General features: G+C 37.8%; 3 protein-coding genes, 1 long non-coding RNA gene and 1 pseudogene across 4 annotated transcripts; all 5 read left to right on the forward strand.

Annotated features, from left to right (window-relative positions):
- Positions 1–6,139: 6,139 nt before the first annotated feature.
- On the forward strand, positions 6,140–7,923 carry LOC139724760 (uncharacterized). The gene is made up of 2 exons (XM_071635880.1): positions 6,140–6,320; positions 7,577–7,923. Exons 1-2 carry the CDS (start codon positions 6,140–6,142, stop codon positions 7,921–7,923), a joined length of 528 nt encoding a protein of 175 aa, XP_071491981.1.
- An 11,090-nt stretch (positions 7,924–19,013) lies between these two features.
- Positions 19,014–113,235, forward strand: LOC139724770 (uncharacterized). Its single transcript, XM_071635888.1, has 8 exons — positions 19,014–19,259; positions 20,122–20,161; positions 66,549–66,613; positions 68,682–68,744; positions 69,561–69,689; positions 90,155–91,258; positions 111,444–111,524; positions 113,209–113,235. Exons 1-8 carry the CDS (start codon positions 19,224–19,226, stop codon positions 113,233–113,235), a joined length of 1,545 nt encoding a protein of 514 aa, XP_071491989.1. The 5' UTR covers positions 19,014–19,223.
- Positions 23,090–40,786, forward strand: LOC139724756 (uncharacterized). Its single transcript, XM_071635876.1, has 10 exons — positions 23,090–23,243; positions 27,613–27,674; positions 28,885–28,983; positions 29,752–31,331; positions 31,574–31,751; positions 32,061–32,153; positions 36,167–36,362; positions 37,285–37,380; positions 39,109–39,177; positions 40,343–40,786. Exons 1-10 carry the CDS (start codon positions 23,090–23,092, stop codon positions 40,537–40,539), a joined length of 2,724 nt encoding a protein of 907 aa, XP_071491977.1. The 3' UTR covers positions 40,540–40,786.
- Positions 77,139–78,444, forward strand: LOC139724761 (uncharacterized; annotated as a pseudogene).
- Positions 113,236–115,594: 2,359 nt separating the features above from the next.
- Positions 115,595–117,166, forward strand: LOC139724762 (uncharacterized). The gene is made up of 3 exons (XR_011710484.1): positions 115,595–115,667; positions 116,535–116,606; positions 117,116–117,166. It is a non-coding gene; the product is annotated as an uncharacterized lncRNA (long non-coding RNA).
- Positions 117,167–144,179: the final 27,013 nt, after the last annotated feature.

Consider the following 144,179-nt stretch of genomic DNA (forward strand, 5'->3'; position numbering starts at 1 on the left):
GTTTGTTTAAATATAATGTTATCCTGATGTAAGAGTTTGTTTTGATGAGCCAAATTTCTTATCATAATTCTATTTTGCCCAGGCTTAGGGCCTGTCCAGAATTAAGGCCTCTTTCTAGTCTACTGCTAATGGCAACTTTTGTGTGCACAGGTAGTGGCGAGGCATGATACAAACCCCTTGTTTTTTCTTTAAGGCCGTGTCACACCATAACGCGGGCTTGTGGCGAGGAGGTAGTTTCCAGCACGTAGAAGATTTTCAGCGGGCGAACAAGAATGTTTGCAATTTTCATTCATGCCTTGTCATACCGTACGGGGAAACTTCTGCGGCTTGAATTGCGGGGAAACAAATTTACTCCCCAGAGCTCTCCGCAGTTGGTCCGCACCTGACAGTATCTAGTGCATAGTTGCCCGGAGGTGCTCACGCAAGTCCGATTTAACAGCAGCCAAGTTTTGAGCATGACCAAAACTTTTTCCGGGTGAGTCGCGGAAATGCCCGTAGAGGTCCACGCAGAACGCCAGTAGGCAGTACTTCCCAGGCAATTCCCACGCAGGTACTTCGCAGTCCGTATGCAGCCAAGATAATGAAATTCTGTGAGATTTCAGCCATTCCATTAGAGGAATTCCTTCACTAAGTTGTCAGCCCCCACACGACTGGTACAAAGGTCACACAGTATACTCGCAAGTATAACGCGTCCAGCAAGTAAGACACATGTGCTGACTCGCACAAATCCTTTTCCGCCCTCAGGAATGTCCGGTATGCTAGAAAATCCCTACACGTAACAAGCCCGAGTAGCTTGCCCGGAAAGATGTGACAGGGCCTAAACACGGTTGCGGGTAAAAAAATATGCGTGCACACCTCCGGGCGACTACTTTTGAGATACATGCTAGGTACTGTCATGTACGGATATCTACGGGGACCTCCGGGTAGTCAAAATTGTTCTTTGCAAGTCGCACGCAAGGCTGGTGTGACACGGCCTTTAATTAGACTCTAGTCATCTTCTACCACTAAGTTAGTACTTCATAATACAAAAATAAATCTGTATGCCCAAAGCCCCCAACCTTTCCCTGCTTGCGATTTTTATGCCTCCACCGTTAAGTGTCGCCAGAGGCATTATGTTTTCGGGTTTTCTGTCCTGTCCATCCGTCCATAATTAATTTTGTGGACAGCGTAACTACAAAACTGGTTAAGGTATCCTAATGAGACATGGTATATACAAATGTTTATGCATCAGTGGACGAAGTTGTGCCTGTGAATTTTTGGGTGCACATGCTCAAGGTCAAAGGTCAAGGTCAAATGCTCAAAATTTTACTATTTCCCCTATTGCTATGCCTGATGGTATTTTCTTGAAAGTTAATGTATGTACATGTATTAGCCAAGAAAGACTCTTTAGAAAAAAATTTGGGATATGAGTTTAAGGGCCAAAGGTCAAAGTTCATGTGAAAGTGCTAGAATTTCTACTTTTTCTCCATACACTGTATCTCAGAAATGGTCCAAGGTATCATCATGGAACTTGATAGAACATTGTGCATGTACTGCTTGACAGTGATTCTCTTGGGCGTTTTTGGGTCACGGGGTCAAAGTTAAAGGGTCAAAGGTCAAAGATCAACTCATGAAGATTCACTATTTTGCACACCTATGCAATTCCTGGCGTGTATTCTTGAAACTCAGTGTATACATGTATTGCCAAATAGAAAATGTCTGGGCAAGGTTTTGGCTAAAAGGGCAAAGGTCAAAAGGGTAAAGGTCAAGTGAAAAGGCTACATTTCACTTCGTCCTCCGTATCTTAGAAGTGGCTTGAGCTATCATCATGAAACTTCAGACGTATCTATGCATTCACTGCCTGTTGGTGATTCCCTGGGTAATTTAAGGGTCATGGAGTCAAAGTTCAAGTGTCAAAGGTGTAGTGAAAATGCTATTAAAATTTTACTGCTTGATGCTGAAGTTACACGTTTTCTCCATTCTTTAGAAAATTAGTCCATGCATACGAAAGGCTAAAGGTCATGAAACAATCATCAAATCCCCTTATACCATTGATCCAATAAAACCTACTTCAAGGAAAGTGAAAAATCACCACATTTGTGACAAATACGTCATTTTAATCTTTTGCCAATCACACGTACGTGAAACTCATAGAACATTGTCAAGACATACAGCTGTACATACACTTATTGGGAGAACCATGCATCATGGCGGAGGCATACCAGTCGCCATAGCAACATTTCTAGTCTTAAGCTGTTATGATTCCTTCACTATTTTGTTGTCATTTTACCCTTCACATTTCTGTTTTTTTTTTCCCCTGGTAAAAAATGCTCACAAAGCAGAAAAGGGGTGAAAAGAAGCCATCTGAAGTGTGGCACGAACATACGTCCAAAATGTGCAGTTAACCATGCATGCATGCATGACTTGTGATTTATGCATGATTTTTAAATGTACATGTATGATGTATACAAGTTTTGCCAAGTTGAGTATGCGAACTAGAACCCTTGACATTGTCCAGGGGTAAACATATTAAGTACTAATGAAAATAGTTTGAGGGTCACCTATTCAGTTGTATTACCTCCGCCAAGGGGAGGTTTTATGTTTTCGTTACCGTTGGTTTGTTTGTTTGATCGTTGATTTGTTTGTCCGTGTGCAAAATAACTCAAAAAGTAGTTAACAGATTGGGATGAAACTTGCAGGAAAGGTTGAGAATGACACAAATACCGAACGATTAACTTTTGGTAGTGATCCGAGAATTTTGGGGGAATTTATGAAGGATTTTTGATATTTTGGCAGATAGGGTCAGTGAACTTGCGAGTTTTAATCGATTGTTACTCGTGTCATTCTCAACCTTTCCAGCAAGTTTCATCCCAATCCGTTAACTACTTTTTGAGTTATTTTGTACACACACAAACTAACTGACTAACAAACCAAAGGTAACGAAAACATAACTTTGGTGGAGGTAATAAACAGCTCTGCCCTACTTGGCAAAATGAAGCAAGTGACAAAAGTGACATTCTGTAAAAGAGCAAAATGTGTCTGTCATCTGTACAGCCATCAGTGGAGAATGATTTGCCATTGTCTTGCCTAACATCATTTTTTTTTAGCAAGATGAATGTTGATGCATAAAATTTTGCCTGGGAAGAAGAGCAATTTATCTGAAATCTGGAAAAAACGGGTGCTGTTCGTTATTCCGAAGGTTCGCTATTCTGAAAGGTTCGTTGCTCCGAAGAGTCATTAATCCGAAACATGCAAATTCCCTATACCTAGAGGTTCGTTAATCCGAAAATGAAAAAGGGTTCGTTAATCTGAAAATTTGTGGTGTCATTCCGAAGGTTCGTTATTCCGAAGATCGGTTAATCCGAAAATGAAATTCGGAACAATGAACCTTCGGAATAACGGATTCGGAATAACGAATCTTAGGAATAAAGAGCCTTTGGAATAACAAACCTTCGGAATAACGAGCTGTAACCGGAAAAAACAACCATAACACATTAAAGTAGGCCAGAGATGTGGCATACTACATGCCTTGCCTTTTTTTTTTTTGAATTGGACAAGAAACCACCCACCAATAAGTGGGCTGATGATAGATGAGGATAGACCTGGAAGCTCGACTGCTGCTACACAGCAATCTTCCAGTATCTTAGGTACAAAAGTGTAAGCATTTTACTTTAGCAAGCCGACATTACGTAAGGCAAAATACTAATAGCCATTGTGACATCACAAAGCTTATCCAAAATAATTTTCAATAAATGCGTCGCATTTACATCGCACTAGTATAATTTGCTTGTGCGCAGTTAATTCTGCGTATTAAAGCCACATACTATTCTCTTTTTATCTATAATTGTACACAAAGGCTCGAATTCACGAAGGTGGTACAAATGAAACCATGGTTTAAACCATGGACAAAAACCATGGAGCGCCAAGTGTCGCATAGAATATTTCGTTACGAAATCAGTCATTTCGTCCACGAAATGATAATTTCGTTAATGAAATGGTCATTTTTTCGACGAAATGACCAATTTCGTAACAAAATATTCCGAGCGACACTTGGTGCTCCGTGGTTTTTGTCCATTTTAAACCATGGTTTCATTTGTACCACCTTTGTGAATTCAGGCCAAAGTGTTTGGTGTAACAAACTTTACAGACTTTTTATATTGATACATTAGCACTTGTAAAATGTAAGTGACAATGAAATAAGGAGGAGGCACAATGAAGATGCTGTCAAATTCCTCTAATATGTATGAATCAACAATTTTGTGAAATGGAGAAACACCAACTGGTGCTTTTGTTTTTCTTTCTTGCATTGAACTTTGTCTTTTCTAACTGCCAACTGAATCCTCTTACAACAATCACACATTTTTTTTTTGTCAAGTCAGTTTGTATCAATAAAGCACCAGTCCAAAAGACAAAGTATTCCACCAACAATTTTCTTTTACCAGTGTAGGCTATTAAGTGAATGGATATTGTGTAATTTGACCTTTTATTTTCTCTTTATCAAAACTCATTTTAGGATACTGACTCGGATAGTTCATGTTATGCACCATCTTCCGGATCAGGAACTGATGACAAGGACGTTTCTAGGTGCAGTCGTGATGAACAGCTCCCATCAACTAGTGCAGCCCCTAATGAACCAGGAAGTATTCATGTACAGATGACAAATAATGATGGAAAGAGAGTGTTTGACAAAAGATACCCTTGCTTATATTGTCAAACCATGCAGTCCCAAATTCAGAGACATTTGCGAGACATGCATGGACAAGAACATGAAGTAGCTGCAATACAGTATGAAAAAGACAGAAAAAAAAGGCAAAAGAAAATGACTCTTCTAAGGAATAAAGGTACACACAGGCATAATTGCACAGTGTTGCGAAACGGTAAAGGGACAATACATGTAGTGTATAGGCCAGCATATGCAACTTCAGCAGAAGATTACGGGCCTTGTGAACATTGCTTGGGCTATTATGTGAGAAGGGATTTGTGGAAACACAATTGCCCTCTGAAACCATCTCACCAAAAGAAGAAGCATGAAAGGCCAGCAAAAACATGCAAACTACTCTTACCACCTCCAATGGGTGTATCGCCTGGATTAAATAAAGTGCTACTGACAATGAAGGATGATAAGATCTCTAGGATTGCTAAGAGCGACAATCTAATAACAGAGATGGCTGAAAGGCAGTATCGTGTTCATGGACATGATAAAGACAAAGAGACAGACGTAAGAAACAATATGAGGGAGTCCGGACGCCTTCTTTCTAAGCTTCGGAAGATGACAGACAACAAGAATGCTCATATGAGTGAATTCATTCACCCGAGGAAGTTCAAGACCGTGGTAGCAGCAGTGAAGGAGGTGGCTGGGTACGATGAAGAGACACATCAATACAAAATACCATCCCTAGCAATGAAATTAGGGCACACTTTGCAGAAAATGGCCAAAGTACAACAAGGCAAGGGATCCGGAAGTGGAGATGACAATATGTACCACAATGCGAAGAAATTCAGTAAGCGTTGCACAAGTGATTGGTCATGCTTCATTTCCTCCAGTGCCCTTAGAACTCTGCATGAACAGAAGAGGAATCGCGTTGAGCTTCTCCCTCTCACAGAAGATGTTTTTCATCTTACTAACTTCTTGAAGGAAAGGGGAAGAAGAAGTTACGAGAGACTGGCTGCAGATACGAGTGATTCAGAAGCATGGAATGACTTGAATGAAGTAACTCTAGCCCAAATTACCATGTTCAACAGAAGAAGAAGTGGAGAAATGTCAAAAATGAAGCTTAGTGACTACAAGAAATTAGATGGATTACCAGATTCAACCGTTGTCAAGTCCCTTTCCCAACTCGAAAAGGAATTGTGCAAGAAGTTGTCTCGGGTGGAGCTTGTTGGGAGAAGAGGCAGATCAGTCCCTGCCCTACTAACATCAGAGATGGAGGAATGGATTTCTGCTCTAGTTGATAACCGACATCAAGCAGGAGTCAACCCAGAAAATGAGTACTTGTTTGCTCGATCTCATAATATGTCACTGGGGCATATTCGAGCTAGTGACTGTTTACGCAAGTTTAGCTCTCTGAGTGAGGTCAAGCATCCAGATACAATCACAGGAACACTACTGAGGAAACAGCTGGGAACCTTGTGCCAGCTCCTCAGCTTGAAGGAAAATGAGATGGATATTGTGGCCAATTTCTTAGGACATGACTTGCATACAGTACATGGAGATTTCTACAGACTCCCAAATGAAGTGCTGCAAGTGGCTAAAGTATCCAAGATCCTACTTTCGATGGAACAAGGTGGGGAAGGACTCTCTCAAGGTGACACGCTGGATAGTGTGCCTGTGCTCAATGAAGGTAAATGAAAGTTTTTATATTGTGTACATTTTGAAAGTTTTCTGTTATCATTTTGTTAGCCTGAATGTTTAACCCTATTCTGATGTGGGGGAGGGGGGGGGGGGGTGTCAATTTGGACCCCCTCCCCCCACAAAATCCCAGACTGCCATGCAACTCTCGCAACTTTTGAGACCAAGTTCAAAAAAATTTGACCCTCAGTTACACAACATCATGTCATGACATGTCGAGCCAAAATTTAATGAAAATTGACATTTTGCATATATGTTTGTGTACCAAAAAAAAAAAATGATTTTCCTAAATTCCTCTATTACACTCCTAGTTGAGTCTTCTAGGCCTTTTGGCTTATCTTCCTTGTCTTGATACTTACCAAGATACATTTCTGAAACAAAAAATTCCCAAAGAAGCACACAAGATAAAAACAGTAAAATACATGGAAGGAATTGGTAAAACAATAGAATACAAATTTGCTTGAATTATTTCATAATTTGCATGAATTAATAAAGCAATGAATTCTTTTTTCTCCAAAAATCAAATGCAGCGATACTATTTACATGAGCAATAACGTTCTGCATAATTTCGCATCAATCAGACCTTTCAGTCAGAAAGTGCTCACAAAAAGCCCAGACAGAATAGGGTTCAGCTACATGCTACCATGTTCAAGGCACCAGATAGTAATACAACTATGCCAACTCTGTCGATTGCTTATATCATATTCTTGGAGTTAGTTGAAAAAACCACAACAAATACTTCAAGAATTAAATGTATCGGTTTTTTAGGAAAGTTTAAATGTTTATTCAAATACTTCGGTATTACAAACTTATGTACACCATCGATAAATGTGCTTTAGTTTAATAGTTCATATTATACATGTACCTAGCCTAGAGGATTGCCTACACAGGCCATTGCTTATTAATTAATTATTAAATTAATTAATTAATTTATTTATTATGTCTTCTTTCATCAGAGTAGCGCTTTCACTGATCATGCACTGTTCTATCAGTGGGGGGAGGGGACTAAGTACATGCTAACATACCAAAACAACACATACAACCTGCACATATTATAACATACATGTAGAATTTGTAAACATTAATCAATAATGAAGTTTTACAGTTGCTGCGATTCATACAAACATTTTTAATATCAGTTTAGAATACATGTACAAACTACATTTTCTAGTTTCTCTGTACACGTTCCTCTACATATGAAACTATATATTAGTCTTTTGATGCAATTGTTAATTTGTTTTTTGGTAGAACTTGGCGATGACTACGAGGCAGATGTGCTGTCAGATGCAGAGGAAGCCATGAGTGAGTCACATTCTCCGTGTCTGGATGCAGAGTCTTTGGTGGCTCCAGTGAGAGGCACAAAGAGAAAACACCCACCTAAGACAAGGAAATGGAAGCAATGGAGTCCAGGTGAAAAAGCAGCAGTCCAGCGTCACTTCCATCAACTTATTTTGACCAACACTCTTCCTGGAATTAGTGGTAAATCACAAATTGAGCAGTGCTTAAAAGAGGAGCCCATCTTGCATGAAAGAACCTGGCGTAATATCAAAGATTACATTCGCAACAGTTTCAGGCAAAACAAAGCCTGCAGGTGAAAAGTCTGTAGACTTCTCTTAAATATCTACAATGAAAGACTTGCACACAACATTGGTATATGTCATCAAGCAGTATGCATTAAGTGCTTGTTTTTTATATTCTTTGAGTGTTTATTAGTTTGCTGATAGAAAAGTGTTTTTGTGATAGTGTTTTCTATACATGTTGGGAATTTTAGCACAAAAATTCCCTGTTAAGCAATGATCTTATGTTCAACCTGCACATAATTATAACACAGATTTTGTAAACATTAGTCAATCATGAAGTTTTACAGTTGCTGTGATTCATGCAAACACTTTTAATGTCAGTTTAGAATTAACTGCACAATTTACATTTTCTAGTTACTCTGTACACATTCCTCTACGTATGAAACTACATAGTCTTTTTTGATGCAATTGTTAATTTGTTTTTTGGTAGAACTTGGCGATGATTACGAGGCAGATGTGCTGTCAGATGCAGAGGAAGCCATGAGTGAGTCGCAATCTCCGTGTCTGGATGCAGAGTCTTTGGTGGCTCCAGTGAGAGGCACAAAGAGAAAACACCCACCTAAGACAAGGAAATGGAAGCAATGGAGTCCAGGTGAAAAAGCAGCAGTCCAGCGTCACTTCCATCAACTTATTTTGACCAACACTCTTCCTGGAATTAGTGGTAAATCACAAATTGAGCAGTGCTTAAAAGAGGAGCCCATCTTGCATGAAAGAACCTGGCGTAATATCAAAGAATACATTCGCAACAGTTTCAGGCAAAACAAAGCCTGCAGGTGAAAAGTCTGTAGACTTCTCTTAAATATCTACAATGAAAGACTTGCACACAACATTGGTATATGTCATCAAGCAGTATGCATTAAGTGCGTGTTTTTTATATTCTTTGAGTGTTTATTAGTTTGCTGATAGAAAAGTGTTTTGTGATAGTGTTTTCTGTACATGTTGGGAATTTTAGCACAAAAATTCCCTGTTCAGCAATGATCTTATGTTCAACCTGCACATAATTATAACTCAGATTTTGTAAACATTAGTCAATCATGAAGTTTTACAGTTGCTGTGATTCATGCATACACTTTTAATATCAGTTTAGAATTAACTGCACAATTTACATTTTCTAGTTACTCTGTACACATTCCTCTACGTATGAAACTATATACAGTGCACTCCCGTTATAACGAAATGCTCGGGACCGGCAGTTTTCTTTCGTTATAACGAAATTTCGTTATAACCGAACAATACGATATATAATGAAAACAAGGAAACCACGTATATATAACATATTCTGTTTGCTGAATACTCATCATACACTGGAAAGCTATGTGAAATGTGACGGGATAACTATATTACAATAATAAACGCAAGTTCCCCTCAGAAACTGTGCGTGACACATGGAACGAACACACACTGATGTGAAGCGTTCACCCAAGCAGAGACGCTATATATGCTTGTTCCGCTACGTATTTTCGAAAGCAATTCGCATTTCGTTATAACGGAGCACATTTCTTTTGTTTTTCTTTGTCTGTGGAGCTCGGAAATGACTTCGTTATAACGGAAATTTCGCAATAACCATGTTCGTTATAAGCGAATTTTGTACCATTGACTTTAATGGTGATAATTTTGGGACCAGAAGATTTACTTCGTTCTAACGAAATTTCGTTATAACCGTGTTCGTTGTAACGGGAGTGCACTGTATAGTCTTTTGATGCAATTGCTAATTTGTTTCTTTGGTAGAACTTGGTGATGATTACAAGGCAGATGTGCTGTCAGATGCAGAGGAAGCCATGATGAGTGAGTCACATTCTCCATGTCTGGATGCAGAGTCTTTGGTGGCTCCACTGAGAGGTACAAAGAGAAAACACCCACCTATGACGAGGAATCGGAATGTCAAAAAATGGAAGCGATGGAGTCCAGGTGAAAAAGCAGCAGTCCAGCGTCACTTCCATCAACTCATTTTGACCAACACTCTTCCTGGCAAATCACAAATTGAGCAGTGCTTAAAAGAGGAGCCCATCTTGCATGAAAGAACCTGGCGTAATATCAAAGATTACGTTCGCAACAGTTTCAAGCAAAACAAAGCCTGCAGGTGAAAAGACTGTAGACTTCTCTTAAACATCTACAATGAAAGACTTGCACACAACATTGGTATATATATGTCATTTTTCTATAACAGCAATAAATGGTTAAAAATAAGGCCGAATATTTTAGCAAATCAAATATTCAAGTTGTATTCGGCATCTAAGTAACACAAACTTTATCCGTAAATGACTGAGATATGGTAAGTTTAAACCCATAGGCCCAAATTATCGAAGGAGGTTTAAACCCCCACCTGGTTTAAACACCCTCCTCGGTTTTTTAAGTGTACGCGCACACTGAATGTGGTTACAATCATGTATTTTTTTAAGCGTGCACATGCAAGTTTAAAGCAAAAGAAAGGCTGCAGTTAAAAAGACTTAAACGCTAATCTGAAAGTTCACCTGGTAAATGATTCTGTTAACCAGTTAAGATTGGATTTGCAAATGATTACCATTGTGTAAAGTGTTGTGCTGAAGTACAATTTCTCTCCACTTTTCCTATTGTTTGCTCATGCATTAATACCTAAATACAGGATGCCTTTCTTTTTGACAAATTTACTTTTTTATTTGAAAGTTTGCAATGGAACTATAGGTGGGCATCTATCTAATGGTCATTTGATTAGATAACACAGTGTAAGTAGATCATCTTCAATGAAAAACTTACACACTGCATTGTTATATGCCATCAAGCAGTACTGTAAAAGTGGAAATTTTCGCGGTGTTGAAATTTTCGCGCATTTCGCACAACCAGAAACTAGCACGAAAATAAAAGCACGCGAATATTTTTGCGTGCCATACGTTCCTGTGAGCAATGTCTTGATTCCGCGGAAATAAAAACATGTGAAACTCTTCTGACACGGCCAAGCGCGAAAAATTAGTTACGCGAAAATATCCACTTTTACAGTATGCATTAAGTGCTTGTTTTTAATATTCTTTGAGTGTTTATTAGTTTGCTGATTGAAAGGTGCGTTTGTGATAATGTTTTCTATACATGTTTGGAATTTTAGCACGAAAATTCCAAGTTTAGCAATGATCTTATGTTATGCAATAGAGAGAAAGAGGGGCAAATCAAGAGCCAAATTGAAATAAAGAAACGTCTCATAATGTTTGTTTAGAGCATAGTGTCGATATAATGTTTTTGATTCAGGCTAGGGTGGGTGTCAGATATGTCAAATCTTAGAAGGACACTTATGTTTATAAAAATCAAAGATCAAAACAATGAAAGCTAACTTTTTCATACTCATTTTTTTAGAGTGCATATTGTGCTTGCGAACCCTGGTTGAAACACCCTCTTAGGTTTTTTGAGTGTAAGCGCACACTGCATGTGATCCAATTATGTATTTCTTTAAGCGTGCACATGAGCAATATGCGGAGTTTAGTATGCTTAGAAACCCTAGGAGATTGTTTAAACCTCATTTGTGAATTCGGGCCATAGTGTTACTCTTGACACGTTCAGGAGAGCATCATAAAATGAAACAAGGCAATTGCAAAGCCATTTCATTGATGCCCTGACTCTGATTTTGTTCACAGATATTACATTAGGGTCCATAACAGATTATGGCAGTTTATCCTCACCTCATATCAATGGTAATTGCATATTAAGGGAGTGTAAAGTATAATGGATGCGTTTTACATTGTATTTCTGTTGCAGTCATTCAGTTTGTAGTCATTGATAGATTGAACACAGTTTGAGTCGATAAGGAGGAAAACATGTAACTGCATCAATTTAAAAATTTTCCTTTAATATGGAAGTTCAAATTTGCAAATACATTGTACAATTACAGATGACGGAACATCGGTCTTTTTCCTAAGCCATGTCAAAATCACAGTTGCCCAAGTTTGGGGTTTGGTGATTATCAGAAGCTTCTGAACGTGCAATTTATTTGGATTCTGTGAAGTACTCATTTCTTTTTTTCTTGTAAAACATTGCTAATTTGCATTCAAAAGTTTTGTTTTTATTTTAGAACCTCAATATGTTAAAGGTGCATGGTCCCGGTGTTTTAGTCAAATGCGTACGCGGGCGCACGGCGCAAGTTTCCTATAGAGACCTACGCTATCGACTCCTCTTTAGCGCTTATGCTTTGGCCCACTTCCCTGAGTCCGAAGAAGTCCGATCCACTGTAGTCAGTGGTTCGATCACAGTTCAGCTCATGATTCGGCTGAGGGGAATGACAGCTTTAGCAAACGGATGTTTGAGATAAGTAGCAATTTCTAAGTGTAAACTTTTTATTGGAGTCGGTAAAGCGCTTTTGGGGTGAATCGTGCACCTTATGGTAAAAGCTTGAAACTTGGTACACATTTACATGATGCCAATGCAAGTCGTTTCTGATATGGAAGCCACTCTGATTCTGCCTGTGGGGCTGTGGCGGCCATTTTTCAAAATGGCTGTCATGTAATATAGCAACTATAGAACCATCTCAACCTATGATTTGCGTTTACCGTTTGTGATATTGCTTCTTCATTCTTTGGCAAAGGAAAGTGATCAGCATGGGAAACATGGATGGCTTATCCCGAAGTTTTACTAAAGATGTCTTGCATTGATGAATGAACCTGAGCTTTTAGATGTTGATGACAAAATTAAACACTTTTGGAAGGTTTGTTGTCTTGATGTAAGACAATACAAGCACCACAACAAGTCTTTTAATGAAACAAGACTACATCTGTTTGCTAGAATTACATAATGATGTAAACAACATCTCTCCAACTAAAGGCACTCTCATCCAGCATGTAAGGAGAGCTGTATATCAAGCCGGGCACTCCTAGAGTCAGGTCTGTAAACTGATCATGAGCCTTCCTTCAACAGAATGACGGGGCTGTCCTGGTAGCGTTTTTTTTTTTTAGATGGCACAGATTGGGGCATGGCGCGTATTAAACCTATGGGAAACACATTGGGTTAGGGTTAGGGTTAGGGTTAGGGTTAGGGTTTGATGGTTAGGGTTAGAGCTAGGGTTAGGGTCCCCAATCTGTGCCGTCTAAAAAAAACACGCGTCCTGGTAGGACAATTGTATGGAGTCATCTTCCAGTTTGCTCAGAGCTTTTGCATTGCAGTTGCATCAAAGGATGTGAAAGGCGATGGGAGTGCAGAACCACTATTCTTTCATTACAGCCCAGTGTAAATGTGAGGGATCTCGCGAGTAGACTCTTGTGATAATTTGCAAATGACAGTTTTAGATGTATATTAATATGATGTGAATAATATCTACACTCAGCAAAAAAAGAAAGTAAACACTTTTTTTAATTTAATCTTTTTAAAGACTATCTGGCTAATAATGGTGTTTTATATACATTAGTACCAAGGTTAAGGTCATTTAATTGACTATCAACCAAGTAGGTCAATATAAAGGGAAACTGTCAGCATTCAGGAGTGAACACATTCTTTTTTTCTTTTTCAAGGCACAAAAGTAAAAATTGCAAAAATGGACAGGTTGGCATTCAAGCGCAGGTGCTCTTCCATATAACCATGAGAACAAAAGGCAAATCCAACACAATGAAAATGCCAATAATGTGCAAAAATTATCCTTTGATCTCTATAAAGGCTGTGTAACCCTCCAAAGATAAATAAAGGCAAAAAAATAGTGAAAGGAAATAAAGAATACTGTAAAACAAGGAATGTTCGCGTGCATTTTAAATTCTTCCATATAACCATGAGAACAAAAGGCAAATCCAACACAATAAAAATGCCAATAATGTGCAAAAATTAGCCTTTGATCTCTATAAAGGCTGTGTAACCCTCCAAAGATAAATAAAGGGAAAAAATAGTGAAAGGAAATGAAGAATACTGTAAAACAAGGAATGCATTTTAATTTCATGAATTTTGTGAGCGCCAAGATTCGCGAAAATAAAATTCATGTGAAAGTTCTAGTCTTTAGTTTAGTCTAGTGTTTACTTTTTTTTTTTTGCTGAATCAATAGTTATTATAGTTCTTCTATCCACATATTGTGTCCCTGTTCTTTGTTTTTTTTTTTCTGGGCCACTATGCATAAGGACTGGAAAAACAATGACATGCAGAAGAATGTTTAAAGGTACTGGGGAAAGTGTTGGCTTGTGCATAACTATAAGTGAAAGGATGAATTTTATGTCAGTTTCCTTGTTCATGCATGAAGAATCTTTTGTGAAAATTTCAACCCTATACAACTCATATTGTCAGAGATATGAATGAAAGTATGAAAGTGAAATGAAAGTGTTACGCAACAGGTAATGCACACAAACTATCATACATAATTTTTTTTTTTCAATGACTATTTTTCCAAAGATTTTGCAATATTAAGGCTTCAGACATATATAAATTTACCATTTCACATCATAACTCAGCACTTTTCCATTCTCCCCCTCTACACTCTTCCCCAGTACCTTTAAGTCACACAGGTGTGTCATGAGACATACAACTTATGTAGTCATCATAATGGACTAGAAATGTTTTGAATCTTATTATGTAAATAACTGTTAATGAACCACACAAGTGGGTGAAACCCATTAGAGCTATTGCATATACACGTACCTGCCAAGCGTTTTAGTTTGTTTATTTTTTTAGCCCTATTAGTTCATGTTTGTTTAAAGGTTGACAGGTATGAAATAGCCCTGTATTTGATATAACTATTCCTGATATTGGAGTATTAGCCTTAATATTATGTAAAACCTCCACTCTAAATAATCTTATCTTAATTATGAAATGAAAGTCTTAATTATGTAAGATGACAAGTTGATATGTGCTGTGGTGAAGATTTATTGCCTCTTGTACCTGGTTATTTTCTCTTGCCTTTGAAACAGATGCAATGCAAAGGTGTCCCCATCTCTGGTGGCTGTGGTGTCCAAATGTCAGGGGTTTAGTGTTAGTTTGCATGTTCCTGCGCTCAGACTGAAGGTTTTATTCTTTACAAATTTCCTTGAAATCTGATAAGAAATATCGAGGAGAGTGCTGTGTGTGTTTCTTTTAGGAATTTCATTTTGTAACCTTTATTGGCTCGGTTAGAATTTTAGACTAGTTGCATCCTGCATGGAAATGAAGGTTAACATTCACTAAGATGAGGTAGGAGTGTCTATTGATGATGTACACATATTTTGATACAAGCCATGTTTTTAATAGACAGTGGCTTGCGACTGAAGGTCAGAGGTCTGTGAAGGTTAACTTCACCCGATTTTTGTACCATTCCTTGTTTAATTTCTACTTTAGTGAAACAAATGATTACATTGTTCAGAAATGATGTAAACCAAAGCCTCAGTCTGTAACATTGTAATGTAACGTACAAAACCCTAGGTCAGATATAAGTAATCAGGGGTTGAATAAACTTGATTGGTAAAAAAGAAAAAGAAAAGAATGTCACTATTTGTGACTCTTTCAGGTACACTTGTATGATCGCCACTTCATAACAGTGTTTTAACTATAGAAAAGTAGTACTTAGTTATGGTCAAGGGTGCAGGTTTAATGACATCTTTGTGTGAGTACATCTGTAAACATTATACCCAGTTTGTTTGGTTTTTTTTTTTTGTAATATGAGCTACACGACTCCTACATACCGTCCTGATAATATCTGATGAAGTATAAAGAATTGCACCAAATTTATTGCTCTATAAAGTTCAAGCTTAAATGACATAAACTGCAAATTTTTATGCATATTGATTTGTGTTGATTCATAAATTCATGGAAAAGATTCAAGGAAAAGGGCAAAAAAAAAGCAGATTTGCTACTGTTTTGAATATGGCCCATTCTCGCCCCCACCCACATTTAATTCTTTACTTAATTGTTTAATTCAAAATACAGATAAATAAAAGTTATGACCAAACCTGACAAGAGTCTGGCACAAAACACCTTAATTTGCTCAGTTTGTATTGTTCAATTTTATACTTTCCCAATTTCTCCATGGTTTATCTTTGCATGAGATATGTTGCTAATAAAATAATTGAATTTTCCTTTGATTTGTTTGTTTGTTTGTTTGTTTGTGTTTTGCTTGTGAGTATGACTTTTCATTCGTCACCAATGGAAGATGTGAATGAATCTCATAGAGTTTAATTGATGTAGAGTGTGATTATACATGTATTTTAATATGTTGGTGTTCCAGATCTATCTGTGTATAATTTCATAGCACAGAAGAAAAATTAAATTGAACAATGTAAGGTACACAGAATTGGAAAAAAAAAAAAAAAAAACGGTATTCACACATCATGACTCAACAAGTTTTAAAGAAGAAAAATAGTGAAAAAAAAATAAATTTTGGTGTTTCAATAAGCAGCAAACATACTGTCAGGAGCCTTTGTGTGCACGCACACATACACACACATATTACATTACATTTGCCTGCCAATGTAGGCCTATAAGGGCAATGTAATGAGGGCAATTTGAGAGCATGAATCAGTTTTGTTAAATCCTTGATTAATTTTGAAGTTGAGTTCCAGATTTTCCTCTGTACAAAACTGAACTTAACGCAATAACCAATGATCTGTATTGTACATGTAAGTGAGTGTGTGCTTACATTGAGCCTGAACAATAGTCATAAATCCCACGAATACCACCTTTTCAGAGTTCTGCTGACTAGGCTTCTGGACTCTTGCTCCAATGTACGTGCTTTATGAATAATTCATGATGGATTGCCCTGGGCACTGCTAATCTGAATTCATGGTAAAGGGAAAAATGCGTGCACATGTAAACAAATAAGCACATGTTTACATGTGTTTGCATATGCTACATTTCAGAATGAATAAAGACTAGCTGTGACAGTGATTCTCTAGGACTTTAAGGGTCATGAGGCCAAAGGTCAGGTTAAAATGTTTAAATTCTACTACTGTAAAAGTGGAAATTTTCGCGGTGTTGAAATTTTCGCGCATTTCGCGCAACCAGAAACTAGCGCGAAAATAAAAGCACGCGAATATTTTTACTTGCCATATGTTCCTGTATGTGATGTCTTGATTCCGCGGAATTAAAAACACGCGAAACTCTTCTTACCCGGCCAAGCGCGAAAAATTAGTCGCGCGAAAATATCCACTTTTACAGTATTTGATACTGAAATTACACACTTTTTCCATGCCTTAGAAATTAATGCATTTTTAAACTCTTGAAAGGGTCAGAGGACCAGTAAAAATCCTAAAATCCCCAAATACAGTACCTACTCTCTTTAAATAATAGACAACATAGCCATTAATCCAATTCAACCTAGTTCAAGGAAACTGAACATTCAACGGATTTGTGACAAACAAGTCATTTTGATATTTTGCCAGTTTGTGTACTGGTGTCACACATTGTCAAGATGTACTGTAGACCTATTAGGAGAAGCATGCTTTGTGGTGGAGGCATTACCACTACCAGTTGCCATAGCAACATTTCTACAGTTGTTTATTTCATTTATTCCAGAGAGCACAGCTGAATATGAGTAGACTTTACTTCCGAGCCTCTTTTCTCAGTATTCGTTATTCCAGTGTGTGTGTGTGTGTGTGTGTGTGTGTGTGTACGTGTGTGTGTATGGTTTTCTTTTCATTATTTAGATACTGTAGGTTTATATAATTGTCCATTATGATTGAGTTATACATCATTTTAAAAAGTCTGCTCTTTCAGAATGTGCTGTAAACTAAGAATACATATTGGGCAATTTTTTGATGGTTTTGTGATGTAAGGTCACATGATGAAACTTGGCATAATACATGACGATATTAAGCTTGTGCCTATCATCTGGTTCTTGAAATTCTTGAAAATATCTTCATAATTTCCCCATATCTATGCAATACTTAAAGGTATTCTCGGGAAGCTTAGCTTATACATGGATATCAGATCAAGATCACCTCGGGAAGATTTTAGGCCCTGAGGTCAAAGGTCAAAGGGAAAATGCTAACGATTTACGTGTACCTTTTTTTTCTGCATACACATGTACAATGTACATGTATTTAAAAAATGGTTCAAGGTATCTCCATGAAACCAATGTAGTATACATTCATGTACTGCCCGACAGTGATTCTCTTGGGAATATGGGGGTCATGGGGTCAAAGGTCAGATTAAAAAGCTATAATTCTACTATTTAATGCTGAAATTAAGATTTTTCCCCTTACTGTGGAGATTACTAAATGAATACACTTAATAAAACCATGTGTATACATGCATTACTGCGCAATGATTCTATGTAGGGATGTTTTTAGCTGTGGGGTCAAAGGTTATAGGCCCTGTTTACCTTTGGGAGCAGTGATTTAAGAAATGTTCAAGATATCACATTTGATGCATACGTGTATAAAGTCTGTTGTATCACAAAACGTCCTACCATTATATATATTGCAATAAAGCCTAGAATAAAAAGAGATACATTGTATCAGTATTTTCTCATTAAACCATAACTCTAGATAGTTTTAATAGTTTGGAAACATTCACATGTTGTGTATTTACCAATACTTAACATTAATTATACGGAACCAGATTTTTTACAGTGGTTGTTTCTGTCCCTAACTCACATTTTAGAACTATTTGAAATCACTAATAATGGGTTTTTGTTTCTTCTGCAAATGGTAAATTATGTATTTAAGGGAAAATGTTCAAATGTCACTTGACCTCCTCTTTTAAACAATTTAGCCAACAATCCAAATAAAACTTAGTTTAAGAAAATTCAACACTCAACAAATTTGTGGCCAACATGTCACCTTGATTTTTTTTTTCCAATTATGTGAATTGTTGGGAGAACCATGCATTACGCAGATGTATGTTGGCGGCATACCAGTTGCCATACTGACATTTCTAGTTAGGAAATTTTCTTTGCTAGATCCAGATGTGCTAGAGCCCTCTTGATTGGGTGACAACTCATGTAAAAGATGCGAAAAATGAAAGTTTTTATGGAAGCCCCAGGGTCATTCTCTTTTGCATAAAGGAGTGGTATGTCTATGCATATACATGTTGAGGAGGGGACCATAATACCAGGTTGTACAAAATACACTCAGTCTGATTGTAAACCACTGCTTGGAAATGCACGGCCAAAGTTTTAGGGAAACTTGGCAAGAATAATCCTTGAATAAGGGATTATTGCAAATTGGTTATGCCACCCAGTGTTGGGGGGGGGGGGGGGACTTATATTTGTCCATGACCAATCAATCGAAAGCTCCAAATGCCTGTGTTCCCATCAAAGTATTGTATTTTAGTACTGTATGTACTATTGATTTGCTTGTAAGGTGGAGGAGTACAAGGAAAAGACGTTGGGGTACTTGAAAACTCAGAAGAATCTTCAGCGTCAGCTAGCAAGGGCCAAGAGAGAGGCTCGTGAAGCACAAGCAGAACTGGCAAGGATGAAGCAAGATGCTAGACGCAAGGCCATGAAGGAGGTAACAGTCTTTCCAGTGCATGAATAGCTTGTTAACCTAAGACACCCTAGATGCATAAAGAGATGACAAACTAAAGATTAATAAAGAGAGCAACAGTACTCCAGTGGATGCTGAACAATGTGATAAATAACATGTTAAGTACATGTATAGGGAGAGAAGTTGGTGAACATCATCAAATGAAGTAAAGACAAGATTATGGCTTAGGTTTCAAGGCTGTATGCAGGGCTTGAATTTAGCGGTGGCCCGGGGCCACCAAAAATGCACATCGGGCCACCAAAATTTCAGAAATGAAGAAGTTGGTGGCCTGATTGGCCACCAAAAAAGGTCAGATGTTTGCCTTTGGGCCACCAAAAATAAAAGTTAGTGTGGAGCCCTGCTGTATGTATGAAATCATGTGCATGTATGTATGTTCATCAAAGATGTGCATAAAATGGCGGAAAACCCCTAAGTCACATCGGAGTGAGACAAAGGCACATGCAGGTATAAAATTTTTTCCAGGGAATATGAAGTGAAATAGAACATGAATGCCAGTGATTAAGTGACTTCTTTGAGCACCAGACGCAACTAAATCATACCAGTATTCAACAAAAGCTGTTGGACACTTGTGCAGTCACTACTCTGACTCTGGACTAATTTTCATAGTAAAGCACAAAGCGTGAATGATTAGGGGCTCTTTCCTTCAATTTGTAAAATGAAGTGAATGCTCCTTTTAACTGGCATTTGATAATTTTGCTGTGTTTTGCTCAAAGATTCAATCATCAAAAAATCTATTAAAAAATATCCTAGAGGTCATTGTTTATTTGACACCGTCCTGTATATTATACAAAGTTCTGTATGTGATTGATGTGATTCATATTCACAGAAAGCCAAAGGAAAGAGAGCAGAGCAGAAAAAAGAAACAGGTGAGTTGGTAATTTTTTTTTCAGCCTATGGTTACTAGAGCTGGAAATAATTTGATGCAAGGAATATTTTGAAGAAAATCTGTAAGATATCCTAAGATCATTGTCAATATGTATATATATATATATATATATATATATATATATATATATATATTATTATAATTTTAGTGGTATGGGGACATGAATTAGTATATCACCTCGTTATGGGGACTATATCGATTATAGGGACGTCAAAATGTCCCCTTAACCGTTAAGCTTCCTGGCGACGCAGCTTCATCTCTCGAATAAAAAAAAATAAAAATTCATTGGAAAGAACCAAATCTCAAAAATAGTGGTGGGAATTTCGTGCTCACATGGTTTCTTGTTTCAAACGATGCATTTTAAATCTTTAGGATAAAATGAAAGCGCACACCGGGCAAAAATCGAAGACGAGCGCCATCTCAGGTCGCACGGCGGCGAGCCCTAACCCTAGCGCTAACCCTAGCCCTAGCGCTAACCCAAGCCCTATGGCTATGGCAGTTCTGTGGGCATATCGCATGCATAGCGCGAAATTAACCTTGCATGCGACAATATACGAGGCAGACGCGACGAATGCCATCGCGCACTTTGAACTACCAATGCAATGGATCATCATATCGTTTTCAACTTTTCAAACGAAGTCAGAAACAGCCCATCCTAAAATCTAAGGTAAGTAGCGGCAATTTATATAAGCACAGTAATATCAAAAGTACTGTAAAGTCCATGAGTAAGACGAAGTCTGACAGACTAAAGTCAGTAGTAGACTGTAACTGCGACCAGCAGCCCCATACTACGCAACGCTATGCGTATGGGGCTGCTGGTCGTAGTTATGTAGACTGTAGTGACTATAGTGTAGATCTAGAGTCATTCAGAATCTACATGTAGGATGTGGGCTGTTTGTTGTTAATTGTTGGTGTTACTATAATAATAACTGCGACAGCCCGAACGTGCTGCGTAATAAACATCGTTCAAACAAGTCTGTGGCCTGATGAATTTGTTCATGCTGACTCGAACACAGCTACAAATGTTCCGTTTGGTGACCCCCTTTTTTCTCTTGAGGCCCTGACACACTTTTCCTGACACATTTTTTGCCATACCTAGGGATACCTACCTAGGGAAGATTCTGAACGCAGGCATATTACGCCTCTATATTCAGTTCAAGATTCTTCCTCTTCAAGATGGCTGGCTCACTTCCGGGAACAGGGCTTTCATAGTCATAATAACTAATTTCCTTGTAACCTCTGACATTATAATACCGCTGACATTTTTATGCCTCTGCCAACGAAGTGGCCGGAGGCATTATGTTTTCGGGTCGTCTGTCCGTCCGTCCGTACATCCGTCCTGTTTTGTTTTTGTCAATATCTCAAGAACCGTGAGGTGGTTTTGCATCAAACTTGGTATGAGGGTATATCCTGGGGGGATGATACTTTGTTGGGATTTTAGGGTCAAAGGTCAAAGGTCACAGGTTATTTTGTGAAAAAAAAGGTTGAAATTTCATGTTTTTCTCCATATCTCGCAAATGGTTCAAGGTATCTTCATGGAACTTAGTATATATGCATGTACCAGTGGGCAGTGATTATCTAGGGAAGTTGGGGGTCATGGGTCAAAGGTCATCTCCTCAAAATATCACTACTTTCCTTATATTTATGCAATGCCGGAAGGATTTTTTTTTGGCTTGTTGTATAATTTTTGTATGCATGTATAACCCAATATATATTCTTTGGGAAGTTTCTTGCCAAAAGGTCAAAGGTCAAGTGAAAGTGCTAAATTGCACTTCTTCCTCCATATCTCAAAAGTAACTCAAGTTATTATCATGAAACTTACATATTTATGCATGTTCTACCTAACAGTGATTGTCTTTGGAACTGTGAGGTCAAAGGTCAAAGGCCAGGTTGAGATAATACTATTTTACCATTTGATACTGAAATTATACTTTTTCTCAATACCTTGAAAATTACTCAATGCATAAACTTATAAAAGGGTCAAAAGTCAAGTTAAAATCATCAGTTCCCCCAAATAGCTACACTCTGACGTTTTAATCATTCATCCAATTGAACCTACAATGTAGTTCTAGGAAAGTGAACATCAGCACATTTGTGGCAAACCTGTCATTTTGATATTTTGCCAATTGTGTGAAACTGTCATCACACATTGTCAAGACATTGTACTATAGACCTATTAGGAGAACCATGCATTATGGCGGAGGCATACACCAGTCGCCGTAGCGACATTTCTAGTTACATCTGACATTATTAACGTGGCATTTTTACCTGGCACCGAACAAACTGTACCTGGAACAGTGGTTAATTTTCCTGAATATATGGAAGAACGATGTTAAATTGGCATAAACTTTGGGTTAAACAATACTTAACATATTCATCGCTAAAATCTGTTGCAAGGGCCTAATTGATTTAATAGTCTCACAGTGAAATCATAACTAGATGTCAAGACGTAAATCCATCAAACTGGTGAATTGAGTAGGATCGACACTTGGAGTGGCTTATTTTTATTGCTACTGTTACCTTAAGTAGGGCTGCCTTTATTTACCGCATTAACAGTCACTAACCCTGGCTCGCGGGTCGAACCTGAGAGCCGAGTCTGAGTCTGACCCGCCTTATTTTTTCATTTGTTAACACCCAATCACAGGCCAAGCAAGGCGGGTCTGACCCGCCTTTTTTTGCCCCAAGAAAAGGGTATAGGGTTCGTCCCACAAGCAGGGGCTGCTCTGGCATTTTTGGCATGTGTAAATGGAAAGCCAAGTGTGCCCCAGCAATTTGGAGCAAATTTCAGGTCAATGAGTGAGCATTTTAGGGCTTCATTGTTTCACTGTGCATAGGACTACCTGCCTCCCGCAGATGCAGATTTTCACGGCAGGCACATTGTTTGTTTACATACCTTGCGTGAAGTACTATGGGTTATGGCAAAAACTGGCCCCTCGAGCTGGGGTTAGTAAACGCAAAGCTCTGGACTCGCGAGCCAAGTCTGCCCAGTGAGGCAGGTCTGCCCCGCAAGCCGGGGCCCAATGTCAATGCGATAATAGCCTCTCACTGTGCTGCCAAGCGAGGTAATTAAGATGAATTGTGATGAAAAAATGACCAGCGTTATTCCTTCCAAATTCCAAAGTATGATTGCTTTACAAAGTAAGGCGGGTCAGCAGACTCAGACCCGAGAGCCAGGGTTCAGTGACTGTTAACGCAGTAAATAAAGGCAGCCCTATGGTCGCAGTAGCAATAAAAATAAGCCAATGAAGCAACATGAATGCTGGGTGAATTCCTATGCAAGCTTGTTAAATAGCCCTCAGCAACAAACTGCCCACTTTTGAAGATCGAGCATTTTTAGACAGATTTGTTTATGGTTTGATGAAGGACACTTGCCCCTGATACCCACACATTTTATGACACAAGTCATAGACTTTTGCTCTCCATTCACCCGTATTCCAGGTCGGCCGTAATCTGGCAGAACTCCCTCAGTCGATTTTGGTCGATTTTTAGGTTTTGAGTGTTTTGTGTGTTTTTTTCTCATGCTCTTTCAAGTGGGCCAAAAAATAAGTTGTGATTCGGTACAGAAAGTTATATTTAGAAAGTAATTTTGGCAAAATTCCTGAGGAGAAAGGGCGATTAATCTGGCAGAACTGTGTAAGACGAGATATAGAATGAATATGTTAATCAGGCAGAACTGCGTAAGTCGACTTACGACAACGCTTGGACCAAGGTGTTCCTGCATCCTGCACGGACATGGTATATCTTAACAAGCGCGTGTGCGGCCTTGGTAGTAACGAAAGTGTTGCGCGTTCGAGTTAGCAGATCAGTGCCTATAGCTAGCTAGACACACGTCGTACGGCTACGGAGTATTGTACACGACGACAGTCACGCTAAAGCAATGGATCCAAAAGCAATAACCCTCGTTACTCTTGGGGGAAATTGCCACTTTCTTTTCCTTCATAGACTGGCTTCAAAACAGGTCAATATGCAATATGCCTGAACTATTAAGTTTTGCTACAATCTAGTGTTTTTTAAGCCTAGAGCATTTCTAGATCTAACAAACGTTATAGTTTGCATCATGTCTGACATCGCGCTCCAGTCAACTTTAGGCCTACTTAGTACTGCAGCACTTGTCCATTAAAGTGTAATAGAAATCAATGTACTGTGCGTTAGCGTAGGTCACGCGAACAGCAATATCTGTAATCCATAGCTTCTTATTTTGTTTTTCATTGTAATAAGCGGTTAGTCAGCATGGATCTATGGGATTGATCTCGAGAAGTTCAATGAATATCTAGAATACCGTCCATAACAATGGCATTTTCGATCCAATCCTACAGACGTCAGAAATTGGCCAATACTAACACTTTTACAAGTTTACTTTTTAATACCGGTACCGTACCGGTACTCCCGGTAGAGTTGTGCAGTAGGGCCTACTAGTACTAGACTACTGGGGCCTACCATTACTTAACTTAGGCTGAATTGCCGGTTATTCTGTCTTTACTCAGTTTTCTATTTTTCTAGATTTGATTCGGCATAGACATTCTTTTAATAAGTCTGTAATATGAAGAATCTAGAATCTACAGGTTAAAAGTGATTAATTATAACCATTATGTAGCCCTAGAAATAGATCTGAAACTTAGATCTAGATCTGTGATCTATACGACTATTACTAGACATTATATAGGCTATAAACTTTATAGACTTACTGTTAGTCATTATACAGGCAGGTTAGGCTTTACATTGTTCTTAGATCTACTATAACATTAGTAACATTAGTAGGCCTACTAGGCCTAGATCCCCAATAGACAGTCTAGTTCTAGATTTAGCCCGTACCTGGATATAGAGACGATATTATTAGACTCTAGATCTAGAGTCTAGACTAGAAACTAATTTTCATTGATATTACTAGTCTGTTAATGACGCCCCAAAATAGACGTCTGGATGTTACAGACCTAGACAATGGAGTAGAAAGAGTTTGAGCGTTTTAGGCCTGCGTAGAGAGTAACGGTTAGAACACTACTACCCTAGTACTGTAGTAAGCCTATACGGTACTGTAGGAGTCGACACAAACGAGTCCTAGGGTCCATTTTTTATTTCTAATAAAGCTGTAAATAAACTTTTAGTCAGGCCTAGCTCCTAGTATTCTTTAGTTTAAATTGAGTTCAGGCCGTCAGCCAGTTGTAGGCATACTCGTACAGTACTTTGGCCCCTGGGCATAGAGTAGGAATGATGAGATCAGTAGGCCTATCGTATGCAGATCCCTGTGGCTACGTACCTCTCTACTAGTCTCAGATGTCTAGTGTATCGTTAATAGGCCTGAATAGACTACAGTCTAGACGGTCTACAATGTAGTACCTGTAGTCTTGATGAACAATATCTATAGCTTAACATCTAGTCTAATATTATTCTTAATCCAAATGCAATGCTTCATGAGATCGACAATAACCCAAGCAGCAGCCAGGCTTTTGATGTAGCGGTACTTCTTGTGCCACTAAATAATACTGAAACATGAACACAGACTGACAACATTTGGGGAAAGCAAGTTATTTTCCACATACGAATGAATTGATAAAATTAAATTGAATGTGAATCAATAATGATGACTTTATGCAATGTGAACAAATATTTCAAAAAATTGTACTCGATCTAAAGTATTCATTGTTTTGACACTGCATCCGTTGAATAGTAAGGGGGATGGATGGTAAAATCCGATAGACAATCTGCAGAAAATAGACTGAGATACGTAATTGTGGCTGATAAACCACGTGTTTATCAGCCAGAACTGCGTATATCTAGGAGATACGCAGTTCTGGCTGATAAGCATGTGGTTAACGACGAAAAGAGATACGTAGTTCTGGCTGATGAAACACATGCTTATCAGGCAGAACTGCGTATTTCCTTGAGATGCGCAGTTCTGCCTGAAACCCCCCCCCCCCCCCCCCCCCCCCCCCCCCCCCGCATGGCCAAAGACTTACGCAGTTCTGGCTGATCAACCCGGGCGCGTGACCAGAGATTCGCAGTTCTGCCAGATTACGATTGCAAAAATTTGGCGACGATTAATCTGGCAGAACTGCGTAAGTTTTTTAAATTGGTAATTATTACTACTTTAAAAAGGTCAAATTCAGTCATACCACAGCACCCAATAATTCGCTCGTATTTATTAAACTCGTATGCAAGCCGGCTCGAGGCTTGCATACGGTATACGGTTGCAAATTTGGTATCAAATTCAAGGAAAATATGTAAACTATCGTCACATGTTACTCAAATTATTGTAAATGAAAAATATCATAGCGTAATTTGAGCTTGAAAAATGATGAAAAAGGTAATTCGTGCAGTACACGTTCAAGACGTCAAAAGAATACCAAATTCACTTTGCATCTCAATGAAAATGCATTATTTGGTAGTCTATCTCTTTCTTTCTATGTAAATATCTTGACAATTTGTTGCTTAAACCGGTCAGAAACTAGTAAAATATACATCAATGTCAGTGCTGATCAGCTTGAAACCGTGCAATCTCAAGAGTAAGCTCTCTCATTGGACAGCGCAGTTGCATTCAGCGCTTGCATTACGTCATTACGCTGCAACATAATGGTTTGATGCCACTTGCGGTTTCTTGGCATGCGTGTAGTTCAAGCCAAGTTCAAGTGCTGGATGCAAGCACTGTCCAATAAGAGAGCTCTTTCGCACCACTGTACACTTTGTGTGGAACATACTTCCGGCTTAGGAGTGAATTTTGCAGACATTTCAAAACAGAAAAAACTAGTAAAAATCATGTTTGCATCTCCTTGACTCCAATATATGATGAGAATCTAAGCTTCCTCTCTACGAGAAAGCCAAAATCAGAAACAACAGTTTCTTAAACCAGTAAGGAACCAAAAACGAACTTGAGACGACAAAATCTTCTATGAAAAGCAGGTAAAATTTATGCAAATTCAACTGATTATATCGCCATGATAGGATCCGATATTATATGCATATTTAGTATCAAAATAAAGATCAAAGTCTGCAGAACAATTTACTGTGACTTGTAGCCATGACGAATGTATGTACAAATGTACAAGTCGCTACACTGTGAAAACCATAGCCCTGTCAAACTCTCGCAAAATCTCGCACGACGAGACACCTTTCGAACGCAAAAATCGTCAACGAGAGTGCTGAATAAATCTTGCCGGATCGGCTCATTAGCATACGTGCTGCGGTCTGACTGAATTGTCATTTTTTTGCTGAAAATAAATTCTTTAGGCCAATTATGACCAAGAAAAGAGGAAAAATGCAACTCATCGTATCTCAGTTTAGAAAGGTGTATTCTTTAAACCCGATTTCTGGCATAATGTGTTAAAGGAGATACGCAGTTCTGCCAGATTACGGCTGAGGTGCGTTTTGCTCATAGTGTTAAAACATATCGTTTTAAATGTGCATTCAGAACACACTTCAATACTGTTTTCTATGCAGCGGGAGAGCTACTTGTGAAGCTGAATGTGCAGTTGAAGGAGTCATTGGCTGTGCAGAATCCAGTAAGTCCTAAAAGAATTGATATAATGTACAGCAGGTGATAAATGGCACCTTGATGAAGGGGAAAAAAAAAGGGTATACAAGTGCATGAACTTTGTACATAGAATGTGTTTTGTACCTAATACTTTTATATATGTACATACATGTTTAACTGTCATTTGAAAACATAAACTTTTCCAAAACAGACCTTAACCTTAATTACCGGTACTCAAACAGGTCAATCAAAATCTTGAAAAAAGTATTACAGTCATATAAATGATTAAGAATCAAATTTTATAAATTTTTTGGCAAAGGGAGGGCTCCCAGGCCCAAAATATTAAAACATCTTCTTCTCCTGATCTAGCCTTTGGACAAGGCCTCGCGTGCTGCTTGTCTGCCGAGCCGGGTCTGAAAATAGACTATTGCACTGTGCGTTTATTACAACAGTGATCAGTGAACCGAGCCTCGTCAACGGCGAGGCCTTTGCTAAATTGCGCAGCTCATTAGATATTTGCATATGCATGAGGTTCATACATACAATGTATACAGCAGCTAGTGACGATTGTGGCCAATCGTATTTGTCCAAACCACAGTGTTTTACATCCATTGGATTCGTTTATTACATTGAATATTATGGGGGATTAATATTCAAAGGTACTAAATAATGAATAATATCTAGTTCAGTTTTCAATAAAATATAGATTTATGAAAAAATTAAAACTATTTAATAACTAAAATATTCATTTTTCTATAAGTTAAATAGATTTATTGTAAAATTTTGCTCCCCCATCCTTTTTTTTAACTTACGCACAGTGGTTCGTGCGATCAACTGGTCGTAATATTGTTATTGAACTGCAGGTGAACTCATTAAATATGTTATCCAATAAAGCCATTACTTTTTAGAAAATACTTGCCCCGTAAATACATCTTGAAACTCGACTGTTCTGCTTTATCTGGGACGTTATTATTATTATTATTATTATTAAATATTTATTTTTCTTCTTTTTTTTTTTGGGGGGGGGGATTGGAAAAACAAGGGTCTGGATGCAAGGGACTAAGTTTAAAGGATGAAAAAACAGACACAAATCAAACAACTGCACACACACATGTACATTATATACAAAATAACAACCAGACAAATTTTGCATGAATGCAGTGCTAACAGTGCTAACAGTGCAATTTTCGAGGAAAATTATTAACCTACCTCAACTCTTCTGTATCTTCTTTCGAAAGGATCCAAGCATGTGCATGCAGGTTTTAGATAAAATTGACTGTGAATCCCTAGTGCCCGTACTAAAGGACAATGCAGACTTTGTCTCCACTATAAAGAGGGTGAGTGATATACATAGTTCTGTTATTATGTGCCTGTACTTTTGACAATGTCATACATGTGATACTGCATCACAAACCCACCAAAAAGTTGCCCGATGTGGATTTTTAAGGTTAGATTCTGAAAGAGGAAATTTTAAGCCTTAAATTGATACACAGTTCAATACCTTTTGGCAAAGTATACCCTTTGGAAAGATACTGAAAGGGAAAGGAGGCTCTCAAGTTACGGATTCACTCATGCACATAAATTCAACTCACTGTGTCTTGTATAGTGACCTAGCTGAGCTGAGACAAAAACAGCATCTAGATTCTAGATGCTGTTTTTGTCTCAGCTCAGCCAGCTAGGTCACTATATTCTAGAACTCAATGGGAACTTCTGTGAAAGGATTGATTAGATCACCCTGAAACTTGGTACACACATTAAGAACATTCCACTGATTGTTTCTTCCAGATTTCATTGCTACAGCATGCTCCTCTCAAAAGTGGTTAAATTATGGTTCAAAATGAGCAAGAGAACCAGGGCTGAAAGGAATAAAAGTGCACAACACAAGATGGAAAACTATTGGTTTTGAAAGACTGTGAAAAACACAACTTTCTTTTTGTTTTATAATTTCAAACTTCAGGAATCAATAGAATAAAGATTACTAAACAACTCTTTCAGTAAATATAAAAAGCTGAACATTTTTAACGTTGACCCAGGGCACCTTTCTTGAGCCATAGCACAAAATATTATTAAAAGGCTGTGTTACTTTTGTTTGTTTTGTGATGCAGGGTCACGTATATAATGAAAATTCTTGGGATGGAGTCCAAAATCACAGCAACAGGAAACCAGATGACTGTGGTTGGTCTGACCACGACCTCAGAGGAGATATTAACAGCAACAGGAAACCGGGTGACTGTAGTGGGTCTGAATATGAAGACCTAGAAGCTGATGATGACGGCGACTGGAAACCAGACGATTGTAGTGATCCTGAATCTGAACATGGACAATCAGAAAATGAGAGAATGAATCTGTTCAAGAGCATTAAGCGGAAGAGGATACCATCTGATATTGAGAGGGGCTCTCAACGAGATACGCAATACCCTGCAATCACAATTCCTATGCACACATCCAAGGCTGATGGGAAGCGAAGTTACGACAAGATGAACTCCTGTTACTTTTGTGAAGATATGAAGGTTGGCAAAATTCCTAGGCACTTGGCAGTAAAGCATAAAGATGAGCCGGAAGTTGCGAAGCTCCTTGCCTTGCCAGCACAGGAACGACAGCTTGGTTTTGAAAAACTTCGTTTGTTGGGAGACTTCCAACATAACATTGCCATACTCGATAAACAAGAAGGAGAGCTATTTGTCAAGCGCAGACCAAATAAGAGGAAAGTGGCTGAAGATTACTTGCCCTGTGTACACTGTCTTGGGTTTATTGATGTGCATGAAATGTGGGCTCACATCAAGGCGTGCAAGCATAAAAAATCACAAAATGACAATGCTGGAAAGTCTATCATTGCAGAATGCCGCATGCTTTTGGATGGTGGAAATTCAGACCTGTCTCCTAGAGTTGCAAGAGTGAAGGATGTAATCGTGAAGAACATGCGGGAAAAGGAGAATGACAAGGTAAAACAAACCGTACAGAGAGACTCTTTAATTCTCCAATTTGGGGGAACTTTGCTCGAAAGGAAAGGGGAATTGCAAAAGAACGACATCGGGAAGAGGATGAGACAACTTGCCCGGCTTGTTCTTAAAGTAGACGAGATTGACCAACCTGTCACCCTAAACCAATGCATAGATGGGAAGATGTTTGATGTAGTAGTCGAGGCCACACATCAGCTCTGTGTTGCGGCTGAAGAAACAACCATGAGTGGAATGCCAATGACGAAAAGCCCGTCACTTGGGCTGCACATTGGATATAGTCTCATTAAGTGTTGTAATCTGAAACGAGGAATCGCAATCAGGCTTGGAGACCAAAGAATGAGGAGAGAGGCTGATGACTTCAAAGACCTGTATGAATCAGAGTGGGCTGATTTGATATCTGGTCCTGCCGTGCAGTCGTTGAAAGAGCGAGTGTACCGGAAAAGGGAGACCTTGCCCACTACAGCAGATCTATGCAAACTCAAAGAGTTCACTGAGGAAGCTATCTCAAAAGGAAAGGATCAATTGCTGGCCCATCCATGTAAGAAAACATGGAGGAGCTTAGCAACTGCACTTTTTGTTGCTGTGACCCTGTTCAATAAGCGAAGAGGAGGAGAAAATGCAAGACTCCTGTTGAGAAGTTTCAGGGAGCGGCACACCATGGACAGAGTCATCAATGAAGATCTAATGGACGGCCTGAGCCCACTTGAAAAGAAACTCGCAAGGAGGTAAAAATTCATTATGTTACTTTTTTATTAACAGTGTTAGGTTATTCATAAAGATGCTCATTTCTAAAATATGAATAGGGGATATTTTTGTCTTCGAGAGAATTATGAAAAACTTGAAATACTATATTACTAATAGTACCATCTAAATTTATTTCATCTGTGTGCCTTTTCCCCCCCCAAAAAAAAATATTTACACTTTTTTGCAAGTTAATGATGTGCATTATATACCTTATTTGTTCTAGATTTGACTGCATTGATCTGCCTGGGAAGAGGAATAGAAAAGTGCCCCTCCTTATCAAAGGACACTGGGCTTCAGCTATGGAGCTACTGGATTGCAAGCGAGAACAGTGTGATGTATCACCAAGGAACATCTTTTTCTTTGCCACCCCTGCAAGACTTACACACATAAATGCATGGCAGGTACAGTACATTATACAGTTGTAATGTATTATATGATATTTTCATGCATCAGCACCAAAGTGTGGGAGGCATTATGTTTTTGGGTTGTCCATCCTTCCGTCCGCCTTTCTTTTTTGTGGACATCAATGTCGCACTGCGGAATAGCAATCAAGTTTCAGCGCCGTTGAATAGAATTAGTCATGCAGCCTACAAGCTTAGTTTTTTGGAAATAAGCGGAGACTAGCTCTTTAAAGGAAAAAGTCATTATCTTGCTATGGATTCTTTGATCTAGCTCTGAACTTACAAATTTGTTTATCTTGCACTGTCTAGACACTCCATGACTTCAGCTTGAAGGCGGGTTGTCAATCACCTAGTGATATTTCTACTACAAGACTGCGGAAGTACACCTCCACTTTGTTGCAGGTATTTACATTTCAAGTAGAAATAATAGATTTCCACTTGTTTTTGTATATTTGTGCTTGTGTCTCTAGCTGTGTTTACTGTATATTATGCTATAATTTTCGCGTACATAAATTTTCGCGAATTGCCGCTGTCACACATTTTCGCGAGTGGTTAAATTCGCGATTGGGGGACCAGAGAAAATATGAAGTGGCGAAAAAAGTGTGAATTTTCAACTTACTAGCAAATAAGAATGATATAGGACCTACACTGCATGAAAAAAACTTACCAAACTCTGCAAACTAGTAAGTTAGAATTCAACATTTTTGAAGTGGTTAAGTCCATCGCGCTAGATTTCTGACGAGTGGTACGAGGGTATGAGTAAATTCAGCAGCAACCAGCTGGAGCATAAGAAGCCCCGGCCCCTAAAGTTGACATGTAGCGGCATGCAAACGCAAGAGCTAGTAGTAGTACTAATACATGTAATCAAGGGTGACATGCTAAAATAGCCCCCCCCCCCCCCCTTCAAAAAGACCTCACACTGAAATGTCATTGCTTTTTTCTTTTTCTTCCACATCTCACACACATTTTAAGGCCCTACTTGCAAAAATCAGGGGTACGGTTGCAGTGATATAGCACATATTTGTGACCCATGTCACAAAAAATGGTGGTTTCCTATGAATGTGTGTGTATAAAACATGTATGGGTTTTACAAGAAGTGATGTCAGAAGAATGTTTTTCTTTTTTTTCTATTTGTTTTTGTCGAGCCCACCGCCGGTGAGGGGAGACTAAGGGATCGTTTTTGGCGTCCGTCCATCCGTGACGCTACAAAAACTTGAATAACTTTGTTCACATTGCTTTTTTTCATCAAACTTGGATGGAAGATGGGTTATACAGCCTTTCGCATTTTGCAGATTGCGGAGGTCACCTTAAGGTCAAAGGTCACCAGCAGAGGTCAACGACCTTTAAATAGGCCAGCGTTAAGTTCTACATGCAAGTTTCTATTATGGTTAATAACTTAGCACCCATATGCCTATTTGTGACCAAACTTGAATGGTAGATGTCCCATAGTAAGGCGAAGGTCACCACAAGGTCAAAGGTCACCGGCAGGGGTTTAGGACCTTTTAAAGGCCATCATTAAGTTTTACATGCAAGTTTCTATTTTGATTCATAACTTTGCACCCATATGCCTGTTTGTGACCAAACTTGGATGGTATATGTCCCATAGTGAGGTGAAGGTCACAAGGTCAAAGGTCACTGGCAGGGGTCAAAGAACTTTAAAAGTGTTACATTTTACATGCAAGTTTCCATTATGGTTCATAACTTTGTGCTATAATTATGCATAAGGAAATGGGCGAGACACATGGCCATCGCCTTGTTTCTCAGATATAACATCACTTTCGGCTATCAGCTATTCTAGATAAAAAGAATTTAAATGAAAAAGATTTAAAAACAAAGAAATACATAAAAAAAGAATTGGGGAAAAAATTTGCATATTTGCATAATTGATTAAAGGTACTCTTTCTGGTCGTGGGAGATGAGAAAGCAAAATTGTTGAATTATGAAGTGAAATGTTGAGAAACATAACTGATTTATTATAACTAAGACAATGTAAGCATTTCAGAGAAAATAGTCGACTTATAAAGATTAATCTATTAATTATTTTCTTGTTGAAGCGTTGGCATAACTGCTTTTCTTTTTATATCCTTTATTTTTATTTGTGTTTATATCTCAGCAAAAGCACATGCGTTTGACCTGAAATTTTCACAGAACAGTTTTCAAACATGGGCACCCACCCACCTTGTGTTTTTGCACATGCTAACAAAGATAAACAGTGCCTTTAACGTTAGGGTGTCCCTTTTGCAGACTTTCCAAAATAGAATAAAACATTACATGAACCAGAGGCTAGTTATGTTGGCTGTATCTGCAGAATTTTAAGTTAACCGTTATATAGATTTCGAATAATGCACAAAAAATGACTTCTTTGTAGCCTTTGTCTTGGGCTCAGTCCTGTCTTTTTATTACAATCTCTGTGTTCTGTTTGATGATCAAAGTTCTACAAGAGAGCTATTGTAAAAAATTGTCATGTAGTAAGAATGCCTAGGCACATGTTTGTAATTTGTGACAAAATTGAATCACATCAAATACATGGAACACACCCATGCAGTACTAGGGCCTGCAGCAGCTAGACTAGTATTGTTGGTAATAATTTCTGACCACAAAATTTGGGGGGCCAAATTAGCCCCTGGCCTTCAGGCTTTGAAGTTTCCAAAATCGCCCGGGCTATGTAGGGTTAAATCGGTTCATGAGTTAGTTTGTCTATCATAATTTCCTTTTTCCTGTTCCTTGGTCTTTTATCAGTCCATCTGTTCATTCTTCAGATATCGTAGAAACCTTTGAGGAATCAATTTGAAACCTTGCATCGATGAATACATCAGGGTGTCAGTGACCAGGTTAGACTTACGGCTGCAAAGTATATTTTCATAGACCTAATCAAAAAAACAACAACAAGCAAATGAAGTATGAAGCGGGCCATTCATGTGTAATGCATATAAGAGTACAAGTGAGCTAAAGAGACACAGAGGTTACAGGACTCGTTATGCAGAAGGAAATTACTCTTGTATCTTGTGCTTCAAAAAGTGATGCATTACAGTATGTGTGACCTGTGTTACATACTAATTTTTTTTCTGTAGAAAGTAGTATTTATATGAACCTATATAATATAGAAAGGGTTATAAAAGTGTTAAAAAATTTTGTTCATAGACATCTTCATAGTGAAAACATATTTGTCAAAACTTTTCCATTCTTGGCTGATTAGTGCATCCTTTTGAGCAATCTTGTATAAATTGGACATCAAAGCTCTTCATTATACCCTGGCATACACATAGTGTATAAGCAGTACGTATAATGGGAATCAGCGCGTGGTCGGTCGGTCGGGCGGTCCGTTGCAAATCTTATAGATCAAACTACTTCTACAGTTTTGAAGCAATTGAAATGAAACTTGGTGTACATGATGACATTGAGGTGTAGATGTGCAAGACCTGTTTCTTTGTGTTTGTCGGACAAAGCGTTGCCATGGTAACCACAATTTCCAAACCTTGTGGAACGAATTACTTCCACAGCATTTAAGCAATTAAGGTCAGATTTGTTGTGTATGATGATCTATAGGTGTTGTTGTGCAAGACTCCATTTGTGTTTGTACTGGACAAAGCATTGCCATGGTAACCACATATTTTTGCAAAAATCTTGTGCAGCAAACTACTTCCAGAATTTTGAGGCAATTCAAATGAAACTGAACATGCATGGTATTGGTGACATTGACGTGTAGATATGAAACATGTTTTTTTGTGTGTTTGTCGGACAAAGCATTGCCATGGTAACCACAATTTTACCAAAACCTTGTAGAGTGCACTACTTCAAAAGCCATAGTACATACATGTAGCAGGTATCATATTCTGTTCTATTCTGCCAATTCAAATGAAACTTAGCATTAAGCTTCACTGGGTGATACACTATCGTTGCTTTTTATGTGCAGTCATTCTATTCGTTATTTTACCATTTGACCATATTCAATGCATTTTTTGCAAGTTAAAGTTTGCATGGTCAATTAGTGTAGATGGCTGTAATTCCATATTTCTTTGATCATTTGTCTTGAAACCTAATTTAAATTGAAATTAATACTCAAAGTTACTATGCACAGCATTTGATGTGTTGCATGGAACTATTAAAGCATGTAGGTCACCCCACCTCTTCAGGGGGGCGTTTCATCAATGAGTTCGTCGGAGGTTTTCACCAACAAATTTGCTATGAGGCAATCAGACGCAAGGATTTCAGTAGCTTTTAACAGTTGTCGGGGTAAATCACTGACAAAAAGTTTCATGAAACACCCCCCAGGTCATACTAAAATGAGACTAGAATTATTAGGGCACTTACATGTATGTTCCTTGATATTTGAGAACATTGCTCTATAGTTGTGTGATTATTACATATTCATGTGTGTACACTTATTTTTTTTCTTGTTTTTTTTTTGTTTCCAGATCCTTGACCTGTCAGATGGGGAGTTGGAGTGGCTCTCCAACCATCTTGGACATGAACTAAACATCCACAAGGATGTGTATCGACTCCACTCTCCAGTCATTGAAGTTGGGAAGGTGGCGAAGCTTCTCCTGGCTGTTGAGTTGGGAGTTGTTGGAAAACTTCAGGGCAAGAACGTCAATGAAATTGATGAAGATGGTAATCTTGTCAATACTTCTAAAAACATCTTAAATGCTATTCCAATTACAACTGAATAAAATAATTTTTGAAGCATACGTGAAGTACAGTTGAACCTTACTTATCCGGCCTCCCTTTATCCGGATCTCTCTATTATACGGACGCAATCTCGCCGTGATTTTTTTTTTTTTTAATAATTACGAGAGGAAAGGGGGATTCCCAACTCCTTGAGAACTCCTACACAAACACACATGAATTACATATACTTGATACATTTCTTAATAATTATTTAGGTAAATCATCCCAAGAATTTATAAAAGAAAATGATTTCATTCTTGCAAACACGAACCTCTATTTTGGGGTCTGTTACTGAGTGTAACAATCAAAAGGTTGCCGTATACACATTACTACATGTGGTACTACATTGGGCTACATCAGTACATGTGTATGTATGTACATGAAAAGCATTGAGTCTCCCGTGTCTGGCCAAATCCCTTAACCGGATGAGCCCTGGTCCCGACTTGTCTGGATACGAGAGGTTCAACTGTATGTCAATTATTTGAAAGGTACTACATAAAAGAGGTAAGATACGTTAAAACTTCATTATGAATATTATATTACTACTATTGGGCATTCAGATGAAACTAGCATTCTGATGTAAAAACAATCTAAACATGTGCCGCTGGGGGGGGGGGGGGGGGGCAATAATCATGCATACTAAGACCAGGCAAACTATATATGGTTGGTTACCATTGTGTTCTCTAATTAAACCAGACCCTGCATTATGAATCTGAGACAGGGAATTGTCCAGGAAATATGCCAAGCCTCCATTGCATAATGTCATCCCAAGTTTATATGGAATATTTCATTGAATTTCAAAGAAAATGTAGATGGTACAATCTGCACAGTTTTAATCATTGTAATTCTTTTAATTACATTGCAGATATCATTCTTCCGGATGAGAGGGATGAGAATGAAGATGAAGAAGACGAGGCTGAAGAGCCCTGTTCCAAAAGGGCTCGTTTGCTTGAAACTTCAGGTAATAGTCACTTGCTAGTGCCTTGTACATGTCTGTAAATAATTACTTACCAGAATGCAATGTAATTATATCTGATTTGTGTTTTCCTTTGAAGAAAACTATTATACAAATGCAAGTTGACTTCAGTGATTGTGTATTGGTCTGCATATACAAGGTGTTAAAAACTGTTGCAATTTTCATCTTTGATACATTTCTACCAGATTCACTGATGATATATAAATTTTGAGAGTGTATTGCAAAGACGTGCACAATTTTCTGGGCATGGTTTGGTGACACAAATGTCTTCCTTTCTTCTGTTATTACGACTAATTCTTGTCAGAAAAAGGTATCAGATTTTTGTAGCCTGGACAATTGTAGCTATGCATATGAATTCTAAACGACTCTTAGACTGCCAAACTCATAAAAGAAGTCACAGAGTTATGTACTAACAGAAGAATGAAAGACTCTTATGCCAGGAAATTATGTCAAAAAATTGTACAGGTCTCTGCTACACACAATCAACATTTTGAAACTATCAGTGAAACCTTTAGAAAGTTACTCAAGATGAAAATATTACCTGTACCTGTTTTTAGCAATTAGTATACATGTACATTACATCTTTTAATGCGTAATGTTTCATACCTATTTGATTTTTGTTCTCCATTTGTAAGCAAGTGTTTGCTTTGGTTGGAACGCTGTATAAATAAGACGTGCCCTAATACGCTTCAGGAGATATTAGTGCCCTAATCGCAATTGTCCACAGATCTAAATTTAAGTCTCCCATTGAAGCAAATTCTTACGTATGCAAGCTTTTTCACCATTTATCACTTTTTCAACTCTATGTGATCGAAGATTTTTGAACAGACTCAGGTTTTAACACTATAAAGTGTTTTAGTTTACTCCTCACTTTCAGTGAAAGGCTGCAATCTCTGAGGTTCTAATGGATTTTGTACTGCTCCTGAAATTTGGCTATGAGCAGTTCTCAGATTTGGCTGGCTGCCACATATGACTTAACTTCAAAAATTCTCTGACTTAATCATCTCAGATTTGTGCCATCAGATTTCAAGTAATGTCTGTAATTTCTGTTCATTCTTTTTGGTTGGTTTATCTATTGGAACCACCAATCCGACACAATGCTTTTAGTTGGTGCCTTCATATTTCACATTTCACAAGTACTATTCCATTTATTTTTACTATAATTACTAAGAATTTTTTTTTTAATTGTATGAATTAATTATGTTATATTATTGTATTGTTTGACATTAAATATGAAAATGAATTCAAATTCAAAAATCAAATTTTTATGCCTCTGCCACAAAGTGACCGGAAGCATTATTTGTTTGGGTCGTCCGTACGTCCGTCCCGTTCTTGTTCTCGCAATATCTCAAGAACTGTTTGACGGATCAAGACCAAACTTGGTATGTGTATGTATCTTGTAGAGCCAATGAACTGATTAGATTTGGGGGTCACGGGGTCAAAGGTCACATGGCTCATTATGTATGCAAAATTAGCCTGTTGCGATATCTCAAGAACAGTTTGACGGAACAACATCAAACTTGGTGTCTATCTTGAGATGCTAATGAACTGATTAAATTTTGAGGTTATGAGGTCAAAGGTCACTGGGCTCATATACATATGCAAATATAGCTCGATATTGTTTTATAACCATTAAAAGCGGAGGCATATTTTTCGACTGTGCACAGTTGAATTACTCTCTAGTTTATTTTTATTTTCATTTTCATATTTTAGATGAGGATAGAAAGGGAGACTCACAGGAAGAGACACATTGTCAAAGACAAAGAGGAATGGACAAATCAGGTACCACTGTATATTTTGTTTTTTGTTTTTTTCCATGTGTAACTCCCACGCAAAATGCATACCCACCTACTGTCCCAGTTGGTATAAACATATTTCAATTTTTTACATTTACAGAACCAAATTTGATTTGCTATTTTTCAATTTTCTTTTATTTGTGTAAGTTTGCAACTATGCACATTTTGTGACCTTTTGCTTGTCAGACCGATTCCAATTCAGTATGACTGATTGAACACTAATACTGTGAATAGTTACAAAGATGAAGATGATAAAAAAAATATATATAACTCCAGAATGAGCATGATGATAGGGGATAATGGCGAGACTAGTAGTTTTTGTGTATGGGCCTTTAGCTTGTTCAAGATAATTTTAATTAGTAATTTTCCTATTGTACAGAGCATATCAATTAAAAGGTAATCCAAAATCAAAAGGCTATTATTTTAGAGTGATTTGATTTAACAATGAGTATTTTGCTTACAAATTGAAGAACAACTGATCTTCTTTCCATTGTTACTTTTCTTGCATTTTATGTGTCACACATGATTTGGTATATTGTGATCGAAGTTTACAATATCAAATCCCACTTTATACAAGTTTTCACGAAATGGCTGATAGCCTGCAATGAAAATTTTCATTTATGTCTCCCATGAATGGCCTGTTTTACCAAAGCAAACTTATGTAAAATCATCAATTTCATAATGAATTCTTTCCTAAAATCATCAGGATTAAAGAGAAGACTTACAATAACCATGTTCTTAAAAAAAAAAAAAATGAGAAGAAATTACCTCATGGTGCAGGAAGAAGCAATCTTACCAACCGATCCATAGCATTGGTAACGTCAATGACTTTCTTATGTTTTACCAAAACTTGCAAAAAGTGGAATTTGACACTGTTTTCTTCAATCGCAAACCACTCAGTAATTTGACATTGTTGTCTTCAATCGCAACTACTCAGCAGTTTGACACTGTTGTCTTCAATTGCAAACCACTCAGTAATTTGTAGTGCAAATGATGTAAGGAAAGTAACAACGGGAAGTTAATGAATTCTTACTTTTTTATTTCTTTTTTTTTTGTATTGCATTAATATTCTAATTAGATTATCTAGGAACAATAACCCTCTGAAGATGGATTACCTCTTTTTGATATGCACTGTTTATATATCTTTTCAGTTGTGATCAAGAAAAAACGATGGACTGAAGTTGAGAACAGGATTTTCTACCAGACATTTCAGAAATATGTTATGAGCAAGAAAATGCCTCCACGAAGGTTGCTGGAGAGAGTGGCAAATGAATTGCCGTGCAGGTCAGTTGCCCAGATTAGAACTCGCGTAAATAATTTCATAAAAGATAAGCAGAAGAGTATCTGAGATATATTCGGGTCATAAGATCAGTGATCACAAGTGGAATGAATTTCCATTTATTGTGCTAAAGGCAGAGGAAAATGTTCAACCACACACAGTGAAATTTGTCTTGTTCTCTTTTATCATTGTAAGTGAAGGTAAATATTAGCAGTTTCTTTTTGAGATTTCCCTGTACAATGTTGGTTATTTTTACAGTCAGCAGTCTAATTCTTATACACAACTGATGTTTAACCCTGCTGATGAACCGATAATAAATGGGGGAAATGTTAACCGAAAGGTGCTAGTGTGTGTATTGCTGAAATGAAGAACATTCCTAGGATCATGAAGACAAGGTATCATCCACACTATCAAAAAGTGGCGGCCCAAATCAAATGTGGCCACTTATAGTAATCATTTATTTGCCAATGCATATTCGGGATTATGCTATAAAGCACTAGAAATGAGGGTGTTTTTTTTTTTTTTTCCGTAGAGATTAATTATTTGCTGGCATATGTACAACTGAGCAGCTGAAGGGGACATAACTTCATCGGTGAAAAGTTACATGCTACTTTTGAGGAAGAAGTACCGTTCATTGTAATTCCTAGAAACAGAGAGGCATCTTTCAATTCAATGTTTTATTTCAATTCAATCTTGTCACTTGTTTAAACCATTTTAGGGCTAAAATCACTTTTAGAATGGCTGCTACGAAGGCGGCTTTATGATAGAATTACGCACAAAAAAAAAAATCAGGGAATGGTCATAACTCTAACTGTGGGGCTTCAAGGGTATCACGTAGCAAAACCATTGATATGATTAGGTGCAAGTAGGCCAAATGTTTGATTTTAAAGCTATTTGGATCCTAAACAATTTTTTTTTTTTTTGCGTTTGTGTTTGCTCAAAAGGCCCCTCAGCCACATGACAGTGTCATTACCATCAATCTCCCGATATATTGGTTTAAAAGACTACCTGATAGGGCTAATGTGTGTCATATCGTCCTTCACAAAGCATTGATGTGTTAAAAGTATTAGAAGACAACTCCCCTTTCACAAAAATCATTGTGCTGTCTATCACTTTTAGAATTACCCCCGAAATGACTTTCAAATCAGCAATCTACCAACAGATGGTAAAATTATGCAGCAGATAAGTAATGTTAACTGTCTTAAAAGTTGTCACGCTCAGGAACAAGAAGACTGATAATTTTCAGTCTTAGCCTATGTTGGGTGACAATGGCTGCCACACGGGCCAACAGCATTTATATATAAAAGATTACTAATTATTTGCCAATTATTGTAAAGTCTATTTCCAGAAAAAAAAAAGAGATCTGGCGCATGGTCTTCAAGTAAGACAACCATAATATAAAAATTCTACAGGTCAAGTAGAGACTGGCTTATCTTGTTATCTAAATATAGAACATGTTGTTCACATAACATTAAAAGTGCACACGTGAAACCATACCGGCAGCCATTTCAAAATTAATTCAGCACAACGATGGCGTTAATGAATATATGCCCGTAATTTTTAAGTAAGTAAAAATACAATGCCTATTGTTTTCCTCTGTACTGAAAAATCGTGCATCTCAATGAGCATATTCAACAGAATTTTGCAATTTCAAGGTTAGCATTGCACTTTGCGGCAATTTTATCACATTACTTAGAGGTTTTCAGAATTTGGCTCTAAACACATGGGCTTTAAACACTATACTAATGCAAATTATACCAAAAGTGGATATTACACCCCTGATTGTAAAAATTGCCATTTTTATGTTGTTAAGATGTGGAAAAAATGCTCCTGCATGGGGTCATCCAGAATATGCCAAGTACCGGTAACTTATTGCTAGGAAAATAATCAGACCTCAGACTTTTCTGTAGGTATGCACATGTACTGCTGATTCAAAGGAAAAGTCATCCCAGGGTTGAATATTTATTGTACCAGCATTGCAATTAAAACTTTTTAAGGACTGTACAAAAAAGAGACACACAAATGTCAACAGCCCAGCCATTTCCACTTGATCTTTGATTTTTAAGGGAGTATTTTGGGAGGATTAGTATTCTTTATATCCTTTCTTCAATGTAAAATGCTCTATCATTATGTAAAAAGGAAGCAGAGATTTTAACAAGTGATTAATCAGTTGGAAATGTTGCTCAATCATTTTTTTTTCTTGAAATAGTTGTGATGAAGGATATGATAATGCAACTACCATAATGGTTTTTGTTTCTATTATTCCAGGGTAGGAAAGTTTTTGATCCATAGCAATAAAACAATGGGTAAAACGTTCATTGTGAGATTTTTCATGCTTAGTGCCAGGATAAGCCCAAGAGGTGACTTTAAAATAATAGCACTACTTTGTAACAGGTTTTGTGCCGACTGACATTAATTTCTATTTCTACCATGTCTTGTATGTGAGTAGCAATTAAGTCTACTACAATGTATTGTACCACTCTTACCATCACCGTTGGCTGTTCATTAAAAATTGTTTTAAAAAATCTCATGGAAATTTGTGTTAGTGACATGTTATGATGTTGCATTCACCTTACTCATCTCCAGACATTGGTGAAATTTTAAAAAGAATATGTATGTCATTGTGTAGGCATTGTTACATATTCATGCCACAGAGACCCATACCAATTTATGAAATAGATTAATTGAATACTAAACTCTATTTCTAATCCACACTATTAAGGAATGTTAGCTCAACTGAGCCTCTGTCTCAGGTTTATATTATATCACCTTTCTATGGTGAAGAATAACAATTATAATTGCAGATCCTGGGGTGTCCCTTTAGGCAGAAATCAGCCATATGACTAGGGGATGAATGCAATTTCTTGAATGGGGGGCCCCTAGCTGTGTTTCCATGAAGACAAATGGACCCCTTTTTTCTCTTGATCCAACAGTAGAACAGCAACATTACAAGCTGTATATGTGTGTTCATGGGTAATTTAAAGATGTCAGTATTTGTGAAAGTTATTATTGTCAATTTCTTGGTGATAGGGCCTACAATTTGACTATCTCATGGCCTGTATATATATATACACAAAGTATGATTGAATTTTATGACTGCGCTCTGTGCCAATGAATTTTATTTTGTATTCACTTCAAAGTGAACTTGCAATGTTGAATGCTGATGAGAGTTTCATCATAAATGTACATTTCAATTTCAATGAATATTCTGTGTGTGTCACATGAATTTTCTATTGGACACTGATTTATTAATGCATATATACATGTATATATATCTGTACTCTATGCAAGATATACAATGTACATGTAAATTCACACATTCCTCATCTGTTCGTTAATTCGTTCAATAAGTGTACCAAATTGTCAAGCCACCAAGGCTTTTACTTGTATACTCATTTACACTTCTTAATTTACTGTTACTTTGTTCATTGAAATTTTACATGATTGTAACCCTTCTGTTTTATATTGAATGTTTAATGTGCATATTGTATTATACATGTATATTGTTTGAATCACAAAGAATGAAATACATGATCAATCAATCAAGTTCACACATTATTAACAAATCAAGCACATATATATATACACTCGACCAAAAAAGTAAGTTCCCCCTAGCATTTTTTCACATATCTCAAAAAAATATTTGATCGATTTTGATAATTCCAACATTTATGAATGCGCAATTTTGTTACGCATCCTTTGAGGTATAAATCATTGCGTAAGAACAATGGCTTCATTCTTAAATCTGACATTTTCTGGTTCAAGGTGCCAGAAAAAAAGTTGCACTTTTGGTTCCGTATAGGATAATGTGTGCATTTTGAACATTGAGCACAGTCATCATTCAAGATGACTGCACAAACACGTTGTTAGGCAGACAACCTGAGCTGATTCTACACTTTTATTTTTTATTGTGAGAATCATGTGACATACCAATAGCACATCTTTAGAGGTATGGGTAATGAACAGTGTTGGAGTTGGTCTATTTCATTTGTTAAATGTTAACAACGTGTAACATTTATTGCCTATAAAATGTTTGAAAGAAAGAGGAGGGAAGGAGGTTTTTAGAAAATTTCACGAGGTGATTGCAGCAGACAATGGACGTTTAGATCCAGTATTGAATGTTTTGTTTCCTTCTCAACTCATGTAAAGTGAAGAAAAATCGTATGACCCAATAGCTTGAGACCATTAGCATCATTCAGGTACCACAGATTTGGCTTTTTTAACCTGATCAAAAGGACAAGATTTCAAGGCTTTATTTGCAAACAATCCAACAAGTTTTCATGATCTAATGGGAAAAATGTCGGTCTGTTGACAAATGCATACTAAAGCAGTGCCAGTTTTTTCAATAATTGTCTTGACCATGCATGTTACAACATTGTAAGCATCACACATGAAAAGACCACACATATGACAGAGACTATCCCATAAAGCTCAACACAAGGATTGTTTGTGGTTATGACTTAAAGAAAAATGTGGCATCTCACACTCATCTGTCCAATTGTCACCTCAAGGTCCTTCCTGCACTCTCGTTGTTGAAAGGAAATGTATAAGATAGTTATGCTTCGAACATGTGATGCTTACATTAATTTGGCAAATATTTTGACAGATGGTTGATGAATATGATGCTTAACCATACATTTAAATCTAATGTAAAACAAGTAATCTATCTCTCTGAAATTTAATGCTAGTAATTTGTCTACATTGATAATGATGCACCAATAAAATTGTGTAGATCTAGATGTTCACTTCTTGTACAGTTGTAGATCAGTTATGCTCTACACAGCCCAGTTTCAGTTAAACTTGCAATTAGCTGTATGATTAACAATTGAAGAAAATAAATGTGAGTTTTCATCTTTAGAGGGTTTGCCTGTTTGGCATTATTTGTCATACATTGCATTCAAATTTGTGTTACCGTATGTGATATTAGAGGTAACCTCTTGAATGTACCCTCTTAGGCCTCTGACCTGTGTCTGTAAATATGTTATATGTTTCATTGGGTCTTCATATATTTCACTTGTTCATGATTGTTCTCTTCATAAGAGGTTTGAAGAAAAAGTTTTACCCATTCATTGATATTATTGCCTCACATTTTTAAAAGTAACCAATGCAGGAATGTGGTGCTTTAATGTGAAAGAGACATCGTTAAGTTTTCCCGTGCACAAACCTTTCCAGATATTTTTTAACGCAAATGATTGTAACTGGTCTATCGATCTTTGTCAACACAAAATTTTTCCAAATATCCTCTGGTAAAGCTTTGGAGTTTGGAGTAGGAAAATGTGTATGGTGGGGCTTAGCTAGGTATTATGGGGTCAATTTGCATAAAACTCAGCTGTTTCATATTTTATTTCGAAAGCAGACTAGTCGTTTTATTTCCATTGCACCATGGCAGCTGGAAGTTCACATATTTCAAATCGTCCAATGATGAAAACAATCATAAAACACTTAGTTCAAAATAATCCACTTGTGTGTGCACAATGTTCTCCACTTATTACATGTTAAGTGTACCTTTATGCACCATTTATCATCATATATCAATATACATGATTCATTCAATTTTGTACATTGTATATTTCCTGCCCTACTTTCTATAATGTACTCCAATACTGAGGCTTAAGAATAAACCAATGACTTGGAATAATATTTGCTCTCGATCAGGAATATTGAGTAAGAGTGGTGAACGTGAATGTGTGCATTGAGTCTTTGATGAGCAAGTTCAGCTATGCAAGTGTGCCGAGAACATGTTCATGAAAAATATACAAGTGGATGTTGGGAGGCATTGTCTATGTGGATGTGCGGACGCATTGTATCATGTTGTCCATGTTGGGACGCATTATATGGATGTGCAGACGCATTATATGTGGATGCGGGGACGCATTGAATATGTGGATGGGACGCATGTGTGAATGGGACGCGTGTAATGTGGATGTGGGAACGCATTGTATATAATGTTGTTGTTTGGCTACCAGTCACGTATACAAATGACTCTGCAGCCATTTTCTTTTCTTGCATGGACTTGCCATGGCAACAGGGCGTCGCTGGGGGGGGGGGGGGGGGGGGGGATGAACACCCCCACACGCCGGGAATCTGTAGGTCCCTTTGCAATTTTGTTGGCCTATTCGTGATTTTGTCGGTCCAATTGAGAGGACCTCATTTCACGGAGCCTCTGCTCTGTCACAAGGCCGTCTTATCAGGCCAGCGAGGTGTTTTTCGCACGCCTTTTGGTGAGTCAAAGTGATTTACCTTACACCTAGATCACTTTGAAAATTCATAACTCTTGAATGGATTATCTGATTTTGCTCAAACTTTCACAGTTTTCTTCTCTAATTTTTCTGCATCTATTGAATGCACACACATGTCTGAATTTCATTCCGCTTTAAATCGGCTGGCCTTTGTGAAATCTACAAGGCTTAAGTTTCCTTTGTTTTCAAGCTGATATATGCCCAGCGAAATGGCTCCTCAGTCTTAAATTTTGTCTTCACTACTTCAGGTCCCTGGAAGAGGCATGCATTGAAGTATTGACATACCACCGTTGGTCTTGTCAGACATGGTTGTAGGCAAGGTTGAAGTATTCGCATACCACCCTTTGTCTAACAAGGCACGGGGGGGGGGGGGGGGGGGGGGTACGCATGGCTGAAGTATTGGCATACCATCATCATCTAGCAAGATAAAGGGTGGTATGCGAAAACTTCAATAGAAGTTATGGTGGGCCGTGCATGCCATCACAACTGCGTTTCCTTGCTCTTGACTTAATAAACGCGAAAATTTTCGAAAATGACATCGTTTCGCTAAATAAGCATAGAAGAAAAACTACTCAACCAAAATCGATTATCTTGGTGTCATTTTTTTTTTCTGCAGGAATTACAGTACTCGATAAGGCAAATAAAAAAGAATTTCTGCTGTCGTAAGGTCTCGAAAATCGACCGTGACGCTCATTGGGCCACCCTGTATATGTGGATGTTGGGACGCAATATATAGAAGTGGATGTAGGGACACCGTATTACACCTGGTTATGGGGAACAATATCCCCTTACTGAGGTATGACACAGATACACAAAATATTACCTCCTGTTAAATAATTTTTAATTGTAGTGTGTATATTATGATATATAGTTTCCAAACAAACTACGCTATATACTGTATGCTGCTTTAAATATCGTCACAGAAACCATGGGAACCCCAAGTCCCCGTAAACATATCTTATGTGGATATGGGTACGCATCATATTATGTGGATGTGGGGGATGCCTCCTACTGGTGTTCTGCGTGGACCTCTGCTAGCAATCCCCGTGAGTCACCCGGAAAAAGTTTTGAGCAAGCTCAAAACTTGGCTGCAGGTAAATCGGACTTGCTTGCGCAACCACGGGCGGCTACATGCAAGGTACTGTCACATTGCAGGCCATCTGCGAGGACCTCCGGGTAGCAGAAATTGTTCTCCGCAAGTCACAAGCAAGGTTTGCCCGGAAAGGAATGACGAGCCCTTGAGCATGCTCAAACTTGTTCCTGAGTGGCGAGGATTGTCTGCATATATGTGCACACAGAACACCGGTAGAAGGGTCATAGCGGTAGCACCTCGCAGGCAACTCCCACGCAATTAGCCCGTAACTAGAAGGTTAGTATAGAACGTAAGTAGCACACATCCAGCAGGAAAGACGCACGCAGCCTCAAACTCTCCCATAATCCTTGTCAGCCCGCAGAAAATGACCCTGCGTACTGGAAAATCCATACACGGAACAAGCCCGCGTATAGCTTGTCCTGAAAGGTGTGACAAGGCCTTTATGTTTTGTAATATAGGACATTACACATGCAGCAATTATCTCAAGTCTTGGGAATTTCATTTCATACCTTAATAGTGTAATTATACTCTTCGTTGTTAAAGTAAGCTTAACCAATTTTGTTCATCAGTTTCATTTCTTTGCGGTAGCATTAGGTTTCACGTTGGCGATATTGTCATATTTCCCATATTTCATTACATAACAACACTTTGTGACACGTTTAGATTTGTTTCCAGTTTCAAGGTCAATAATCTTTCCAGTCTGATATATTGTCTTGTAAGGTCAAACTTACGGATTAAAAGAAAAATCAAACAAAACATTTTACCCAGTAGCTATATGAAAGCACAAATGCAATTTGATACGGTTATATTAATGTATAGACATAATATCATAGATTATATATAAGTTTAAAACATGACTTGTATAGCCTTTAATTGCTGTTGTTCAACATAATCGCTTGATTAATATTGCGGGTTGTAATCAGGGCCGACGTAGCATTTTCAAAAGTGGGGTAGCCCACTTCCGGGCGTCGTGAGCTAACAAGCAAAAAAAAAAGTCTTCCTTCTGCTCGACGCTGAAATTATTTCAATCAGTATTTCCTTTGAACAACACCAAAGTCAATCATACGCGTTTTAAAACACCCAATGTCAAAAAGCAATTTCAAGTCCATACCAGCTGTCGAACTATCATTCGACTTTGAATATCAACACGGCAGTTTAAACATCCACAGCCACATCATGCACGCATGTATTGATACACACCATAGAACGCGGTTACCTGTCGTTTTCTTTTTATCGCTCTTTTATACTGTTATATGGCAAAGCGGCTGTACTTTGTGTAAAATTATGTACGAAATCATGACAAAAGTATAAAAATATACTACTGGTGTAGAAAATGAACAACAACAACAACATACATGCATGGGACGTGATGGATGAAGGCACTAATTTCACCTTGTAAACATTTACACGTGGAAACCAGGTTATGCTACCGGTATATAATATATATATATATATATATATATATATATATATATATATATATATATTGTTTTGTTTGTTTGTTTGTTTGTTTGTTTTTGCTGCTGCTGCATGCATGGTATCTCCTAAAAATTTGAATCCGACTCTTTCGGTCAGCTAGCGAACTGATGTATATTGTGTGACTATTAAAGACTGTTAAAATAGACATGTCAAGTATTAAATAATTTATTAATCTCTTTGTTAATTCATTCATTTATTCAATGTACTTGTATATTTATTCATTTATTCATTCATTTATCTATTTATTTATTGAATTATTCATTAATATATTCATTTAGTGATTTAGTCATTCAAACGTTTATCTAGGAAGAAAGAATATATTAGCAGCTGTTTTCATCGAAGTCCTATATGAACATATTTTGGGCAGTCAGAGACTAAAGCCAAAAGATAGGGATAGAGAAGGCTGCAACCAAACGATTGGGAAAGCGTGATCTAAAGAGTGCAAAGGGCTGCTGCAAAATGATCAAAAGGGCTGCGAGATTATGACTGAAAAGGCCGCAGCCAAACCCACCAAAGGGCCGCGGGAAGAGCGCCAAGGGGAATAGAATGTAATGCCAACCAAACGCTTATAGAATTCGGCATATACAAAATAGGTGGTACAGGTACAATAGATTTCAGACACCCCGACCTGTCCATAGTGAGATCTCCAATGCCATTGTTATGTCCGGAGAAGATGGACACTTCCGCGATGGGCACCGTGAATCGATCATCACCCATTGTCTTTCCCAAAACAAACCTTTGTTGTGATAGCAACGGAGGCTGAAACTGTGTGATTGGTCAGCTCAGTGGTGCATTTCCAGCAACATGCATATTAGTTCACAACCTCTATTTATCATAGAAGTAAGCTCAATAAATACCCGAAAAAAGTTTCTTTTCCTCGGAATGACGAATGACAGGTATAAACTCTAGATAGTCCCGAAGATCAAATTCGTTGCAGGTACAATATATTTGATAATCACAGGCCTGCGAAAGGCCGGAAAAACTACGTCGCTGATGTACATGTATTAAAATGTAAAAAAAAAACCCCAAAAAACAACAGAACAAACACGCATGCATTGCGTGTGAAGAACACATACACCAAAATGGTCGCGGAAAGAATGATGGGAATAGAATACAAACTTTCCAAAACATCTTTCTTCTTGCTCGAGGGACAGGTCTGTGGATATGTTGCGTGTGTGTGTTTATGTGTGTTTGTTTGTGTAAGAGCTGACTTGTTTGTCATTTATACTATTAAAAAGTAGTGAACGTCCATATGTATTGATATTGATATGCATACTGCAATCTCAATGAGATCAAGCTGTTTTTGTTAAATATAAATATATATATATATATATATATACGGTATATATATATTATACACAAATATGTATATATAATATACATATATATATATATGTACTGTGTGTGTGTGTGTGTGTGTGTGTGTGTATTTACTGGCGGTTTGTCTCTCATTAGGTATGCATTGTAGCCCTGTGTATACGGTAGTTTTGTATGATCTAAGATTCCATGATTATTTTTTCTCCTCCATGGTCGCTCTATGACTATTTATAATTAGTATTTCTCGAAATCTTTTCCACTGTCTAACTTTTTTATTCCCCGTCATGCTTAGATGTGATAAACTCCCAAGTTTCCAAACGACAGGTGTAATGTCGCGGAAATGATTTCAATCAGTGTTTTCTTTTGAAATCCAGGAAGAAAGAATATTAGCAGCTGTTTTCATTAAAATCCTGTATGAAGTTTGGGCAGTCAGAGACTGCAGTCAATAGATAGTGATCGAGAAGGCTAGAGCCAAACGATTGGGAAAGCTCGATCCAAGAGTGGAAAGGGCTGCTGCAAAATGATCAAAAGGGCTGCGAGATTATGACTGAAAAGGCCGCAGCCAAACCCACCAAAAGGCCACGGGAAGAGCGCCATGGGGTATAGAATGTAATGCCAACCAAACGCCTATAGAATTCGGCATAATACAAAGTGGGTGGTACAGGTACAATAGATTTCAGACACCCCGACCTGTCCATAGTGAGATCTCCGATCCCATAGTCCGGAGAAGATGGATGATCTTGGAATTATGAACACAGTCATTGCATACAACTTGGAAGGAAGGTATTCCTGACATGCTCTCATACAAAGATCCCCTTTCTCTTCATTACCACAAAGTCAAATTGGATGATATTTCCTTTATCGTGTATAAAGATGGGGGTAATAGTTATATAGTTTTGTTCCTTAAAATTGATTTTGGATTGATTCACTACTTTTACACAATCATTGCGGAAGGTCCGATTGTATTTCTTTTTCTGGGGGGAGACATACGGTCGAACTTTGTTTACCTCAGGTAAAATGATATTTTAATGGCTGTTCTCGAGGGTAACTGACCATCGTCTGATAGTACCATAACAGCTCAGGGAAAAACCACCCTTATCATACCACGGAGACTTCCAAGACTCTGACAGCAGAGCGACGAAGGTTGCTCTATTTTGTTTATTTTTTTTCGCAGGATTCAACGTATTCAATACCACTTCCATATCGAGCTACAGCCTTGTCCATTAAGCAAATGCTGAATTGCTCTCTATCAATTGATAGGTTTCATCGGCAGACAACATGGGTGGGGGGGGGGGGGAGAACAACAGTTGAGAAGTGTTCATGGTAGATTTTATATTGGCTATAATCAATAATCAATGTACATGTATGAGTCTCATTGGTCCAGTTTTGTCTGTTTTGCTGTAATAAGCGAAAATGCAAGTGTTGCACAGTGTGCGTATTTGCTGAATTTGCTTGGAATAAGTTCGTCTTCATGTGATTGCGGGCATTTCTCCGCTTCGATTTGTTTCTCATGATTATGTGTTTGTATTGTACGGGGATGGTAAAAAAAAAGAACTGTACGCATCCATATCTCCCTGTGAGTGAATGAGTGGTGCAGTGCCGACGAGGGTCCTACGCACGCTTTTGGAAATAATTAGAAGCAAGTCGTCCAGTCTCGTGAGATTTTAGCTTTGTATCTAACAACTCTTCAAGCGTTCGTAAGAGCATACATATCTCACTTGGGGTAGAATTCAGGTATTTTTGATATTCCTGTTTAATGTTAAGGTATTTTTTTTCTCAAATAATATGAGTTTGTGTATTATTATCGTCAAGGATTAACTTTGCATTTCTTCATTTATATAGAGTATTGATATTGTGTTGATGTTATGATGTAAAAAGGAATGTCCTTGATTTGTTATTTTGTGTTTGTTGAACTGTTATAGTTTGTCATTCTGTTGCAGGGCCCCCTAGGATAACAGTGTTTAAACCACTGATGGGGCTCCCCTGGGTAAAGAAAACTGAATAAATAGATAAATAAATAAACGGCATGGATTTGAAAGTCCACGAAAAAGATAGGCTGTACCAAGTGGTCGCAGAGCAGCCTGTAACCCTAATATTGGCGATGACATGGCGTGATGAGACTTGCGTACACCATGCCATACAAGAAGCTGCTCCAGTGGAATGCAAAAACAAACAAATAAACAAACAAACAAACAAACAAACTACGCATTGCACAGACACTGCAGAGAACTCGCACAAATCAGGGAGGGGTCACCTCTCTGCACCGATGCATAAATGGAGATCATACACATGCACACATATTCAAGCATAAATGTATATGCGATAACCAGGTGCATGTGCTATAGTAAAATATCTTACACTATTTTACCCTTTCTATTACTTTTTCTGTGCTCATTCAGGCTTAATGCAAGAATTAAACGTTTAAAAGGAATGACACCTTAATTCATGTTTCCCACTGATAATCGCATTATCAGTACAAGCCACATGTAATCCACAGACTGATTGTTTTTTACAGAAGATCGAAGCCGAAATCAAGTTGAAGACGAAGAAGATGGTCATCGAGCGACGGTGTCTTCCCTGGCTGCTGAAATCAAAGCACTCCGTCAACAAGTGGACTCACAGCAACGACTCCTCAAAGAACTTCACGCTGTAGTCATCGCAAAGTCCCGAACGGTGCAGAGAAACGTCGTAGAAGAATTGCAGGGCAGCAACACGAGCATGAGGATCGGTGATGATGAGCACGGCATTGTGGTCAACAGAAAGAGATTCCTGCATGTGCTTGCAAGAGCAAAGTGCGGTCAATCTCTTCTGTTGAAGACAATGAGCTTGGTCTACGAAGGCGATGAGTTGGCCGGTTTCAGCTTCAACGGTGATCGCACTGTTGACCCACCGCTTTCTGCCCTCATCGATGACCAGCGTTTCAAGGCTATCAGCAGCCAAGTGGCAAAGTCATATCCCAGATATGACAGTCCTGGCAAAATCCGCATTTTGCGAGACGCGGTGAATGGCAAATGTCGTAAAATCCGTCGAAAGAGGAGGATTTCAAGGGCGTTAATTCGCCCTTCTCTATCGAACCCAAACAGCTCTTTTCAGAGCCATCATATGATCAAGAAAGAATAATAGTCCTTTATGTAACAAGTGCAAATAGAATGCACATAGAACGCTCTCACACATGTTATGTATATAGACGCACCCCCATGCAAAAACATATATTGATTCCATATGTATGTGTATATACATATAGTACATAGTATATATATATGTAATCATGCCACACGCAACTAAAAAACAGCACATACTAAAACAAACAGCATATCACATAAAAAAGCTGGGGTCGGTGTAGTGTAGTTTCTAGACGTTTTTATTTCGTGTTTATTTCTCCGAGATGAAGTAAGCAGAGTGAGAGCGCATACCCAATGATTGCGACGCCACAACCGTTTTTGTCGCAATCACTGGGTATGCACCCTCACTTGGCTTAGTGGGCTTCTACACAATACACAAGCTGCAACTCAGAGAAATAAAGACGAAATAAAAGCGGCTAGAAATTAAGACTAGGGTCAGTAATGCTTGTCGCTATTGGGGCACTGAAAATGACAAACTTATCACAGTTCTTGCACTTATTTCATGAAAAATTCATCAAAACTGCATACAACTATATATGTACACGTTGCTAGAGATGTCAGCAAAACAGTGGGATTCATTGTAAGTTATAATATTGTGCATGGTAACCATGGTAATGGGATGCCTACAGGTGATTGGTAACCCCCCCCCCCCCCCCAAAAAAAAAAGAGAATATATATATATATATATATATATATACATCATATATATCTGGAATTTGGACAGATTTGTTTCTTTTGCCTTTCGTGCACATCACCCATTGTAGACCTACCTCAACACTGTTAAATTAGCCTGGATAAAAGAGAAAAGACGCCCGAGAGTTTTCCCTCATTGTCTCCATAGCATTAATTCATTACTGCACGTTTTGATACAAATTTAAATATCATGATTTTTTTTTCATTTTATTCTATATATATATATATTTACAAAAGCTAACGAACACAAAAGCACGTTTAATTCTTTGGTGGATAATCCAGCGCACGGGTGTATTCCTTCTTTACAAAGAAATTTATCTGCATTCTTGAATAAACTTCCTTTACGAACATGAACAATTATTGCTTTCCTCTGCTCTCTTCCAGGATTGTTTTGCATAACCATTGCTCTGTTAATGCTCAAAAGAGCTAACATTAGAATAAAATTGGCTTTGCTCTCTGCATTCACCTATATTTTTAAGTGAAATTTGTGTCCATACATTACTAAAAACTACATTTGCCTATGTACTTTGAAGTCAAATTTGTGTTGAAAGTACGACGGATGCTACTTTTTCATGCATTTTACTATTCGAAAATGATATCTTTCTTTCAATGGCCGTTTATTATGCCTTTGTTTACAAATATTGCTGTAACTTGAGAATGCTTCAGTATATTCCTCACATAAGTTGTACACAAAATATGCAAAAGGAAGGACATGCTCATTGAGCTTTTTGAAATTATGGGCTTTAGTTTTTGAGTTATTGACAGCTGAATCATGATTGGATAATACTAGTTGCCTTGGCAGCAGAAGATCTTTTTTATACAATAGTCAATAAAAAGGTTATTTTTTAATTGCATCTATAAAATTAAAAAAAGTTTGCAGCAGTAGGAGGCATTTTGGGGGTTACCAATCACCTGTAGGCATCCGCTTACCATGGTAACCATGTACAATATTATAACTTACATTGAATCCTACTGTATTGCCGACATCTCTAGCAACGTGTACATACAAAGTTTTATGCAGGTTTGATGAATTCTTCATGAAATAAATGCAAAAACTGTAGTGATAAGTTTGGTATTTTCAGTGCCCCAATAGCGACAAGCGTTACCGACCCTAGTCTTTATTTCTAGTCGTTTTTATTTCGTCTTTATTTCTCTGAGTTGCAACTTGTGTATTGGGCAGAAGCCCGCTGTATTGCGCTAATCCGGGTGAGGGCACATACCCAGTGACTGCGATTTGGGCGTCGCAATCACTAGGTATGCGCTCTCACTCTGCCTACTTCAACTCGGAGAAATAAAGACGAAATAAAAACGTCTAGAAACTACACTATACCGACCCCCAGCTTGGTGCGAAAAGTTAGTTTGCAGGCAAAACCCTTGTTTGTCGAAGAAAAAGTATGCGTGCGCTAAGACTACTACACGCACCACTGCACTGGCGCATGTAGCAGTGCTAGTGGTGAGTGTAATAGTCTTGGCGTGCGCAGACCCCTTTGCGTTTGTTCAAACAAATAATGATGAAAAATGGCCAGTAAAATTCTACTGACACCACAATATGGAACCACATACCTCCTGGGGATGTTCATGGAGGTCCCATCTACCACCCTGTCTGGTCAAACCTTTTCTGCAGGGTGGGTTGAACGAACTCCTTAATTAAGCCTCCTACAGGAATTAGCGCCTTGACTACGGAGCTGACCATCAATCACGCAGTTTCAGCCTCCGTTGCTATCACAACAAAGGTTTGTTTTTGGAAAGACAATGAGCAATGATCGACTCACGGTGCCCATCGCGGAAGTGTCCATCTTCTCCGGACATAACAATGGGATCGGAGATCTCACTATGGACAGGTCGGGGTGTCTGAAATCTATTGTACCTGTACCACCTAACAAACAAATAAATAAATAGATAAATAAATAAATAAGCACATAGATTCATGAATTGATAGATACTTGACATGTACATTTCAACATTCTATAATAGTCACGCAATATACATCTGTTCGTTAGCTGACCGAGAGAGTCGGATTCAAATGTCGGACGATGCTAAGCATGCAGCATAAAATGTACAAACTGTACCGGTATTATGACTTCGCTGAGACATGCTGGTTTAAATGTGTAATTGTTTGCAAGGCGAAATTAGTGTCTGCATCCGTCACGTCCAATGCAGGTATGTTTGATGTTGTTGTTCATTTTCTACATCCGCAGTATATTTTTATCCTCTTGTAATAATTTCGTACATACATTTCGTACACAAAATACAACTGCTTTGCCATAAAAACGATAAAAAGAAAACGACTGGTAACGCCATTCTATAGTATACAAATGATGCACAGGATAGAGTGCGTTAGTGTAGGCGTATAGTGCACTCGAGGGTATGCCGAGTGCATGTTGCACTACATTGTAAATACCCGAGAGTGAGCTACGCCTCCACTAACGCCCCGAAATAATCCTGTGCATCATTTGTTTTATAACATGGGTCGAAAATTTGAAAACTAACAGCATTTGTCAGTGTTTTCCACGTACCTTTGTGGGTCAAGACGTCCGAGGATGTTCGTCCCAAACATTTACGCACGTCGCACTCGGAAATCCCGCACATGTAAGTACTGTACGTATTAGCGTAGACGTCTATACGTATGCCACATGATTGTTGTGCACAAGAAAGGCCGGCTGGCAGCCCGAACGAGAAGTTGTTTACAGGATTGACAGCGCGTATGGTAGCGCGCGACGCACTTGTAACAACTGATTAAGTACGCACTGCTAGTGTAAACATTGTGACGTCAGTGACTTTACGCTTTTTTGCAAGGCCGTGCATGATAGTAAAAATTAATGCACGCACACGTGACTCATTTCAGCGCTTCCAATTGGCTACATTCTTGAACCCATTTTATAATGTGTATCCATACACGCATGCGTGACGAGGATCTATGGATGTTTAATATTAAACTGCCGTGTTGATATTCAAAGTCGAATGATAGTTCGACAGCTGGTATGGATTTGAAATTATCTTCTGACATTGGGTGTTTTAACAGCACAATAAGATTGACGTTTTTATTGTTCAAAGGAAATATTGATTGAAATAATTTCCGCGATATGATACTTGTAGTTTGGAGTCTTGAGAGTTTATGATAATAGAATTACGATGGTGAAAAAAAGGAGTTAGACAGATTGGGAGGATTTCGAGAGATACTGATTATAAAAAGTCATAGCGCGATCATGGAGGAAAAAAATAAATCGTGGAATCTAAGATCATACAAAACTATACACAGGGCAACAATGCCGGCATACCTAATGAGAGACAAACCACGAGTAAACACACACACACACACATATATATATATATTATATATACACACATATATATATATATTATATATATATATATTATATATATATATACACTCAGCAAAAAAAGTAAGTTCCCCCCTAGCATTTGTGAATATATCTCAAAAAGTATTCAACCGATTTTCATAATTCAACAGGAAATGGATAAAGAATTTTATTACTCATAACATGAGTGGCAAACCATTGCCACCAGATATCATTATTGGTGTGAAAAAATGCATTTTATGTCAAAATGCATGGAAACAAAAGTTGCACTTTAGTGATTTGCAATGACTTTTACACAAATAATCAAACAATCACTCATGATTCTGAACATTTAAGCATGGGTTATTGCATATTTCTCTATCTCTTTCTTTTCATGAGCATACAGTGAAGCATTTGATAATTGATAATTATGTCCACCATCTGCAATGACCAGCCGCCATCTCCTCCTCATACTGTTAACTAAAGTTTGTACTTGGCGCTGCTCAATGTTGGCCCATGCTCTCTGCAAGATGCGCTGAAATCCTTGCAGTGAAATGTCATCTTTCAATTTCTTGCTCGCTTTCCGCTTCATGATATACCAAAGATTCTCTGCTGGATTACAGTCAGGGGATCTTGCAGGCCACTCCATACGTTCGATGCCATTTCCCTCAGCAAACCGATTTACAACTTGAGGGCATGATGCAAAATGCCCACAGGCACATTAATGTGATCAACCTGAATTGGAATTACAAATCACATGGCTTCTACCAATATTTTCATATTGTGAAGGCCTATTGTTAAAAAAGTATGCATAACATCTGTTTAATAGGGAAGAACATTGTACCTGAAGAAATTCCTGAGAATTACACAATTTAAAAAGATCATTTGCTAACTTACATAGGACATGTATACAATATGCTTCCTATGGCCTAAAGTGCAACTTTTTTCCCATGCATTTTGACATAAAATGTGATTTTTTTACACCAATAATGATATCTGGTGGCAATGATATATGCCATTCATGTTATGAGTAATGAAATTCCCTATCCATTCCCGTTCGAATTATGAACATCCGTAAAATACTTTTTGAGATATATCTAGATATCACTAGTTATAGAAGGACGTTCAACTGATTTGTCTTTAATAGCAAAAAATGACAGACAAGTGAACACAATACGCACACAACATATCCACAGGCCTGCATGCATTTGAAATGCACATTCAATTCAATATTGTGTGCATCCGTTCATCAAAAAAGAAACGTCCGTATAGACATGCAAACAAAAATATGCACGCAATTATATCAAAAAAAGTATAGCAATGAAAGGTCATGGACACGTGTAAAGCAGGGCTTATATCGATGGGGTCCAGTAACAAAATTATAATTATTTTGACACAAATCGAAATCTGTATTTAATACATTTTAAACAGATTTAATAAACATGGAAAATAGACATTCGTGTAGTTTGGAAACTTCAGTTTCATTGATTGACGTGTTATTGTACACCATGAATGTGCCTAATAGCAAAAAAAAAAAAAAAATAAAAAAAAAAATAAAACACTCTTGCCTGTGCAGGCCCAAACACCCTGACTTCTATGCGTCATTACTGTCACTACTGGTTGCATGTGTTGTAATACATAAATCACCGATAACAGCAAAAGGAATAAAAATAAAAATAAAGTAACAAACCAACACACAAACACATGCGTGTGCACGCACACACACACACATACACACATGTTACGACAAATTGATTAAAATTTCTACTGTCAAACCATCATAAAAAGCCCTGATTGAAATATATTCCATGTTTGTGGCAATAAAGATCGAAAATATACATCGTTATTATTTAGAAGATAAGATACACTGTACAAACATTGAAAGCATATTGTTAAATCACATGCTTTAAGTTTCATCTTCCAGATATGGGCCATTTGAACCTGCATTCAGTATGCAAATTGCAGAGGTGAGATGAACCTATGAGGTGACAGCGTTTTATCATTTTCTGTTTTGTGCTACCTACAGGGTTCAGAACTCTAAACTTCACTACTAACACTGTGTGTAGAGTTCTGTGCTCCAGCATACTGTTCAAAGTCACTATGAGACGCTGCCACGAGAGGGCGTTGTTTTAAAAAAGTTGTTCGTCACAACAAGGAGATTGTTATTCATAAAAGGGTTTGCAAAACCCTAGCGGCGTTTTGAAAGGAAAAGCCGGAGAGCGGGCCACAGCGGGAATATGCTTGAGTACCCCGGCGTATTAACAGGCTTTTTAAAGCGCCGCTCAAAGGACCGCTGAACGGCGGCGCCGCGGTTTTCCTGCACAATGTAATCTCCCAAGGCGCCTAAACCACCAGAGTAACAACAATGAAGGGATTATCAGATTAAACTGAAATTAAGCATGCCTCATTAACACATTCTGTCCATACTTAATGCCAACTTTCAAAGCAGTAGCATCATCCTTTCAAAAGTTATTAGAGTTGAAAGTGAAGAGTGTGGACAAGGTTTTTCAGAAATGAAAAAGGGATTCTAAAGACACACCTAATCACACCATTCTACCAAAAATGTTTGAGATAAACTGCTAAAAAACACACTTTCCTGCCTGTTTTATGATACCAAATTTTAGCATAATGTAAAAGAAGACCCGCTCTTTCAGAAAATATGAAAAAGTCAAGTTCGGCTAGGTTGACCCATTTTACTTATTTTCAGTCCTCACGCAAAATCAGTGTGTGCGACTTTATGTTCGTTTTGAGGTGCACGGTCACATATGAAAACACATTCTCATTAATATCTCATTAATGGAATGGAAATTTTACAATGAAATTTAAGTCACATATATTTCAAGTTATGCGCATTCTACTCATTCTCAAAATTCATATTTTCTCCTAAAACGTGCGCGTACGCGCGTGTTGAAATATTTGTATGCTCCAATCGAGCTCAAAATTTTTTTGCACACGTTTCAGACCATTTAGAGCATTTTTTGAAAAATTGAAAAAAATCGGACGGATGCGTACGCGCGCGCGCATATATGCACGCACAGCTCATATGCAATAGAAATTTCCCGTTTTTTCACTTTGATCGGATGTCTGAAATGTCAAGGAATATTTCTACCAAGTTTCAAGTCAATCCGACTCAAAATGACGTCATACGGGCCAGTTAAAGTTGAAATTCCGTGCACGCGTCAATGGCGATATACAGTGCAACTATCCCCAAAAAAAACGCCAATTCTAAATCCGATTTTACTCGTCAGGATGGACGGTGACCCCCCATTTTCTTTACATATTCTGAAAGCTGATGAGTTGTAAATATCATTTTATGGGTTGGCAATGCTGGAAAAATGATTAAAAGGTATCAAATTTGTTAATAAAGTAAAAAAAGTAAATTTTCAAAATGACGTCCTCAAATTTCAAGTTCACTCGAGCGTATCTCACTTATCCTTTGCCGATTTTCACCCAAATTCCAGTATGTTGTAGCTTATTAAATGATCTGTCATAAATGTATAACACAATTTTGATTGGATGACGACATCACATAGTAAAAATGGATTGAAAGTAACCTTGTCAAATTTGACCAGTTTACGTGTTATCTCTATGGGAGTGCAGTTTTTCTGGAAATGAAAATTGACATGACTATCTTTATCGAGTACTACCTCACTTATGCTTCAGTGATTTTCTCCCAGATTTTAATATGTTGTAGGTGAGACTTTGGGCTATCGCAAGTGTGCCCTTCGTTTTTTCATACGATGTCGGGATCACGTCCAAAAACTTGGTTGAATTTAAAGCTTTTCTTCAATATATTTTCATATTTCTTTCTTTCTGCAACTTTCTTTGCAATAACTCAAGAAAAACAGCCCCTATCACCCCCATATTTTGCACATGTTTAGTTCATGTCACGTACAATATTTCATATAATAACAACTACTTGATCGGACACCATCTTGGGTATGTAAATTAGGGTCAAAGGTCATAAATGTTTTATCTTGTATCTTGGTGAATACATGTCCTATCTTTCCCATATTTTGCACACGCAAAGACCATGTTACAAGAATCATTTCACAAAATAATGTTACCACTTTTTGCTCAGATGCCATCTTTGTCTGTGCAAAGTGGGGTCAAATGTCATATGTACTTTTTTCTCTATCTTCGTTTTGACGTGTTATCTCTATGGGAGGGAATTTTTGTAGATGTGAAAATTGACATGATTGTCTTTATCGAGCACTATCTCACTTACCCTTCAGTGAATTTCTCCCAGATTTCAATATGTTGTAGCTGAGACTTTGCGCTATCGTATATTTGCCTCTGTTTATGTCAAAGAATGTCGGGATCACATTAAAAAACTTGGTTGAATTTGAAGCTTATCTTTGATGTATTGAGATATTTCTTTCTTTCTGCAACTTTCTTTGCAATAACTCAAGAAAAACAGCCTCTATCACCCCCATATTTTACACATGTTTAGTTCATGTCACGTACATTATTACATAAAATAACAACTACTTGATCGGACACCATCTTGGGTATGTAAATGAGGGTCAATTAAAGGTCATAAATGTTTCATCCTGTATCTTGGTGAATACATGTCCTATCTTTCCCATATTTTGCACACGCAAAGACCATGTTACAAGAATCATTTCACAAGATGACTGACCACATTTTGCTCAGATGCCATCTTAAAGTCTGTGCAAAGTGGGGTCAAAGGTCATATGTACATCTTTCTGTAGCTTCGTTATGACGTGTTATCTCTATGAGAGGGAATTTTTGTAGATGTGAAAATTGACATGATTGTCTTTATCGAGCACTCGCTCACTTTGCCCTTCGGTGAATTTCTCTCAGATTTTAATATGTTGTAGCTGAGACATCACACGGCCAATGTCCCCTAAACGCAGATGAAACATTTATGGCCATGCCTATTGGGATCAGGACTTAAATCGTTGATTTCCAAATAGATCGGATCACCTAATTTGTCAGTGTTGACAAATTCCAAGTCTACGTGTAGTTCTTTTAGTGAAACTGATTAGACCTTGCGCAGCGGATGTCTAGCTACAACTCTTATATTCACACCTTGGATAATAATTTTTCTGCTTCAAAGAGGACCGCCTTCTTCACCCCCCCCCCCCCCCACTTTCCACGTTATAACCCCTGTATAGGCTGTATACACGAAAATGGCTGCTTGTGATATTGCTTTAGAAAAAAGTCCTGAAACCACTTTTTAATGAAACTGTATGGAACTTGTAGAACAGATATCAGACTACAACTTTTGTAGGAAACCTATGAGAACATTTTCTTTGCTTCATAGCGGACCGCTGTTTTTACTCCCCCCCCCCCCTCCCCTTCCCCAAAGCTACGGTTTATGACATTGCTTTTAATAGAAATTATGATTTTTGAAGACCTGAAACCACTTATATTTTCATGAAACTGAATGGAACTTGTAGAGGAGATATCACACTACAACTTCTATACGGAAACCTATGAGAACATTTTTTCTACTTCATAGCAGACTGCCATACTCACCGCCCCCCCCCCCTTCCCACAATACAAGGTATAACCCCATAGGCTTTGTACACAAAGATGGCGGCTTATCACATTGCTTTAGAAAATATGAATTTTGAAGACCTGAAACCACTCACATTTTTGTGAAACTCAATGGAACTTAAGTAAGAGATATTAACCTACCACTTCTATATGGAAACCTATGAGAACATTTTCTCTACTTCTTAGCGGAGGGCTGCCTCCCCCCCCCCTTTCTTTAGAACATTTCTTTAGAAATTTTCATAGATTTGGATATCTGAAATTTTTTTTTTGAAAGTGCATGATTGGAGACAGTTCAAGAGATATCTATCTACACCATATCGAAAACTTTTTTATTTTTCTCTGCTTCATAGCGGACCGATCTCTTGCACTCCTTTTCTACGTTATAATTACCTCCATATAGGCTTTATGAAATAATAATTACAAAAAAAAAAGAACAGACAACACAACCCGTCGGAAGAATGTCGTGAATTTAAATAATTCTGCAGTACCAGCTGCAGGGTTTTAACTACAAGGATTGAACCAGCACTTGATGTCGGGCGGAAGCTCGGTGGTCTATAGTGAATTAAGACGTCTGTCTGGAGAATCAGGAGGTCGTAGGTTGAATCCTGTCCGAGCGAGTAGGTCCTTTTATATAAATGCCCATGATTTTGGTCATGGCTACTACTAAAACACTGATCTTAATATATTCAATGCTTATTTGCGTCGATTTACAGTTATTGTCAATCATCCGAGAAATTGTTTTGCAAGAGTGAAAGCATTTCTAGTCCATCAGATTGGAAACATTTAGATTATAGTTACTGCGACATGCACAGTCACTATTTTCTCACGTATATGACAGTTTGTGTGTGTGAGTGGTATGTAGTAATGTTTGTGTGTCTACAGCATTTTTCATTGTGATTTCTCTGTTTCCAAAATATTAGTCTATCTAGAGTTTGCAGATTGATAACATATTTAGAACAGATGGCAAAGGCAAAACCTGTGTGAAAGATTTAGAACGATACAAAGTAAAATGGATTTTTGTGTGTGGAAAACACTGTTTTGTTATCATTCATATTACATCTATTATTTTAACGCTTTGTGTCACATGAAAAACGAAAGAAATTATAAGAAGACCAACGTACAGGGTCATTCACAACCATTACCTTTTGGTCATTCTGCAAATCAAGGCCTCTCAAACTACCATTCCATACACTATTATCCGTGATTTCTCCACTTATCCCAGCAATCTAGCGACAGGGCTTGACCCATAAATCGACATACACTGAACTTTCTTCTTCTTCCTGTTCTTCTTCTCCTTCTTCTTCTTCTTCTTCGACGAAGTCAAACTCCTTCTAAGCCTATAAGCTGAAAATTTTTACAGACTGTGTTATTTACATCGTAATACCGTTCATTTTACACAGTATTTACAAGCACATATACAGCAGTGTAATATAAACAAGAAAGACTGGCAACTGTGATCAACCGTTAGTCGGTTTCGGAATGCTCGCTGTTCTACGGAGACTCAGAGGAGGAATGGCGATGCGGTTCAGTTTTCGAGTCGTATAGGCCTATATATGGTATCTGGTAGATATGTGGTTGGTGCCTCTCGACGCCAGTAAAAATATGAATTAAATCTTTGATAAAGTCTGACTTAAATTGAATATTTGAGGGGTCACGATGTACCCTACCATATTTTAATTTGTCACTTAACAATTTCAACCAAATTTGATTGACTTTTCCTGTAATTTCATTGAGAATATTGTGATAATCAATATTTACAATCTATAATAGCTACATGTACTATAGTATGTGCGATATCGCTAGTTGCCGTGGCAATCGTTAAACGGACAATAAAGTCTGTCAGATTTTACGAGGGTTTTGTGTTCAATTTTCGTTAATAATAGGGTAATGAAATATAATGATGTAATATTGATTATTGTCTAACCTCCGTACACTCTTAAATTGGCAACGCCGATCAGCGATTTCTCATAGACTTTGTACAGCATTGACGTAACACGCGATTCCGGTTTACTTCCATGCGGGTATATGTGGATGTGGGAATGCATTATATATGTGGATGTGGGGACGCATTATATATAATATGTGGATGTGGGGATGCATTATATGTGGATGTGGGGATGACACAGTATATAGGCCTACACCTGGTTATGGGGATCAATATCCCCATATTGAGATATGACACGGATACACAAAATATTTGCTCCTGTTAAATAAATTATAGATCTAGTGTGTATATTATGATAATAGTTTCCAAACAAACTACGCTATATATGCTGCTTTAAATATCGTCACAGAAACCATGGGAACCCCAAGTCCCCATAAACGTATCTTATGTGGATGTGGGGACGCATCATATTATGTGGATGTGGGGACGCATTATACACTGTACAATTTGTATATGTGGATGTGGGGACGCATTATATAATGTGGATGTGGGGATGCATTATATATGTGGATGTGAAGATGCATTATATATAAGTGGATGTGGGGACACAGTATATACACCTGGTTGTGGATGTGGGGACGCATTATATGTGTGGATGTGGGGACGCATTATATATGTGGATGTGGGGATGCATTGTATATGTGGATGTGGGGACACAGTATATACACCTGGTTGTGGATGTGGGGACGCATTGTGGATGTGGGGATGCATTATATCTGTGGATGTCATGTGGGGATGCATTATATATAAGTGGATGTGGGGACACAGTATATACACCTGGTTATGGGGATCAATATCCCCATATTGAAGTATGACACAGATACACAAAATATTAGCTCCTGTGAAATAAAATCTAGTTCTAGTGTGTATATTATGATATAGTTTCCAAACAAACTACACTATATATGCTGCTTTAGATATCGTCACAGAAACCATGGGAACCCCAAGTCCCCGTAAACATATCTTATGTGGATGTATACACGCATCATATTATGTGGATGTGGGGACGCATTATATATGTGGATGTGGGGATGCATTATATATAAGTGGATGTGGGGACGCAGTATATACACCTGGTTATGGGGATCAATATCCCCATATTTAGGTATGACACAGATACACAAAATATTAGCTCCTGTGAAATAAATTTTAGTTCTAGTGTGTATATTATGATAGTTTCCAAACAAACTACGCTGTATATGCTGCTTTAAATATCGTCACAGAAACCATGGGAACCCCAAGTCCCAGTAAGCATCTTATCGTACGTCCCCATAACCCTAGTTTTGTATGTATGTATATATATATGTGTGTATATATATATATTACATATATATTTCTTCTTTTTTTTTTCCACTGACAACACAGAAACTGAAGCTATGATGTTAAAGCTCCTTTCAAGCCTCAAGCAATCTCTTGCTGTGGGAAAGCCGGTGAGTTTATCCCTAATCCCGTCATTAACACACTCACACATACAGTTTAACATATCTTAATTTTGATGCAGTTTCCTGATATTACTACTGGATATACAATTTTAGTCTCACCCACAGGAGGTGAAGGCGAGACTAAGGCATCCAAATGGCGTCCGTCCGTCGTTCGTCCGTCGTCCGTCCCTCGTCCGTCCCTCGTCCATCACAAATGTTAAAGTTTACCTGCAAGACTCTCTTATGATGCATAACTTGGCAACTGTTACAGCAATGGCAGCCATACTTTGATGATAGAAGCACTAGGGGTATCTTCATGTTATGGTGTTGTCTGAGGTCATGTGATGACATCAAAGGTCATTTGAGGTCATATATTAAAGAGTATGTGGAAGACTCTCTTTTCTATGTTAAAGTTTACCTGCAAGACTCTCTTTTGACAGATAACTTCACATAAGTAGCTTGGATTACAACCTAACTTGGGTCATATATGCACTGGGGATACCGTCATGTTATTGTGCCGTTAGAGGTCAGAGGATAATGTCAAAGGTCATTTGAGGTCATACGTTACAGTTTACTTGCAAGACTCTCTTATCACACGTAACTCGACACATGTTGCTACAATGGCAATCAAACTTTGGTGATGGATGCACTGGGGGTACCTTCATGTTATAGTGCCATAAGAGGTTACATTATAAGGTCAAAGGTCATGTGAGGTCATACGTTAAAGTTTACTTGCAAGGCTGTCGCAGACAGGGATCAACAAACTTTTAGGGCCCAATGTAAAGTTTTTATGGCGCGTTTTGATTATGGCTCATAACTTTTGATCCCTTGGTCTGTTTGTGACCAAACTTGGATGGTAGATGTTCCTTGGGGAGGTAAAGGTCATCACAAGGTCAAAGGTCACATACAGGGGTCAACGAAATTTTAGGGCCCAATGTTAAATTTTTGTGGCGCGTTTTGATTATGGCTCACAACTTTTGATCCCTTTGTCCCTTTGTGACCAAACTTGGATGGTAGATGTCCCTTGGGGAGGTGGTCATCACAAGGTCAAAGGTCACAGACAGGTGTCAACAAATTTGTAGGGCCCAATGTTAACTTTTTATGGCACGTTTTGATTATGGCTCATAACTTTTGATCCCTTTGTCTGTTTGTGACCAAACTTGGATGGTAAATGTCCCTTGGGGAGTTGAAGGTCACCACAAGGTCAAAGGTCATAGCGGAGTCAATGAACTTCTGGGAGTTCGAAAAATAATAATTTCTTGTACGCGAATGGGCAAGACACAATTTTGCACTTGCCTTGTGTTAACCATCAGTGATCAAATCCAACTAGCATACCATCAAAAACATTGGCCGAAATATGAACAGTGAAATGTTTGATCATAAAGGTTCATTGGCAAAATAATGAGGTATCACAAGTTTCATATGTCACACAAAGAGAACATATATTGTACCTGTAATACACAAGTGAAATACCAATTGTTCCTGCATATACTCATTGACAACATTGTGTAATGTATGAATTCATTTCTTGTCAAAAAAAGAAAAATATAATTAGCGTTTAAAGAACTCTGCTGTACTTAATGATTAATGTCACGCAGTGTACCATTATGATCTTTGTGAGGGAGAAACATGTCCTGATGTGTCTGGGATATAAAAAACAGAGATGACTGGTTGAAAATAATTGTCTCTGACACTTTAGATTGTGAAGTAGAGATTTTGTCCCAAATTGGTTTTAGGAAGAAAATATTGCTGCAGGCTGTAAGTGTTTCATGTTCCGTAAATGCATTTCAAATTCAAGGTCCTTGCAATACTTGGTACTGTAAAACATTGTATATTCGCATCATGAAAATTTCGCGAATTGGAGCCGACGGCCTTTTTCGTAGCAAGAAATTTTTGCTAATTGCCACTGGCATCCAATGCATATTGTGTAGAAAAGAACTTTCGTGTGTGTTTTAATTTCGCGAATGTTGGCACTCACGAAATTCGTGAAATTAAAATGCACGCAAACATTCCTCATTTTACAGTATTTATTGTGTAATTTTCATCTGTTTTTATCTTGTTTTTCCCTGTAATGCAGAAGAGGCGTACCAGGTGTATAACGTTGAAGCGGCATAAGAATTTTGTAGAAGCCATCAAGAAGGTAATTCTTCCAAAGTTTCCTGTGGCATATATCTTGTCTTCAGCAATAGCATGTTTTCACCACAATAAATTTTTAGCACAATAGCAGTTTGAAGAATGAATAAACAAAGCTCTGCCATTAGTATATAATTATAAATGTGCATCTGTACTTTTTTTCTTGCACTTGTAAATGTCCCCTGGGTCACATATTCAAGAGCTTTAAGTCTGAAACTAGGAACAAGATCTGCCCCTACAGAGAATGAGAAAGATACTTCATTTCCAAGACGAGACCAATACCATCTCCTCCTAAACTGTGATTTCCAGTGACCAAAATTTAGACCATGATGGCTACCTCAACCCTGGTTGGTTCAAAGTACAAAATACAATATTGTTTTATAATACCTTTTCCCTTTTCAAGAAAACCTGTAGTCTGATTGTAACAAAACTTGGCAAGACTCATTATTAGGGGAAAATACAGTGTACACTGGTAGTTTATGTACAGTATGTGGCATGAATAAGGCATCCCTCAGGGGGTCTGGGGCATACAGGGGCATACATGTACCCCCACCTCCATATGCTGTAGACATCGTGTACGTATGTACTTCGTGATTTTTGGGGATCTTCTTCTCCACCACAAGGCATGCTAGAACTGACTAATGTATATCATCCTATTTTTGGGGTATACTTTCCCCTGTTGATCCTGTTCTTTCTGTTTATGCGCCACTATTTGAGTATGTTTATGCAACTCATATGCATGTACAAGGTTGTACAGTATACAGTGTATATGGCCCAATGTTTTGATCAGCAGGGATTTAATAGATACCCTTTTTACCAGCAGATCCGGACGTACGCAAAGTATGGTGATGCTGTGAGAAAGGAAGCAGAGGATCTCGTCAACAAGCTCAGCTGTGGAATTCAGACACCAGCTTCGAAAGTCTCCCAACATAAGCAGCAAAAAAAGCAGCATGTAAGTACATTGTACTGTCTCCTGTTTGGCCTTACCATAAATGCCATCCATTGAATATTTGCTACTGCATTCACAGGCGTGTGAGGAACTTCAGATGCTGTGTGTGTGAGAACATGCTCTCATCATTCATACATGTACTTGGCTATCAATCTCCTCACATAACTGTGTATGTAAAAGCAAAACTTCCATCGTACATACTTGGCCATCACTCTCACCATACTGTGCATGTAAGAGAGTGCTTAAGCTGCGTTTACACCATGTTCTCAGCAGCCATGGCAGTCACATTTCAAACTACCATGGACAAAATGGGATGGACGTGAGACAACGCGATGGGATGGGATAAAGCAGACGTGACAGGCCACGATTGCTTGGAATGCTGTGTCTGATTTTTTAACCCCATTTTAAGTGGGCTATTTCAGACTAAGTTTTTACTGGGGGGGGGGGGTCACTTTGACCCCCCCTTCAGATCTCGGACGCCGCAAAATTTTGCCTGAAGATAGAGCTAGATGTCAACTACAAGATTACATGGTCATACAATATAAAAATATTCGCTTTCTATTTTTAGTGAATTAATTATGCAAATTTATAAAATCATATTTTACTTAAAACTCCATTAAAAAGACTGAAGAAGTGCTAAATTTTTGTGTCAGATTTCCTCAAGACACACCCAACAATTTTCATGCAAAAGATAGGGCAGTCAATGTTAGTTTCTTTTGTTATACCCCCGCCAAACGAAGTTTGAAGGGGGTATAGGAATCAGCGGACGGTCGGGCGGTCGGGCGGTCGGTCCGTTGCAAATCTTGCGTCGTGAACTACTTCCTCAGTTTTCAACCGATTCCCATAAAACTTGGCACAGATGTGTGCCTTGGGTTGTAGATGTGCAAGACGTATTTTTTGACAGTACCCAAAAGTACGTTGCCATGGTAACGGCATATTATGGGCAAAAATGGGTACAAATCTTGCGTCGCGAACTCCTCCCACAGTTTTTGATCAATTTTTATGAAATTAGGTACAGATGTTCATCTGAATATGTTAATGTGCAAGACACATATTTCCGCAGTGGCAAAAAGTGCGTTGCCATGGTAACGGCATGTTATTGGTAAAATGTAGGGCAAAATGCTTCATGGCAAAACTGCTTCATCAGTGTTCTTCCAATTCTCATGGAATTCATATTGAATGTTTGTCTTAGGATATAGGTCAGCATGACACATTTCTTGACAGTGACAAAAAGTATGTTGCCATGGTAACAGCTCACATATTATGAGCCAAAATGATGGAAAATTTTGTGTTGCAAACTACTTCCTCAGTTTTTGCCAAATTTCCATGAAACGTGGTACAGATGTGTGCCTTTGGTTGTAGATGTGCAAGATGCATTTTTCGACAGTACCCGAAAGTACGTTGCCATGGTAACGGCATATTAATGGCAGAAGATCAAGGAAAGATCTTGCGGATTTAACTACTTCCTCAGTTTTTTGACCAAAGCTTATGAAATGTTGTTTGGCGGGGGTATAACCAGTCGCTGTAGCGACATTTCTAGTTTTTAATTGTTTTGTTGAATTCTTTTGTATTTTAGTGTTTTTTCGACGTTTTGGGGTTTTTTTGCAAAAATTTGTTACAGGCACTTTTCAAGCGTATCTACATTAGAATTGATTAATTTCAATGGTTAGAAATTGAATGATCTATATTCATATCAATTTAACAAAAAAACACAGTTTGCATTGGATTTGCACACGATATCATGAATTTAAGCGGTTTTCAGGTTGACATGCGAAACATGACAGCTTAACCCTATTCCAACTGGGGGGGGGGGTCCAAATTGAACCCCCCTCGACATTTCACGCCATGATTCTGCAACGCACAAAGATTTTGCCGCATCGTTTCATTATTTTTTTCATTGAAGTCTCTGACATATTTTGAGACCAAATTTGTGACGTCCGGGTACACCGTTCTGAAGTTACGTAATGCTTTGCATACAAATGTGTATGCTTGTCAACCCGAAAACCGCTCAAATTCATGATATCGTGTGAAAATCCAATGCAAATTGTCTTCTTTTTTTTTTAATTGATGTAAATTTGATTATTTCAACTTTTAACCATTGAAATTAATCAATTCTAATGTAGATAGGTTGAAAAAGTACCTGCAACAAATTTTGGCTAAAGACAATAGAAAACAAAAGGTCGAAAAAAACATGAAATTTATAAGAAATTAACAAAACAATAAAAAACAAAAGAAAATGATTTCAATTTGCCATTTTTTTTCCAAGAAAATTGTTGGATGTGTCTTGAGGAACTCTGACACAAAAATTTAGCAGTCCTTCAGTCATTTTAACGGAGTTATAGGTGAAAATATGATTTCATGCGTAAATTGGCATAACTAATTTAGTAGTTAAATGAAAATAAGATATTTTCGAATGTTTGACCATTTAACATCTGGCTGTATGTTCAGGCCAAATTTAGCGGTGATCGCGTGATCAGCAGCTGCGATCTGAAAGGGGGGGGGGGGTCAAATTGACCCCCCCCCCCCCCCCCCCCCAGTAAAAACTTTGTCTCAAATAGCCCAGTTAAAATAGGGTTAAGGGGAGATTGGCGGCAGGAAAAAAATATGGCTGTATATTGGAGGTGTGTGAAATACGGGTCTCTGGGGGAATGTAGGTATTATCTGCTTTTTCTTTAAAAAAAAATCATAACATGTTTGCATTATCTCATTGACATATACAATGTAGAACTTAGTGGTATAAGACCCATTTTGTGCTAATCTGGTTTTGAATTATGACTTGCCTTTATAGTTTGAGAAGAAAGCTATGAGAAACATCCCCTCAAAACCAAATCTCTTTCGAGGTGGGACTTTCCCCATTCATATACGCATAATATGTGGACATACGTGTGTTATGACAATGATCTACATGCACGCTGTACAATACAGGATTCGTTGCGTATTACATGGCACAGCTTCTAATAATCAAAGTCACATTTAGGGGCATAACATCTGGTCAGAGTGAGATATCATGTAAATGCAGTCAACCTCGCATACCTCGAATTACTGTAGTCGGACTGAAGAAAATGATTCAAGGTACACGGACTCGAGGTCTGCGTACGTTGAATTTTCTTTGACATATCTGACTTTTATCGATGTTCAACATGGTATCTACTGTAGTGCCTTCGATTTTTTGCATGCTTGTCAATTGGAACTGAAGCGACTTAAAGTGCGTTCGAGTGCTCTCCTAAAGCGAACTGTACTGTACCGTAGCCGCCCCAGAGGAGGGCTCAAACCCTCCTAAAGTGTACCGTACCCTACTGTACCGAGCCAAAAGTGGACCACTTCCCGATGTGCTCCAAAAGCTTACCAAAGGGTACCAAAAACTTGTTGTAAAGCATGCTCGTATCATGCGCATGAATATGTCACAATGCAAAGACATCATTCTCTTTGTTCGGGACAGCTGTAAGTAGTTCAAGCGCCAGGTGAATGACATTCTTGCTACAAACAAGCGTGACCTTTTTTAAAAATAACTCTTGAGGTACGCTTTCTCCACAGAGCTCTCAAACGCTCCAAAGCTGGCATAGTTCAATACGATACGCTTTGGTTAAATCAGTCCGCTTTGGTTCACTCTGGAGCACTTGAACGCACCCTTAGATAAGAATGAATTCTTTCAACACTATTTTCTGGTGGACAATTGAATCACCTATCACCATAAAAACAAAAAGAAAATACCAGATTGCAATCGAGTGCATGAGATACAGGACATGCGTGCTGAATGTACATATGCATCTGGGTTTGAATGTGGTGTGTCTACAGTATACTGTGTATGCATTTGCCTTGTAAACATACGTACATGTACACATCATGTGGGGAAACCTGTCAAAACTAAAACTAAAGTAGACAGTTACACAGGAATCACATTCAATCACATACAATTGTGCTGGAAAAGGGGGAAAATTTAAATTTACCGAAATCTCAAATAAGATAGAAGTCAAAACAGGAATAAAGTAAATGTTAATTGCCTGAAAAATCTTACAGCGTATCCTTCAGAAACATCTAAATCTATTTAAATAAACTGTTGTTAAATTGTATCTATTCTTTATTATGCCAGGCCTACTTCCAGATCATATACCACAATATTTTTATAATCACATAGCTGAAAAATGCATTCAATGCTTACATTCTCAGGGGAATGTGAGAGGAAAAAAGTTAGAAAAGCACTATGCAGGAGATTGATGTTTGGACATTGGACCGTGATTAATGCCAAAGATATAACTGTCAACACCTACGCAGGTGCACCACGACGATTAAGAATACACGCACAGCATGACTATCACAATCTTGCCAGCTGTGTATTGCTTTGGGCGCAGTCTCAGACTATTAACAATTGAGTGTGAAAAGTTTTGTGACATGTCTTCGCCATCCACGCGCAATGCTTAGTGATGTTTTAATTTCGCTTTGAGCAACATGCTGGGAAAAACAAGTTGATTTAGATCGGGACATTAGATTTCCTTTTGAGGAAACCGAACTGCGAGTAAGTTTTTCGAGCTACGCAAATTTTAACGCACAGAAACTCCACAGGAAAATTGGGACTTTCATTTTGCCTCCAAGCTATTTAAGTGATATTCGGCTAATCCGACACCAAGGTAAGCGAGGTTGACTGTATTTTGTAGTGTACTGTATTGTGTTTTATTTTGTATCTTTAGACCATTAGATCTAATCCTGCAGGGTTTTCGATGAAGTATCTAGAATGAACTTACAAAGAATGATGCCAAAAAGGCTTGAATCGGTTCAGAGGACTGATGAGATACCAACTTGGTATCTGATTCTGTTCAATCATTGTCACATTTAGAGAGACTAAAATTTTGGGGGATTTCATCCTTACGAGTATTGATCTAGATATCTACATCAAGACATGAACGTGTAGATATGATTCATGTCTTCAAGATTTTTCATGATTCTGAAGATTTTTGATCGAGCTGTTCTCTTTGTTACCAGTGAGCAAGTTACGCATGGTCATAAGTTCGAAATGTAACATGTACTTAAAGGAAGGTGTAACACAAGTAGTACCTAACAGGTTACCATCTTTCAACCAGAGAACTGTGAATTCTTGGAGTAGCCTTAAGTTTGTCCTGATACTATCAGTAGGCAAAATCAATTATCACCTTCAAGTCAAAGCTCAATGATGATTGGGAACACAAGCATAAAATATTGAATCCAGGTTGCATAAAATTGAGAACCCTGTGGATACATCCCATTTAACTCTTCAGGCTTACGGTAGTTTAGGACTGGATCTTAGAATGGTCCTTTAACTTTTAGGTCCTTGCTAGTATAACTCCTACATTGCAAGTTTTTGACTTAGATCCTACATACTGACTGGGCCTTATCATACATAAGTAGGACTTGAATTCTAATTCAGGTAGCCTAGGCCTAGGCATAATTCAGGTATTTCAGTAGGCCTAGGCCTAGACCTTGAGCCTCAGTCTAGCTGGTCTAAGAATAGAGTACTAGTAATAAGAAAAAAAAATACAACATAGCCTAGATCTTACTATAGGATAGAGTTCCAAAAATGGTAGAAATGTTCTAATTCTACATCATGACTATGGCCTGGCTGGGCCCCGTACAGTCTACTGGTACACCAAACCTTTAGGCCTACCAGTACCTTCCCTAGCTAACATGTTAGTCAGACCCTACATCTCTAAACCATCTTTTACTAGGTGCTACAGTAGATCTAGAATTCTAACTAGATTAGAATCTATCTTCTTAAACATTTCTAGCTCGACTGTGATCTAGTACTAGACCTCTAGTAGTTTGTATGACTACTAGTAGTCTACTTAGGTGCTAGGGCCTACTAGACTCTAGAGGCTATTCAAAGTTACTGATAGTACTTTGGACTTGGCTTCGTAATTGCTATTAAGAGTCTATTACTATCAGTGTCACTAACTTCTAGTAGGTCTAGGCCCTAGATACCTAAAGCAGTAAAGGCTAGGATATAGTTCTGTGTCTGCTCAGAAAGACCTACGATGTAGACCTATCTATAATAGGCCCGACATCTAGTCTGTCTAGGCAGAGGTCTAGTAGAGATAGACACTAGGTCCCTATAGTCAATAAATGATAGGCACATGTTGAAGGTCATGCTTGAATGGGCCCTTGTGAGTATATTTGTGTTTTCCCTGCTTCCAACTAAAGAATATGTTGTACATAGAATGCATGTCCTTTGTGAAAGTAGTTGTATCCAATTTTGACCAGTATATTGTGTACTATACTACAGAAATACCAAAATCTGTTCTTTTTTTGGAGTGACATTAATCTTCCATTATTACGGTTACCGTAGATAACTCGGGGAAACACATGAATCCTCAGAAGGTGGTAATTTAACATTATTATAAATGTAGACTGAGGGGAGTGAAATGTTCAGTAGTTTTTGTACAACCTTAGTGAAAATCTTATTCCTCGTCATGTAATAACACCATAGTGTTGATCTGCAAAGTATACTTTCAGGATTCTAGTTGAATATGTTTTGTTGATATTTTTAAACCCAAGTCTATAATGCAATGTTTACATTTCTCCCATGGAATTTTTTGCATGCTTATTACTTCACTCTTTGACCATATAATAGCAGAATATAATCTATTTCTATTTATGCTGGAAATATCAAATGAATCATTCTCTATGGTAATCTCTCTTTTCCTCTTGCTATCTTTTCTTTATTGCCTCCCCTCTGCTCCTTGTGTTCAGTCTTCATCTCCTTACTCTCCCTCTACACTTTGTACAAATGATTTTATTGCATCTGGCCCTCTTTTTTTCTTTCCATATATATATTTGTATGGAAGGAAAAAAATATATACAAGCTGTATGTGTATTTATATGAGTGTATATGTATGTAAAATATATATCCGTATATATTGTGATTCTATCACCTATGACAATTTCAACATAATGTAGTGCCAATGTTATAAGTGCCTCGTATTGCACATAACACAACCAGTGCATGATTTTACTCTTCTTATCTCACTACTCTGCCGTAGTCAGCTGACCAGTCAAAGGGTGCCTCTTCAGCTCGATCTCCTACTCTTCCTGGATCTTGCCAGTCAAAGGAATCTTCAGCGGTATCTCTCACTATCCCTCAGTCTTGCCAGTCGGAGGAGCCTTCAGCAGTATCTCGTACTCTTCAAATTTCTTGCCAGTCACAAGAAGAATCTTTGTTGGTGAACACGTATAGTGATTCTAGTGTTTTGTCTGCTGGTGACAGTGAAGAGGATGATTCATATGCACTTTCTGTACCCAAAAGGAGGCGGTTAAATGTTCCGAGATATAACCATGATGGAGAGGATGATAGCAGTGATCCAAGCTATACTCTATCGGATTCTGGTTCACATGATGAAGGGAGTGATGATTTCTCATTAACAGATTCACTAACAACTCGCAAAGAGTCAGAAGTCAGCAATGAAGAGAAAGCATTGTACGGTAAATCTTGTACAGTCAGTAATTTCACAGCAGAAACTTCTTCAGAACAAGAACCATGTGGTGATAAGAAAACAGCCTACAAGAAGCCATACAGATATTGTATCTATTGCAGTCAGTTCAAGTCAAAATTATCAGATCATCTTATCAAGAAACACAAAGACGAAGAGAGAGTGAGAAACGCCCTTCATCTCTCAAAGAAACAAAGAATGGAAGAATTTAATCGCATTAAGAAAGAAGGGACCTTGGAAGTGTATAAACAGAATGTGAGAGATGGTGATTCATTGTGTGAAAGGGAAAGGGTATCCTCACAGAACACGGATGTTCTCATCTGTGGATTATGCTCTGGTGTTTATGCTGTGAGCTACATGAAGAGACATAAGCGGGTGTGTGAAAAGTCATCAAATTCCAGCTGTCCTAGCTGAACATTCCAGCATCCCTTCTTAAAGTGGTCTAACATGCAGATGCCCAGTTTGTCAGTGAAGTGTTGGGTAAATTCAGGAAAGATGAGGTTGGCATATGATGTCAGCAAGATGCTGTCCTTGGAGACATTGGACGGAGACTGTGGACAAAGCAAATAAAGAAGATGAACAAGATGTGAGAAATTCAGTCATGACTGACATGAGGTGGCTGGCAGGGCTCTACCTCTCCATGAAGGATGCTCAGGAGAAATTTGGACCTTTACCAGTAAATGCCCAGAATGTGTCAGACTTGTTTCAAAGGTCAAACCTTAGGCACCTTGAAGAGGCTGTAGAGAAGTTCACAGAGAGTGAAAAGGGTAGTGAAGGTGTTAGCATCAAGGCAGGCCTAAAGGTGGGTTTCTTTTAATTGCTAAAATCATCTAGCAAGATCCTCAAAGCTTTGTTTTTCATGGATAACCAAGACCCAGAGGCAGAGCAGTTAGACAAGTTCACAGCTATCATTGCATGGACTTGCAAGGCAACAGACGAGTGTCTTTGGCAATGCCACGTACCAACTCAACTGGAATAGAGAGGGAAAGTTGAGAAGGCCTAGTGGCCAGTCTCTGGAATCGGATATAAAGGTCCCCAGAGATTACACAACTTGCAGAATTGATGAGCTTGTTGAAAACAAGTTTGCATTCATTGACAAGCTTTACTTTGTCAAACTTTGCAACTGTGTAGTGGCACGACTGACTTTGTTCAATGCAAGACGATGAGGGGAGCCCAGCCATCTGTGCATGAAATGCTGCCAGGATGCGAAAGCAGGAGCGTGACTCGACAGACAGCAACTAGACAATTTGGATCCAATTGATGAGGTTTTTGCACAGCACTTGCGCGTGGGGTATCAGGCAAGAAAAGGGATGCACATTGTGCCCTCCTCCCCCCCTTTCCAAGAGACACACATGAGGCATTAGACATGCTGATTGATGGGAACATTCACTCAACTGCATCTTAAGAGACAACAGGTATCTCTTACCAACAACAAGTGGGACAAATTACCATGTCTCTGGCTGTTACGTTCTACATGTAGTTAACATCTGTGAAAAGGTTGTTGAAGGAGATCACACTTTCAAGCACCTTGGACACTCTGAGTAAACAAGTCAGCATGTCTATTAAGCCCCTGCTAGGCATCAAAGAAATCATGGTGGTAAGGCGACAACTCCAATGCATAGACACCAATCAGGTGAGTTTTTAATACTTACCCTTTCACTTGCTCAAGATGAATAAAAAGTCCATTTTTGTCGAGCCCACCGGAGGTGAGGGGAGACTATAAAGGGATCACTTGCGCATCTGTCTGTCCCTCCGTCTGTCTGTTGTCCATCCGTCATCTGTCCTTAATGCCACAAGACTTGAATAACTCCTAAAGAGTGGTTAATATACAAAGTTACACATTTTACCAAACATGAAGGTCACCTGAAGGTCAAAAGTCACAGGCATTGATCAATGAACTTTAGGGCCCAATGTTGAGTTTTTACGGTGGGTTTGATTATGGCTCATAACATTTGATGTATACTGTAAAACGAAGAATGTTTGAGTGCTTTTTAATTTCAAGAATTTTGCGAGCGCCGCGATTCGCGAAATTAAAATGCATGCGAAAGTAAAGTAAAAAAGGACGACAGGACGTGGAAGATTACCTGGGAGCAGAAGGCTCTCTAAGACCAGGACTAAGGTAATGACTGGTAATGACTCTCCCTAGTCTGGTTCAGTTTCAAGGTGCTCAATGATGTCCTGGCAAACTTGCATGTGTCAATTCTTTTGGTCATCACTCTGGAGTTTTGGCACCATCTTTGCGCAGATATTCCGTGTGTCCAGATCTTCAGCGAGAATCTTCCAGACGCTGTCCAGATTTATACCCAGCTCATTTGCCATCATTTGAACAGTCAGCCAAAGATCGCCATGTACCGTCTGCCTGACATGGTCAATGTTGACCTCAGTCCTGGTTGTTGAGGGCCTTCCGCCCCTAGGGTAATCTTCCACACTCTCTCGTCCTTCTTTAAACCTTTTACACCACTCAAAAACGTGTGTGTGTCATTGTGTCATCTCCGTAAACTTGCTGCAGCAATCTCAGCGCTTCTGATTGCATTTTCCCCAACCGTAACCGTAACGAAACTTCTAGTTTGTTCATTGCTCTGTATGCTCATTGCTGAACAACCTGAAACAGAAGATGTGTGTATATAAAACTAGAAAAGCACTCTGAGAGCGCAGACCTCTGCCAAGCAGCTACTTTCCACCAATGATCTTGCTCTTCCCAAAGAGATTTTTGCCCTCTCTACTGCTGGCGAAAAGCTCTTTCGGCTCTTCCATAGATATCACTCATTTCCACCCATACAATGTAGGTATACATGCTGAAAAATCGCCGGATTTCCCAATATAGAAGCTTTTGTTACACACGTACGTCATAAACTCTCAGCTGCACGACACACCTTGCTTTAGCAGAAATTAGAACACGCACTTTTAGTGTTTGAAAACCTCAAAAATGTGCAGCTTGAACTCTCAAATTCATTGACCCTACTTGTCAACACACCAAAAATCCTCCAAAACTCCCCCCCCCCAAAAAAAAAAAAAAAAAAAAATCGGATCACTACCAAAATTTGTTACTTTTACATTTGTTACTTGTGTCATTATCAACCTTTCCCGTAAGTTTCATCCAAATCCGTTCACAAATTTTTGAGTTATTTTGCACACAGACAAACAAACCAACAAACCAAGGGTAATGAAAACATAACCTCCTCCCTTAGCGGAGGTAATTATGTAGACAAAAATCTGATGGCTGCAGAAAGCTAGAATCACAGTTTAATAATCGAGATAGATTGTGAAAATCCTGAGTCTGAAGTTTGGGTTTGAAATAAATCTTTAATGATGCCAGTCCTGGAACTTTTCTGACATACCTCAAAGATCTCATGACACATACTATCAGGGTGTTCTCTTTACTGTTTAATGCGAATTTGTAGCATCATCGCACTTGCTATGACACAGTAAATGATTGTTGCTATACCTCTAGTATTGCTGCAAATGTGATATGGCCGCTGCTTGTGATGTACTGATTTTTATTCGGATTTTATATACATTAGTTGTTATTGTTGGATTTCACAGGCAAGCAAAGTGCCATTTGTTTTTTTTGCAAGTGCCCGATATGTTTTGATGCAAAGGTACAATTCTTTACTTTCACTGTGTTGAAAAAAGATTCATGTTTCTCTGCTGGACAAAACGTTTGCTTCCAATTAAAGCAGGAAAGAAATAGCTTCACTTGAAATGGCTGCACTTCGTTGTTCTTTTGTTCGTTGTATGCCTCCGCCATATAAGGTGCTGCTGGAAGCATAATTTTTCGGGTTGTCCTCCACCTGTCTGTTAGGTCTGAATGCTGATAGTAAGCAAATACTCAATGTTGGTGAAGGTGATGGGACAAACTATAATCATTTGTAGCGATAAAGCGATCTGGATGCAGCTATCTTTCCTAAGCGCAGCTGAGGAAAGATTGCTACATATATTCAGATCACCGACGTAGTGATATTGTCTCATTGCCTGAAACCAAAAGTTGATTACTTGCTTTATGTTCTACATCTATATTTCCATTTTATTTCACACTTGAAACCATTTTAACTGTCTAAGAAAAAATATGATTGAAAATCTATGGAACAAGAAGGGGGGAGAACAACACAGGTAGTTAGAATGTCTACATGAAAACTGCAGATCAAACGTTTAGGTCTAGCTAGAGTCTACACCTATCCTTGGTAGGCAGAGACTCCAACTCTCCCATTTTCGACGGGAGATCTCCCGCCGAAAACCCATTTTTGCAAAATCTCCCGTTCTCCTGCTTGAGATTTAATTTCTCCCGCCCTGGCTCTGTGTCTCCCGTTGGAAAGGATTTCTTACTTATTGCTATTGTATGTTGTCAATATAAGCCTTAGATAGCACCAGAGAGCATCTAGAACCCTAGGAACTTGGTGCTTCGCACACATCAACTTGGAGTCTCCCGTTTGCTAGGGGTTTCAGGCGGGAGAATCTCCAGATCAGAAGGTGCTTTGGGTTGGAGTCTCTGGGTAGGTAGGCCTATAGCCATTATAGGCTACGTTCACATAGCAATCCTTACATTTAACATTCGAAAGCATGAATGAGGCAAAACTTCCACAAAAGGCAACTGTAAACAGGTCAAATGACGCAAACTCACCACTAGACTACCATGACCATGTACATGCACAGTAGGTAACATACAAGTCAGCTGTAAATGTAGCTGACCGCACAGGGCATCGTGGCACCAAAGTAAGAATGCAATGCACTGTGTACTGTCATGATGATAGTACACAGTGCATTTATGATAACAATTTGGGCGTAAAAGAAAAAATTGGATGGGGGATTTATATCATTTGGGCTTAAAAGAGAAACATTTGGGCCTACATGAGAAATGTATAACGACAATTTGGGCTTAAAGAAGATAGATTGAAAGGGAATTTATAACTCAGGCTTTAAGGAGAAACATTAAATGTATTATGATAATTTTGGCTTAAAGAAGAAACTTTGTATGCAAGGGTAATCAGCACGTTGATTATTCGAGCAACAGTTCAAAAGATGTGTCTCAAAGGACAAGATTAATACGCAACACATATTGGTCGCTGAAGTCACGATGCTCATTGGTCATTGCAGTCCGTAGAGTTGTGATTGGCTGATAGTCTGAAACGAGATCATGCTTTTCCTGAGTATATTAAGTCAAGTGAGATCTGACATGTTTTATAATTTCAATTCTTCTCCAAGCTTGAACCATCCTCACAGCCTTTATAGCTTATAGTGTTACATTCAGTGCTACGCGTACATGGCCCAAAACCACTATTTCGGCACAATTGGACAATCACAAAACGGGAAAATTAAAGTTGTTAGAATAGGTTTCATTTTTATACCAATCCACGAGACAAATATTCAAGTTTGTAGTTGAAAAATATGAACACATAGTTTTGCTTTATTTTAAAGGTGTGATAATTTCTTTCATGGGGCATAAATTTCACCATGTAACATACGTTACCATGTCATTCTATTTCAAATGCATTAATTAAGATTGGTGACTACATTCTATGATTGAGATAATTATGCGTCAGATGTGAAGTATACCATCGGCTGCATGTTTGTAAATGCTGCCTGCAGATGGGAAGGATGGCAAATGACCTGTATGCTATACTGAACACACCATGTCCTATTGTGTTAAACCTTAGACAGGTAATGTTAATTTGTTTTCTCGATAATTTGACGTCAGACTTTCTTCAGAAAATATTTTCAACATTTATCAGTCCCAAATTGCCAGCTAATTCTTGAGTATCATCGATGAAACGTGAAACTATGTGCGCAAAAATATAGTCGTTAGATTCCAAGTAACGTATGTTTCACGTTAATGTAACGTAAGTTACAAAGACAATACTACTACATGTGCAGCAAATTTTGGAACATTTTCTTTTTGGTTTTTGTATATGTTCTTACACTAATTTCTCTTCAACTTTAAGTGAACGAATATTATGACACGATGTCGCAATATCATGGCGATACAATTCTCAAAAATAACATTTAAAATAGTTGTAAAACTGCAAGACTTTATAACATGTCCTCATGTAAACTCTTCAGTAGAACAGTAATCCGTAACTGTTGATATTTTGAAGACAATTGGCTTCATACTTATGAATTTATGGCATTGAAATGATAAGAGTTGGGAACATGCTGTTTCGTGCCTTAACGGATGAAAATATTGTCATGATGCACGTGTGATATAAAACGAGTGGTGGGTAACATAGGTTTCACTTTAATTTTATCATAATGAAAGTTTTCGTATGCTTGATGTCTTGTGACTTGTTATCTTCATATTGATGTCTTGTATCTTGTTATCTTCATGCTGTTGAAAGATATGTTTCGAATCCATAACTTTGCAGACTCATCAGCTGTCGCAACAGTTACTCTATGCAGGAACAGTTTGAAAATAGCAGTTGCAATAAAATAGTATTCACAAAATTTTTAACACTTGTATGAAACAAGAAACGGCAGAAACGAGATGATTACTCTGTTAAAGTGCTTCATAATGAACAATAACGCCGTATTGCTTGTATTTAAAATGTCTGAACTCGGTAAACAAGAGATAGGGAAAGAAGGAACGGAGAAATGTTCTTTGTTAACTAAATAAATGACCACTTTACTAAGTTGACTATGGCAAAATGAGGTCCATGAAATAACGTCAAATTACACTGTTTCATTAGCACAATACTGGGTAGGATGAATGAAATTGTCATTAGTAAAATGATGTACTCGATTTTCCTTGTTATGTATGCATAAAACAGTATAATCCACAAGGATAACAAGAATAACAAATCTTGCATTAATAATTCTTGCCGTATCTTGAAATTGTCTCCAGGAAAAATGTTTTGAATCTTTAAAAAGAAAAGTGAAAGGACAAGTTGCGATACATGCACAACAAAGGTACAGATAATGATTATAGGCATGTAGGCCCGCAAGTAGCATTTTTATGGGGTGGGGAAATGGGGTCAGGAGTTAGAAAAAGTCGACCACTTCCAGTTTTAATCTCCTGACGGGCAAAAAAATAAAAAGCTCCCATGCCTTTGGGGTTTTTTTTTTTTTTTGGTCTTTTTTTTTTGGTTTCATTTCTTTTGCCGGGTTTCATCGACTGACAAGCAAGAAAAAAAAATGAAAGAAAAGAAAACTGAAGAAATATTGAAAAAAAAGGCTTCAGCTCAATTCGATGCTGCCAATACAAGCCCAGTTTCATGTTTGTTTGTTTTTTTAATTTCAAACGGGGGAGGGTGAGTCCGCGATTCAGTTTTATTCTTTTTATTTCCTTTTGTTTATATTTTGACTGCTGGCAAAGGGGCAGGGGACCCTGAACCCCCTCCCCTTTAATTACCCTAATAAAAGATATGTGACTTTGCTTCTTTTCTTTGTTAACTATGAGACGGGCATAAGTTTTTTTTTTTAATCTTTGCTTAGATATATGCTTTTTCGCCATTCTGATTACAGCTGACACGTTCCCTTTATATGGGGTTTTAATCCTAGCACTGCTCTTCCCCATTGCAACTTGGCATATTAACTTCAACGAGAAGGAAGAACAAAAAATGTTAATGTCTTAAACATGTAGCTTACTGAAACATTTATTACTATAATTACTTTTATCATTATCATTATTATTATCATGTAGGCCTGATCTATGATGGTAACAGTAATAGTTGAAATTACATTTCTCTAATGCACTGTATTTTTGTTGCCTTTTCTTCATTCAAAATGTGTTTTTCTTCACTTTGAGATCATCAACGACATTACGACAGAAATCATAAGTTTATTTTCTCCGTTAAAAATAGCCAGGGAGTAAGTCACCATATTGGTTTATGATAACCAAAGATAAATATAATTGAAAAGACGTATTTCCCTACAGAATTCCTTCAACAATAGTTCTAGAACAATTAAATGTTATTTTTATCCACGCACATTCTCTAAAATATCCTTTTTCAATGACATGAATTGATGAAACTTACGTTACCAAAACTAGAAACTTACGTTACTACATTAATGCAGGGACCTGGTCCACTAGTTTTGAAGTAGAGATCTGTGTAATCTCTAATTTTATTAGCTATTCATTGAATTTTCTTAAAACAATGTTAAATTTATTGCTTATACCTGAAATATGACATCATTAAAGCCAAGTTGAACATCAACGCCCACCAAACGATTTTTTAAAAGATACTATGATTATGTCCCCTTTTACTGCATCCTCCAAACAAACAAGAACATACAGCTGTAAATGAAGTTGATATGTTTTGACGTAGAAATTCATCAACATCATAACTGCAACAATTAAATTGTCTCAGATTAAATGGGCTTTTCTGTAGATTGTCTGTTATTAACATGGCAACATCTTGAAACTTACATTACCAAAATTTAAAACATACGTTACTTAATAAATTGAGTGATTTATTTCAAAAGAATATTTTGTTGAGGCGGCCATATTGGGAATTCAAAATGGCGGCCATTCGATGTTTGTCAGACACTTCAATTCAACCTGTTATCAAATTCGATATATGTCAAAATGCTCTTGTGTACCAAACTTTGGTGCCACAGGTCATTCAGAACTGAAGATAGCGATCTTTAAATGTTTTGTGATGGCGGCCATATTGAAATTCAAAATGGCGGCCGACCCCGTGGTCAGATCTCTTGGATCCGGCAATATTTGAAATCAGCGCCCCAAAATACCCACATATACAAAATTTCATACTTTCCGCCTGATGTGAGCATCTCGACCAAATTTTGTTATAAGTACATATCTGCCCCACTATTACCTTGATTAAAGCTAATGAACATTCTATGTTTGATGTTGTTGGTTGCATGTGTGGGTGTGTGTGCATGTTTTAAATGTCGTGTTGCATGTTGATTATCTGAAAAATGTGCACGCAATTCAGGTATTTCAAACTGATCGCAATAGTTGTTTATTTACTTGTGCCCGAACAGCACCAAGGAAAGTTAATGCTCATTAGCACTAGGATTGCCATGGCAATATTTTTTTTAATAATTTTTTTGCCGGTTTAAAAATCTGACTCGTCATCAAAGGCCTGTCACATTTGCCTATCCTGTCTTACCTTCACCACGTTGTTTCACGTCCATCCAGCTAAGCGTTTTGTCCACATTCGCCTGTAATGGAGCTGCTGTGAACATGGTGTAAATGCAGCATAGAGTGTATCATCTTGCTTTTTTTAAACAGATGTCTTTCTCTTCGCATGTTGCATTTCGTGCGAGTGTTAGTGTGACAATTGTGAAATGCAATACAAATTAGAGCTCTGTTTTTGGTGTAAGCATACACTGCAAAACCTCTTTTTTAATGTCATATTATCATTTCCATGTACATTAAATTCGTAGTCATTTGAAATGTCTTGTGCATATTTGTATATTGTAATTTGTCAGTTCTACCCTGAAGTGTTTATGATGTGAGTGATGATAATGTAAAATGTGTTTTTATGCCTCCGCCACGAAGTGTCGCCAGAGGCATTATTTTTTTCGGGTTGTCTGTCCTTCCGTCCGTAATGAATTTTGTGGACAGCGTAACTAAAAAAATGTTTTAAGGTATCCTAATGAGACTTGGTATGTATATGCATGAGTGGACGAAGTTGTGCCTATCAGCTTTTTTTTTTGGGGGGGGGGGGAGGGACATGTTCAAGGTCAAAGGGGCAAAAGGTCAAGGTCAAATGCTCAAAATTTCACTATTTCCCCTATATTTACACGTATGCAATGCCTGGATTTTTTTTTCTTGAAACTTGGTGTATACATGTAATACAAAATAAAGATTCTGCAGAGAGTTTCAAGTCATGAGGTCAAAGGTCAGAGGTCAAGTGAAAATGTTAAAATTTCACTTTTTACTCCATATTTTAGAAATGGTTGAAGCTACATGTATCTTCATAGAATATATGCATGTACGGACTAGCAGTGAGTATCCCAGAATGTGGAGTCATGGGTCAAAGGTCATGGGTCAAAGGTCACGGTCAACTCCTCATAATTTCACTTTTTCCCTCATATTTAAATGCAATACTTGCCAGATTTTCCTTCAAACTTATCATGTATAACCCGGAATATTCTCTTGAAAGTTTCTTGCCCTAAAGTCAGAGGTCGAGTGAAAGGGCGAAATGTCATTTCTTGGTCCATATCTCGAAAGTGACTTAAGGTATCATCATGAAACTTAGTACATATATCTATGCATGTTCTACCTGACAGTGATTCTCTTGGGAATTTTAGGGTCGAAGGGTCAAAGTTCCAGGGTCAAAAGTCAAGTTAAAATGCAATTATTTTACTATTTGATGGTGAAATTCACTTTTCTCCACACCTTGGAAATTTAATCAATGCATAGACTTATTTACAAAGGGTCAAAGTGAGGTAAAAATCCTCAAATTCCCATTCATCCAATTAAACCTAGTTCAAGGAAAGTGAACATTCAACACATTTGTGACCAACTTGTCAATTTAATATTTTGCCAGTTATTTGAAACTCATCACACATTGTCAAGACATTGACCTATTAGGAGAACCATGCATTAGGGCGGAGGCATACTAGTCGCCATAGCAACATTTCTAGTTTAATGTTTTGCAGAAGAGGTGCTGAGCATGATGTTAGAAATATATTGTACATAAAAAACCAAGCAAACATATGTATACATACAAGCAGCTCGCTTTTTAAAGGACAAGTTCACCTTCATAAACATAAGGATTGAGAGAATGCAACAATATTAGTCGAACACATCAGTGAAAGTTAGAGGAAAATTGGACAATCGATGCAAAAGTTATGAATTTTCAAAACTTTTGTGTTGGAACCGCTGGGTGAGGAGACTACTACAGCTTGTGAGTCATATGCGTACAACAGTATAAAGAAAATGTAAAAGAAAATTCAACATATTTTCACTTTTTTCGCATAATAAAAGAGCACTTGACTTGCCTCTTTCTAAAGGCAAGGGGAATAATATTACCCATAACATTTGTCGGTAACGAGTAAGGGGAATGTGTACTTTTTTCAAAAGATGGAATTTTGTGAAATTCTCTTTATATTTTCCTTATATTGTTGTACGCATGTGACATCTAAGTTATTCATACACTGCAGTAGTCTTCTCATCCAGCGGTTACTGCACAAAAACTTCAAAAATTCATAACTTTTGAACGGATAGCCTGATTTTCCTCAAACTTTCAATGATGTGTTCTACTAATATTGCTACATTTTCTCAATCCTTATGTTTATGAGGGTGAACTTGTCCTTTAAGGCAGATCATCTAACCTTGTAAATATCCGCGTGGGCTATCACCATGCAGTGGTTCTCGTGAATAATGAAAGAAATAAAAAAAAGGGAAAAAAACACACACAAACCCCTACACTGAGATAGTCTCACACACTAAGATCCAACATTTCAAGACTCTTGAAGCAAAATATTAACTGGAACAACAACAAAAATTGTGATAATATGAAAGTAGTAAACACTGGGAATGCATGCTTGTGATGCTTCTCAAAGTATTTCCATCAGCAAAGATTACACCACGCACGCAATTTGTTTTGTTTTGTGTTTTTACTTCAAACTCATTGCTGGTTTTTAACCAAATTCGGTATGAATTATCTTTTGGAAAAGAGGGTACAGCTGATCAAATAGGGCACCTGTTAGGGACCGGGGGAGGGAAAGGGAGGGGGAGGGGAGGGGTTGAGATGTAGCCAATGGGAATAGGAGTAGATTCCTTTTTGTTTTTTACAATGTAGAACTTCATATGTGGGAAGGGATACTTTCCCCCTTGGTGCATCAGGGGTTTTGTTCAGGAAGGCAGATGCATGGGTACATGTGTGGGTGAGGGCCAAGCCCCCGGGGTCACATGTTGAGCATATTTGTGTGTGTGTGTATGTGTGTGCGTCTGTGTATGATCAAAATGTTCAATTTGCTACTTCTTTGTCATTTATGAGCCAATTTTGATTCTGTTTGCTTTATATGATAGCACTACATGGGAGCTTTGAAACTTGTACACAGAATTTCAGTTGTGACCTTTGACCTTGACCTATATTGTACATTTTGCTACAAAATGCTACTCCTTCGCCATTTCTAACCCGATTTCGATTCCGTTTGCTTTATGTTATGGCACAAGGTGAGAGCTTCAAAACTTCTACACAGAATTTTGACCTTTGACCTTGACCTATATTGTACATTGGCTACAAAATGCTACTCCTTCGCCATTTCTAACCCGATTTCGATTCCGTTTGCTTTATGTGATGGCACTAGGTGAGGGCTTCAAAACTTCTACACAGAATTTTGACCTTTGACTTCTTTGACCTTTGACCTTGATTTTTTACCTATATTGTACATTTTGCTACAAAATGCTACTTCCGGCGGGGACATACATTATATTACGCACCGCGTAATTTCTACTTTTCCTTGTATAATTTTGTGTTTATGTCTATTAAACTATCTGTCTATCTGTCCATCTTTAGTGATTTTAATACTGAAACTTAAATTATTTTGCAAACAAAGGCCCAACTGCTATCGAGCTTGAAAGATGAAGAATGGCCAGAGTCTAAGGTCAATCAACCTTGTAACCTGGGAAAGCCATTTGCAACCATCATGTACAATCAGCTAGGAATGTCTGGTGATGATACAATGTAGCGAAAAGGTCTGAAATAAGGATTGTTTTACCTAGCAGCAAATTTTTAAAAAATTAAAATTGCATGAGACAGAATTTTACAACACTCTAATCAGCAGCTGTTAGAGCAATTTAGGTGAATTAATAATATTAATGTCGGTGAATTTACCTGGTCAAGGAGGAAGGCATCAAAGGTATGGTTGACGTTATACACAACATGCAACTCACACATTTTAGAAATACATTGTACCACCACACGCCCTGTTAGTGGCCCTAAAATAAACATGAGAATGGTACCCAGCCTGTGGGGAAAATGCTGCAGGGTTGGTAAACTGGCAGTTTTAGTTGTATTGGTTCAGAAAAGACGAAGAATGGGGCCTGGGCTGCATTGACATCAAATTTTTGTGATGCATTGTGTTTTCCTTTGTTCTCTATTGCAGAAGACAAAGAGGATGTTGGGTAATGTCAGTTCAGCTAAGGAGACGTCTGGCCGTGATTGTGAATCAGAAAGCTTGTCTGATTCTTCGGACTCTGATGATGGACAGCTGGGGAGGTCAAAATCAAGAAATGAGACTTGTGACTCACATGGAGAGATTATGCAGGGACTGGAGAGAGAGTCAACTAATCTTAGTTGTGGTAAACAGGTTTCATCCCAGAAAAAGACAGCACATTTGACTGGGGCATCAAAAGCGAGAGCAAAGAAGGGTGGGAAGGAGAAGGTCCACTATTGCACATTTTGTAATAGGGGATATACAAACATGTATGAGCACTTGTTTGCTGAGCACAGTGATGAAGCAGAGGTTCGTAGTATTATGGCGCTGCCAAGACTTAGCCTAGAGCGGAGAAGGTGCATTGGAAAATTGACAAATTTGGGAGACTATAAGCATAACTCTCGGGTGCTAGGAGGGTCAGCACAAGGCCCGTTGGTGGTCAAACAAAGGGCAAGACGTGGGACAACAGGTACTGTAAACATGAACTCCTATAGTTTCTGCTCAGTTTGCAAAGGCCTATACAAGAAGCGAGCATTGTTCAGGCATGAAGTGAAGTGTGGAATGGTGGCCAAAAAGCGAAAAGATCTGATGCCAGAGAAAGGATCAGTTTCAAGAAAACTGGGGGCAGTGTTTGCGGGAATGCAAAGTGATAGGTTAACACTGATCGCTAGAACTGATCCTTTGATCCTTAAACTTGGAGAGTATTATGTAAACTCAGAAGGCGAAGCGGACATTGACGAAAATTCTGTTGCACAAAAAATGACAGAAGCATCTCGTCTACTTTCCCAGGCATGTTCACTAGATCCATCGATCAAAACAGCAAGGGATCTAATCAATCCTGAAAACTTTGATGTAGTCATCAGTGCAATATATGAATGCTGCTCTTTCAATGAAGCCTCTGGAACATTTGGAGCACCATCTCTCGCTATCAAAATGGGTCATTACCTGACCAGAATTGCTGACATACTGGATGCTGAAGGGTTAAAGGCAGGCATAGTGAACAAACATGCTGAAGGTTTCCGGCGGCTGATGACTCTTGAATGGGGTCCCAGAGTATCGTCACATGCACTCCGTCAGGCTTCAAACGAAAAGTTGATGAATCCATGTCAACTGTCTCTCGCGAGAGACATAATGAAACTGAACACACATGTTGGAGAGCAGGAAAAATGTGTGAAATCAAGAATCATGCATGAGGGAATCAATGAGAACTCATTTGCAGACCTTGCAAAATGTGCACTGACGCAAGTGGTCTTGTATAATCGACAAAATCCAGGCGAAATGCAGTTTCTGAAAGTGCACACATACAAGACAAAAACAGTTCATGGGGAAAGTGGAAAGCGTGAAGCGCTCAACTCCTTGCCACTTTCTGAACAAGTTGCTATGGATCGATTGTCATTGATCAACACACATGGAAAACGAGATCAGGGTGCTTCAGTTCTTCTTACCCAAAACATGAAAGACTCTCTAGACATTCTCACAAATGAGACCAACAGGCAAAAGGCCGGTGTCAGTTTTGATAACCCATACGTGTTTGCTCGATCTCATTTTGATGCTGAAGGTCCGCATCACTCGCATGACTGTCTGCAATCTTTTGCAAAGGAATGCAAAACAGAAAGCCCACTGTCCCTTACAGCAGCTGACCTACAAAACCAAATTGCCACTATGAGTCAACTGATACATCTAAATGAAGATGAACTTGGTCAGCTAGCAGAGCACTTCGGGCATAGCACGTCTGTCCATGAGCAATATTATCGCCTCCCCAGTGATGCCCTTGTCCTGGCAAAAGTGTGCAACCTTCTGAATATCTTTGAACATGGCAGGATTCAGCTCACAGACAGAACTTTAGATGACATTCATATCAGCGAGAACACAAAGGTTTTCCCAGGTCGACCAAGCCATAGTTTTCATTTGAAAAATAGTCAAGCAGTGTCGAGAGTTGTGTTACCAGACAAAAGTTGCCAGTCTGCAACAAATGATGAAACACATCAGGGTGACAGTGCAGTACAAGGCAAAGTTGGCAGTATCATAGTGATCAAGCCAGGACAAAAGAGAGTCAACTCTTTCCAAGAAACCTCTACCTCTCGAAGTAAAAGGAAGTATAAGCCATGGTCAAAGCAAGAAATATCAGCAGTCGACACTTCTCAGGAAACCTCTTCCCATCGAAGTAAAAGGAAGTATGGGCCATGGTCAAAGCAAGAAATATCAGCAATAATGGCTGATGTTGCACTAAAAAAGAGCCTGGCCTTAAATAGAGCCCCATCTGTGTGGGAATGCGAAAAGGCTATACTCAACTCCCCTGTGCTAGGCAAAAATAGGACGTCTAAGCAACTTTATAACAAAATGCAGTCTTTGCTAAGAGCAAAACAAAAAAAGGCTGCACGTCTGTAGAGTTTCTGCCTGTACCAATGTTAATGTGACAGGTAAGGGTAGGACAGGGTTGATTACATTGTCGTTCAGCGAGAGCCCATGTCAATATGCATTTCTCCCATACATGTTCTCGTCATGAGTAAATGTTAACACTTATCCATTAGGTCTCTGACTTTTTGACAAGTCTAAATGTGGCCCTGGTAGGAACATGATTAATAGACAACTCCTGATATAAGCTTTCATCCTCCAAAATTTGACAGTGTCACAGAAATGTTGAAAAACTTGAAAGTGCTTCTTTTGTTCGTGCTTTATGTAATTTGAGGAGGCATCTCGCTTTTACACCTGTAGACCAATCTTCTGATAAACTTTTTATGCCTCATAGCGATTGTCAATAGACCAATATCTTTCAGAGGTTCAATAGTGGTTATCAGTTATTAAGTTCAATTTTGTTTTAAATTGTCTGGTGTCTAAGTTTGATGCTTCACTAAAGCTACATGCATCTGGGTGATGTAGCTAATGATGTAAAATTGAGGCCTTTGAAGGGTGCATTTCTGCTGTAGTTTGATAAAGATGAAGAAATGATAGCCCATGATTTTGTGATTGTCAGAAACAGTGCCTTTGAAAATGTTGAAATTAATGTCTGTTTTATGACAAATAATGGATCTGTAAAGACAAGTTTGTCCCATGTTTGTTTGCGCTACGAAAACGTTACCTGTACTTTTCATACCACTTTGAAATCATGGTCTCTGATTTCTTTCTTCTTTTTTTTTAGCTTGTATTGAAATGTGAAGTGTTATTTGGATGAGATTCCAGAAACCACTGCTATGTAAATTTATTCACTATAAAGTAAGAATTTTACCACAATCAGTATAAACTGTGTGGAGCCACAACTATTAGGAGACATTTCTCTTTTGCCATACAGCAGCTTCAGTGTACCAAAAAGTTTGGCACAGCCAATGTTGAAACATTTTCTTTTTGTGGGCATACGTATGAGAAATAGCTGAAGGGAACACCATATAGATTCGAAGTTCTCTTTTTTTAAGCATCGGAGCAATTTAACCTGACTGAATGATTGGAAATTGCATTCTTCAGTGCATTGTGGAAGAAGTCATGTTTTATGTTTTAATCTTATATTTTATGTCCAGACGGTATGACTAAGACTAAAACAGAAGTTTGGCACAATAATGTAATCAGGCGAAGTAAGTGTGGAATTACAAGTAAGTAAGAGGGTGATAACTGTTTTATTATGCCTCCGCCACAAAGTGGTGCCAGAGGCATTGTTTCGGATTGTCCATCTGTACCTACGTACGTCCGTCCGTATTCGTTTACGCGATAACTTGAGTAATATTGACTGGGATTTTACCAAACTTGGTCCAAGTATAAAGTATGATGGGACAATTACTTGATTAGATTTTGGGTGAAATCGGCATAAGGTTAAAGGTCAAGGTCAAATCATAAAATTGTATCTGTTTACGCGATAACTCAAGACTGGATCAAGCAAATTTCACCAATTTTTGTCCGAGGATGTTGTATGGTGGGACAATTACTTGATTGATTTTGGGGTGAAATATGACAAAGGTCAAAGGTCAAGGTCAAATCCTGAATTTTATATGTTTATGTGATAACTCAAAACTGGATGAAGCAGCTTTCACCAAACTTGGTCCAAGAATGATGTATGATGGGGCAATTAGTTGAGTAGATTTAGATGACATTGGTAAGAGGTCAAAGGTCAAAAGTTCAAGGTCAAATGCTAAAAATGTTGCTATTTCCCCCATATCCATGCAATACCCAAAGTTGTTTTCTTGAAACTTAGTGTAGACATGTACTACTGCATAAAGATTCTCTAGAGAGAGTTTCATGTCATAAGGTCAAAGGTTAGGTGAAAATGTTACAATTTCACTTTTCTCGCAAATGTTTCAATGTATCTTCATGGAACTTGGTACATACACATGTACTGACTGGCAGGAATTATCTAAGGAATCTAGGGGTCATGGGTCAATAGTCACGGGTCAAAGGTCAAGGTCAACACTTCAAAATTTTACTCTTTCCCTCATTTACTAGTATATGCAATGCTTGCATTATTATTTTTACAACTTTATATACATTTATTACCTAATGGAGATTCTAGTGGAGATTTCCTGCCAGAAGTTCAAAGGTCAAAGGTTAAAGGTCAAGGCCAGGTTTAAATGCAAAAATAAAAAGAATCTATTTTATACTGTAATTAAACTCTTTCTTCATACCTTGAAAATTACTCAATGCATAGACTTATAAAAGGGTCAGTCAGAAGTCAAGTAAAAATCCTCAATTACCCAAATACATATACCTGCACTCTTTAATAGACAATTATAGCAACCCTAGTTCACGGAAAGTGAACATTCAAGATATTTCTGACAAACCTGCAATTCCAATGTTTTGCCAGATATGCGAAACTCATCACACATTGTGAATACATTGCACTGTACACCTATTGTGAGAATCATGCATCATGGCAGAGGCATCAGTCGCCATAGCAACATTTCTAGTTACTAGTAGATTATGATGTTTACAATGTACATCGCTTCCTTTATTCTACTGTTATCATTGAACCTATTCCTTATTGATCAACTTGTCCAGACGCATTTGTTAAAAAAGAATTACACTGTATCAACAATTTAGAAGTGTTCATTGGTATATAATAGCTGGATGCTGAAAGCATTAGTAGGATCATTTATTCAAATTCTATGTGTATCTATCATTTCAGCACAGGCATACCTTGATACCCTTCTCCAAATGCGGGTGTAGATTGTACATCATCTTCTTCTAAAAAAGAACACCTAGGCCTAATGGATTTTCACCGAACTTGGCCAGTAGCATTCCTAGTGGGACAGGATCTCAATGTATACGAATGGGCCCAAATCTCATAAATTAAGGAATATTCTATGATATTCCAAACTGCATAGTCCAACTTTTTAAGTACAGTGAACTTGGCAGGTATTTTTACCAATGTGATGGAATGTGCAAATGGACACCATGCCCCAAGCTCTCAAAGCTGCCCCCCTCCCCCGCCACTGTTCTCAGGTACAAGTCTACAAGAATACATGGAAGAGGAACTTGCAGTACTTAGGTGAGCACCAGACCCTCGAGACTCTTGCTAAAATTCATAACAATATCCTTCATGAAGTATTTCACAAATAATTCATTCTGAATTGTTCCATTCATATTTTACAACACTAGAAATGCTCAAAATAATCACACGCAATTTAAACAGATTTCAAAAACTCAATCCTCGATATTTTAAAAAGGCCTCATTCTTTGGAATACCCTTTTTTCATCAATCAATAGAAGTAAGAATTTAAGTCAATTTAAAAGTCTTATTAGAAATTGTATGGTGGACGAAATATACCTGAAACTGTATAAGTATGCATTGTTTTTGCCTCTGCGTCTTTCTTCAAACTTTGTTTTATCTCTTGTTTTTGTCAGATTAGTGCTCAGTGGAGATGTAATGATTGTTTATAGGGGATCATTTCCGACAAGCCTCTTGTGTTGTTTTTTATACCCCCGCCAAACGAAGTTTGAAGGGGGTATATAGGAATCAGCGGACGGTCGGGCGGTCGGTCCGTTGCAAATCTTGCGTCGCGAACTACTTCCTCAGTTTTCAACCGATTCCCATAAAACTTGGCACAGATGTGTGCCTTGGGTTGTAGATGTGCAAGACATATTTTTTGACAGTACCCAAAAGTACATTGCCATGGTAACGGCATATTATGGGCAAAAATGGGTACAAATCTTGCGTCGCGAACTCCTCCCACAGTTTTTGATCAATTTTATGAAATTAGGTACAGATGTTCATCTGAATATGTTAGTGTGCAAGACACATATTTCCCCAGTGGCAAAAAGTGCGTTGCCATGGTAACGGCATGTTATTGGTAAAATATAGGGCAAAATGCTTCATGGCAAAACTGCTTCATCAGTGTTCTTCCAATTCTCATGGAATTCATATTGAATGTTTGTCTTAGGATATAGGTCAGCATGACACATTTCTTGACAGTGACAAAAAGTATGTTGCCATGGTAACAGCTCACATATTATGAGCCAAAATGATGGACAATTTTGTGTTGCAAACTACTTCCTCAGTTTTTGCCCAATTTTCATGAAACTTGGTACAGATGTGTGCCTTTGGTTGTAGATGTGCAAGACGCATTTTTTGACAGTACCCGAAAGTACGTTGCCATGGTAACGGCATATTAATGGCAGAAGATCAAGGAAAGATCTTGCGGATTTAACTACTTCCTCAGTTTTTTGACCGAAGCTTATGAAATGTGGCACACACCTTGATCTTGGTGGGAAGATGTGGAAGACATATTTTTCGGACGTGTCGGAAGCTGCGTTGCCATGGTAATGGCATATAAATGGCAGAAGATCAAGGAAAGATCTTGCGGATTGAACTACTTCCTCTGTATTCGACTGAAGCTCATGAAATGTGGCACACACATTGGTCTTGGTGGGAAGACATATTTTTTGGACGTGTCGGAAGCTGCGTTGCCATGGTAACGGCATGTTAATGGCGGAAGATCAAGGAAAGATCTTGTGGATTGAACTACTTCCTCAGTTTTTGACAAAAGCTTATGAAATGTGGCACACACAATAGTCTTGGTGGGAAGATGTGCAAGACATATTTTTCAGACGTGTCGGAAGCTGCATTGCCATGGTAACGGCATTTAAATGGCAGAAGATCAAGGAAAGATCATTCCTTGGGTAAGACTGTCGTCACGGGGCAGGGGTATTAATCACCTTAAGTGATATTTCTAGTTTCTTATGATCTCTCCTATCAAAATCTATAAATTGTAGCAAGTCAATTTTTTTGTAAGCGTTATGTTTTGAAATGGAAATAAATGAATAAATGACATGAATGAATAGTGGCAGACAGTTTTGCAACACTTTCTGCAACACCTCATTGATATTATAAGTTAGTACAGTGAAACCAAGGTCGGTCTGTGGGACTGCTGAATAACATGCTATAGCCGAACTCGTTATTAGGGGTTTCACTGTATGATTGTTCTATGAAATTATGGCAAAAAATGTTTGAAACAGTTTTCATGTTGCATCTTTGTATGGAGTGAATTGCGTAGATGAGGAAGGTAGTCCTGAAATAGATACATAATCACTCAGTTGGAGTTTGTGATCAGAATTTCTTTTGTCAGTACTGTATATGACTTTAACAATCAAGTTTGTTCTTTTGTATTATTATTACCTCCTCGAAGGCAAGAGGTTATGTTTTCATCGCTGTTGATTTGTTTGTCTGTTTCCAAAACAACTCAAAAAATTATGAACTCATTTGGATGAAACTTGCAGGAAAAGTTGATAATGACACAAGGTTAAGATGATTAACTTTAGATAGTGATTCGGGGTTTGCTTTGGATTTTTGATGGATTTTTTCTTTTGGCAAGGTCAATGATTTTAGCAGTTGATCAGACCACATGTATTTGAGGTTTGCCTTTGCAGCTCGTACTAAGCATGCCAAGTACATGCTCTGCTCGGATGAGGCATTGTGGAGGAGTACAGGGAAGCTGCTAACGTAAACAAAAGTTTCTGTATATTGGGAATTTGGTTGATTTTCAGCTTGCATGTGTGGGTGGAAATGAGCTGTTTGATGGAGGTCTGTCCACTTTGAGTGCTTTTCTAGTTAAGAACTTAATTTCACCTCAAATCTGTAACTAAAGCAGAAGAAACATTTGCTTAGATGAAGTAACTTAAAAAAGTGTCCTCTCAGCCAGTTCATGTGACATGTGCTTTGTAATTTCCTTTATTTGTGATTCCTAATTCCATAAACCATTGTTCATGGTTTGATAGTAAGCTCAAGCTGCACTTATCTGTTTGATATATTACTCTGAGTTTATTAATACCACCACTCCCTCACCCCTCCACCCACAACGAAGTTGGTGAGCCATAGTTATAATACATGTACTAATGTTAGTATTGTCCATGTGCATGTGTATGTTTGCAAAGTTTCCAAAGACATTATACCTCAAGAGTGTCCCAATTACCATAATCCAGTCATGTATATAGGATGGTTTGATATCTTTTCTTTTTTTTTTGTATCCATGAAAAAAAAGTCTATGACAACAATATCATCACATAGTATTTCATGTGTCTGAATAATGTTTTTGTTGTACAGTACCAATAGTACATGTATTAGGCAAGAGCTCTAAAATTTACAGGTTTTGTACTGTATTTGTGTTCAATGTAGTCCAAAAAGTAATAATACTGCTTGAATAGTGTCCAATTTTACTCCCATCTCAGGGGCGGATCCAGAAATTCTGTAAATGGGGGGGGGGGGGGCGCAACTAATATTTCTGGTGTCACTTCCGGGTTTCTTTTCATTTTTTTCCTTTTATTTCTTTTGTTTTTAACAATGATTAAAGGGGGCGTGCGCCTCTGGATCCGCCACTGCATCTAATTACCATAGTGGAAACTTATCAATGAGATATAGTAGCCTGTCTTAAGAGGTTGAGAATTTCCAGATTCCAGATTCCACATTGATAATTTATTGTTGTCCATAATGCCTTGATTGAAAATTATTTCATGTCTTTTTTTTTTTTGGTATTTTCTGTCGAAGTACCTTCTGCCATTTCCATGTATGCATTGTTCAGCCATCTGTAAAGTTTTCAAGTTTTGCTATTTGTGTTATAAATATGACCTGAAAGTAGACTGATTTTGCCTCTCCTTTTTGAGAGACAGTATAACTGCTGTTCAGACATACAATGACATAAGAATCGGTACCTCAACAGAATAAAATGTGCAACATAAAATTATCCTGGCCATTGCTCTGTTTGTTTGTTTGTTTGTTTGTTTATTTGTTTGTTTGTTTGTTTGTTTGTTTGTTTGTTTTTATGATGATGTATGGGTTTATATAGAATAAGAATTTTATTTGCTGTGTTTGGATGATCAGGAGACCCCTTTGGTCTCGTGTGTGCACACATATTCTGTTTTATCAAAAAACAGTCCAATTTATTATTTTAATGTGTGACATGAGTAAGAGGTAGTGCACACACTGTGATAATTTTATTCAGATGACTTTGTATGTTTTAAGAGCAGAGGTCTGTACATTGATTATTAGATGCCGTTATCCTTTTTTTCTTCGTTTTTTTTTTCTGGGGGATATAAAATTGTGATACAGAGTGTAACGTTGAGATACAATGGTGAACAATGTATATTTTGTGTGTATGTGTGTGTGTGTGTGTGTGTTTCTTGAAATTTACTAATGAATACATGTATTACCCAATAAAAGATTGGGTTTGGGAAAGTTTTTAGCCAAAAGGTCAAAGGTCAAGCAAAAACGGTAAATTTCACTTCTTCATATCTCGGAAGTGGCTCAAGGTGTCATCGTGAAACTTAGTTCATATCAATGCATTTACTGCAATACAGGTCAAGGGTCAATTAGGCCAGGTTGATACACTAAAATTCTACTATTTAATGCTAAAATAACACTTTTCTCTATACCTTGGCTTGGATGTGAAGGAATGAAATCCCTGGCATGCACATTTTGAGGACCTTCTTTGCTCTTCCTGCATGGCAAAACCTAAATGTTGTACAAGGAAAGCCGAACACGTTGTAAAAACAGCTTGTATGAGAGTAAGGGCGTGTATGTGTGTGAATGATATACAGTGTATATGAATACCCGCACAATGTACTGTGTGTCTTTATGTTTGTGTGTCCCCATTTTAGAATTAATCACATATCGGCAAATTTTGGGTATTTCAATATTTTTCCCATAGGTCCAAAGATGTTTACTAATAAATGTTCAGTGAAGTCAAAATCAATCACAAAATTGCACCATGGTTCATTTCGTAAAAATGACCCGAATGTCTGACCTGGCAATGTGACACAATAAAAATGAAATAAGGATAGGTGCTAATACTGCTGTCAAGTCTCATAAGCATATTTATGATAGGAGAGGGGTCTTTGCAAAGAGGTTACTATATAGAGTAAGCACTCGCCATTCAGTGCGTACAGGTGAAAACGGGGCCAATTGAACAGCGGCGCGCGCGCACAAAAGAGGTCGACTACCAGAAGCCTGAACCCGGAAGTGCCTATAGTAATACACGTAAAGTACAGCTTCGAAGATGGTAGGAAAAATCATTCTAATTTTAAGGAAAATCAATATTTGTCCATATGCCTCCGGATTTTATAAGAGAGATACATTTTCAAGACAGTATACGTGTTTTGATGAAAAAAAGACTTGCTCTAATGTGTCAAATATGTGCCTTAACATGAAGCCAAAATTGCCAAACAGGCATTCATGCATTCATACTACCAATAAAGATTGCAGAAAGGTACAGTGTATACTCTTAGGTATGGGAGTACTGATTTCACATAATATATGTCACTTAGAAACATCAGACACACATACAACAAACACTCCCACACACACCCACACACCCACAACAAACACACACTCACAACAAACACACACATACGCACATGCACACATGTACATACCAAACCACATAAATGTTGTCCCCGCCGAACGAGTTCGAGCAGGGGACTATGAAACGGGCTCCGTACGTGTATGTGTCCCAAGCCCCTGGGAGGCGGGGGTGCTGGGGGTGCTGCAGCACCCCTGACTTTTTGGAGCAGGGGGGCGTAGCACCCCTGTGAAAAATAAAAGTTGGGGGTGCTTCTGCACCCCCATCTTTTTACAGGGAAAACTGCTTGTTTTTTGATAGAAAATTGTTCAAATGTCCCACCCAAAGTGTGCATCAGATTGCTGAATTTCACTACTGAAAATGCGAAATCTCCATAGCGTGGGAGGGTTATCCCCCTCCCACACAGAACAAGCTTATAAATGCAGACAGCATTATCAAAGCATTTCCATTGTCCCTACATGGATATTTTACTTTTCCTACTTTTCTAATGATTTTTTTTATTTACCTGAAGGGCTCACTATATTGCTGAATTTCAATTCTAAAAATGAAGAAGGAGGAGGGTAACCCCCTCCAGGGGAGCCTCGTAATTTCCAAGATGTGGATTTTTTTTATATCCAAAATTGTCCCAATCTTTCACCCAAAGTGTGCACCAGTCAATTCTGAAATGCGAAATCTCCCTCGTATTGGAGGGAAATACCCCCTCCCAGTAGGCTCCCATGATATTTTCGTTTCTATTCTAGAGTATGCAAAAGCTCCCTCGTATGCATGGGTGCGGGGCAGTTGCCATGATATTACACCCCCCCCCCCCCCATGATTTTCGGGATGTCGGAGATTTTGTTGCTTTTTTATGGAAAACTGTCCAAATATTTTACCGAAACTGTGCAAGGAATTTTTGCAGTTCAATTCTGAAAATACAACGGGTTTATACCCCCTCCTACATTCTCCCCCTTTAGTCCTTTCCCATAAGATTGACATATCTCCGAATGATTCTTTCATCAAAAGATCTGTCATTTCAGTTCAATAAATGCAAAAGTTCCCTCGTGTGGGAATATAATATCATCCTTTCATTTAGGCCCTAACCATTTCCCCGCTTATAGCTCCTCTCCATAGACGCAGTAGTAGTACACTTCGTGGATTGATGATTTCCCAAATTCCACCAAAATTTGTTTGCGAGATAATGTCAATCGGATTCTAAGAATGCCACAGTTTGCTCGTATTCAATGGCGTCAATCCTGGAATAGAAATATTGGGTGGGAGCTATGCAAACACATTACTTTACCGCCACCCTCGCCATCCCCCCCCCCAAAAAAAAAAAATCCCCATTATGCGGATTTTTTTTTTACAAACCGTCCAGATATTTCACCAAAAGTGCACAAGATGGTTTGATTTCAATTCTGAATATGGAAAATGCCCGTTGTGTGGGAGGGATACCCCCTCCCACACCCTCTCCTGTAAGGCCAACTTCCATACACTTCGTAGACTTTTGAGATTGACACTTTCGGAATATATCGTCAAAAAGTGCGCACCAGATCTTTCACTTCGATTCAAACAAATTCAAAAGTTCCATCAAGTGGGAAGAGGATATTCTCTTTCAGTTTACCTTTATTCCCCTACTACATTTAGTAGGCTTATGCTTCTTTGTTTGACAGTTTTTCAAATATTCCGTCATGAATGACTAAAATGTGTACAGACAATATATTTTCATTTCAATTCAAAATACAAAGGCTTTCTCGAATGGAAGGGGTTAGGGAACACCCCCTTCCAAAACCCTCCCCCTTGCTGTATTAGCCTCCATCCCATGCATTGAGTATAGCTATACAGTACATTACATTGTATATTAAATCAAAAGTGTGTGCCAGAAATTCCACATCTTTGAATCGCAATCATAAAGATGCAAAAGCTCTCTCATGTAGGAGGGGGATACATCCTCCCACATCCTTCCCATCTTGATCTCCTCCATAGATGACTTACTACACTTGTCTGATACAAATTCCAGGATATAATATCGAGATTTTGCATCAGATCACTGTACATTGTATTTCAATTCTAAAAATGCAAAAGCTCCGTCGTGTGGGAGGGGGCTACCCCTCCCATCCCCGCCTCCTCAATTTCCATACATTTATAACATAATGATGATACACACGCAGAACAAGAGCTGATTATACCCTGATTCAATGGTCATTCATATCTATTTTTCATACTTTTTTAAAAATTTCACCAAAAGTGTACACCCGATCGCTAAATTTCAGGCCTGAAATGTCAAAATCTCCCTTGTGTGGGAGGGGGATAACACCCTCCCCCTTTAGGTCCCCTTCCATGAGCTTACACAAAGTGGAGATCCACACACACGAACTCTGATACAACTTTTGAGATATTCCACCAAGAGTGTGCATCAGATCATTGTATTTCAATTCTAAAAATGCAAAAGCTCAATCGTGTGGAAGGGGCCTGGCTATACACCCATCCTCGCCTCCAACTTCCACACAGTTACTACACAGTGATGACGCACGCGCAAAACAAGAGCTGATCATACCCTGATTTGATAGACATTCACATTTTTGTCAATATTTATCTTTCATACTGTTTTTTTTTAATTTAACAAAAAGTGTGCACCAGATCGCTGAATTTCAGGTCTGAAAATCCAAAATCTCCCATGTGAGTGACGGGGATACCCCCTCCCACAACCTCCCCTATTAGGTCCCCTTCCATGGAATTATACAAAGTGAAGACTCACACATAATTCTCTGATACAAATGGACATATTCAGCAGCGTAACTGGGGGGGGGGGGGCAATCCGCTGGTTAAAAAGAAAAGACTTACCAAAAATGGTATTTCAAGGGTTTAGTAAACTGCTTTTCAAATCGACATGAAAGGAAGATCAAGAAATAAGATAATTTTCTGAGATTTCTTTTAACCATAATTAAAGAGGTAAATAGGCCCTACTGTGAAACATTGTTCAAAAAGCCCAAAGCCGACAAAAGATTGTGGTTCAGCGTGATTCCTAGTTAGCATTCGGAATATAAGCAGGATGTGCGCAGTGTACTCAGAACATCCGAATGGCAAAGAGTCACTGCAATGTTGTGCAATGTGATGTAGAATGTACACCTTTGTAACTTACGCTTGTTATATCAAAGCTAGATCATTGATTTTGCAGTGTTGCTTTACATACTTGTCGAGCTATTAAAATGCCTTGCATTGTCAATAATAAGACTTGACCTGGGCTATTTCCTAACTTTTCCATGCATATAAAACACACACACAAACACAAACAATAAGGGGATGCTCTAAAATGCAGATTTTGGACATCCTTCCCCTGCTTGGTCACTTTGACGCCACCTCGCTGGTCATACCTCCCCCAATCATGAACATGAACCGACACTCTTGACTACCAGTGGCGGATCCGACTGATCCAGGGGACGGGTTGAGGAGCCCACCGGACTCCCCCTTTAAAGGGACTGTACAGTACTGGTTGAGGTGGGGATTCATGTTTTGAACATTCCTAAGTGAGATAATGAGAAACCTCTTATGAAATATCAAAGAGCATGTAATTTTAAGAAGGATTCAACGTTTATTTGATGAAAATTGGTTTTCAAATGGCTGAGATATCAAAAAAAAAAGTGATAATAATAAAAGGCGACAGGCCACAACTTTATAGGATCTCTTTGTTTCACCTTGTTTTTGGATATCTCAGCCATTCCGAAACCGATTTTTATCAAATAAACTTTTGATACCCCTTAGAATTGCATGCTCTTTGACATCTCATAGAGTGGTTTCTGAATATCTCGCAAAACGTTGAATGCTAAATCCTCACCTGGACCAGAACTGTACACACCCTTTAATTTCCAAAGTGAAAAATGTAGCTATACAAATGCCAGAGTTAGGACTGTAAAATTTTCAAGCTAGCTCGCTCGCATTTAATCGCTATGCCATTCTCCTGATGTTGCTGCGAATAATTGCCAGCAGTTGTGCCCGGTGCGCCCCATCCCTTAATTTCTAAAGCGAAAAAATATAGCTACAAACGGCAGTTTTTGGACTGTAAAATGTCAAAATTTCCAAACTCACTCGCTCCGCTCGCTCGCATTTAATCGATATGACATTCTACTGATGTTGCTGCCAGTCTTCGCCAGTAGTTGTGCCCGGTGCGCCCCATCCCTTAATTTCAAAACGGCAGTTTTGGGATTGTAAAATGTCAAAATGTTCAAGCTCGCTCGCATTTAATCGTTATGCCATTCTCCAGATGTTGCTGCTGGGTAATTGCCAGAAGTTGCGCCCGGTGCGCCCCCCCCCCCCCGAATTTTCAAAGCAAAAAAATATAGCTATAAAACGGCAGTTTTTGGACTGTAAAATACAATGTCAAAATTTTCAAGCTCGCTCGCTTCGCTCGCTCGCATTTAATCGTTATGTCATTTTCCTGATGTTGCTGCCAGTAATTGCCAGCAGTTGCGCCCAGTGGCCCACCCCTTAATTTCCAACGCAAAAAAAAAAAAAAAACTATAGCTATATACAGTATTATAAACAGCAGTTTTGGGACTGTGAAATGTCAACATTTTCAAGCTCGCTTGCATTTAATCGTTATGTCATTTTAACCAAAAGTGTGCATCAGATCGCTGAATTTCAGTTCTGAAAATTCAAAATATCTCTAGTGTGGGAGGGGGATACCCCCTCCCACTGTAGGTCCCCCTCCATGGACTTATACAAATTGAAGACCCACACATGGATCAAGAGATAACAGATACCTCGTTCAACAACACTTCATCCATGAACAGTATTGTCCACGAGTATTCACTTTTTTTTCTGTTTTGATAGAATTTCAAAATTTACCACATAGAGTGTGTTGAATCTCACTAAAAATGCAAAAGTTTCCTTGTGTCGTAGAGGGCTTTCTCTCCCTCGTTTCGATGTCCCCTCCACCTCCCCCTGCCCCCCCCCCCCCCCCCGAAATTGTCGACAGTGCTTGTAGGCCTATGCACCCCCCCCCCCCCCCCCATATACTGAAACGCTGCTATGGTCCGGCAACCGAACGGGTTGGTCAGGGGTTCAGCACCCCTGTGAAAAAAGTTGCTCCCAGGGGCCTGATGTGTCCGTGTGTCCGTGTGTGTGTGTGTGTGTGTGCGTCCGTGTGTGATCAAAATGTTCAATTTGCTACTTCTGTGTCATTTATGAGCCAATTTTGATTAATTCTGTTTGCTTTATATGATAGCACTACATGGGAGCTTTGAAACTTCAGAATTTCAGTTGTGACCCTTGACCTTTGACCTATATTGTACATTTTGCTACAAAATGCTACTCCTTCGCCATTTCTAACCCGATTTCGATTCCGTTTGCTTTATGTGATGGCACTAGGTGAGGGCTTCAAAACTTCTACACAGAATTTTGACCTTTGACCTTGATTTTTTGACCTGTATTGTACATTTTGCTACAAAATGCTACTCCTTCGCCATTTCTAACCCGATTTCGATATCCGTTTGCTTTATGTGATGGCACTAGGTGAGGGCTTCAAAACTTCTACACAGAATTTTGACCTTTGACTTCTTTGACCTTTGACCTTGATTTTTGACCTAAATTGTACATTTTGCTACAAAATGCTACTTCCGGCGGGGACATATATTACGCACCGCGTAATTTCTACTTTTCCTTGTTCTTTCAAATTCCAACACACACACACACACAACACAGTGTGTTAATTGTGTGTGTGTGTGTTGGAATTTGAAAAAAAAATGTGGTTTGGTGTGTACATGTGTGTGCGTATGTGTGTGTTTGTTGTGAGTGTGTGGGTGTGTGTGGGAGTGTGTGTTGTATGTGTGTCTGATGTTTCTACGTGACATAATGTGAAATCAGTACTCCCATACCAAAGAGTATACACTGTACCTTTCTGCAATCTTTTATGTAGTATGAATGCATGAATGCCTGTTTGGAAATTTTGGCTTCATGTTAAGGCACATATTTGACACATTAGAGCAAGTCCTTTTTTCATCAAAACACGTATACTGTGTTGAGAATGTATCTCTCTTATAATATCCGGAGGCATATGGACAAATATTGATTTTCCTTAAAATTAGAATGATTTTTCCTACCCAACCCCATCTTCGAAGCTGTTCTTTACGTGTATTACTACAGGCACTTCCGGGTTCAGGCTTCTGCCTCTGGTAGTCGACCTCTTTGAACATGGCGGCGGGTCGCTCAATTGGCCCCGCTTCTATATGCGAGTGCGCGCTCTATTACATAGAACCTCTTTGGGTCTTTGTAAATCCTGTACGTGTAGCATCGAGTGATAAATACCACATTTGTATTTGTGCTGTCTTTAGATAAAACATATCCTTGTACAATCACAAACACACAAACCAACAGTAACGAAAACATAACCTCCTCCCTTGGCGGAGGTAACAAGCAAACACATGCATGCTAATTGGATGCAGTTTTCTGATATATTCAACAAGCACACAAGTTGATCTGTTTCTTGCCAGATCGGGTTTGAAAAGTTAAAACACACACACACACACACACACACACACACACACACGAACCCTGATATGAACAGTTATGTTGTCGCAGAAGTGTACACTCGGCTGTAAGGAAAACATATTGTAATTTTACTAGTAGTGAAATATTAGCACTTTAATCTAAACTTTGACCTTAAGCCATCGCATTTCTACGATTTTGACAAAAACATGCAATTTCAACATTTTCACTTGACCTTTGACCAAATGGCCTGATGTTTTCTCTAAAGAAACTTTATCTGGCAATATGTACTGCATACATATACACTATAAGTTTTCGGAGGAAAGCATAAAACTTGTATTTTCACTTGACCTTTGATGCTTAATGCAGTGTCATAAACCTTTCTCTACAGAATCTTCAACTGGAAATACCATGGACTCCAGTAGGATCCATGGTATATTGCATAAGAAATGGACAGCAGTTTAAACTACTGTCTCCTAAAAAAAGATTATCATTATGAATTAAACTACTAAATAGGCCTGCTCTCTTGTGAAGTCAATCTTTTTCTCCAATACTAGTCAATAGTACAAATGATGGGATAGACCTAAAGAAATATAAAGCCTGTTGTACCTGGAGGAGTTTTTTTTTTTTTTTTTCGTTAGTTGATCGAAAGTGACAAGTTAAGAATCTAACTAGATCTATTCTTTACTTACCATGAAAGATGATAGATAAAGTGACAATACTGTTTTGTATGGCTATTGACCTATTTCCGTCTGTATGTGTGTGTGTGTGTGTGTGTGTGTGTGTCTTTTTCATAATTTACAGACTCCAGCCGACTTTCACGGAATGTTGCAGGACAGTGTACCTCCTGACGTGTATAGAGAGTACACAAGAGAGGGAGTAAAAGAAGAAAACCTTGCCTCGGCAGCGAAAGGTAAAGACATACTATCGATTTTAGTTCATGAGTGCAAAACATTGAGTCCATTAATTATATTTGACTGTTTGACATTGAAGGTATGATCAGTCAAGGACACCACAGTAAAGAAGATAATTGAAGCATTTACGTTTTATTATTTCAAAAGCAAATTTAGTTTGTCTAAGAAGTACAACAAATAATAAGTCAAAGAGTCTCTCCCTGGGGAAAGAGGTTCACCAAGTTTGATGATTTATTACTGGTAGAAGAGTAGAAGAGGTGGGGGGGGGGGGGGGGAGTGGTAGGATTGATATTCAGATTGGATGTGGACTGGCATTAATCCATAAACCCAGGGTAGAATCACAATAAATTATGACTGTCTTCTTAACTGATGGTCAATGCTGAAGAGATATAGACAACCATACTAATGAACCTAGAATATTCTTTTGATACATGCACATGAGTAGATATCTAAATCATTTGAAGATTCGGTGATCCCTCGCATTTATCCCCAAGTTGAATTATCCTTCGGGTTTATGCCAGGTTTAAATGTGTGCGTGTGTGTCACACACAAACACACCGCTGTAGCTCCTGACCATCCGAGCATTGAGAATTTGTGACTTGGACGAAAACTGATCTAGGGCTTTCTAAGACCCTGTTCAGAGTGCGTGGCTGGGCCGAGCCCAGCTTGGCCGCGGCCAAGCCCAACCTCAATTGCGAGGCCGAGCCCCGAAATTTTGTCGGTTTACACTACCGGGCTCGTCCGCGCTTTTGATTCAAACCTTTCAATATGTTGTCGTATTATAGTGGCGCTCTGCTTGTAAACAAACGCAATTTGGTATTGTCTGGTTTTCAGACCCTTTGCCAACTGAATTCCGTGGCGACGAAGTCGCCGTTCGGGCAAAGGCCTTTGCCGAAGGAAAAAAATCCTTTGTATTCGACGTTGAGGGGTTAATATCCTGAATAGCGAAATGGTACAGGCAGAGGGTTTGGAAGCCAGACTAAAATTGGCCGCACATTTGGCCCAGTTTGTGTTTACACTGAGAAAAGGCCGGCCTCGGACGCGGCTCGGCCGCGGCCGAGCCTCGCACTGTAAACGGGGTCTATAGCTCAGTCGGTAGAGCACCGAGCCAGCCATCCGGAGGTCTAGGGTTCGAATCCCGATGGAATCCCATTTTGTTTGCTCATTTTCCACAAATCATGTTAAGATTACTATTCTTGAATACAGAAGTTATTGCTATGCATTCAGCCTTTGCCTTTTTCTCTCAAATAAATCATCTTGATGTGTATCCACTTGGTACATAAACATGAGTGAATAAACGGATCATTGTATTGCGGATGTTCATTAAAATTATATTTTGTAGTCATTGTATGCATTTAAACTTTACTTTTTTAAGATTATTTTGGTGAACGCTGTCACTGGATCTTAGGAGTGTTTTGTCACTATGCTGACAGCTGCTCTTCCCTGGGAAAACAGGTTCACCAAGTTTGGTGAATTATTACTGGTGTCAACTGAAGTAGAAGAGGTGGAGGGGGTGGGGAGTGGTTGAACTGAAACTCAGTTTGGACGTGGAATGGTATTGAACCCATGAACCCAGGGTAGAATAACAATCAAATAGGATTGATTTATGAGAAATAATGCTGATGACTCTAGAATATACTCTTGACGCATGCACAGGAGTTGATATCTAACACATTTTAACCCTAACTAGGCCGGGCTATTTAGGTAGTTGATAGAGCCGGGGGGGGGGGGGGGGGGGGCTCCCAGGCCCCCCCTCCAGATCTCGGCCGTCGACCGCGCGATCGCGACGAAAATTGGCACACACGTTGCCTATGATGTAATCTAAAATACCTTGAAGTCAAATTTTAAGAAAATTACATTTATGCTAAATTATGCTAATTTATTCATAATGATGCATGAAATCAGACTATTTGGTATAAATCACAAAATAAAGCTCAAAACAGGCACATTTTTTGTGTAAATATTCTTTTTAGTGTCCTTAGCAAATGTAATTAAAAAAATTGTGATATCAGAAAAAAGTATTTCATTGTTTTTTGAATTTCTTATGTATTTCTTTGTTTTTTCGACTTTATGTTTTTCATTGTTTTTTCGATGAAATTTGTCTGCGACATCGCTCCGAACAAGAAAATATGTTATTCATTGACTTTGATCCATAAAACACCAAAATAATCATGCTTTTATGAAATTTGCCTGTAAGCACAGTTTGCATTGAAATTGTACACGAATTCACGTTTTTGAGCAATTTTTGGTCTGACATACATGTACATATTTATGCGTAACTTCGAAACCGTGTGCCCGGGCGTCACAAATTTGGTGTCAAAAGATGCGGGAGACTTGAAAGAAAAAAGTCATGAAACGTCGCGGCAATAGCTTTTTGCGATTGTGATACATCGCGCGGAACGTCGAGGGGGGGGGGGGGCCTCGGAGGCCCCCCCCCCCCCCCCCCCGGCCTAGTTAGGGTTAAGATTGTTATATGCTTATGTACTTATTGCTATGCACTTTTTTTTCTCTGAAGTACTAGTAAATCACCTAGATGACTCAGACGAGGAGGCTCATCCAAAAAGCGGAAATGAAGATTCTGGTAAATTATTGTAACAAAGCAGATATAAAGAATGTATATAAGGTGTAATCCATGTTCCTTTGTTTTGTTTTTGTTTTTGTTTTTGTTTTTTGGTAAAGCTTTGTGAAAAAGTCACTAGGTAGGCCTACATCACCAAATAAGCATATCCTGTCTAAAAACCTATTTCCCCCACTTTGAAGAAGTTCTTACATTTTGGTCTTGATTTCAGTTTTAAAGAATGAAAGAAATAGATTTACCTAATTTGGCAACAAATGCCATGTGAGTATAAGGGTTTTCAATAAATAAGAAGCAAAGATGTTTGAAGGTGAGATATTGTTGGAATAAATGATTAATCCTGAAGATGCATGTGTGTCAAATCTTAGCAGGCTATTGACTCTAGAATAAACTCCTGCTACATAAACTCTCGGTACATAGACATGAGTGGATATCCAGGTCATTGTAATGTTGATATTCATTTGTAGTCATTGCTGTGCGTTTTGACTGTGGAGTTTTCCCCAAACCAATCTATTTAGACGACACCGCCGAGAATGATGAGGAAGAAGTCCGAGGACCACGAAAGGAAGACGAACACCCCAATTCCTCAAATCCAGAAGGTAAATGGATATGAAAAAAATGTATGTATCTTTATGCATTTTTGCAGGTTTGAAGTGTGACTTTCTGCTTAATAAGCTTGATTGAATTTCCCTATGGTACCCATTAACGGTATGTCAAGACCTTAACGGTGTCTCTTTGAGATCGCACAAATACTTATGGAATGAATTATTTTTTTAAGTTGTAGGCCTACTTGTGATAGTACATTGTATCCACACACAATAGACTTTACCTGTTTCAATTTGGTGCAGGGTTGATGACTAATATACTGTGTTCACCATCATTATCTGTGCCCTACAAAGAATCTCATCAGAATATTTATTTAATATTAATGCATTTCTACCCCTGCAGATGATTCCTGCCTGGAACCTATACCCTTGTTGTATGATAATAAGCTGAATGTTCTCTGCACAAGTAGTGACAAGCAGTTTCACACTGGGGCATAGACTTTTTCATAATGCATGTGAAACACTAATGTGAAGCCTGATAGTTAAAGGAGGTATATTTTCTCTATTGGAGAAATGTTCATAGATGACGTAACAGTGTCATCATGGAATGGATGAAACAAGGTCTCTTAAAACAAGCAAAAAGGGAAAGGTAGAGGGAGACGATGAGAGAGAAGGAAAAAATATGAGATATATTCAAGAAAGATAAAGTTTAGCGTTTTTTGAAGAGAGGATGCAGAACATGCAGTGATCTAAGACTTGTCTTCCTCTAGGTACTTTAGAAATGCCAAAAAAAAAAAACCGACAACATATCAATTAATACATTACAATTTTACACAAATCGTAATGAAAAAAAAAGACTGAGAACGCAAACAATAACTCGATGAGACATTACTTAGCTTGTTAATATCATTTATGGGCAAAGAAAAACGAGATGTTGATGTTCAGTGTCTACTATGCTTGAGCAAAACAATGTCCATGTTTACTGTATTTTGCTAATTGGTATAGACAAAAGTTAGATTATCATCTTGTGGTTTCCCTGATTTTAGGAAGATCGAATCGGATGGAGCGAGCCTGTGTACTGTGTTGCAAGAAAACACGGGATATGAGCAAACACTTGGAACGAGAACATAAATTGTGCGGGGAGGAGCGATTGAAATATATATATCTGTCCCGAGAAAGGTATTTAAGGAAATATTTTATCGTTCTTTTCTACAAGTATGATTTTTTTTTTTTTTTTTGCGCAATTGCTTATTCATACGTGTTATACAGTATACGTGAATCTCATCAGCTGAATTTGTATAGTCCAATAAGATGTAATAGAGAAGACACATAATATCATAGTCATGAAATATGGACTACTGGAATATGTCAGATTAGTACTATACATTTAGAGATTGGAAGTTTGCATCTGAACAAAAAAGCAAATATCATTGACTCATGATATAAAATCTATCAAAAATCACATGCATCACTGAACCAGTTGAGAATATGTGCTTCCATCAAGAAGGGAAACAACACCCCTCCTTCCGCCCCCCCCCCAAAAAAAAGTAAGTAACAGCTATCGCCAACTAACTAAAAATTGATTGTATTTTTGTTGTTTAAAAAAAAAGTTGATTTGGTAGTCTGCTATGGTTGCATTGCATTTTTCTTTCTGACTCCTGAAGTTTGCAATGAAATGTATGTAAGTGAAAACTTTATAATTGATGTTTTGTCATTTCTCTCATTTTGTTATTTGTAGAGCTATCCAGAGAAGCAGCACCACTAAGAGGGCACCAGGGAAAGATTGCCCCCTCTGCTTTGCTAGAAATCTAAGTAAGCTGGGAGACCACCTCCACAGAAAGCACAAGACAGCAGCCAGTAACACAGAAGGTGGAAACAATAATCAATGTACTTTTAAGTGCACTTTCAAAAATTTGTTTGTTGTTGTTGTTGTTGTTGTTGTTTTTTTTTTTTGCTTTGTTTTTCTCATTGCACCGGCAATGTTTACGGTTGCCAATTTGAATGTGTTTGTACAAAGTGCAAAGTAGCATTATTTATATGTATATGCCCTACACGTACTAGGTGTTACAAAATACATTTCCCGCTTTTGATCCTTAATAGTTCTAAAACTATATACATGTATCGGATAACACTGACATTGACATGATTGATACATGTATGAGCAATAGCAGAATAGTGTACAATTTAGTTGGTGATTTGAATATGAAAGCATGAATTAATCTCGTTAAATCCATAATTGATTTTAAAGTTAAGTTCGTGATTTTGGTCAAATTTGAACCCACTGTATAATTAAACTTTACACAAGAACCAATGGTGTGTATGTGAGTGTGTGTGCGAGTGTCTCAGGAAGCAATGTTGTATGCTTGTATCGATTAAGTATACCCGACAACTTAGAAGCAATAAATATATCGAACGTTTGCGTATCAGAAAAACGCAGACATAATTTTATGGATAAAAGTCGTCAAAAAAAATAGCCATTTCACAATTAGCACTAGTTTGTAATGACCTTGAGAACCACCGACTTTACACAAAATGAAATGATCTTTCAGAAGAGCAAGTGAAAACAGCCAAGCAGGAGATGGCAATTTCTACACGTAAGCGCTGTATGAAAGTCTTTTGTTAAATTGGTTGAACTTGTTGAAAAGAATGCAAATTCATCAGTCCATTCTGATATACATGTGGTTCATACAAAAATATTTATAGCATTGCTTTTTATGAAGACATATATCATATCATTCAACAAAAATTCACTTTTCTAGAATTATGAAAGAGCAATGGACCAACCGCTTTCAGAAAGCAGGGGGAATAATTGCTACCCTTAACATATGTAAATATCAAGTTGATGGAATTTGTAATTTTCATGAAAAATTGATTTTTGTAGTATTTTCTTTATATTTTCTTGGTATTGTTGTCCACTCATACGTCATAACCTCTAGTAGTCTCCTCATCCAGCGGTTCCAACACCAAAACTGTAAAAATTCATAACTTTTGCATCGATTGTCCGATTTTGTTCAAACTTTCACTGACGTGTTCTACTAATGCTGCTGCTTTCACTCAATCCACATTGCTCTTGGGGTTTATCTTCCCTTTAACCCAGGGTATAATCACAATCAAATAGGATTGATTTACAAGAAATCATGCTGAATACTCTAGGATGTACTCTGAACACATGCACATGTGTTGATATTGAACACATTTAAGATTGCTATGCTTATGTACTTATTGCTATGTATTTTTTGCTATGACCTTTTTTTTTCTCTCAAGTAAATCATCTAGATGACTCAGACGAGGAGGCTCTTTCAAAACACGGAGATGAAGATCTTTTCGAAGATTCTGGTAAATTATAGTGACAAAACAGATTTAAGGAATGTATAAAAGTTGTAATTGTTTTATTTTTGGGGTTCAGCTTTGTGAAAAAGTCACTAGGTAGGCCTACATCACCAAGTAAGCATATCTTGTCTAAAATCCTATTTCCCCCACTTTGTAGAAGTTGTGACATTTTAGTTTTTATTTCAAGTTAAAAAAATGAAAGAAATAGACTTACCTAATTTGGCAAAAATGCCATGTGAGTTTAAGCTTGGATTTTCAATAAAAAAGAAGCAAAGATGTTTAAAGGTGGGATATTATTGGAATAAATGATTAATCCTGAAGATATGGGTCAAATCCTAGCAGGCTATTGACTCTAGAATAAACTCTTGTACATAAACACGAGTGGATATCCAGATCATAAATGCTTATTATCTACATTTAAACTTTCCTTTTTTATCATTTTGGTGAACACTGTCACTGGATCTTATTAATGAGTGCTTTGTCACTATCCTGACAGCTACTCTACTCTGGGGGAAACAGGTTCACCGAGTTTGGTGATTTATTACTGGTGTCCACTGAAGTAGAAGAGGTGAAGGGGGGGGGGGATGTGGAGTGGTTGGACTGAAACTGAGATTGGATAACCCAGGGTAGAATCACAATCAAATAGGATTGATTTATAAGAAATCATGCTGATGACTCTAGAATATACTCTTGACACATCCATATGAGTTGAGATCTAACGCATTTTAAGATTGCTATGCTTATGTACTTATTGCTATGCATTTTTTTTTACTATGACTTTTTTTTTCTCTCAAGTAAATCATTTAGATGACTCAGACGAGGAGGCTCGTCCAAAAAAAGGAGATGAAGATCTTTTTGAAGATTCTGGTAAATTATTGTGACAAAACAGATATAAGGAGTGTAATCCATGTTCCGTTGTTTTGTGCTGTTGTGTGTGTGTGTGTGTGTGTGTGTGTGTGTTTGTTTGTTTGTTTTTTGGTGCAGCTTTGTGAAAAAGTCACTAGGCAGGCCAACATCACCCAGTAAGCGTATCCTGTCTAAAAACCTATTTCCCCCACTTTGTAGAAGTTCTGACAATTTAGTCTTGATTTCAAGTTTTAAAAAAATGAACGAAATAGACTTACCTTATTTGGAAACAATGCCATGTGAGTATAAGCTTGGATTTTCAATAAAAAAGAAGCAAAAATGTCACTTAAAGTGAGATATTATTGGAATAAATGATTAATCCTGAAGATATGGGTCAAATCCTAGCAGGCTATTGACTCTAGAATAAACTCTTGTACATAAACACGAGTGGATATCCAAACCCCATTGTAATGCTTATGTTCATTTGCAGTCATTGTATGCATTTAAACTTTCCTTTTTTATCATTTTGGTGAACACTGTCACTGGATCTTATTAATGAGTGCTTTGTCACTATCCTGACATCTACTCTACTCTGGGGGAAACAGGTTCACCGAGTTTTGTGATTTATTACTGGTGTCCACTGAAGTAGAAGAGGTGAAGGGGGGGTGGGGATGTGGAGTGGTTGGACTGAAACTGAGATTGGATAACCCAGGGTAGAATCACAATCAAATAGGATTGATTTATAAGAAATCATGCTGATGACTCTAGAATATACTCTTGACACATGCACATGAGTTGAGATCTAACGCATTTTAAGATTGCTATGCTTATGTACTTATTGCTATGCATTTTTTTTTATAGGACTTTCTTTTCTCTCTCTCTCTCAAGTAAATCATCTAGGTGACTCAGACGAGGAGGCTCGTCCAAAAAAAGGAGATGAAGATCTTTCCGAAGATTCTGGTAAATTATTGTGACAAAACAGATATAAGGAATGTATGTATGAGAGTGTAATTCATGTTCTTTGTTTCGTTTTGTTTTGTGTTTTGTTTGTTTTTTGTGCAGCTTTATGAAAAAGTGACTAGGCAGGCCTACATCACCTAGTAAACATATCCTGTCTAAAAACCTATTTCCCCAACTTTGTAGAAGTTCTTACATTTATTTTAGTCTTGATTTCAAGTTTAAAAAAAAAAAAATGAACGAAATAGACTTACCTTATTTGGAAACAATGCCATGTGAGTATAAGCTTCTTGGATTTTCAATAAAAAAGAAGCAAAGATGTATGAAGGTGAGATATTGTTGGAATAAATGAATAATCCAGAAAGTGTGTCAAATCGTAGCAGGCTATTGACTCTGGAATAAACTCTTTGTACCTAAATATGAGTGGATATCCAGCCCCGTTGTAATGTTGATATTCATATGTAGTCATTGGTATGCATTTGGACTGTGCTTTTTTCCCCAAACCAATCTAGATGACACCGCTGAGAATGATAGGGAAGAAGTCCGAGGACCACGAAAGGAAGACGAACACCCAAATTCCTCAAAATCAGAAGGTAAATGGGATATGTAAAATTTGTGTATCTTTATGCGTTTTTGCAGGTTTGAAGTGTGACTTTCTGCTTAAGAATAAGTTTGACTGAATGTCCCTATGGTACACATTAACGGTATTTCAAGACCTCAACGGTGTCTCTTACAAAACTTAGAATAAATCATTCTTATAAGTTGTGCTAGATAGACCTACTTGTGATAGTACATTGTATCTACACACAATAGAGTTTACACGTTTCCATTTGCTGTAGGGTTGATGACTAATATACCGAGTTCACCATCATTATCTGTGCCCTACAAAAATCTCATGGGAACAAGTGGGTATTTATTTAATATTACTGCATCCCTACCCCTGCAGATGATTCCTGCCTGGACCCTATACTCTTGTTGTATGATAATAAAGTGAAGATGAATGTTTTTTGCACGAGCAGTGACAAGCAGTTTCACAATGGGGCATAGACTTTTTTCATAATTCATGTGAAACAAAGTCTGATAGTTAAAGGAGATGTGTTTTCTCTATTGGCGAAGTGTTCATAGATGACGTATTAGTGTCATCATCATGAAATGGATGCAACAAGGTCTCTTAAAACAAGCAAAAGGCCAAGGAAGAGGGGGAGGATGAGAGAGAATGAGAGAAAAAAAGATGAAATATATTGAAGAACGATGAAATTGCATTTATGAAGAGAGGGTGCAGAACATGCAGTGATGTAAAACTCGTCTTCTTCAAGATACTTTAGAAATGCAAAAAAAAAAAAGAAGAAATTAATACACTGTAATTTTAAACAAAACGTAATGAAAAAAAAAGAGAAAGCAACAAATAATTTGGTAAGGCATTACTTAGTTTATTAATGTCATTTACTGGCAAAGAAAGAAGAATTTGTTGTTTTCCATGTTCAAGCAAAACAAAATGTCCATGTTAGCTGTATTTTGCTGATTGGTAGACAAAAGTTTGATTCAAATTCATGAAATTCTTTCGTCGAGATGTTTTCATTGCAACTGTTTGACAAATTGTCCTACATCGATGTAAATAAGCACTGAATTGATTAGTGTTTCGTCGTAGCCATGTTAAAAAATCATGGGCGTATACTCGAGCAGGATTCGAACCTACGACCTCCTGATCACCGGACAGGCGTCATCTCCACTAGACCACCGAGCTTTCGCCCGAAAGCAAGTGTTGGTTCTAATCCTTATAACATGCAGCGAGTACTGCTTTATTATTCAAATTCATGAAAGTCTTCCGTCGAGATGTTTTCATTGCAACTGATTGACAAATTGCCCTACATTGACTTATTTACGTCGATGTAGGGCACTTTGTCAATCAAATGCAAAAGTTAAATTATCATCTTGTGTTTTCCATGATTTTAGGAAGATCGAATCGGATGGAGCGACCCTGTGTACTGTGTTGCAAGAAAACGTGGGATATGAGCAAACACTTGGAACGAGAACATAAATTGTACGGGGAGGAGCGATGGAAATATATATATCTATCGCGAGAAAGGTATTTCATTAAATATTTTATCGTTCTATAAATACAGGCATGATTTTTTGTTGTTGTTGCACAACTGCTTATTCATACGTGTTATACAGTATACGTGAATCTCATCAGCTGGATTTGTATAGTCTAATAGTATATGATAGAGTAGACTGATAGTCATGAAATATGGACTACTGAAACATTTCAGATTTTTAATAGTACTATAAATCTGGAGACTGGAAGTTTGCATCTTAACAAAAAGGCAAATATTATCGAATCACGATATAAAATCTATCAAAAATTACATCACTAAGCAGTAGAGATTAATGTGCTTCCATCAAGAAGGGAAAAGGAACCCTTCCTCCCCCCCCCCCAAAAAAAAAAAAGAAAGAAAGAAAGAAAGAAAGTAACAGCTATCGCCAGCACATTAATTGTATTTTTGTTGTTAAAAAAATGATTTGGCAGTCTGCTGGGGATGCATTGTATTTTTCTTTCTGACTCAAAGTTCAAAGTTTGCATTGAAATGTGTGTAAGTGAAAGGTTCATAGTTGATGTTTTTGTCATTTCTCTCATTTTGTTATTTGTAGAGCTTTCCAGAGAAGCAGCACCACCACTAAGAGGGCACCAGGGAAAGATTGCCCCCTCTGCTTTGCTAGAAATCTAAGTAAGCTGGGAAACCACCTCCACAGAAAGCACAAGACAGCAGCCAGTAACACAGAAGGTGGAAATAATAATCAATTTACTTTTTAAGTGCACTTTCAAAACCATGTTCAAGTTATCCTCAAGATGCCATAATGACATTATGTTTTCATGAAACGTGTACCTACAATATGAAAGTTATAGAATATCAAAGTTCACATTTTCTCACATGTTTCACAAAACAGTATCATTAGAGCATGGACCCTAATGCGAACACTTAGTTTCATGAAAATGCCTTTAGGCATTGTACAACGTATACAGAGTCAGTTCTATGAAGGTACTTTGAGCTGTATTGAGAAAACGTAATATCACCAGACAGTAGTGTAATTTTACCACTTAAACATGACTTTTGACCCTTGACCAATGGAATCATGACCCAAAACTTCCCAAGAGATATATTACTATGTAAAACATGTAAATGTACCCATTTTCAAGATATTGAGAAAATATATGAGTTTTAGCCTTTTCACTGACCTTTAACCCAGTGGCCTTTACTTTCTTTACAGAACATTGACCTTGAAATGCATACATACATACAAACGTACATACTAAAAGTTTTGTTAAGATACCATAAGACATTGTAGAGCTGAGCGTCTACAATGCGTCATTCTAAGGTTCATCGAGCTGTATGGGGAAAATACTGTAAATGCACCAGTTCGAGGTGTACTAGTAATCTTAGCACGGTAACTACTTTAACCACTTTAACCTATAAACCTTTGACCTCCAACCTCGTTTCCAAGATACAGAGAAAAAACATTTCAGCCTTTTTTACTGAATGTTTGACCTGATGGCCCTAAAGCTTTCTCTTGAAATTCTACACCTGGTATGATAAATACACACTTATAGTTTTGTGAAAATACATTTAGGCATTGTAAAGCATACATACATTGAGTCATTCTGAAGTACTTTGGGCTGTATAGAAAAAATATTGTAATTTCACTGCCATATCCAAGATACATAGAAAAACGTTATGTTTCAGCAATTGTACTGGACCAAATGCTCTAAAACTTTCTTTAGAGAGTTTTTCCTGGAAATACATGCAAAGGAAGAAACAGACTACTAGTAAGTTTCTTGAAAATATCTCCAGGCACTCTAAATAGAGCATAATATACAGTGCTATCCCGTTCCAACGAACACGGTTATAACTAAATTTCGTTATAACGAAGTAAAACTTCCGGCGCCAAAATTTTAGCCATGAAAGTCTATGTTATACAAAATCCGCTTATAGCGAACACGGTAATTGCGAAATTTTCGTTTTAATGAAGTCTTTTCCGAGCGCCACTAACAAGAAAAAACAAAAGAAATGTGCTCCGTTATAAAGAAATGCGGATTGCTTATACGAAAACAAAACTAACAGTTTCTGAGGGGAACTTCCGTTTTCATGATACGTTAACCTGAGATGTAATAGGGTTCGTTGTTCCAAGGGCTCTTTATTTCGAAATACACAGATTCTAATATGCTTTAATGTCCGTTTATTCGGAAATGACAGAGGATTCGTTATTACGAATATTGTAGTGATGGGCCCAATTTGTAAGGTTTGTTAATCCGACAATATAATAAAGTTCTCATTACGAAAGGTCGAAAATGGCAAGAATATTCGTCATTGCAAACGTTCGTTCATCGGAGCATGGAGAATGTTGATCCAAAAGTGAAAACAAGGTGAATCCACTCACAAAATTAAAAACTTTATAACTATCGTCTTCGGATAAACAAACTTTTGAAATAAAGAACCATTCTAACTTTTGGATTAACAAACCTTCGGAATAACTAATCTTATTTCATTTTCGGTTCAACGGACCTTCGCGACTAAAAACCTTCAGAATAGAGAGCCTTTCTAATTTTTCGATTTACACACCCTCGGAATAGTGAACCCTTGTTTCATTTTTGGATCCACAAACCATCGGAAAACGAAGCTTATATGTCTTTTGGAAGTACGAACTGAAAATAGCAAGTCTTCGGAAGAGTAAAGCTTCAGAATAAAGAACCTTATTCATTTTCGGATTAACAAAGTTATATGTTTATATATTTTTTGCTTTTCAACGATGTTTATTATGTTCCATTCAAAGTAATAGAAAAAAAATAACAATTTTGATTTGCTACAATAAAAAATGACGAAAATATACATTTGTGATCATAATAGCAAATTTGCTATTGCTGTACTCTCTAAAAAAATCGAGTGAAAATGTTCACTCTTAAAGGAGTGAATACAAAAAAGAGTGAATTTAGAGTGAAATTGGAGTGAATTTAGAGTGAAATTGGAGTGAATTTAGAGTGAAAATGTTCATTTTCACTCTTTTTAGAGTGACGTCAGGGATCACTCCAAAATCTTCGAGTGATCCCTGACGTCACTCCAAAATGAGTGAAAATGAACGTTTTCACTCAAAATTCACTCCAATTTCACTCTAAATTCACTCTTTTTTGTATTCACTCCTTTAAGAGTGAAAATTTTCACTCGATTTTTTTACAGAGTACATAATGACATAACAAAAATTACATTTTCATGAACAATTATCAATTTACATACAGTCACTTCCCCTATGCTCTCAAAAAAAAATTTGCTTAAATTTAACAGGGATAATTCAATTCTTCTAGCATTAATCTTAATAATCATCCAAATGAATTATGCAGCAAAATTATACAGTAATAAATAATGGAACCATATTATTTATCAACCAATACCCGCCCACCTACTAACTCATATCCCTTCCTGAGTCCCTATGACCACCCCCACCAGTTCCCTCCCTTCCTGTTTCCTCCCCCACCCCTATATATGCATTGCACACATTGTGCACACACACACACATATATATATATATATATATACTCCTAAATCTTCGAGTGATCCCCGAGGTCACTCCAAAATGAGTGAAAGTGAACATTTTCACTCTAAATTCACTTTTTTGTATTCACTCCTTTAAGAGTGAATATTTTCACTCGATTTTTTTAGAGAGTATACATGAAATATATATATATATATATATATATATATATATATATTTATATTTTCTAGCTATACTAAAATAAACATACATTTTTAACTAAAACAACTTCTGAAATATATCAAGTTTTGAATCGAATGTTTAAACAGTAACATTCTGTGAATTACCGTGGGCGTGTATGTGTGTGTTTGTATGTGTGTGTGTGTGTGTGTGTGTGGCTATATCGAACGACATTCTAACGGGAGTCCCAAAGGGCAAACGGATATCCATGCATTGTTTGTTTTTGTTTTTGTTTTCTCCATCTCTGAATGGTGCCTTTCGAGACGCAGTTTAAAGGGCGTATATGGCTAGCCTCTTTTCACATCTCAGCCTCGTCGGAGTTATCAATAATGACAAAAATTTATATGAATCACATATCCATCTCTATATTCACTGCTTGCGCAGCCCACTTTCGTCACGTTTGGTATATATGAAAACAGCATAATTTTCAAATTAAATTCCGTTTACTTCGATCCAAATTTATTCCTCCAGTTCTTGACCGTGTGATAAATATAAGCTTATAATACATTGATTTGCGAGTCTCAGATGATTAATCATCCATTCTCAACGGCAACGGCAATTCAAATTCTCAAAACGATTGTAATAAAAAATCAAAACAAATAAATAATAGAATCGTGTAGGTGTAGAAAAAAAAAACCTGCTGAAATGGTTTTGCCAAACTCTGTTATCTTGTAGGGAAATATAGCTAGTTCAACGTACATAGTTTTGAGTCGAATAAATGTATGCTTTATTGTCCAAAATGCATTACATGTACCAATTGTTTCTTAAATTCTTCTTGGAGCCAGTACGTGAAATATCAACATGTTCATACATACATGCATACATATAAATATCACCATCTTACGTGCCTTGCATTGGCTTCCTGTCAGATCACGTACTGAATTTAAGATCTTACTGCTTGTTTATCAATGTTTCCACAAAATTGCTCCTTCTTACCTTTCAGATCTCCTTGTAAAATATGAACCTATGAGAGTTCTTAGATCATCACGAGAGGATCTATATATGTAATACCCTCCATTTCAACAAACTCCTATGGCAAACGTAGTTTCAGGCATGCCGCCCCAGAACTGTGGAACAGCATCCCAAGTGATATAAAACATGCGAGTTCCATCAATAAGTTCAAAACGTTTTTAAAAACGTATCTGTTCAGAAAGTAAAATAGTGATTGTAGATGATGATTTATGCTGCATTCTACTGTTTTTGTAAAATTTTATCTTTTTTGTATGTTTCTTTGTCTCCCTCCAAAGCGCATAGAGACCTTGCCAAAGGTATTATGCGCTATAAGATAATAATAATAATAATAATAATAATGATAATAATAATAATAATAATAATAATAATAACAATAATAATAATACTAATAATAATATATACATACATTACATACATTCATCATATACATATATACATGCATAGGTTGCACACACACACACACACACACACACACACGTATATAATTATTATGAATACGTAAAAGCACACTAGTAAAATACATCTGTGGATGTGTGTGGAAAATCGCACAATCCATTCAAAATGAGTTTTCCAGGGTTTGGTGCAGCTATCGCCGGATGAGGAGACGCCAACTCTTTGTGACGTCACGTTTAGAAAACGATATAAAATATAAGTAAGATTCAACTTTTGATACGTTCACTTTAATTCTTTGATATATGTAACAAATGAAAATGAAGGGACATTTTTTTTTTTTTTTTTTTGTCTGGCTGCCTGCATCAGAGAGCAGGGAGAATAATAGTACTCCTGAAATATGTAAGTAACAAGTCATGATAATGTATACTTTTCATGACAAAATATAAAAGTGATATCGTGTTGTTCTCCTTATATTTTCTATAGTTACTGGTGTTTTACATGCGTGATGTCGCAGACTGTTGTAGTCTTTTCATACAGAAATGGCTGCACAAAAACTGTATAACTCGATAACTTTGTTTTAAACGAATTATCCGATTTTCCTCAAAGTTTTACTCATGTCATCCACTCATATCATCCACACAGATATTCTGGCTTTGAGTCCCATTTGATATTCTACATACATTATGCTTTGTGAAGATCAATTTGTTTCTATTTTTTTCTATTTTTTTTCTATCTATTTGTTTCACCGTAACAGCCACGTACATAATTATCCCACGAGACAATCTAAAGAATTCCATCTTCCCTTAGTTAGAACTGAATGTACACACTCAAAATACATTTGTTTATACCGGACCCAGATTTTGGAATAGCTTAAAGATAATGATCTAAAAGAATCTGTGAAGTTAATTACATTTAAGTATAAACTCAAAAAATATTTGTTTTCTAAATATACCAGTTAATTCTGTTCAATGAAAAAACCTGTCATGTTTCACTTTTCCTTGAGATTTTGTAACGTGTCCACAGACCTTTTCCATCCCTCTCCTTTTCCTTCTCTATTCTTCCCTGCTCCTTTTCCTCGTTCTTCGTTGTCCAGTATCTGTCTGAGTGCATTTCCTCAAATTCTGTTATTTCTGTGTATTGTGTTATTGTTGTTGTTGTCGTTATGGTTTTTTTTTTTGTGGCCGATTGCATATCTTCCTTTCCGTTCAATTTTCCTGGCACACCTGGCCCCATAGTGTCTGTGCCACAAATGTGATATGTTATATAGTTTATACGTTTGCATCCTAAAATCCTAGTAAGTATTGTTCATTATAGTATCAACATAATTATATCAATGAGTAAAATGTACAATAGTATATGGAAGAATTTAAAATGAATATGTCTTATTGGTATAACAAATTGGTGCTGTTGTTGTTTTGTTCCAGTGTTCCACGTTTTACAAGCGTGGCTTTTTTAGTGGAACACTGTTTTCCATCGTGATTATTTACTATTTTTGTTGCCATGACAAAGTGTATTGTTTCTTTTTTACGACATCATTCGTGTATAATATACTTTATATTGTATTGAAAAAATCCTTTAACAGACGAGTGTAAGAGAAATGAAAAAAAAAATTGTATCACTTTGGATTATGTCAACTTTTTCTTTTCTTTTCTTTGTGATGATGGAAATAAATTAACTATTGAATTGAATTGAATCGAATTGAATTAAATCTATTTTCTTTTCTTTTAAAACTTGGACAATGCTTGTTGCGGCTTGCATGGATTGAAGTGACTTTAATTGCATAGCGAAAGAAAAAGAATGTGAAGAAGAAATTGGGTGGAGGGTGTGCTGCTTTCGTTGAAAGAGGAAAAAAAAGAAGGCCAGAATTCTTGTCCATTATCAGCTAATGCGTTAGGTGTTTTCACAGAAGCTTTCAACAGAGAAACTCCTAGTCAGTGCCATTGGGTCAAGACACGAAACATATCAACAGAATGTACGTCTACGTAGATATATAGCTGTTAAGTTGCTACAGAACAACAGGCTTAGTATTAATACAACTTCTTCTTTTTTAACACTGTTTAAGGAACAGGCCTACTGAGACCTTTCTAAACTTTAAGGAAGTGGTAAGCGTCAAATGTAGACCTACGTTCAGGGCAGAATGTCTCGGAGATTTCACAGTCATTACCAGCAATGCTTGTAAATGAAATTTACCTCATTGTATCGTTGAATTAAAAAAAAAGAAAGAAGAAACTCGTGAAGATACTGGGACAACCCTTTCCCAAAACTTGATAAGTCACCGCGAAACAGTTCTTGAATTCCCCGGAACAATACAGTACCGTAAAGGAAAATTTAAGTTCGGACACATTGTCAAGTAGGTTTCTGATGTAGACGTCGAGAGTCTTGGACACAAAACACTGGAATGATATTGTCAGGGCTTGTATTCGCAAACGTAACCACAAGTGTGTGAGCAAGGGTAATCATGTAATCCGTTTGGTGAAAGAGAAATGCAGTATTCAGTTCCGCCAATTTGGGGCTGGGTTGGTGCCCAAAGCGAGCTACTCACTGGCAGCGTACCGCCAAATCCATCCCACACATAAGTCCCCACATTGGCCTGATTGTTGAGTCCAGTCCACACTTGCGGCACGCTCGTGAGGCCGTACTGTGTTTGGATGAAATTCCGTATGGTGGTCAGCTCGCTTCCCGTTTCGATGGCAACCAAATAGGCGCCCTCTCCAACACACCTGCTTCGCGCAGTCGACCACGACGCGCTCTCGGAGCGAAAGAGGTAGCATGAACCGTCTGCTGATACCAGCGGTGGCCAGCTGCTCGGGCATGCGGCTGGTTTACAGAGAGGTGTGAAAGGTTAAGGTAAAATGTCATTTCCACTCTCAAAAAAATCATAAATCAATTAGTCAATACTGCTAGTACACTCTTTTCACACTCGCACACACAAAAATCGACCCGTTATACACTGCGTCTGATATTCTCTCTTCATGTAAAAACCGAGTTTAGAAATCAGGGCAGAGGATTCCTAATAATCCCTTACATATTTCCTGACCACACGGGAAAGCGTCATGCAACTAATTTTATTTGAGGAATTGTTGTACATCCCATACAAGTTGAAACCAAGAAATTCGATCGTTCTCTCGTGTTGACTGTTTAACTACATTGCCATTATTCCCATCCCAGACTTTCATACTTGAGTAACATAGAGAAACTCAAAACCAACTTTTCAACCAGTGGTGTCGAATATAGATTAAAATAAATCACCTCATTAACGTAGATACACGCTGAACCAAGATAATAATTTCCTGCAATTTCCCATGATGCTGTTCAGTTACAGTTTGCCTATCATGGTTGCATTCTGGTAAACTACGTTTTCTTTATTAAAAAAAACGAACTGCATTGATTTCGTATATGTACAAATGTAAATCGTACTTTACACTTTTGTCGGAACTGAAATGAAATGATTCTTTGATACATACTAAAGATGACAAGTAATTCGAATATCAGGAAATTCATAGCATTATTATAAGCATGTCAAGTTCTCAGGTCATATCTAGGGACATCGCAAAATGGTCTACTCTTATTCTCTCATCTCGAGATTGTTGGGATTTTCATGCAATAGATCGCAGTTGATGGTTTGCACGCAGCATGCAATATTCCTTTGTATATTCCTTTTAGAACAGACAAAAGCATACATAATGCTTATTAATCATCAAAAAATAATAACAGTGAAGTGAAACTGCAAGGCAAGGACTTTCTATCTACTATGATATACACCACTCGCAATTTCCTACCGCCCTCATAAAAGGACTGCGATATGAGGTGCGTTCCCCCCCCCCCCCTTCTTTTTCGTTGGGTTGACATTCTACAGCGATACAAGAAGCGGTGCTACGACGCCCTGAAATCCAAATGCATGTTGATTTGTGTTGATATATGATACCCTCAACATCACTTTTGCGGTAAAACAAATATCTAGAAACATTCCATATGTTTTTAACAATTTTTTCCTCTATTTTTCTTGAGATTACTTCTGTTTTGTCATATTAATGTGACTAACAAAAGATATGGCGAGGGAACATGCAAGTTATGCTGAGCGGAGGGGAAGGTACATTCCAACGTCTTTTGTTAAACATTTCAGTACTTTACCAATGATTGACAGATGAGGTCATCTCAGGAATATTGATAAGTTTGGAAGGATTTTCTTTGGGTGTTCCCAAGTAATCTGAAGAAAAAAAAAATCGTTAAAAATGTGTATGGAATGTTTCTAGAAATTCGTTTTACCACAAAAGTGATGTTAAGGGTATTTTGAATCAACACAAATCAACATGCATTTGGATTTCAGGGCCCCTTTAACGTGGAGCGATATGCCGCTGGCCATTGTGTGTTGGGATCAGCGTTGTGTATGCGAGTGCATGCGAGTATATCAGCCGCAATGCTGTAAGCTTATAATTTAGAAGCAATTATATCGAACGTTTGCGTGTCAGTAAAACGCACACATGTATGAACGAAAGTCAATTCAATCATAGTTTATTTCCAATCAACGAAAATCAAAAACATAGTACAATGTATACATGTCATTAAATGATATTGTTCAAACGCTTGCAAAAGATTCATGTAATATACGAGACAAATTATAGAACAACATATATGTACAATAATAAAGAGGAACACTTTACAAATACTACGTGGGCGAGCGGAAAATAAATTCGATCATGGAAAATAGTGATCCACTAAAAAGCAAAGCTTGTCGGACGTGGATAGCTAGATAAATAATGAGTGAATGATATACTATTCTATAACAATATACATGTAGTTATTTTGAGATACACAGGTCGGGAAAAAAATATAGAATACCAATGCTATAGTGCCCGGACACTGTTCATTGAACCACGTGTACCGGGAAAATATGACAAGGACAATACATTCGTACACACATTCAATTACCCACACGCATATACACTGTTGGACGCGAGACAGTACCGAGAGGAGAGAAGACGGTAACAATACAAGTCTACGAAGAACAATAGACAGGAAAGGAAAAGGAGAGAAGAAAGAAGAGAGGTCTGCACACAGAACACGCCAAGTGCTGCGACATCAGGACAGGTGAAAGCTCAAGCATAAATTATAGCAATTTAAATTATCTAAAATTATAAGTAGAAAGTAAAGTAAAGTCGCCATGACAGAATAAGTCAATTCACAGTTAGCACTTGTTTGTAATGAACTTGAGAATCTCCAACTTGACACAATGATCTTTTCAGAAGAGTAAGTGAAAACAGTCAAGCGGAAGGTGGCAATTTTCTACACGTGAGATCTGTATGTCTTTTGTTAATTTGGTTGAACATTTTGAAAAAAAGAAATACATATTCATCGGTCCATTCCGATATGCATCTGGTTCATACATGAATATTAACAACATTGCTTTCATGAAGACCCATTTATTATTATGACCTTAATTTGCTCTTTTACGTACCTCGCTTGCAAGTCAATTTCAAGAGAAGGTCTGCAATAACCTTCATATATACACATGATAAGATTTAAAATGTGAACTGGCATACCCGTTAAAAGTCATAAAAGCCATTGGTGTTTACAAGACCTTTAGTTTTCTCTTTGCAATAGAAAATAGTCATGCAACTTAAGCACATATACATTTGATTGGAAAGTGTTCAAAATAAAAAAAACAAACAAACAAAAAACCCTTCCACGTACGTAAAGAAAAAAAAGACATATTCGCGTTCGTTTTTTTGTTTTTTTTTTTTTTTTTTGAGGAAACAAACATTCAATTATAAGTAAAAATATATTGCTTACATGTATGACATCTTTTTCCAACAAAGGCAACCGGACAATGACACTCAAAGTCTTCAAGAGTTTCTGAACATGTCCCTCCATTCAGACACGGGTCGGGTATACATGCTGCTTTCAGAAAGCAGAAATAGAATTACGAAAATGAATGGATTATTGATTGAAGAAACGATGAAGAACAATCAGGTATATAATGAATTCAAACTTCCTTTAACTACATTGTAATATGTCTGCTCTAAGTAGTTATATGCCATTGCCAGATAGTATGACAACGACATATCGACGGTTTTCTTCTTGTTTCTGTTTTGTTTCTATGCAGCATAACCTGAACGAAGGCTTATAATTATGATCGCTGCTGCCAAAATATGAAAAAAGGAAATGTCAACGGAGATATATTTTTTTTTTCAGCATTGTTCAGTAAACCTCGGCTTTCCCAGTAATTGTTTTTACTGATATTAGCTACCTACGATTTGGGTATGTGAGTATTATGACGTCAAATTGTCAGGAATATGTAGATTCGCTGTGCCTTAAATACATTAGAACATGACAAATGGATAGATCATTGATAAAGTCTTAACGGAAAATATTCTTCCGTGTCTTATTCGGAAAAAAGACCTCACTTCTTCTTTTTGTAATTATGCCTTATTGAATTGAATTGACTGGTCCTGTCTCATGTTTGTTCGCGTCAATGTAAATGTATTTATTTGTTAATCTAATTTTTAGTGGGCTTCCAGTCTTCTTCCACTTTATTATTTTTTTTTTTTGTATCTACGAAGATTCAATTCATTTTTCATCGATGTTCTTCTCCAGAGGGGCCCACATTCTACAAGTTCTGTCTTTTTAGTGGGTCCCTCCATTTTTCGCACTTAAAGCAACGGTATACATGTACTTCACTTTGATACACTTCTGTTTCTTTCTTACTATATAATGTATGATTACTATAGGTCCTCAGTTATAGTCTTTTCATTTCTCTATGTTCTACTTACCTTATTCTCTGTTATTAAATGAAGTGAAACATATGTTTTGTTGAAAAATGAAATAAACTTTGAATTGAATTGAATTGAATTTGCCTAATATGGCCAAGATCTTCCGGATGTATCACCGAATTTAATGAAACGCCTACAGGTGAAATACCTTCTTTTGATTGTACAAATTTGAATGGTTTCTTTTCAATCATTTTTTTTCTTCAAATTTTCAATTTATTGATTCCATTGGTTTTTTGTGCAACTTGCTTTAATTGTCTTTTTTTACCATTATTTCATGTTGTTTATGATCCTATTGATACTTCGACTACACTATCATTGTCTTATATCTATACAGTGAATTCCCGTTATAACGAAGTCCTCGGGACCGGCAATTTTTCTTTCGTTATATTGAAATTTTGTTGTAACTGAACAAATAAACAATAAAAAACATAGAGCTGTAAAATGAATGGCAATGTTGGGGTCTGGATTTTTGCTTCGTTGTAACTGGAATTTCTTGATAACCGCGTTTGTTATGACGGAAATGAATGCACTGTATATCTACTCTATTTCCTCCTCTTCTGCTGACGTCATCACCACTGCTGTCATACCCTCTTTCATTTAGTACACTATATTACTTTTAATGTATTGTGCGTGTTCTTTTTACCACACTCACTGGATCTAATGTATAATGGCTCCGGTCAATACATTGAATCAATGGCAACAAAGTATGACAACATACTCACCAGGATGGGCGCAGTAGAAGTTCGTCAACCCCCTGGCCTCCTTCGGAACCATAGCGTCGTATTGGGTGTGGTCAGGTGGTACGTACTTCGGGGTTAACTTGACGTACTCACCGGTAATCGGGGACACGCGGTACGGGCACATCTCCTCCATATCTCGGGGAGCGTGCGAACAGGTGTCTGCGTTAGCGCCTTCTGAGTGTAAAAATTGTTCAAGAAAGGCCACAATTTACGAGAGTTAAAAAAAAAAATGTTATTTTCCTCTCGATGTAGAATTAAAGGATAGGACTTGACAATGCATGATAGGATCATTTTAACATCCAATAAATGCACATCTGTAAGAAATTGTTTGCAGTTTTTGACAGCCGAGATAATTTGCAAGGAAATGATACATTTCTTCAGAATTCATACCATAGAACCTGATCCTGAATGGGAAGTTTTTATTTCCCCACAGCAGTGAGGGTGTAGTTTACAATGATTGAGAACATGGTGAAAGTTATCGAAATTTGACAAAAACTTAGAGCAAGTTAGTCAGTTGTATGTTAGAAAAGCTTGATTATTGTAAAAGAATTAGATGCAATTCTATTGTGTATTCTATCATACATATTCCTTTTTAAACGGAGTGACAGGTTACTGGAGAAAGATTGTCTTCAGGACGGTCCTGCAATACTCCAAGGACACATGGCTGCATAAACTTCAGAATATGTTTTGTATGTTTAATGGAATCAAAGCTTCTCAACCAATGTCCTAAAGTTTTGATAATAATGGGAAGTACGTGTATCTTCAAATTCAAAGATTACTTCCACTGCATCCATTCTAAACGTTTCAATTATTGCGCCCTTGATGTTCTTTTTTATTCTTATTCTCTTTTTTTTTTGTGAACATTTTGCTGTATAAGAGTCGTTAGAGGACTGGTCTCTCTGAACAAAATTTCTGAATATAAGTGGAAATGTTGAAAGGATAATGTGTTGTACGGCAAATTGAGGGGGTCATCCCACTATTAAAACCGTCACCAACGAGTCATACAGCCCACGAGTTCGACATTGAAAACAGGTCCAGGAGTCAGGGTGTCGGTCTCGTGACGTGCACCCAAATTGAGAGGTTTCTCTCAGGCAGACAATTAATCAACCCAAAATCTGGTTTTCCTCTTTCAAAGACAAGACAATTTTTTTTTTTTCGGGTCAAAAGTAAATAGGCCTAGTCATTTTTTTTTTCATCTTCTTGCACGTCACTGCTGTAATACAAGAGTGGTTGTATGCTCTGCATACATATTTTTATTTCCTCATTCATACAATAATGTAAGCAAGATGACATAAACTGAAAAAAGCGTGTACCAAAGATTGCTCCCTGAGTTACATTCACCTTTGTTTATAAGGGCTATGATTTACTGTTTCTAATTTTTAATTGTCATCTGCTGTTATAGGTGATTCAGGGTGACGGTAGTACAATGCAAGCGATATATTTTTTCTTCATTAAAATGGATAACAATGACTTCTTACATATCAGTATACAGTATCAAAATAATGCACGTCGTAGGAAAAAATGAGGCCAATAGTTTGATGAATAAATCCGTGGACCACTAATCATACACTCATTTCATAATATGAATACATGTACTTCAGTTCCCTCTAAAAGTTAAATCAGTTTCCTCTAAAAGTTCAGTCATAAGATCATTTTAATAATCATACTTTTCAGCAAGAGGAGCTGAAATCGAGTCATAGTAATTTTATTCTTAGACGGAAAAAATAAAGAAAAAAACCGAATCGAGCAATGGTACTCCTTGAGCTCCTTGCTTTTGGAACACATCTAATGTTTATTACATATGCTACCTTTGAAATTGTGTTTTTCTGATACTATAGTGCCCTGTGGCATTACTTATATCTTACTTGTGTGTAATCATAAATGCAATATGTAATTACTTCAATTCTAAAACGAGTACTTGTTCTATTGTGTACAGTCAGATCTTCTGAATGGTATTTTCCATTTCTTTTTTATTCATCAAAATAATGTCTCCATGCTGTCTCCATATTCTCCTACCTTGTATTTGTCATTTTGAATTTATGTATCTTTGTCTGAATGTTTTTATGTGTTTGAATGAAATAAATACGAATTGAAATGAATTGAATATGTATGTACATTATATACAGTATATATATATATGTCTATGCACGACACAACGAGCCCAGACACAATGAAGCGTCGCGACGCAGTGATACGTCTTTTTAGACAGCTTGCCAAAAGCTTGGAAATAAAGTGCGGTTGGCAAGCTATATGTCACTAGATGAAATTTGCTTTATTCGAACGCATATATAAACAGTATATATACGTGTATATATATATATATATATATATATATATATATATATATATACATATATACATATATCAGTGTGTGTTTGTATATTTGTGATGGTGTGTGTGTGTGTGCAATGATGTGTGAGTATATTGATTGCACATTATGATTATCATAATCAGCTGATAATGAGCGCTCAGACTATTATAGCGTGGTCGTGCGAAATAAAATATTTCTCATGGGATATCACGCATGTCTCCTCTGTACATGGGTTGTGCGTGCAGGGATTTTCATATAGATTGTGTGGACGTAGAGCGAAGTATTACGTAGATGGGAGTACTCGGGCATCATGACAATGATAGGGATACTTTTTCGATGGACCTAATTGATTTGATTATAATTCATGAGTACGGTGCGTGCCCCAGTTAGACATCCGTCCACTAAAGATACGGCGCATATATACATCATGGTCATGATTTGATAACGACGAAAATAGGCAGTTTCGACGTTACTGGGACATGATAGGCTTGTGTTTCGATGCGATGAGAACTTTGTAAAAAAAAAAAGCACATAAAAAGTATATCTGATTTGACATTGCTCTAAAATCTACGTGTTAGGAAGGTAGCGTATAAACCATGCTTGCAAAATCGGTACCTTTAGATAGGTATCACTCAGATATTGTTTATGGAACGCCCTATAAATCGTACAAATTTGATCGCTTTGAAATGTAATATGCTTTCAATTTCTTTGTTCAGATTGACTATTCGAATTTGATAATTATGGTCATGTGTAGGGGTGGGGTCGAACGCTTTTAATTATTCGTGTTCATCATGAGTACTTTGAAAGGTGTCTATGCTAAATTTGATTATGTGATTAAAGATGCATCATCAAATTTCATGTACACATGTAATGATTTACCAGTCTACTAAACATTAAAACTGAAGTGATCTGGCCTGCAAGCCTTGAAAATAATGATACGTGTGGTGTTACACAGAAATGCCAATGTCTCGACGTCAGTGTCATCCATTGAGTTATTTCTGCAAGCCAACTGCTTTCGTCACTTTATGTGGTAGAAACGTATAAACCAACTTCAAGTTCTTCACGCACTCAATATTTTAAGCAGTACAACATATCATTTATCATAACAAATCCTATTCATTTTGGACAAAGCTTTACGTTTTTTACGACGACACTAATACCCACACAAGAACGACTCTGAAATCACCATTTACCGCCGAAATCAGAATAGAAACTAGGTAGTTAAATTATTAAGTCTCCACTGTATAGATATCATCGTTGTCAACTGTACCTGATTCCCTAGGCGAAGCGCAGAAAACGACGATCAGCGCGACAAATAGCTGGAAACAAGTGGAAGAAAGCGAAAATTAATTCACTGTAATTTGAGAAACAGTGTACAATTTGTCAAATCATGATGGCTCAGCAGTCCATCATGCAAGAAATGATCAATTTCAAATGTTGTTATTCTGATTTTAAGTCGCGTCATTCAGTTTAGAATAATTATGCCTTAAGATTGTAAGATATATATATATATATGTGTGTGTATTTTATATATATATATATATATATATATATATATAATCATATGTATATACTTTTTTTTTCTCTGCAATGTCCTGTTCAGCTGTTGTCTTACCATCAACGTCTCGTTCCTCACATTACTTTAAGGAAATTCACCAGAAAAATATTCGTGGATTCAGTCAATGGGGAAAACAATCAATAGAACACATTAGTGAATTAATTTTGAGGAATCCTTTTGAAAATAGTTTAAAACCATTGCTGTCACCGTCAGAGGATTTTATAGAAGGGGAAAAACAAGATTATGATGTCGTATTGAAAATCTACTGTATCTGCACTGAATATGTATCATTTTGAAAATGTATGAATTGAAAATGTTTCAAACAGAGACCACACGTTGCATCGTCTTTGGGCCAGGCAATACCTGGTATCCCACGAGTTGTATAACGGGGTTCGAGAATAGGGATAGTCGTTTATAGAAGATAAATTGCAATGCTATGTTATTGTGTATGATTGTGCTTCATGCGCTATACAATGGAGCAAGAGAAGACCAAAATGACTTCGAAATAAACAAAACAATTAATGTGATAAATGTATGTCAAATAATTATCATTACTTCGTGGCCATGACTCTCTGCCCCCATCCCCACTCTCGCCAACTTGCACTTCTTGTTACCCACCACCCCCCCCCCCCCCCGTAATCAAGCGCAAGCACACATTAAAACTTCTGACAAGAAACTGGCTGTTTTAAAAACTGTACCTAAAACGTATAAATGCATTTGTGTAACCATTTCAGCCCAAGTGATTCAAATATTAACAAATTCCACACACGAGCCTAAGGACAGTATATCACATGGCACTCAAAGAGATAATGTATCCTTTTTTCCACTGATAAAATAAGGCATGTAAGGTTAATAGAAAATATCATAATAATGAAGTGCGAACTGTAAAGTTTGACAAGTATAAAATCTCTGGGTATGGCAACTGTCAGGATGATCGTTTACATCCAACATTTTTAGTATCTGACTGTCTGATAACAGGATGCGAATAGCATCGATCCAACTCCACGAATACAAACACAAATGTATTGTTCTTACCATCGCTTAGATTAATGGCAACCAGTACTGCATTGAAGATGAAAAACAAAGCATTCGAGGAATCACATCGCTTGCACCAGTCGAGATTATATCTGTCCAAAGGGCAAGGAAATATTTCCCCTTCTAGATTTGTCTTTACTCAACTAAAAATGAGGACACCTGCGATTAGGTTCAATTAGGATCGAGAGGGCTGATGGTATGAGAGGAAGTCTGTTTCAGCAAAACGCGTCGCCACAGCAACGCATGTGCGTGGTGCAATGCGGATATTTGGCGCCTCAGGGATAACGTCTGCTAACGCTGTCCTGGAAACGAGAGTCAGTATCTGCCCACCACTTTTTTTTTAACGTTACGTTAGATTCTCATCGGATTATTCGCAACATGTTCAGCCATTCACAATGATTATACACGTAATACATTTCAGTTCGCAATACGGTCTGTCATTAATATTTTGTATCATGTCGCTGTCGCATCATTTTTGCTTCGTATGGCTTTCCTTGAAGCTGAATGTGTAACAGCAAGCGAATAGCATTTTTTTAAATTGTAAATAGACTTTGCAGGCTATGTTGACAAAAGAGTTACACATTTTGGTCTACGGCTATACGTTGCTTGTTCATATTTCAGAACTGCTTATCTTTGTCTATACTATAGGGAAAAAACTTTGCTAAACTGAAACTGTAAAAGAATAAGTATTGAACGCAAATTAGTAGACTTACATGACAATAAGATTTTATGGAATGTATAGTATATAGGTTTTCCCGGCCAATTTCGCACTTTTGTCAGTCTATTTGATACAGGGTCATTCAATTTAGCAAAAACCCTCGTTATCGCACAGTCTGCCTTTCAAAATTGCAACCTGTGCGTTCAATTTAGCATTTCGATCAATGAAATTTGCACATGCGGCTTTCGAATTCGTAAAAAGGGCATTCAAACTGGCTGGTACTCTACGTTCATTCAAATTCAACACCACTTGCCGGAAAGCACACCGGAAAGGGTATTTGAGTCATTCAATTTCGCGAAGGGGCAGTCAAATTCCAAACATTTTCATTCAAATTTACGTCATGTTTTTTCTTTTTTGAAAAAGTGAGAACATTAAAACGTGTATTTCTATACACGTGACCATTTGTTTCATCCACATACTGTTAGGCAGTAAAAGTATCATATTTTTGACCCTATATATTACTCGAGTTTGTTGTTCTGTAACGTCCATTTTCTCTCATACATGTCATTATAGGCCTATAATCTCATGTTCCAATACATGTATACTATACAGATTAACTGCATCGTCTTACAGTCACGACAACACAAGTAAGATACACGTATATCTCAAGAAGACAGAGAAAGGATTATACATGTTATAGGAACATTTTGATGATCGAACATTGACTTCCTAGAACTGGCCGACACACTCGGAATAAAGCGTTCAACGGCTCGATAAGTTGTGGCCACATGCACTATCTTCTGACTGGGAGACTCAATGAGCACATCAAAAAAAATATTGCCAAAATCTCTAAAATGAATACGAAAATATGAAATGTAATGATGCTTACAAAACAATTACTATGATGAAAAAAAAAAATAAAGGAAGAACCAAAGCATAACCATGTGTGCTAAATTGACTGCAAAAAATGTTAGATTGGATGCCCCAAAATTAATGTATTCGAATGAACGAGCGCAGCATAAACGTGATCACGTGACTATATCATTCTAAATTGAATGAACGAATAATGAAATGGTGCTTGTCTTGCGAATTTCAGTCAAAAAAGTATTAATTAGAATGAGGTTAAAGGTAGTTTGAATGCTCCAAAATGAATTTGAATGAAAAGATCATAAAATTGAAATACCGAACATGTCATCTACGCTAAATTTTACTAAATTGAATGCAGTAACAAGGAATTGGACTGACAAAAGTGCGAAATTGGCCTGGAAAACCTATATTTTACGTCCATTTTTAGTCCATTCGATTCAATGTCATGTTCGTTCCGAGAAGCAAACAAAGCCCAAATAATTGATTCAATTTAGTCAATTTACATTCGTATTCGTTGACTGGTAATCGGATTCGATGATTTCGCGATCAAAATAATCGAATGCCGTTTAACATTTTTGTCTGTAGTTTCATTTTATGAAATCATACAGTATTGTATATATTTGTAACTTACACGTGTTGTATTTGTAACAACACGTGTTGTATTCGTGTAACAACAAGTGTTGTATTAATTTTGTAACACACTATACGCAAATGCCAAGCCACTTAGGATTGCAGAGATCAAAGATGTCTTTCTTAAATTTTTTTGCTAATGTTCAATCAAATTATTCAAATAACATGAATAATGTGCCCCTTTTTTAGAGCAGGGTGAAATGGCTCTTAAGGGCACAGAAATACATAGGGTCTTACCATTTGCCCCCCCCCCCCCCACCACCACCACCACTATTTGGGTTTTGCTTGTCAGCTGAAGCCCCCCCCCCCCTTTTTTTTTTTCTGCGTACTTGTCTTTCCCCCTCCGTTCTCAAAATAAATCCTCAAAATGAATGTTCCCATAAACTGGGCCCTCTCACTTTTTAAAACTATTTTAAAAATGCTTTGCAATCATAGGCCTGCATACGATGCAAACATGGCTGCCAAAGAGAACAGCCAAAGAGACCCGTACATTGTGTGCCAAAGACTGATGGAAGCTGTGTCATACAATGTTGATGCATGTAAAAATATATATGCGACACTTTTGCATGAAGTTTGGCGAAAATGGATGCACAAAATGAACGCTATCATGTGCTCAGTGACTGCGATCGACGGATGAGAACGTTTGTAACAATACCTCAATAATCGACTGGGAATTAATGCGAAAAGTAATGGTCGACCAAGGACGAGATGAAATTGGCATCGACACAGGCAAAGCTTCTACGGACGAAAATTAAAGTAGACATGTATAATGACTTATAAAATTTGAATGACAAAAAAAACCCCAGAATAGATTGCATTGGAAACCTTCATCGACGTCATTTCTCACAACAAGAAACCCAAACATGATGCCAATTAAACGGCAGCCAAGGGGAGGCTGCCGTCAAACTCCGGACATGGATTGTAATGAAAGATGATTAACATTGATATGAACGGCTGATTGGTATCCATGGTTACCATACATGACACCAATATATCAATTATATACTTGTAATTCCTTTCAGTTCGTACATGCAGTTAAAACGGGTGCATGTCATGAGTTCGACACGTATACCCACAAGCCATACAGTCCATGAGTTTGACATTAGGGAAATAAGGCGGTCCATGAGTCCGACAGAAAGTAAACAAGGCCTACCAAACCGACACATTGAACGCCCCGTGATGTAATGTCGGTCTCGTGGGCCTTTTTCGCCCAGCGTCGAACTCGTGGGCCTTGTTTGCGTAGTGCCGGGCTCATGGTCTTTTCTTTTCTTTTTGTTTTTTGTTTGTTTTTTTTTCGGGGGGGGGGAGGGGGCTTGTGGCCTCGTTTACCTACTGTCAACTGACTGTCGGACTCATGGGCTTCTTTGCCTAATGTCGAGCTCATGAGTTTGTATGATTCGTCGGCCGTATGACTCGCTGACCTTTTAATTTCAATGTTGAACCCGTGGGTGTCAGTCGTGGGAAGTCCCCGTCAAAGAGACCTGAACAATGATTGAAGACCATAGTTTTAAACGTCTGTCAGTCTTATATATTGTGAAGAATCCCGTCAGGTGGTCATAGACCGCATAAAACCGAGAGCTGTAATTAAAATTACCTCACGATCGATTTGTGTGTGTGTGTGTGTGTGTGTGGGTGTGTGTGTGTTTATACGCGAAATATAGGCCTGCGATTCAATGCAAATAGTGCCATATCATGCATACTTGTCGAAATGATTTATGTAGCACTGGGGATACTTTCACACTGAGCATTGCAAATACCTCAGCAATGGCCACAGCCACGGCTCTCCCTCCCCACAAAGAAAAGTGAGAACAACCCGCCGCCCCTCCCCCCCCCCCCCCCCTTCTCCGAGGTGGGAAGGGGCTGATGTAACCTGCAAGATCCTTATTCACGAGGATAAGGCCTTGTAACGACATAATTTATACACTCACCAAGACTAGTGAAAAAGGAACCGTGAATTATCTATTTAGTATAGAGTTATTATATTAGTATCTTTGTGGTATACGATGAATTAATTTCTACTCCCTGGCAACACTCAGTTTTGGGTTGCCTATTGTGAAGTCATGTCTGGCGACCTTAAAACAACAACTGGAAGTACGTACATGTAAGACCTTTTCCGTGCTCTAGTATAAAGACTCTCTCCCCTTTCTAGCTGGATCTAAATGAGCATGATAATGTCACCAATTTATTGATATTCGTGTGACAAAAAAGGGTAAATGATTAAATGTTTTTATAGTGATGTGAGCGGCATAATGGCGCGTGTAGTAAATAACAGGGATGTAATGGGGCGCCTGTCCTCCCGCACTTGCATCATACGAATAAACATGTAACCTGTAAATAATTTAGCCACCACCCGAATGACGAGTTGTGGAAAGCTCTTTGGATGTTCTATATAAAAGGGAATTCCGCCCCACCCCCTTCCCGTGATCATTGGCTCCTTGGCCTTTTTAGAACTTTTGAGTTGAAATTTGTGCATCTCCTGTTCGGTTATCGCGCAAGGGGGTACGACAGTCATGCGCGGAAATGAAATTTCCCAGATGTATAACATAATTTTGTATCATAGAATGGAATGAGAGGAGCTATATCATAATCACTCTCTTTATATTTGAAAGTTCGCTAGTCAACAATATTATAACATATTGTCCTCACAATCACGGTCAGATGGTTACGGTCAAGGTCTCAGCTATAGGCTTTATACGTTTGTTCTTAAATTTTTATTTTGTGTGTGTGCGTTTTTCAAAACAAAGAGATACGTCTTTCGTGATGTCATCAAAGTGTAGTCAGCTAAAAAAGAAAAACATTATACTATATATAATAATAGTTATGCAACTTTCATAACCATTGCAAACCAAGTCCAAATACCAAAGCAAGTTTCGTACAATAGGCCTATGCCTCCATTCCTTTCCATGCCGTATAGGCAACCTATTCTCAATTCTGGACGTTAACTCATAGCTAATGGCCATCTATCATTATGTGTCCGGTTCTGAGGTCATGGAGGTGTTATTCTATAAAACTTGTCTTGCTATTGTGAGTTTGAGCAGTAGTCAAGGTTACAGTAGGTGTATGACCATGATAACGCCATAACGCATTGTGAGTTTGTGCAATAGTCAAGGTTAGCTTTGTGATGCTATTTTACCTGATTTTGATAGCATTGATGACATCACTAATAGCAAGATACAAGGTAGTTCTTATTTTAGGGGTGGAGATTAGCTGGTGCAGAAAAAAAAAAACAGAAAAACTAAACGACTGAAAATCCATGACACATTATTTTGATCATAATTCTAGAATCTGTTATTATGTAGACATGTATTCAAATATGCAAAAGTGTATGTAAAAGTATATAAAAAGAATGTCTGGGGACTTTGAAAGTGCAATTTTTCTCCATGTCCGAAATTCCTATGAGAGAAAATTGATCCAAAAAAAAAAAATACAAAAAAACCCTGAAAATGAAAGATGTATCATTATTGGACATGAATGAAAAAAAAAGTTATGGAGTTCTAAACTATTTAGTAAAGTTTACGTCTTTGCAATATCTGAATATATATACTTAGTAGTAACAACCATCACAATAAATTATGGGCAGCAGTGACTGGTTGGGGTGGGTGCAGGGGTGGGGCTGAAGTGCTTTAAGTTCCCCTCTTACACTCAAACACATGAGTTGGTTAATTACAATGGTACATAGGCTACATACGGACATGCAGACACGTACATTAGTATACACCCTTTAGACAGAAACATATACTTGGTTCTACCAAAAAATGAATATATATAGTATATATATATATATATATATATATATATATTCTTTCTTTTTTTTGGGGGGGGGAATGAGAGATCAACAATGTATCCCCCCCCCCCCCCCCATTCCCTACTTGAACGAATAAGGAAGAAGCCTTCGGAAAGTCATACATGGTGTTGTGGTTTCTTAGATTCCCCCCCCCCCCCGATTTTTATACGTTTTTTTTTCAAGATTTTTTTTTTCTTTCAGACCCAAAAAAGTATGTGTATGTGTGTGTGTGTGTGTGTATGGGGGGGGGGGGGTTGGGAACCACAACCCCAAAACCCTAAGGTTCCGCCCCTGATACAGCCTCCAGCAAGCCCCCCCCCCCCACACACACACATATCATAGCCAATGAATCCCCCATACGAACAAACAAACAGAAAGATAAAGCGTCTTTCAATCATTTCTTGAGCAGAAAGTAAATTTACAGTATTGAAACCCAATTGCAGCGGCTGTGACATTTATAATTGGCTCGTTCTGTCATTAGTCACATCAAGAGTTTCCCAAGCCAGATGAAGGAATTACGCGATGTGGGCCATAAAAACTCGATATCGACAAAAATGATCGAAACATTCTTGAGAATTTTCGAAGTCTGATGTGTAATGACGCAGCAGAAAGGGCTCTCACACTATTGATACCTTAGGTTTATGCGGCTATCAGGAGGGGGGGGGGGGGGGGAGGGACGCTACAGTGTGAAACAAACATCTTATAAAAAAAATGAGCGGCATAGTTATTACATCTCATTACTGATTGATTTACTGATTCAAACCGCGTATTCAGCCTCTTATAAGGAATGTACGGCAATCAGCCCGCCAACAAGAGTGTATAGAAAAGTGGAAAGAGAGAGAGAGAGAGAAAGAAAGAGAAAGAAAACGCAGTACAAATGGCTTACAAAACGTAAATTACTCTGTGTAATCACAATGAACATTGTACTATTATACAACAGCTGTTCAAAACTCGGATACATGCAAATTTGTCTCTCAGTGGCGTATCTAGGGAAAACGGCGCTCGGGGCAAGCGCGAAAATTGCGCCCCTAATTTCTGAAAAAGTGTTCAACCCATGCAACCCCATTCCGGTAGGGACTTTTAAAAAAAGTCCACATGATATGCTTTTTCAAGCACTTAAAAGGGGTCTTTTGTGGGTGATTTAAATGTAATAAATTTTGATAAATTTTGTCGAGCGAGCACAGCAGCAAGCGATCCGAAAAAAAAAAATTGTATTTCAGCTTACAAAACATGGAATTCTTGTCATTTTTTTTTTTGGTTATTAAATCTTACGATTCTATATAAATCAAGATATAGTGACGGACTTATAGATAACGATTTATACCACAAAAAACAAAAAAAAAAACCCAAACAAACAAACAAAGAGAGGACTTGAAAAAATTAGTACGAGCGAGTGAGCCGAAATTTATATATTTTTGTGTACGAAACATTGCACTTATCTCATAGTTCGTTGTACTTGTAAATTATACAATGCTGGCACACTGTTATATGGTGGCTTGCCCTGTATATAGAATAACAGATCATGCGACAATTGAATCCAAAAGCTGGCTAAAACTTACAAATCAGTGTGAGCATTTTCTGAACATGTTCGCATATAGGAAGAACGGGATTCCCTTCAATATATGGTTGATAATTCAAGTAATTATTAACATTATGATACGATGGCTGATCCGGCTGGATGTATGAATGGTGACATATAAAAAAAAAAAATCACAAAGCATGAGAGTTAGTACAAGCGAGCGCAGCGAGTGAGCTCCTTTTATATTTCACTTAGGTTGGCAAATATAATTCTCAATAATGATGTGGTGGCTAATTGATAAAAGGTATATATAAGTTGGAGAAATGCATATATATATTGTAGAGAGTCAAAATTCTTATATTATTACAAAGGAAACGCTGGAGTTTTCTTCAGTACATGTATTGGTTGTGAATCACGTTTTTCCTCAGATACGCCACTGCTAAAACTGCGTCCTTATAGACCTTTTTTTGTGATCACCGCAAAAATTTGGCAGAACTACAGAAAAAAGTGGAATAATGTGTAAGCACCATACGTCGTCAAACAGGAAACTTGTACTTTAAATTTCTCATAATTGTATGT

Source organism: Diadema antillarum, unplaced genomic scaffold (assembly GCF_040938485.1).
Source record: "Diadema antillarum isolate AM-2024a unplaced genomic scaffold, OU_Dant_1.0 scf00000227, whole genome shotgun sequence".
NCBI lineage: Eukaryota > Metazoa > Echinodermata > Echinoidea > Diadematoida > Diadematidae > Diadema > Diadema antillarum.

Bases quoted from the DNA above. Each gene is read 5' to 3' on its own strand.
- LOC139724760 (XM_071635880.1), top strand. From the start codon at position 6,140: ATGGATATTGTGGCCAATTTCTTAGGACATGACTTGCATACAGTACAT. The intron at 6,321-7,576 runs GTAAATGAAAGT...GTTTTTTGGTAG, and splicing joins TGTGCCTGTGCTCAATGAAG to AACTTGGCGATGACTACGAG.
- LOC139724770 (XM_071635888.1), top strand. From the start codon at position 19,224: ATGAAGCAAGATGCTAGACGCAAGGCCATGAAGGAG. The intron at 91,259-111,443 runs GTATCGTCACAT...CAATCTATTTAG, and splicing joins CTCTTGAATGGGGTCCCAGA to ACGACACCGCCGAGAATGAT. The intron at 111,525-113,208 runs GTAAATGGATAT...TGTTATTTGTAG, and splicing joins CAATTCCTCAAATCCAGAAG to AGCTATCCAGAGAAGCAGCA.
- LOC139724756 (XM_071635876.1), top strand. From the start codon at position 23,090: ATGGGTTATGGCAAAAACTGGCCCCTCGAGCTGGGGTTAGTAAACGCA. The intron at 32,154-36,166 runs GTATTTACATTT...TTTTGTTTCCAG, and splicing joins ACACCTCCACTTTGTTGCAG to ATCCTTGACCTGTCAGATGG. The intron at 39,178-40,342 runs GTACCACTGTAT...ATATCTTTTCAG, and splicing joins AAGAGGAATGGACAAATCAG to TTGTGATCAAGAAAAAACGA.